Source organism: Rhinoderma darwinii, chromosome 3 (assembly GCF_050947455.1).
Source record: "Rhinoderma darwinii isolate aRhiDar2 chromosome 3, aRhiDar2.hap1, whole genome shotgun sequence".
Taxonomy (NCBI): domain Eukaryota; kingdom Metazoa; phylum Chordata; class Amphibia; order Anura; family Rhinodermatidae; genus Rhinoderma; species Rhinoderma darwinii.
The window spans coordinates 112,371,688-112,494,782 of NC_134689.1; the positions used below are offsets into that span (position 1 = coordinate 112,371,688).

A 123,095-nucleotide genomic window follows, 5' to 3' on the forward strand; every position below is an offset into this window, starting at 1 on the left:
GTATTAGAGCAGGGGTGATGTCACGGGAAGAGGTATATAATTGGGTGTCATCAGCGTAGAGATGGTACTGGAAGCCAAATCTGCTGATGGTTTGTCCAATAGGAGCTGTGTAGAGAGAAAAGAGCAGCGGACCTAGGACTGATCCCTAAGGAACCCCAATAGCAAGGGGAAGAGGAGAAGAAGTGTAACCAGCAAATGACACACTGAATAAGCGGTCAGAGAGATAGGAGGAAAACCAAGAGAGAGCCACGTCCTTGAGGCCAATAGAGTGGAGCATGTTAAGTAGGAGTTTGTGGTCTACAGTGTCAAAGGCTGCAGAGATCCAAAAGAATCAGGAGAGAGGATTTACCGTCCGATTTAGCCACCAAGAGATCATTACTACTTACCCAGAACTCCCTGCTTGCCTGCTTCTTCCTCAAGTCCGGCTTCCTGAGATGACGTTTCAGACCATGTGACCGCTGCAGCCAATCACAGGCTGTATCGGTCACATGGACTGCCGCGTCATCCAGGGAGGTCGGACTGGATATCAGAAGAGGAACGCGTCACAAAGACAACGGCCGGGGTATGTATGAACTTATTTTTCTTAATATCGCTGTGTTCCAGCACTGATCAGCAGCCTCTTCTCTCTATCAGTGCTGACAGAGAGAAGGGGCTGCCAATTAGTGCAGTATCTGTATGTGTACCTCTGCCCGCCCGGCCGTTGCTAGGCAACGGCTCCGTCACACACGGACGGCACACGGATGCCTTCCGTGTGCCTTCAGGTTTTTTGACAGCCCCATTGACTTGCATGGGCCTCACGGTCACAGAATCTCGGACCAAAGTAGGACATGCTCTACTTTTGTCAGAACGGAGCAATGGGACCTTCAAAAAAACTGAAGTGTGCATGACCCCATTGAAATGAATGGGTCAGGGTGCTAGCCATCTGAAAAACGGCTAGCACCCTGAAGAAAAAGACTGAAGTGGGTATGAAGCCTTAGGAGCCCCAAAAAAAATGTGTAGTTGCCAAATTTAAAAACATACATAAACAATGTTATAATAAAGAAGACTTACTCTGTGTAGTGCCCCGCACCTCTCTCCTTCGGATTCCTCCTTTTCTGCTTCTTACAGCTGATAGTCAACTTTGAACACTTTCTATACAGCCCAGTTCCATGGTTCTGGCTGTTGGTTCTCTTGCTACCCACTATTTGTCATGGAGCGGGTAAGTGGACCCACTAGGCCGTACCTCCGTAGCGGGAAGGCAGCTGGCCAAACCACAGGAAACCCCAGAAATACAATGTCCCGCACAAGGGAACCTGAATAGTCCAGATGGTGGCCGCAGCTCTGGCACAGATGAGATGGGTGCAGCGGATGGCGCCAAACGTGGCGGATGACACAGGAGCCGCAAGTTGCGCCAGACGTGGTGGATTCCTCCGGATGTGGCAGATGACACAGGACGTGGCGGATTCCTCCGGACGTGGCCGATGACACAGGACGTGGCAGATTTCTCTGGACGTGGCAGATGACACAGGACGTCGCAGATTCCTCTGGACGTGGCAGATTCCTCTGGACGTGGCAGATTCCTCTGGACGTGGCAGATGACACAGGACGTAGCAGATGACACAGGACGTGGCAGATTCCTCTGGACGTGGCAGATGACACAGGATGTGGCACGACTTGATACTAAGGAACAGCACGGGAAACAGGAATGGGGAACAAGGCACGGGTAACAATAGGAACGGGAAACACTAAGGGACCATTTGCAAGACAGACTGGGAAAACTAACAACGCTAAGGCAAGGATTAGAAGGCCAGGGGCCTTCTTATAGACCAGGAAATCGTGGCAGTTGATGATGATAATGATGATTTCCTTATTGCGCGCACTGGCCCTTTAAGGCCGGGCGCGAGCGTGCGCGCACACCCTACGGGACACAGCCGAACGGAGCGGAAGTGAGCGCTGGCGTCTCCTAGGAGGGAGACGGGGACCAGCGCTCACAGATCCATGGCCGCGGGCGTCGGGGGGTGAGTGAACCCGACGGCCCGCGGCCATGGACGCTACAGTATCCCCCTCTTATGCCCCCTCTTCTTGGGGCCAGAGTGAGAGAGGAACTTTTTAATAAGAGCAGGGGCGCTGAGGTTCTCTTCTGGCTCCCAGGACCTCTCCTCAGGACCAAACCCTCTCCAGTCCACCAAATAGAAAGTCCTTCCTCCTACCCTTTTGCAGTCCAGGATCTCCTTTACCTCGAATATATCAGAGGGACCGCAGGAAGCAACTGTGGAACTAGAAGTCTTGCTGTAGCGGTTCAGGACCACTGGTTTCAGGAGGGACACATGGAAGGAGTTAGGGATTCTGAGGGTAGGAGGCAGCCGCAGCTTATAGGAGACAGGGTTGATTTGTTGATGGATCTCGAAAGGGCCAAGGAACCTGGGAGCGAACTTGTATGAAGGCACCCTCAAGCGAATGTTCCGAGAAGACAGCCAGACTTTAGTCCCAGGAAGATACTGAGGCGGCACTCTTCTCCTAGTATCCGCCTTACGCTTCATGCGATCTACCGCCAGCAAAATAAAGGACCAGGTCTGTTGCCAGATTTGCAGGAAGTCCCCATATGCAGAGTCAGCAGCGGGTACCTGAGATGAAGTTGATACAGGAAGAGGGACTCTGGGATGTTGACTGTACACGATGTGAAACGGAGTGGAAGTGGTGGACTCGCTTGTGTGGTTGTTGTAAGAAAACTCGGCCCATGGAAGAAGCTGTACCCAGTTATCGTGCTGTGAAGAGATGAAGTGGCGGAGATAATTTTCCATGATCTGGTTGATCCTCTCAACTTTCCCATTGGACTGGGGGTGTTAGGCAGAGGAAAAGTCCAAACTCACATCCAGGAGTTTACAGAGGGCTCTCCATAACTTAGAGGTAAACTGAACACCCCGATCTGACACGATGTGTAGAGGCAAGCCATGCAAGCGGAAGATGTGCTGAATGAAGAGACTCGCCAGACGAGGAGCAGAGGGTAGGCCGGTCAGCGGGATAAAATGAGCCATCTTAGAGAACCGGTCCACCACCACCCAGACAGTGTTACATCCTGCTGAGGGGGGAAGGTCTGTGACGAAGTCCATCGCAATATAACTGAGGAGATGGAGGGTCAGCTATATAAACAGATGGAGCAGGCTGCACAGGCGGGTACTGTAGTGATAATGGGAGATTTTAATTTCCGGGATATTAATTGGTGTCATGGTTCGGCTTCAACTGCAAAGGGGAGACATTTCCTCAACCTGTTGCAGGAAAATTTTATGGGCCAGTTTGTGGAAGACCCAACTAGAGGTGAAGCTCTGTTGGATCTGGTCATTTCTAATAATGCAGAGCTTGTTGGGAACGTCAATGTTCGTGAAAACCTCGGTAACAGTGATCACAATATAGTTACATTTTACCTATACTGTAAAAAACAAACGCAGGCTGGGAGGGCAAAAACATTTAATTTTAAGAAAGCCAATTTCCCCAGAATGAAGGCTGCAATTCAGGATATAGACTGGGAAAAACTAATGTCAAATAATGGGACAAATGATAAATGGGAGATTTTCAAATCTACTTTGGGTTATTATAGTGCAAAATGTATTCCTATAGGTAACAAGTATAAACGACTAAAATTAAATCCCACATGGCTTACACCTTCTGTGAAAGGGGCAATACATGACAAAAAAAGGGCATTTAAAAAATACAAATCTGAGGGTACATCTGCAGCCTTTGTAAAATATAAAGAGCTTAATAAAATCTGTAAAAATGTAATAAAATTAGCAAAAATACAAAATGAAAGGCAGGTGGCCAAGGATAGTAAAACAAATCCCAAAAAATTCTTCAAGTATATAAATGCTAAAAAGCCAAGGTCTGAACATGTAGGACCCCTAGATAGTGGTAATCGGGAGTTGGTCACAGGGGATCAAGAGAAGGCAGAGTTACTAAATGGGTTCTTTAGCTCTGTATATACAACAGAAGAAGAGCAGCCGATGTAGCCGGTGCCAGTGCTGTTAATACATCAGTTGATATAATTAATTGGATGAATGTAGATATGGTCCAAGCTAAATTAAATAAAATAAATGTGCACAAGGCCCCGGGACCAGATGGGATACACCCTAGAGTTCTTAAGGAGCTTAGTTCAGTTATTTCTGTCCCCCTTTTCATAATATTCAGAGAATCTCTAGTGACTGGTATAGTGCCAAGGGACTGGCGCAGGGCAAATGTGGTGCCTATTTTCAAAAAGGGCTCTAGGTCTTCCCCGGGTAATTATAGACCAGTAAGCTTAACATCCATCGTGGGGAAAATGTTTGAGGGGCTATTGAGGGACTATATACAGGATTATGTGACAATAAATAGCATTATAAGTGACAGCCAGCACGGTTTTACTAAGGACAGAAGTTGTCAAACTAACCTAATCTGTTTTTATGAAGAGGTGAGCAGAAGCCTAGACAGAGGGGCCGCTGTGGATTTAGTGTTTTTGGACTTTGCAAAGGCATTTGACACTGTCCCTCATAGACGTCTAATGGGTAAATTAAGGACTATAGGTTTAGAAAATATAGTTTGTAATTGGATTGAGAATTGGCTCAAGGACCGAATCCAGAGAGTTGTGGTCAATGATTCCTACTCTGAATGGTCCCCGGTTATAAGTGGTGTACCCCAGGGTTCAGTGCTGGGACCACTATTATTCAACTTATTTATTAATGATATAGAGGTTGGGATTAATAGCACTATTTCTATTTTTGTAGATGACACCAAGCTATGTAATATAGTTCAGTCTATGGAAGATGTTCATGAATTGCAAGCGGATTTAAACAAACTGAGTGTTTGGGCATCCACTTGGCAGATGAAGTTTAATGTAGATAAATGTAAAGTTATGCATCTGGGTACGAACAACCTGCATGCATCATATGTCCTAGGGGGAGCTACACTGGGGGAGTCACTTGTTGAGAAGGATCTGGGTGTACTTGTAAATGATAAAGTAAATAACAGCATGCAATGTCAATCAGCTGCTTCAAAGGCCAGCAGGATATTGTCGTGTATTAAAAGAGGCATGGACTCGCGGGACAGGGATGTAATATTCCCACTTTACAAAGCATTAGTGAGGCCTCATCTAGAATATGCAGTTCAGTTCTGGGCTCCAGTTCATAGAAAGGATGCCCTGGAGTTGGAAAAAATACAAAGAAAAGCAACAAAGCTAATTAGGGGCATGGAGAATTTAAGTTATGAGGAAAGATTAAAAGAATTAAACCTATTTAGCCTTGAAAAAAGACGACTAAGGGGAGACATGATTAATTTATATAAATATATTAATGGCACATACAAAAAATATGGTGAAATCCTGTTCCATGTAAAACCCCCTCAAAAAACAAGGGGGCACTCCCTCCGTCTGGAAAAAAAAAGGTTCAACCTGCAGAGGCGACAAGCCTTCTTTACTGTGAGAACTGTGAATCTGTGGAATAGCCTACCGCAGGAGCTGGTCACAGCAGGGACAGTGGATGGCTTTAAAAAAGGGTTAGATGATTTCCTAGAACAAAAAAATATTAGCTCCTATGTGTAGAAATTTTTTACTTCCCTTTTCCCGTCCCTTGGTTGAACTTGATGGACGTGTCTTTTTTCAGCCGTACTAACTATGTAACTATGTAATGTGCTGCCAGGGGGCGTTGGGTACAGGCAGAGGTTGAAGCAGGCCGGCAGGCTTGCTGTGAGTCACTTTGTTAGAGGCACACACCGTGCAAGCAGAGACAAAGTCCAGAACATCTTTAGGTAGCGTGGGCCACCAGAAGTGACGAGCAACAAGGTCTTGGGTTTTATGGACACCGGCGTGCCCAGCCAGTTTAGAACTGTGTCCCCAGCGGAGAATTCTTTTTCTGTCTGCCAACCGAACAAAAGTCCTCCCAGGAGGGATGTCTCTAACCTGCAGAGGATTAGCAGTGACAATGCAGGACGGGTCTATAATGGTCTGCAGGGACTCCACCGAGTCTTCCGTCTCAAACGATCTGGACAGGGCATCGGCCCTCACATTCTTGTCCGCGGGACGGTAGTGGAGCAGAAACTGGAAACGGGTGAAGAACAGTGACCACCTGGCTTGACGAGGATTCAGTCTTTGAGCGGACTGAAGGTAAGTAAGATTCTTGTGGTCGGTGAAGATCAGGATGGGGTGAGCAGCGCCCTCCAGAAGATGTCTCCACTCCTCCAGAGCCAACTTGACGGCCAGCAGCTCCCGATCTCCAATGGAGTAATTGCGCTCAGCAGAGGAAAACAGTCTTGAGTAGTAGCCACATACTACTGCCTTTCCTTTGGAGCTCCTCTGGAACAGAAGTGCACCTGCACCAACAGAGGAAGCGTCCACTTCCAGTGAGAACTGCCGAGATACGTCAGGATGATGGAGGATCGAGGCTGAAGTGAAGAATTTCTTGAGGCTAATAAATGCGGACTCTGCCTCTGGAGTCCACACTTTGGCATTCACACCCTTCTTGGTAAGGGTCGAGATGGGAGCCGTCAGAGAAGAGAAGTTAGGAATAAACTGCCGGTAGAAATTGGCGAATCCCAGGAACCGCTGTATGGCCCTTAAGTCTTGGGGACGTGGCCACTCCAGGACAGCCTTCACTTTCTCAGGATCCATTTTGAGGCCTTGATCCGAGATGATGTAGCCCAGGAAGGGCAGAGAGTTCTTCTCAAAGACGCACTTCTCCAACTTGGCGTATAAATGATTCTCCCTCAATCGTAGTAGAACCTGACGGACATGGCTCCGATGAGTCGTCAGATCTGGGGAGAAAATCAAAATATCATCGAGATAAACAACAACACAGACATAGAGTAGATCTCGGAAGATATCGTTAACGAACTCCTGAAACACTGCGGGAGCGTTACACAGTCCGAAGGGCATCACCAGGTATTCGTAGTGCCCGTCCCGGGTGTTAAATGCTGTCTTCCATTCATCACCCCGGCGAATCCGGACTAGATTGTAAGCCCCACGCAGGTCTAGCTTAGAAACAATTTTGGCCCCTCGTATGCGATCAAACAGCTCAGAGATGAGAGACAGCGGGTATTTGTTTTTGACTGTGATCAGGTTGAGGACCCTGTAGTCAATGCATGGACGAAGGGATCCATCCTTCTTTTTAACGTAGAAGAATCCAGCCCCGGCCGGGGAGGAAGATTTTCGTATAAAACCCCTCTCCAGATTCTCCTTGATATAGGCCGACATGGATAGGGACTCTGGCAAGGAGAGAGGATATACCCGTCCACGGGGTAGAGAGGCATTAGGAACCAGTTCAATGGGGCAGTCATAAGTCCGATGTGGAGGCAGCATCTCAGCCTCCCTTTTGCTGAAAACATCTGCATACTGAGCAAATTGGGAAGGCAATCCCGCCAACGACTGAGGCAGAGGAGGCTTGATAGGATGGATCTGCAACAGACAACGACCATGGCACTTGGAGCCCCATTGGAGAACCTCTCCAGAATTCCAGTACAGGACTGGGGCATGTAGTTGAAGCCAAGGAAGGCCCAGCAGAACAGGATTGATGGCCTTGGGCAAAACAAGGAAAGAAATATATTCAGAATGAAGTACTCCAACCTGGAGCTTCAACGGCTTGGTTTTAGAGATAATGGGATCAGGCAGAGGCAGTCCATTAACTGAGGCAACAGCCAAAGATATCTCCAGGGGAACTGTGGGCAACTGAAGATGATCCACCAGCTCTTTCTGGATGAAGTTTGCAGCAGAGCCAGAGTCAAGATAGGCAAAAACTTGATGCGTCCTCTCGCCGGATACCAGGGTCACAGGAATAGTCAATTTGGAAGCGAATGCTCTGTTAGGCTCCGTTCCACCTGGGGTCGTCTCTCCAACCAATCCTAGGCAATGGGGTCCCTCCGGCCTCTGGGGACACAGACGCACAATATTGCCTCCATGGCCGCAATACAGACAAAGTCCAGAAGTGCGTCTGTGTTGTTTCTCCTGGGTGGACAATTTGACATAATTGCCCTGCATCGGATCCACTGGTGGGATGACTGAGGGGGATTGCGGGACAGCAGAACCCAGCCTGGGGAGTTCTCGCTCCCGGAGAACCTCTTGGGAACGTTCCCGGATCCTCATGTCGACACAGGAGGCGAGTAGGATAAGATCGTCCAGGGTGGATGGCAGATCACGAGCAGCCAACTCGTCCTTGATCCCTTAAGACAGTCCCTGCCAGAATGTAGCCACCAAAGCCTCGTTGTTCCAGGTCAATTCAGCAGCCAGGATACGGAACTGGATGGCATACTCGCCCACGGAGAGGTCTCCCTGGTGTAGGGTTAGCAAGGATGCAGCAGCCGAAGAAACTCTTCCAGGTTCCTCAAAGATCGAGCGGAAGGTCCGTAAGAAGCACTGCAAGTCCCGGGTCTCTGGTCCCTGATGTTCCCACAGAGGATTGGCCCATGCCAGGGCTTTGCCAGTAAGGAGAGAGATGATGAAGGCGATCCTGACGTCATCTGAACAGAAGGACCTGGCATGTAGTCTGAAATGGATCAGGCACTGATTCAAAAATCCCCTGCAGGACCTCGGATCTCCGTCATAGTGTGGAGGTAGCGGCAAGAAACACAGGGGGTTGGTACCGGTACAGACAGGAAGTGTAGCAGGCGGAACCGCAGGAACGGGTGCGGTGACGACTGTGGTTGGAGCGAGCAACCGATGGGCTATGGCGTTCACCGACAGGAGGAGCTGGTCTTGTCGTGACTGGAGATCCTCCATCTCAGCCAGCATGGCTTGTGTCGTCAAAGTCTCTGGTTGACTAGCGGGGTCCATGGCCTGAGCGTACTGTCACGGAGTGGGTTAGTGGACCCACTAGGCCGTACCGCCGTAGCGGGAAGGCAGCTGGCCAAACCACAGGAAACCCCAGAAATACAATGTCCCGCACAAGGGTACCTGAATAGTCCAGATGTTGGCCGCAGCTCTGGCACAGATCAGATGGGTGCAGCGGATTGCTCCAAATGTGGCGGATGACACAGGAGCCGCAAGTTGCGCCAGACGTGGCGGATTCCTCCGGACGTGGCAGATGACACAGGACGTGGCGTATTCCTCCGGACGTGGCCGATGACACAGGACGTGGCAGATGACACAGGATGTGGCACGACTTGATACTAAGGAACAGCACGGGAAACAGGAACGGGGAACAAGGCACGGGTAACAACAGGAACGAGAAACACTAAGGGACCATTTGCAAGACAGACTGGGAAAACTAACAACGCTCAGGCAAGGATTAGAAGGCCAGGGGCCTTCTTATAGACCAGGAAATCGTGGGAGTTGATGATGACGATTTCCTTATTGCGCGCACTAGCCCTTTAAGGCCGGGCGCGAGCGTGCGCGCGCACCCTACGGGACACAGCCGAACGGAGCGGAAGTGAGCGCTGGCGTCTCCTAGGAGGGAGACGGGGACCAGCGCTCACAGATCCGTGGCCGCGGGCGTCGGGAGGTGAGTGAACCCGACGGCCCGCGGCCATGGACGCTACACTATTATACCCCATCACCCTTTGTCACCCTGTCACTTTCTGTTATACCCCATCATGCTATGTCTTCCCCTGTCACCCTCTATTATACCCATATATCCATTATTACCCTGTCATCCAGTGTCACTCCAATATCACACCGAAGTGAGAAGCAGGGTCTCCTCCATGAAGCTCATTTTACTAACACCTAATAATGGGTGGCTAATAAAAGAGTGCACTAGTTTAACCTTAAGTATAGTGTATACAGCAGCTGGGGGTGCAATGTGTCACCAATGCATGGAACAGCCCCTCCCTCACTATATGCTGCTGCCGGCTCTGCTCCATCACAAAAATACATGTAAGCAGCGGGCCACATTGTGCGGGGTATGCGCAACTGATATCACTAATTTCCCTGCTCTAGCATGGCACCCCACTGATATCCCTGCTTTGGTTCGGCACCCCAGTGATATCCCTGCTCCAGCCTAGGACTACACAGATATCCCTGCTTCAGCCAGGCACTCCCCTGATATCCCTACCCCAGTCTGGTACCCCGTTTCAGACTGTCTCCTGTCTAATATCCCTGCTCCAGCCTCGTTCCCCACTAGTACCCTCTCTCATGCCTGGTACATCAGTATCCCCCTCTAGTTGGTACACCACCAGTAATCACTGCTTCAGTCTGACGCCGCACTAACAGCACCAATATAGGCTGGTAACCTAATACTGAATTACTACAGCCTGGTGCTAATGACTAGATTCTGCAATCACTGCCCTCTGCTAATTACCAGTCTGACCCCAGTAGGACTCCATCTAGTCACGGCATCCCCCTGCTATGAATTGTGACTTCCTCATATACCTGCTCCCATCTTACCGGCCAGTTCATCATAAATGAAAAATGTCTAAGTGTTGGGCCATCCTGTACAGAGTTTGTGTGAGAGGAAGGTCTAGTAGACGTTTTGATTCGATCACTCTTGTCACTACTCGTGGCCCGCGCTGCCTAGAGATGTTGCGAACTATGTCACTTCTTGTACCGATTGCGCCCAAGACAAGTATACTCCCTCCAAGCCTGCTGGTCTGCTCCAACCTCTGCCTGTTCCTGATGGTCAGTGGCAATACATTGCCATGTATTTTATCATCGACCTTCCTCCATCTGCAGGATGTACTACTGTCTAAGTTGTGGTGGATCGCTTCTGTAAGATGGCGCATTTCATCCCACTGACTGGCCTTCCCTCTGATCCTCGTCTGGCAAGTTTATACAGCATATCTTTCGTCTGCACGGACTGCCCCTCCATATCGTGTCTGATTGGGGTGTGCAATTTACTTCTAAAGTCTGGAGAGCCCTGTGTATACTTCTAGATGTGAAATTGGACTTTTCCTCCGCTTATCACCGACAATCTAACGGCCAAGTTGAAAGGATTAGTCAAATACTTAAGAAACATGCAGCTCCTTCCCCGGGCCGAATTTTCCTACAACGACCACACGAGTGAATCTACTGCTTCCTCCCTGTTTTTCATTGTATACTGCCAACATCCACATGTTCCTCTTCCTGTACCAGCTCTATCTCAAGTGCCTGCAGCTAATTCTGCATTTGGAAATTTTCTTCATATCTGGCAGCAAACCAAGTCCTCTATCCTACAGGCTGCAGACCGCATGAAGAGGAATGCTCATAGAAAAAGAAAAAGCCCTCCTCAGTTTCTTCCCAGAGCCAAAGTCTGATTGTCGTAAAAAAATATTATCGTAAAAAATTTGCCCCCAGATTTCTTGTTCCTTTTGAAGTTCTCCAACAGATCAATCCTGTTTAAGATAAGTTACGGTTGCCTCCGACTCTCAAGATTGACGACTCTTTCCATGTGTCCCTCCTAAAGGCCGTGGTCTTGAATCGCTACAGCAAATCCCCAGTTCCTGCAATTTCTCCCAGTGGTGCCTCTGACGTCTTTGAAGTTAAGGAGATTCTGGACTACAAGAGGGTGGGAGGAAAAGTCTTTTACCTGGTTGACTAGAGAGGGATTGGTGCTGAGAGACCGTGGGAACCTAAATTGAACATTGATGCCCCTGCGCTCTAGAGGTTCCTTTTACGCTCTGATCATAAGAATAGGGGGCATAAAGGGGGGTACTGTAAAGCCATTCGCCGCTATCCAGCCTCCCATGGCGGCCGCCAGTATCTTTTACCTTTGTGCCAGCATTCCCCTCCTCCTTCTCGGGGACGCCGGCATGTACTGCTTCCGCCCGCTGCTTGCACCCTGGTGTCCTGCTAAAGGCCACTACAACCTTCCCTAGCCTATCTATGTGCACCATGCCCTACTTAAAGCCATCTTGCCTTCCTTTCTGTGTCTGAGCATTGTTGGGTCTACCCATGTTTGTTTAGAAAATGGTCCCTTAGTTGTATCCTGTACCGTGTTGCCATATCTAGAAATTGTGTTTGTTCCAGCACGGAGTATAGTTTCGTAGCCGAATCTGTGCCAAGTGTCGCCACACTGCGTGTTTGTATATCTTCTACCCAGGTACACTTGTCCTAAAGACTTCTATAGACTGTTGTTTGGTCAGCTGCTACTCCGCTACGGCGGAGCTGCCTAGTGAGTCCACATACCCCATAGTTGTGACACTGCAGTGACAGTCACTGAAGCCTTAAAGGGGTTTTCCCATGAGGGAGATTTTTGACATATCCACAGGATATGTCATAAATGTCAGATAGATGCGTGTCCCATCTCTAGGACCCGCACCTATCACCAGAACGGGGCCCCCTAAACCTGTGTTTCGGCTGAATGAAGTGAATTCCGACCATGAAAAAGGTTATATGGTCGTGAGTTACGAAAACAGCGTAGCTCGCTGAGCTACGCTGTTTCCGTAAGTCCCATAAAACTGAATGGTAGTTATGGAAACAGCGAGCTACGCTGTTTTCGTAACTCCCGACCATATAATCAGGAAGTGGCCGGGAATCAGCGAGATCAGACAAAACTAGAACAGGGTTTAGGGGCCCTGTTCTAGAGATAGGTGCGGGTCCCAGAGGTGGGACCCGCATCTATCTAACATTTATAACATATCCTGTGGATATGCCATAAATGTCTCTCATGGGAAAACCCTTGTAAGCGTTGTACAGGATTAGAAAAACATGCTGCTTTCTTACAAAAACAGCGCCACACCTGTCCACAGGTTGTGTATGGTATCTTAGCTCAGCTGTATTTACTTCAATGGAGCTGAGCTGCAATACTAGATACGACTTATGGACAAGTGTGACACTGTTTCTGAAAGAAAGCAGTTATGTTTTTCAAATCCTGGACAACCTCTTAATAACTTTACACATTATTTCATTACTACAATTGTGCTGTCCCCTCTCAGTTTACTGAATATTGCTCTGATCCATGACAGTAGGACGTCACCAGTGACAGTGCTGCTTTAAGAAATTCTAAAGTGTATGGGCAGCTTAAGGAGTGCTAGCGTCAGATAGTTAGGGGAGTAATTGGCTTGGACAGGCATTAAGCCAGCCAGGATGACACCATTCCTGCCTTTATCCTTCTTGTCCAGTGGGAAATTAGAGGAAAGATAGAGTGTGATAGGGTAACATTCCTGGAATTCCAAGAGGTAGTGATAAAGGCCATAATATTTAGGAACCAGTAAGGGGATAGCCTAAGTATGTAAGACGGGGTTGGGGAGGTCACTCATCTTTAAGAAAAGATCGCAGTAAACAATTAAGTTGCAGTTAAACAGTTCATCATTATTGTCTTCACAACAGTGCAGTACTTCAATTAAATATATTTTCTTCAAAGTGGTTTACCAAATGGTATGCAGATATACTGATCGAATCCTTACCGGGGTTAGGAACAGTGAGGTACACCTTCAGATCCACCAAGGTCAGGTATGTCCTAAGTGACTGTCGGCTTCCCCCCACTATGGGTCACAGGAAGGCTACACCCTACCACAGCTTGCCTCAACTATAAGCAGTTTGCGGGGTTGCACCTGTCACTTAGTATAGGTGTGCCCAGCGCATTTGTGGGTCCTCCAAGCTACTACCTTTCACGGGTTGGTCTGACCACCCACAGATACGAGCGGGCAGCATACACATTGCAGAACACTGTGCAACAGGAGTGCAATAGAGTATGGGACCAGGTCACAGAGTCACCAATACAAACAATACAGTTCGCTCACTAGGCCTCAGGGCAGCCAATCTCTCAGTAGGCGCTGGTTATTTTTATGCTCTCAGGACTGACACTTTCACAACCCACACGTACCCAGCTACAGATGACAAATTACAGAGCAGCTTCCCTCTCACTGCTCACAACTTCTCTTCCTGGCTGTACACCGGGCATAACTGCATTTACAGCAGGAACAGGCTCCTCCAGCACCTCACGCAGTCTAGCTTAACTCTTCTAAAAAGACACCAAAATCTCGCATTTATCTGATACACTGGCTCCTTATAACCAGCTTTCTGGTGCACAGCGCAACAACGCTCACCACCACATCAGCGCTGGGCTCTGCGTGGGCCCACACTGATGCCCTTCCCCGCCTTCTGCATTGACAGCAGGATCTTGTGGCGCAGCCGCGTACTTTAGCCCGTCAACCCTCCAACAGCAAGGGCCAACAAGGTCCACAATAAACATGGTATTTTGCATACAGAGCACAGAACAATACATGACAACATTTTCTGGAAGAAAGAAATCCACCGTGCGAACTGAACCTGAGGGTCCTCTCTGTGCGGTCTCAAATTTGCCACAGCGCTTCTCAGACTGAGACTAAGCCACTCCCTCTGTTCACGGATTGGACAGAACTGCTCACGTGAGCAGCTCTGCCAATCCGAGAACAGTGGGAGTGTCTCAGACTCGTAGTCTAAGAAGCCCTGCAGCCATTTTGGGACAGCACAGAGAGGACCCACGGCAGACGGGCACAACTGGAGGGCACCAGGTAATATTACTTCATATACCCCATCATATTTAAAATGTCTTGGTACCTAAGGGTCGCTTTAAAGAGAACCTTTCACCTGCCCATACATGTGCAGCTGAGTGAAGCATGTAATGGGGAGGGCTGCACAAACACTGGGGCACTTTAATTTTTTTTCCTATCCTCCTGTGTTATTTAGATATCAGTGCCGTTATATTTGGCGCCTGATATTTAAATAACCCCCTGAACTGTCAATGGGGCGTGTAACTTCACTGTGACACTGTCCAATCAGCTACGGACAGTGTCACAGCAAGAGCTGGCGAGTGGAGAGCGTGTGCACGCTCTCACTCTTCAGCTCTCCGCAGACAAGAACGACAAGACTGTGTGATCTCTCGCGAGAGATCACGCAGTCCTGTAGTCCCTGTCTGCCGAGAGCTGAAGAGTGAGTGAGTAAGAGCTGCGTGTGCTCATTTCTCTCCAGATCTTGCTGTGGCGCTGTCCGTAGCTGATTGGACAGTATCACAACGATGGTACACGCCCCCTTGCAAATTAAACGCCCCATTGACAGTTCAGGGGTTTATTTCAAATATAACGGCACCGATATCTAAATAACGGAGGAGGATAGGGAAAAAAAATGTAAAGTGCCCCAGGGTTTTTGCAGCCCTGCCCATTACATGCTGAACATGTATGAGCAGGTGAAAGTTAAGTCCTTGAAATCCACTTTAAAGTGACAGCCTCATTCCCCCTTCTATTACCGGTCAGGACGCAATTTGAAACCCAAAAAACAATGGAAGAATAGCTGTTGTTTTCCCATTCCCAGTACATTATATAGTACAATAAATAGCGGCATTAAAAACTACAACACGTCACACAAATAAGTCCTCATACGGCTAGAACGACAGTAAAATTAAAAAGTTATGGCTTAAATTTGGGGAGGAAAGAACAAAAAGGAAGATAAAAGAAATATTGCTGTAACGTTTTCTTTTACTGAGCCACGATTACAATGCTGTAATAGTACTGCGCGTTAATGCTCAGCTGCCATTACCGCATCCCACCTAAGGAGGCGCTCTTCTCTGATTGCAGAGGGTGGCAAATTAGTAAAAACATGGCCAGGTCTGCATATTTTAACATGTTGTCTCCATTGTTCTGCACATATTGCGGCAAAACCAATGTTTTTTGCTGAGATTTGAGTGGAATTACAGCAAAATGTGCGGTTTTGTAGCAATACCCGAACATTAAAAGGCATTTCAGTCCTCTGTCTACATTTGATATTCCTTTCCGGGTTATAATCGACAAACACCAGCTTAAAAGTAAACTGCAAAAAAAAACAAATAATATGCTAGGCAGTTGCTGCTTATGCAATTCTCTTATAAGTCCAGAGGATGAGTTGCATTTCAGCTGTCTCAATGTCGTCATATAAATAGGCATGAGGTTAGAGGCCTAGAATCTGTATGAGGAATCTCAGCAACCTCTAGGTGGCTGAATCCATGACAGGAAACACAGCACCGACGCTCACATCACGGCTCTCACTCTATGCATTCACATAGGGAGAGAGAACTGGACACAAGATAACAATTCAACACTCAGAACAATAAAATGGACGACGACTTTGTGGTGTATATGTGCATGCTCTGTGTTCTGCCGCATACCATGACTTTATTACATCCTTCCCTGACTAGTCTCTTGCCCAGCCACTCGGTTATAAATAATGGAGATAAAATATGAGTAGCAGTCACTGTTCATCAGTGTGATGGGACGGCATATGGAAAAAAAAACCGTGAGGCGAACACAGGCCGCGCCCGACCCGCCATTTTGATATTGTCTGCGCTCTTGCTCTACCACTGGCAGACAGGTGTGTGTGTTGGGCAGAGTGTCAACACCAGCACTGTCATTAAGTGACTTAATAGCATGTGTCTTGAAGGCGCATACCCTTCTGACTCGGGTGAGGGAAGAGGAGGCATTGAAGATGGAGGACAGGGCATGCCGGTGAGGCAGCTGGTGACTGATGTGTATATGCTGAACATATACACCGTGCAGTATAAGCAGCCACGCTTCTTGACTACCTCAGCGTGTATACACCGTTGCTTCTGGGCCGTATATTTGTCACGTAAAAAGGCCAGCAGGGGGTGTACAAAAAGTCCTCACATCGACTAAGGGAACTTCGATGTGCGATTGTGTACAGCGCCCCCTACTGTTGCCGCAGGATTACACTGCACACAATGGCTTCCCTGTGTATTCGCTCTCGGCAGCAGCACAGCGATCCTTTCAGCCATTTTCTCCGGCTCTCATGTTTCCCATAATATTCTAAGTGTCCCCAGCCTGTACATTTATAATATATTTGAATTCAATCTTGACACTACGTAGCCATCAATCATCCTAATCTTAGACTTTTTCAGTCAGTCTTGGCTCTGCAGCTGGAAGCCATAGTTCTGCCATAACACTTACCCAATGTTAAGTACCCCGGCTCTGTTATTTGTGTACTGCCCCCAGTGCCTGCCTTGCAGTATTACCCCTCCCCCACCACCATACTGCTCTCACACAAACCCTAGCAGTCTAGCCTCCTGACGAGCTTTCTCCCCAACTACCCCATCAGCCTCCTGACTGCAGCCTCCCCTCCCCCACGCAGGCTCCGCACGCTTCCCGTTCTATTGCAGGATAGTAGCAGTGGCCGCTGCGTGCTGAGCGGCGGGGGGAGGTAATGCAGACTGCCGCGGGCTCCGGGCCTAGCGCTGTGTGATGAGGGGCAGGCGCACGGTAAGGCCGGGGCAAACATCTCCATCCACCATTTGTGTGTACGGGCGCACTGCACCGGGGGGACCTGTATCATACAGAAGAGGTGCTGGGTTGCACGGAGACGCTTCCCCGCTATCCTGCATGCTTCCCGGCTCTCCATTTGTGTGTGTGTGTTTGGCGGTTACACGTTAGTGCATGCATTCTACACGTAACCTGCATGGGGGACAAAGCCGGTGCACGGGATTAACCCATGAGGCGCTTTGTAAGAAACTTGTGCAGTGTTGTATGTTCTACCCTGACCTGTGTTCACATGGTGTGAGGCGGCACAGCTTTTTTAATGTAATATCCCCGGCATATCGTGCTGCCCCCTCCACCCTATTCACTCCACGGCTGGGGAGGAACTGAGGCTGTGTGCTCACCGGCAGAGCCTCACATTGCCTGCTCATGTAGGCCGCCGCTGCTGGCTGCCATTTTGGCTAGAGGACGTGATTGCACTTGGTAGGTGATTGTTCAGCCTCCGTGTCTATCAGGGCATGTTGCAGCCTTTGTATTGGATGTGTCCAGTCTTCCATTGTTTATTATTACCAGTGCTGCTTTGTGTTTGATTGAATGTGTTTTGTATTTTGTCTAGGTTAATGCCTGCACAGGATGGATGAAGCCTGTGATCTAGGCAGGCTCAGCAGTGCACCTGGCTATTACAACTCCCTAGACCCAAATGCCCCATATAAAAGGTGTTTGGGTGAGAGGAACCACGAGCCACGCAATAGATGCAGCGTGCCATTGACGTCAACGCTGCAAAATAATACTCCAGGTTATGGGCAGGATTCCTCTTCCCATTACATTCCTCTACGAAGGCTCCAAGACATCGCCTCCATGATGGATCTAGAAGGCCTGAACGGATCACATGATATGGAAAGATCCGAGCCAAATTCTCCATCTTACTTTTACAATCATAGTGAGCTGGCTATCCAACCCACCAGAACTGATCCTAACCACTGCTACTCCTCTGATGGCTCTATAAAGATCAATAGACCTTTAAAAAATGGAATTCACCCTCTTGATTCTTATCGGCACATGGACTCTGAATACAGCATGGACCATCTCAATTATAATCTAGATGGATCAGGATTTGGTGTGGATCTGCCAGTGTATGGACAACAGCCGTCAGTGGTAGAAAGTATTGGGGAGACTGCTTCCAAAATGAATGCCCCTTCAAGCTTTGATACAGAATTAGAGGATCTAGTTCCCTTAGATTGGGGGGATGATGCGGAGAATCCAATTCAAAGTAAGGATGTAGAAAGAGAAACCTCTTTTTTAGCAATGATTCAAGATCCAGAGATTACCAATGGAGCTCATGCCAGTACAATGCCCGATGATATCTTAGCTCCCACACAGTTGGATGGTAAACTCGGTGGCCTTAGTCCACTTTCTTTGATGCACACAGGAGAGGAATCAATGTCTCTAGATGAAGACTCTGAAGGAAATCATGAACTTTCTCCTGGCTCCTTGGAATTGCAAGATGTAAGCATTTTTTATTTTTATTTTGGGAGGGTTTAAAGGGTTGCCTGGTGGAACATGGCATCGTTGGCAAAAACATGTTCAAAACATTTCAAACTAAACGGGTTGTCTCCCTCCTGCGCTATGGGAGCCGCCGATCAGCTGGTTGTCAAAGCTACTGGCAAACGGACGATTTTGCTGGTGAAGATTCAGCTGGTTATTTTCAGTATAAGGCTATGTTCACACAGTTTTTTTTGCAGGCGGAATTTCTGCCTCAAAATTCCGTTTGGAAGTTTGGGGGAGATTTTCCTTTCCCTGCACGCCAATTTTTCGCGGCGTCTTTTGCCCGCTGCCATTGACCGCCGCGGGCATAAAACGCTGCGAAATACGCTTTCTCTGCCTCCCATTGAAGTCAATGGGAGGTCAGAGGCGTAACCACGCGAAGATAGGGCATGTCCCTTCTTTCTCCCGCGAGGCGGTTTTATCGCTCGCGGGAGAAAACAGCCCCCGCCTCCCATTGAAATAAAAAAACTCCCTGTGAACATAGCCTAAGGGTGCAGTTACGTGGCAGATTTTGTTGCAGAATTTTTTTGCGACTAAAAATCGCTTTCATTCATCTGATTGCTGTGGTTTCCGCATCAGGTGCATGGATTTCTGCAAGTTCCATTCCCATCTCTGTAACGTCAATATGTTCTAATAGGGCATGTGGACGGTTTTATAACCATTTGAGTTGTTAAACCGATGCGTATGTATTATGACGGTAGAACGTCATTCTCCTGATTAGCTAATGGTGACCTAGAGGTGTATTATCACATGCAGGTAGGCAAATCTTCATGCAAATTTCTGCTGTTTTTGGCCGCCCGCTAATCACAAGTGAAACGGGTTAACAATTTTAACATCTGTAAGGCTGGGTTCACACAGTTTTTTGCAGGCGAAAAATCTGCCTCAAAATTCCGTTTGGAACTTTGAGGCAGATCTTGCTCTTCCTGCACGCCAATTTTTGCGGCGTTTTTCGCCTGACGCCATTGAGCGCCACGGGCAAATAACACTGCAAAATCTGCCTCCCATTGATGTCAATGTGAGGTCAGAGGCGTAAACGGCCAAAGATAGGGCATGTCCCTTCTTTTTTCCCGCGAGATGGTTATTACGCTCGCGGGGAAAAACGCCTCCGCCTCCCATTGAAATCAATGGGAGGCATTTTCGTCCGTTTTTTTGGCACGTTTTCTGCGTAAAAAAAACTAGTCCAAAAACTTAGTGTGAACTCCCCCTAATTATCGTGCAAAGAAATAACACGAAAAATGTTGTGTGCCGCGCAAACTGTGCGTTATAATATCCGTGCTTACTAGCACATACGTATACACCAAAAAGGTTCAATGTCATTGTTTTTCATTCTCTCAATTTAGAAGAGTTTTAAAGAGGCTCTGTCACCAGATTTTGCAACCCTATCTCCTATTGCAGCAGATCGGCGCTGCAATGTAGATAAGAGTAACGTTTTTTTTTTTTAAAAAACGAGCATTTTTGGCCAAGTTATGACCATTTTTATATTTATGCAAATGAGGCTTTCTAAAGTCCAACTGGGTGTGTATTATGTGTGTTACATCGGGGCGTTTTTACTTCTTTTACTAGCTGGGCGTTCTGACGAGAAGTATCATCCACTTCTCTTCACAATGCCCAGCTTCTGGCAGTGCAGACACACAGCGTGTTCTCGAGAGATCACGCTGTGACGTCACTTCCTGCCCCAGGTCCTACATCGTGTCGGACCAGCGAGGACACATCGGCACCAGAGGCTACATTTGATTCTGCAGCAGCATCGGCGTTTGCAGGTAAGTCGATGTAGCTACGTACCTGCAAACGCTGATGCTGCTGCAGAATCAACTGTAGCCTCTGGTGCCGATGTGTCCTCGCTCGTTCGACACGATGCAGGACCTGGGGCAGGAAGTGACGTCACAGCGTGATCTCTCGAGAACACGCTGTGTGTCTGCACTGCCAGAAGCTGGGCGTTCTGAAGAGAAGTGGATGATGCTGATTCGTCAGCATCATACACTTCTATTCACAACGCCCAGCTAGTAAAAGAAGTAAAAACGCCCCGATGTACGCACATAATACACGCCCAGTTGTACTTTAACTTTAAACACGCCCAGTTGTACTTTAGAAAGCCTCATTTGCATAAATATAAAAATGGTCATAAATTGGCCAAAAATGCTCGTTTTAAAAAACAAACAAATGTTACTCTTATCTACATTGCAGCGCCGATCTGCTGCAATAGGAGATAGGGGTTGCAAAATCTGGTGACAGAGCCTCTTTAAGCTCGTGAAATTTTCTTGTTAGTGTTTTCATGGTCTTACGTAGGCCTTGTTCACACAGTTCAAATTTGCTGTAAATGGTACATGTCATGTTTTTTTTTTTATCGCCAAAACCAGGAACGGAATTTAAACAATAAGGCTGGATTCACACGAGCACATTACGTCCGTAATGGACGGAACGTATTTCGGCTGCAAGTTCCGGACCGAACACACTGCAGGGAGCCGGGCTCCTAGCATCATAGTTATGTACGATGCTAGGAGTCCCTGCCTCTCTGCAGGACAACTGTCCCTTACTGTAATCATGTTTTCAGTACGCGACAGTAGTTCCATGGAGAGGCAGGGACTCCTAGCATCGTACATAACTATGATGCTAGGAGCCCGGCTCCCTGCAGTGTGTTCGGTCCGGGACTTGCAGCCGAAATACGTTCCGTCCATTACGGACGTTAATGTGGTCGTGTGAATCCAGCCTAAAGGGTATATAAAGTAAGGCCTTAAAGTATTTCCTCTTCTGGATCCAATTCCGGTTTTGATGTAAAAAAAAATCCATGCAAAATTTGCGTCAAATCTTGTGCCCCATTGTTAATCAGGTTCACAGCACGTGTGTGGCATAATTTGACTTCTGTTGGCTTTTGCCATGGTGGTAAATGGAATGCTAGAAAATGAGAATTTACATAATAGAAATCTTTCCAACTGCAGCAGAAAAACCTTCCCAAAGAAGTCTGTTTGGCTAAGTATGCTGTGATCTTCAAGCTGAAAGGGCACATGCTGCGAAGAGCCTTCTCTTACTGCAGCTCATTTGGCTCTCTCTATATCTATCGCAATTACCTAAAATTTTTCTCACGTGATTTTATTTTTAAGGATATGTTCACACTTGCATCGTGGTTTCTGTTTACCGACTGTCCCCATTGACTGGAAAAATAAGTCTCCAATTTAAGAACACTCAGCAGCAGTGTAAAGCATGAGGGAGGGGTAGACTAGCAGTCTTAGCAAGTGATGGGATAGGATGTGCGTATATGGTTCCCTTCATTTATGGCATATCTACCTCTGGGACCCACACCTATCTCTAGACTGGGGCCCCCTTACCCTCCTCCTACCTTGTCTGGCTCCCGCTGCTCTCCAGCCACTGTCTGGCGAGGTGGTTGGGAGTTAAAGAGTCTCTGTCACCACATTATAAGTGGCCTATATTGTACATGATGTGATCGGCGCTGTAATGTAGATCACAGTAGTGTTTTTTTATTTAGAACGATCATTTTTGACGTAGTTATGACCTATTTTAGCTTTATGCTAATGAGTTTCTTAATGGACAACTGGGCTATATCGCTATGTGCAGCCACATAAACACACTATAACGCTACTCATGTGTCATGACAATGAATATACATTCCCTCCAGCCAGGACATGTGTATTCAGAATCCTGACACTACACTAATACAATCCCGAAACTAGAGCACAGCAAGCGTAATCTTGTTTGGAATGACTGTTTACAGCGTAATTTCGTGAGATTACGCTTGCTGTGCTGTAGTCTCGGGATTGTATTAGTGTAGTGTCAGGATTCTGAATAGACATCACGTCCTGGCTGGAGGTAATGTATATTCATTATCAGGACACTGCAGTAATGTTAGTGTGTGTATGTGGCTGCACATAGTGATATAGCTAAAGCGCTATGTGCAGAGTAAATGAATGGAGAGAAGTGTATGACGCGGATTGGTCAGCGCCATACGCTTCTCTCCACAACGCCCACATGGTCATTTAGTAAAACACGCCCAGTTGGGCATTAAGAAAGTCATTAGCATAAATCTAATATAGGTCATAACTCTGTCAAAATTGATCGTTTTTCTAAATAAAAAACACTGCTGTAATCTACATTACAGCGCCGATCACATCATGTACAATATAGTGGTGGCACTTAATGTGGTGACAGAGCCTCTTCAAATGCCGTGGTCGCTATTGATCGCATCTGTGGGTAAATGGACGAAATTGGAGTTGTCCCTAAACACGTAATATACAGTTGGTACCCACTCCATAAATACCTTGGAAATTAGATGAAAAATCTGCAGCGCTGTGCAGTATAATGCAAGAGAGTTTTTACAAAACCCTATTCACATTCTGCAGAAAACTTTCTCCTAGATTTTCAAATCTGCAGCATGTCTACCACTTTACAAAGCATTAGTGAGGCCTCATCTAGAATATGCAGTTCAGTTCTGGGCTCCAGTTCATAGAAAGGATGCCCTGGAGTTAGAAAAAATACAAAGAAGAGCAACAAAGCTAATAAGGAGAATCTAAGTTATGAGGAAAGATTTAAAAGAATTAAACATATTTAGCCTTGAAAAGAGACGACTAAGGGGGGGACATGTTTAACTTATATAAATTGCACATACAAAAAATATGGTGAAATCCTGTTCCATGTAAAACCCCCTCAAAAAACAAGGGGGCACTCCCTCCGTCTGGAGAAAAAAAGATTCAACCTGGAGAGGCGACAAGTCTTCTTTACTGTGATGAATCTATGTAATAGTGTTATGCCAGAGCTGGTCATAGCAGGGACAGGAGATGGCTTTAAAAAAGGCTTAGATAATTTCCTAGAACGAAAAAATATTAGCTTCTATGTGTATAAATTTTTCCCGTCCCTTGGTTGAACTTGATCGACATGTGTCTTTTCAACCGTTGTAACTGTCTTTATCTTGCAGATTTCACCATTTCAATGCAGAGGGTGAAATCTGGTGCATCATCTGCATGTAAAGGCCGTGTAACGTGCATAGTGATCAGCCGACAAACGCTTGTATGGTGGCTGATAGGATCTTCTATGCATTTAAATCATTGGTTGTCAGCAGCACATCTTCCCATGACAATGAGGCTGGGTTCACACGACCTATTTTCAGGCGTAAACGAGGCGTATTATGCCTCATTTTACGCCTGAAAATAGGGCTACAATACGTCGGCAAACATCTGCCCATTCATTTGAATGGGTTTGCCGACGTATTGTGCAGACGACCTGTAATTCAGCCTGGACGTCATGTGTACTCAGAATCCTGACACTTCTGACTCTTTTTTTGTGAGATTCCGGCGAGTGAAACCAAATCTCGCGAGATTACGGAGCTAAACGAGATTTGGTTTCACTTGCCGGAATCTCACAAAAAAGAGTCAGAAGTGTCAGGATTCTGAGTACACATGACGTCCAGGCTGGATTTCATGTGTATTCATTATCAGGACACTGTAGTAATGTTAGGGTTTGTGTATGAGGCTGTACATAGCGATATATCTATATCGCTAGTGCAGTGTAAATGAATGGAGAGGAGTGCATGATGCCGATTGGTCAGCGTCATGCACTCCTCTGTACAACGCCCACTTGGTCGAAAGTAAAAGTACGCCCACTTGGGCATTAAGAAAGCTCATTAGCATAAACCAAAATCGCTCCTAACGTTGTGAAAAAAGATAGTTTTAAAAAAAAATAAAAAGCATTACTGTCACCTACATTACAGCGCCGATCTCCTTATATAGGAGATAGGGCACTTATAATGTGGTGACAGTCTCTTTAACCTCGTCTCTCTGCTGTTAACCCTTTGAATGCCAAGATCAAAGCTGATCACCGCATTCAAAAGGAAGGGTGGGATCCCCCTTTGATCGCGTCACAGGGAATCTCTGTGACACACTCGATGGCCATACCTTGTATGCTCAGGCAGCCCAGGGTCCATTGAAGGACCCCAGGCCTGTCTGACCATATTTCCTATTAGGGCATACTTATTTCCAGTACATTAAACTTGAAAATCCCCTTATGGGATTAAAAAGTAAAGTTAATAAAAATATAAAGTAATGTTAAATAAAAAAAATCTGTAAAAACAAAACACACAAATGCAAATTTTTTACCATTAATAAACTTTGCGAAATATTCCCAAAACACAAAATACACCTATTTGGTATCACCAAGACCGTAACCATCTGCACAACAAATGTATAGCGTTATTTGTGATTCGTGCATGCTGTTAAAAATAAATAAATAATAAGTAAATAAACTGCAGTGGAACTGCTCTTTTGTTTTTCTTCATTTTTGTCTAAATAAAAATTGATCTAAATTAAACGATAATGTAAATATAACAAAAAATGGCACCCACATAAAGTACAAATTGTCCTGCAAAAAAAGTCTCATACAGCTACATCTGTCCTCGAGGCTAAAATTGTTGATGTCCTTAAATGCTATGTACACCTTTTGAAATCGTGTGGGTTTTTTTTTTACTAAAAATGTATAGCCGTGTGTTTGGTGTAACTTTTTTTACTAAAAATTATTTTAACTTTTTGAGATAAAGTTGCTTTGTATCCTGTATACAGAGCAGTTGTATCTTGCACGGAGACCTAAATCCGGCAGGTCAGTGGCACTGACTGGTTTAGTGACAGCGGGTTCTGCGTGTCTCTGACATGGAGGATCCACCTGTTTTATCGATCACATCTAAGGCGTCCACATATCCGTTAGTCTATTCTGACGTTCTGACTGACGCAACTGACAGTCGACGGCCCTATTGATTCCGTCAAAACAACGGTGACAAACAGAAGCCTTTAGCAACGTTTCTGTCACCATTGAGATCAATGGTGAGGGAAACGGAAGCTAAGGTTTCAGTTTGCCGTTCCGTTGAGGGCTTAACCCAACGGAAACCTCAACGGAAGTGCAATGCTGATGTGAACAGGCCCTTACTTTGTTTGCAATTGTGGGTTGATTTTCGTGCCCTTGTTTAACCTAATCTAAACTTTTCATCTAGGGCTTTGCAGATAATGCTTTTTTTCTTTTCTTTTTATCGCTCTCCCTCTCTAGCGACAACCAAGGGGAAAAAGATCTTCCCCCATATTTGAAGAAGGGGATGTTGTATGGGCAAAGTTCAGTCGGCGCCCATGGTGGCCATGCAGGATTTGTGCCGATTCGCAACAAGACGTCAACGGTAAGGGGGAAAGTGTCTACACAATTTTATTCTGATCTATTTTGAGTATATTTCCTATTGGCTTCATTGTTTTCACTCCATATACGTGGTTCTCTTTTCAGTTTTACACTTGTACCACTATGAACTTCTAGCATCTGTATATTAGTTGTATCCTCAACTTGCTACCCTTGCTTCAGCATTTGACATTCTGTGTTGGCTCAGATATTGGCAGGGTGACATGTTATTGCAGCTATTTATTTTTTATTTTTTTGAAAGGCTTAACCCCTTCCCGCACCTTGGCGTAACTGTACGTCCAGATAAGCAGTAACTTCGCGCACCTGGGCGTACAGTTACGTCCGCGCTTTAAAAGTTAACCGCCGCGCGGCGCTACACCGCAGCGGCGGTTAACTGTGCAGGGTGTCAGCCCTGCTCTCCCCGTTGCCGATCAGCGGCCTGTCGCCGCTGAAATCGGCAATTAACCCCTTCGATGCGGTGGTCGATTGCGATCACCACATCGAAGAGGTTTACAGTGGATCGGCAGCCCCCCACATGTATTTGCGGGGGCTGGCGATCCTTATCATGGCAACCAGAGGCCAGACAATGACCTCCGGGTTGCCATGTACGGAAGCCTCGGAGGATCAGCCTCCGGCCGTTCCTCCTCTGCTTCCTGTCAGTGTGACAGTTACGTCACAATGACAGTTAGAACACATTACACTACGTGTGTAGTGTAATGTGTTCCAGCAGCGATCAGAGCTCCAGTCTAAGTGTCCCCTAGTGGGACAAGTAAAAAAAGATAATAAAAATGTTTTGAAAAAGTGTAAAAATCAAAGTTAGAAGTGACATAAACAAAGAATGCTTTTTTTCCTATAATAAGTCTTTTATTATAGGGAAAAAATTAACACGTTAAAAAAAGTACACATATTTGGTATCGCCGCGTTCGTAACGACCCCAACTATAAAACTGTAATATTATTTTTCCCGCACGGTGAACACAGCGAAAAAAATAAACGAAAAACAGTGCCCGAATCACAATTTTTTGGTTACTAACCCTCCCAAAATATACAATAAAAAGTGATCAAAAAGTCGCATGTACGCCAAAATGGTACCAATACAAACTACAACCCGTCCCACAAAAAAACAAGCCCTTACACCGCTTTTTTGACTGAAAAATAAAAACGTTATGGCTCTAAGAATATGGTGACACAAAAATTAATTTATTTTATAAATAAGTGATTTTATTGCACAAACGCTGAAAAACATAAAAAAATTATATACATCTGGTATCGCCGTAATCGTACCGACCCGCAGAATAAAGTATAATGGTCATTTATAGCCCAGGGTGAAGGCCATAAAAAAAACAAATAAAAAACATTGTCAGAATTGATGGTTTTTGGTCACCTTGCTTGCCAAAAAATGGAATAAAACGTGATCAAAAAAATTTCTGGTACCCCAAAATGGTACCAATGAAAACTACAGATTGTCCCGCAAAGAATAAACCCTCACACGGCTCCGGTGGAGAAAAAATAAAACCGTTCTGGCTCTCAGAATATGGCGATGCAAAATGTGCAGAGTGTTCCAAAAGCAGATAAGATCGGGCACCATTTATAAGTGCGACACCGTCCACATATCTGCGGATTATTATTTATTTACTGCATTATTATACTCTCTTATTATACCAACTACCAAGCAAACTCTGTGCCCCAAAAGCCAAATGGCGTCCCTCCCTTCTGAGCCCTGCAGCGTGCCTAAACACCAATTTACGTCCACAGATATGGCATCGCCATACCCGGGAGAACCCGGTTAATATTTTGAGTTATTTGTCTTCAGTGGCACAAACTGGGCATAACATATAGTGCACTAAAATGGCATATGAGTGGAAAATTGTAATTTTCACTCCGCACCATGCGCTGCGCATTAACCCCTGCGCGCACCATGACATAGCATGTCTTAGTGTGGGGGGTGATGTATGGAGCGTCTCACGTAAAAAATAAAGAATTTAAATAATAAATAATAATAAAAAGTGCTCAAAAAGTTGTATGTACCAAAAAGTTGCACCAATAAAAACGACCGCTCGTCCCTCAATAAATAAGCCCTCACACCGCTCTATTGACTGAAAAATAAAAAAGTTGTGGCTCTTGGAACGCGGGGAGGAAAAAACTAAGAAGGAAAAGAAAAAAATGGATCACTCCAGAAAGGGTTAATTACTTTCTAAAGAAAAACCATTTATGACCACACGTGGGGTATTGCATTACTCGGGAGAAATTGCTTTACAAATGTTGGGGTGCTTTTACCCCCTTTATCCTTTGTAAAATTGAAAAAAATGCAACATTTTAGTGGAAGAAATTTTGATATTCATTTTCACGGCCTAATTCTAATAAATCCTGCAAAAGACTTGTGGGGTCTAAATGCCCACTATATCCCTAGATAGATTCTTTAAGTGGTGTAATTTCCACTTTTGGGGGGTTTCCCCTGTTTTGGCCTCTCAGGGGCTTTGCAAATGCGACATGGCACCCAAAAACCATTTCAGCTAAATTTGAGCTCCAGAAGCCAAATAGCGCTCCTTCCCTTCTAAGCCCTGCTGTGGGTCCAAACAGCAGTTTATTACTACATATGGCATATTTCCATAATCGGGAGAAATTGTTTTACAAATGTTGGGGTGCTTTTTCTCCTTTATTCCTTGTAAAAATTCGATTTTTACCTTTACAGAATAATTCCAATGAATTCAGCAAAACAACCGTGTGGTCAAAATGCTAACTTTATCCCTAGAAAAATTCCTTGAAGGGTGTAGTTTCCAAAATGGGGTCACTTTCCGGGGGTTTCCACTATTTTGTTCCCTCCAGTGCATTTCAAACGTGACATGGCACTGAAAACGATACCAGCAAAATCAGAATTTCAAAATCCAAATGGTGCTCCTTTCCTTCTGAGTCCTGCTGTGGGTCCAAACAGCAGTTTATTACCACATATGGGGTATTGCTATAATCAGGAGAAATTGCTTTACATATGTTGGGGTGTTTTTTCTCTTTTATACCTTGAAAAAATTAAAAATTTCTACGTTTTTTCAGAAAAAAGTAGATTTTCATCTTCACAAACTAATTCAAATAAATTTAGCAAAAAAACTGTGGGTTCAAAATGCTAACTATACCCCTAGATAAATTCCCTGAGGGGTGTAGTTTCCAAAATGAGGTCACTTTTGGGGGTCTTTATTGTTTTGGCCCCACAAGACCTCTTCAAACCTGACATGGTACCTAAAATATATGCTAAAAAAAGAAGGCCCCAAAATCCACTAGGTGCTCCTTTGCTTCTGAGGCCGGTGTTTCAGTCCATGACCGAACTAGGGCCACATGTGGGGTATTTCTAAAAACTGCAGAATCTGGGCAATAAATAATAAGTTACATTTTTTGGGAAAAACCTTCTGTGGTACAGAAAAAAATGTATTACAAATGAATTTTGTATAAAAAAAATGAAATTTGTAGCTTTCACCTCTACTTTGCTTTAATTCCTGTGAAACGCCTAAAGGGTTAAAACACTTTCTGAATGCTGTTTTGAATACTTTGAGGGGTGCAGGTTTCAAAATGGGGTGATTTATGGGGACTTTCTAATATCTAAGACTCTCAAAGCCACTTCAGAACTGAACTTGTCCTTGTAAAAATCGCCTTTTGAAATTTTCTTGAAAATATGAGAAATCGCTGCTAAAGTTCTAAGCCTTGTAACGTCCTAGAAAAATAAAATAATGTTCAAAAAACGATGCCAAACGAAAGTAGACATGTGGGGGATGGTAACTAGTAACTATTTTGTGTGGTATTACTATCGGTTTTACAAGCAGATACATTTAAATTTAGAAAAATGCTAATTTTTGCAATTTTTCCCTAAATTTTGGTGTTTTTCACAATTAAATACTGAATCTATCGGGCAAATTTTGCCAGTAACATAAAGTCCAATGTGTCACGAGAAAACAATCTCAGAATCGCTTGGATAGGTAAAAGCATTCCGGAGTTATTACCACATAAAGTGACACATGTCAGATTTTAAAAATCTGCTTCGTCCTGAAGGCCAAAACAGGCTCAGTCCTGAAGGGGTTAATGTATGTTTATGAGAATAAACAAAAACACACCAGGCACTCATTGCCAATCAAGTTTATGAAGGCTAACATTAAAAAACTATCTGCAGTCATTTAACCCCCCACCAGCCACTCTAGGCTACGTACACTCTGATTCAGATATCACGTAGCTTCATCCACCTGTCAAATTTCTGAGGGCATTTTCTATTCATGTAAAGCAAATTATTCAATGGAACGTAAGAATTTCCAGTTGTTCACCGTTGAGAAAGGCTAGGCTGATCTTCTGACTTCCGTGCCATTTCCTGGCAGAAAACAGTACCAGTCGAAAGAATAGCTTATTATATAACACTTGTACAATGTCATCTATGATTCCCCAGAGGCAAACCTGTGGTGAGATTACTTTAGGAAATTGTACGATTCCTCTATCTCCTCTCAATCAGTATCAGATCATTTTTCGCATGCTACCTCAAAGCACTTAAAGGGGTTTTCTCATCAGAGACATTTGACATAAATGTCAGATGCGGGTCTCACCACTGGGACCCGCACCGATCTCTAGAACGTGGCCCCCTAAACCCCGTTCTACTGCTGTGTTGTGGCTGACACGTGATTCCTGACCATGAATTGCGGAAATCGCGTATCTTGCTGAGCTACTGTTTCTGTACGTCCCATAGAACTGGATGGTAGTTACAGAAACCGCGTTGCTCGCATGCTACACTGCTCCCGTAACTGCCATTCACTACTATGGAACTGCAAGAAAATAGATCATATTCGGAGTTGCCAAGCCACCAGGGGATTTTGTCCCCTGCAGTGTATGGAGTGATTCCAGTGCCACAAAAAGGTTTTTAGAACCAGGTCATGTTTATAGAAGAAGGATCTAGGTATCGATACTAGAAAGGCATGAAACACAAAGGAGCTTGGGAAGAAACACCATTTTAAATATGTTGAATTGACCTAGTTAAGTTAGTAGAAGGGAAGTCCACCTTAGAGTAGTCTCCGCTTTATCTAGAATAGGAATGACATTCAAGTCTAAATACGGTCATATCCACAGAGAGCTGAATCCCTAGATATTTAAATTTGTGTTGCTGCTAGTAAAGGAAAATTAGAAGGGAGTAAGAGCCCAAGGGGAAGATCACCGATTTTAGCCAAATTTCTATGGGTGCTTGGGGTGATTATCTTGCTGAGACGTCCTAGCTAGGCCAAGTGTCAGGCTTGTGGCAGAGGCAGTCTGATTTTGGGCTAAAATTTTCTGGTATTTAGTGGAATCCATTAGGCCGTTGATTTTCACAAGAGTCCCTGGACCACTAGCTGCAAAACGGCCCCAAAGCATCAATCGTCCACCCCCATATTTGACATTAGGTATCAGGTACTTTTCTTTGTATGCAGACCCTTTTTTTTTTTGCCAAACTTGTGACGATGGTGTGCATGATGTCCACTCCTTTTCCCTTTTGACTGCATCACATGTTTTCATTTATAGTTACATTTTTTTTCTCGAGTTCTTCAAAAATGGACACGGTGGATTTTGAAATTTAAATATCTGAACTAAACCTATTTTTGGGTTTCTCTTGGTCTCATGAACATACTGCCCCTACGTGCAGCGAGGATGGTATATGTCTTTTTTTTCTTTTTTTTTTTTAATTTTCAATTGTTCCATACTCTTGAAGCTTTTTTTTTTTTTGTCTTCATTGTGCATCTCCTTTTATAATTTCCTATGGTTTCTTTCTCATTTGAGTTAACAGCTCTTTCTGTTGATGAATTCGTATTTCTTTTATTTAAAATATTACGGAAGGCCAATAAGTTACAGAAGAAAAATTTGTCTTAGACTCGGGATAACATAACAAAAGAGTTATAAGCGAGATATTCATGGGAAGTACCAAGGTTTATCTTGAAACTACCCATACACATCAGATTCATGATGGTGCAACTTACTATTCATTGGTGTGGCTGAATATTGAGCTTTTGGATTGACATCAGATTGGTTCGAGATATTTGTTTGATTCTCCAGGTCTTTTTTACCAGCCTTAGCCGGATAGTGGTTTAAGAGGATCTGTCACAAGTTTAGTAATGCCCAATCTCCTAGCTAATCTAATAGGCGCGGTCACACTGATAATTCTAGTGAAAATTGTGTCCCAAAAGGTTTATTATTTAAAAGTTATGAGCATTTTTTCTAAATATGCAAATGAGGCTATACTAGACCAGTGGGTGTCAACACCAGCGATTCTCCTGAGGTGGAGCTACCTCACAGCCTCTGTGAATGTCCTATCCGCATAAAGCTGCTTCACACAGTGTGAGAGACTGAGGCTGGAGGGAAGCGGGATCACTTCAAACAGCCATATATCTGGCTTTGGACCACCTAGAATAGTGGTTCTGGTGGCATATGAAAGATGTGATTCTAATCTTTCATATGCCACCAGGATGACCGCTAGCTGTGAAACAATTGGAGGTATCAGCAGTTGAAAACAGTCGGGAATGGAAGCTGTGTACTATATGATCACCCTGTGTTGCTGGGCTGGGAAGAGGAGAACTGTATGACGCTGATTTGACGGCGTCATACAGAAAACATGACACATCCCAGAGAGAAGTCACCTCATATTTGGCAAGTATAGACAAATTAGCATATTTAGAAAACGCACATAACTTTGCAAGTAATAAACGTTGTTTTTGAAAAAAAATTACTGTAGTTCTCCGCATCATAGCGCCTATTAGATTAGTTAGGGTATTAATAAACCGGTGACAGATCTTCTTTAACTTAAAGAGGCTCTGTCACCAGATTTTGCAACCCCTATCTGCTATTGCAGCAGATAGGCGCTGCAATGTAGATTACAGTAACGTTTTTATTTTTAAAAAACGAGCATTTTTGGCCAAGTTATGACCATTTTTGTAGTTATGCAAATGAGGCTTGCAAAAGTCCAAGTGGGCGTGTATTATGTGCGAACATCGGGGCGTTTTTAATACTTTTACTAGCTGGACGTTCTGATGAGAAGTATCATCCACTTCTCTTCAGAACGCCCAGCTTCTGCCAGATCACGCTGTGACGTCACTCACAGGTCCTGCATCGTGTCAGCCGAGCGAGGACACATCGGCACCAGAGGCTACAGATGATTCTGCAGCAGCATCGGCGTTAGCAGGTAAGTCGATGTAGCTACTTACCTGCTAACGCCGATGCTGCTGCAGAATCAACTGAAGCCTCTGGTGCCGATGTGTCCTCGCTCGTCTGACACGATGCAGGACCTGTGAGTGACGTCACAGCGTGATCTGGCAGAAGCTGGGCGTTCTGAAGAGAAGTGGATGATACTTCTCATCAGAACGCCCAGCTAGTAAAAGTATTAAAAACGCCCCGATGTACGCACATAATACACGCCCACTTGGACTTTTACTTTTAAACACACCCACTTGGACTTTTGCAAGCCTCATTTGCATAACTACAAAAATTGTCATAACTTGGCCAAAAATGCTCGTTTTTTAAAAATAAAAACGTTACTGTAATCTACATTGCAGCGCCTATCTGCTGCAATAGCAGATAGGGGTTGCAAAATCTGGTGACAGAGCCTCTTTAAAGAGGCTCTGTCACCAGATTCTCAAATCCCTATCTCCTATTGCATGTGATCGGTGCTGCAATGTAGATAATAGTAACGTTTTTGTTCTTTTTAAAACGTTCATTTTTGGCCAAGTTATGAGCTATTTTATGTATATGCAAATGAGCTTTTTTTTTCGCTTCCAACTGGGCGTTTTTTGTGTTTTTAACTGGGCGTGTTTACGTGTATGACGCTGACCAGTCAGCCTCATACACTCCTCTCCATTCATTTACACAGCAAGCCATGCGTTATCTCGCGAGATTTCGTTTCCCTTGCTAGAAATCTCAAAGAAAAGAGTCAGAAGTGTCAGGATTCTGAATACACATGACGTTCAGGCTGGATTTCATGTGTATTCATTATCAGGACACTTGATTAACGTTAATCTGTGTATATGGCTGCACATCGCTGCTGTGTAAATGAATGGAAAGGTGTGTATGATGCTGACTGGTCACTGATTGGTCAGTGTCATACACGTAAACACGCCCAGTTAAAAACACAATACACGCCCAGTTGGACATAACGAAAAAAAAACGCCCAATTGTCCATTTCAAAGCTCATTTGCATATATATATATATATATATATATATATATATATATATATATATATATATAAAAAAATAGCTCATAACTTGGCCAAAAATGAACGTTTTAAAAAAAAAAAAACACGTTACTGTTATCTACATTGCAGCGCCGATCACATGCAATAGGAGATAGGGATTTGAGAATCTGGTGACAGAGCCTCTTTTTCGGCGGAATGAGTAGTGCAGTCGACTACGCTATTGATTCCACCGAATAAATGGAAACCTTATGGAATGGAGGCAACGGAAGCATTACCATTGAAATCCATGGTAATGCAAACGGAAAGCTATGGCTTCCGTTCATGGGTTCCCCTGACGGAAAGGTCTGACAGAATCCCGATACAGATGTGAACGAAGCCTCGTATGGAAGCTTTAATACTGGAACTACACATGCAGTATTTGGTGTAGTATTTTGAGCCAAATACAGGAGTAAATACAAGAGCGAGGAGTCCTATCAGTATTTTCTTCTTACTGGATCCACTCCTGTGTTTTGTCTCCAAAAACTTCCACAAAAACTCAAATTTTTTTTTTTTTTAGTTAAACAATTAGTGTATAGGTGATTAAACATTGTTCTAATTTTTATTTTTTTTTCACGAGTCAGGAAATATTATAAATTGGATTCTAATTTATAATATTTCCCATTTTTGGTCACTAGATGGAACCATTCCCAAAATTGCAGCATTGCATGTGGTAAAGCAACCACATTGCTTTATGCTGCAAAATTGGGTAAAAATCCCTCGCTCTAGTGAGCTCTCCGAATCCCCCCTCCTTTATCCTGGCTAGTGCCGGGAGAAACGAGGGGATTGAACGGTCTAACCTCCTACACTGTGTGTCGCCATGTTTTGCGCTAACACACAGTGTAGTAGGTTAACATACAGTAGTAAACACACAGTAAAACACGAACATACATAGAAATCCCTTACCTGCTCCAGTCGCCGCCGCTCCCTCCGGTCCGTCCGCTCTGTCTGCTGCCGCTGCTCCATGTGCACAAGTCCGGAAGCCGCGACCGGAAGTAGTAATCTTACTGTCCGGCCGCGACTTCCGGTCCACAGGAAAATGGCGCCGGACGGCGCGCATTTCAAATTGAACTGTGTGGGAGCGGCGCATGCGCCGTTCACCACACAGCGGCGTACACCAAAGTGGATGGAACGGGCCCCGTTCGCAGTCCCTATGGGACTGGAGCTGCCGTATTCCATGTCTGTATGTGTCGTTAATCGACACATACAGAAATGGAAAAAAAAATGGCAGCCCCCATAGGGAAGAAAAAGTGTAAAAATAAGAAAAAGTAACACACAAACACACAAATTAATCCAAACGTTTTTAATAAAGCACTAACATCAAACTGATATTATAAAAAAAAATTTGGTGACACTGTTCCTTTAAGATTGTTAAATTATGTAGTATTCTCTAAATTACTTTTATTTATTTTTTCTTTCCCTTTTTGAATATTTTCCAGAAGTGGGCACCAAGAAGCTACCTAGGCAGTATTATGTGGAAACTTTGGGAGAGCTAACCGAGAAGGTTTGGGTCACTGCAAAAGACGTTGTTCCGTTCAAGGGGGTTTATCAGTTTGAAACATTGCCAGACTCACGACATCCTGAAAAACTAAAGGAAGGGTCACACAAGGTAAATTTTATAAATATAATCGGCTTCCTTATTTATCGAAGACAGACATATTAGTTTGTCACATTTTTAAAAGGTTTAATCCGATATTCCTCCCCAACATTGGCTTTGTTCTGATATTGCATACTTTTCTTTTTTTTTTTTTTTAAATCTGACATACAAGCTTTTGCATTATTGTAACCACAAATAAAGGTATAATAGGCATATCCACTTGGTCACCCATAAATGTTTTGAATGTGAGAAATGTGTACAAATGTGCCAATATCTTGTTAATATATGGCCCGTAGTAAGAAAAAAGAAGGAATGATCCAGCGCTTTAGAAGAATTTTAAAAGGAAACAATGTTCCAAGTTTATTTCCGATGATTAAAAGTGATTCAAAGTGCAAGGGGGTGGTAACAGCAGCCTACGCGTTTCGGACGACACTTGTTCTTATTCATGGCTCATTTGACATGAGCCATGAATAAGGACGAGTGTCGTCCGAAACGCGTAGGTTGCTGTTAACAACCCCCTTGCACTTTGAATCATCGGAAATAAACTTGGAACATTGTTTCCTTTTAAAATTCTTCTAAAGATATGCCATATGGCATATCAGTGGAAAATTGAGATTTTCACTTTGCACCATCCGCTGCGCATTAATTACTAATGGGAAAACACCTGTGGGGGAAAAATGCTCACTACACCCCTTAAAATTACCTAAAGGGTGTAGTTTCCAAAATAGGGGTCACTACTTGGGGGTTTGTTTTACTATTTGACCTCAGAGCCCTGTAATTGGACCAATGCTGTGAAAATCACCAAAATAGACCTCAAATGCGCATATTGCTCTTCACTTCTGAGCTCTGTCATATGTCCAGGCAAATGTTAAATGCCTTGAGTGATGTAGTTTCCAAAATGGGGTCACTTCTTGGGGGCTTCCACTGTACTCTGGTACCTTAGGGTTTTTCAAATGCAACCTGGCACCCAAAAACCAATCCAGCAAAATCTGCATGCCGTATAGTGCTCCTGCCCTTCTGAGCCCTGGCGTGTGTCCAAACAGCAGTTTATGACCACAAATGGGGTACTGCCGTACTCTAGAGAAGTTGTTTTACAAATGTTGGGCGGCTTTTTCTCCTTTATCCCTTGTGAAAATGAAAAAATTTAACTTTTTAGTTGAAAAAATGTTGATATTCATTTTTACGGCCTAATTCCAATAAATTCTGCAAAAGACCAGTGGGGTCTAAATGCCTGCTATACCCCTAGATGGATTCCCTAATGGGTGTAGTTTCCTAAATGGGGTCACTTTTGGGGGGGTTTCTACGGTTTTGGTCCCGCAGGCACTTTGCAAACGTGACATGGCACCCGAAAACCATTCCAGCTTAATTTGAGCTCCAAATGGTGATCCTTCCCTTTTGACCCCTGCCGTGTATCCCAACAGCAGTTTATTACCACATATGGAGTATTGCCGTAATCGGGAGAAATTGCTTTTTAAATGTTGGGGTGTTTTTTTTCTCCTTTTTAAGCTTTGTAAAAATTTAAAATTTCTAAGTTTTATTGGAAAAAGTGTCGATTTTCATTTTCACGGCTTCATTCTACTAAATTAGGCGCTGAAACTGTGGCGTCAAAATGCCCACTATACCCCTTGATCAATTCCTTGAGGGGTGTAGTTTGCCAAATGGTGTCTCTTTGGGGGTGTTTCCACTGTTTTGGCGTCAAAAGATCTCTTCAAACCGGACATGGTGCCTAAAATATATTCGAATAAAAAGACCCCAAAATCCTCTCTAGGTACTCCTTCGCTTCGGACAAAATATCCCACATGTGGCCCTAGTGTGCTGGTAAAACCTTCAATGTTACAGAAAAAAAGGATTATAAATGAATTTCTGCAAAAAGTATGAAATTAGTAAATTTCAGCCCTACGTTGCTGTAATTCTTGTGAAATGCCTAAAGGGCTAATAAACGTTCTAAATTCTGTTTTGAATACTTTGAGGGGTTCTTTTTTTTAAAATGGGACGATTTATGGGTTTTTGCATTGTATAGGCCCCTCAAAACCACTTCACAACTGAACTGGTCCCTGTAAAAATAGCCTTTTGAATTTTTCTTGAAAATGTGTAAAATTTCTGCTAAAGTTCTAAGCCTTGTAACGTCCTAGAAAAATAAAAGGATGTTCAAAAAATGATGCCAATCTAATGTAGACATTTTGTGTGGCATTACTATCTGTCTTATAAGCAGATACATTTAAATTTAGAAAAATGCAAATATTTGCAGTTTTTCGCAAAATGTAGGTATTTTTTCACAATAAAATACTGAATCGACAATTTTACCACTATCTTAAAGTATGTGTCACGAGAAAACAATCTTAGAATCGCTTTGATATGTAAAAGCATTCCAGAGTTATTACCACAAAGTGACACACGTCAGATTTGAAAAATGGGGCTGCGTCCTGAATGGCAAATTAGTCTATGTCCTTAAAAAGGCTCTGTCACCAGATTTTGCAACCCCGTTCTGCTATTGCAGCATATAGGCGCTGCAATGTAGATTACAGTAACGTTTTTATTTTTAAAAAACGAGCATTTTTGGCCAAGTTATGGCCATTTTTGTATTTATGCAAATGAGGCTTGCAAAAGTACAACTGGGCGTGTTGAAAAGTAAAAGTACAACTGGGCGTGTATTATGTGCGCACATCGGGGCGTGTTTACTACTTTTACTAGCTGGGCGTTCTGATGAGAAGTATCATCCACTTCTCTTCAGAACGCCCAGCTTCTGGCAGTGCAGATCTGTGACGTCACTCACAGGTCCTGCATCGTGTCGGCACCAGAGGCTACAGTTGATTCTGCAGCAGCATCAGCGTTTGCAGGTAAGTAGCTACATCGATTTACCTGCAAACGCCGATGCTGCTGCAGAATCATCTGTAGCCTCTGGTGCCGGCTCGTCTGACACGATGCAGGACCTGGGGAAGTGACGTCACAGCGTGATCTCTCGAGAACACGGCTGTGTCTGCACTGCCAGAAGCTGGGCGTTCTGAAGAGAAGTGGATGATACTTCTCGTCAGAAAGCCCAGCTAGTAAAAGTAGTAAACACGCCCCGATGTACGCACATAATACACGCCCAGTTGTACTTTTACTTTTCAACACGCCCAGTTGTACTTTTGCAAGCCTCATTTGCATAAATACAAAAATGGCCATAACTTGGCCAAAAATGCTCGTTTTTTAAAAATAAAAACGTTACTGTAATCTACATTGCAGCGCCTATCTGCTGCAATAGCAGATAGGGGTTGCAAAATCTGGTGACAGCCTCTTTAACCCCTATTGGGCGTGACTGTACATCCTGATTCATAGTGCATTCCCGCAATAGGGTGTACAGTCACGCCCTGTAGATGAAGCGGGCACAGGAGCGGTGCGCGCTTCATCTTCAGCAACTGACAGCTGACATCCCATTGCAACGGCGGCGATGGCAGTTACCGCCGATCGCCGCTGTTTAACCCCTTCAATGCGGCTGTCAGTGGCGTCCGCCGCATTGAAGTGGTTGAGATCGTGGGTGGCGATGGTTGCTATGGCAACCAGGAAGCCTATTGGGTCCTGCCCGAGGCAGGACCTAATAGGCAAACTGTCAGATGAAGACTGACAGTTACAATACACTGCACTACATAAGTAGTTCAATGCATTGTACCAGGGATCAGAAGACCAGATCTTCAAATCCCCAGGTAAGTGTAAAAAAAAAAGTGAAAAAAATAAATAAATAGAACTTTTAACTAATAAAAACAATAATCGCCCTGTTTCCCTGATCAACTCCTTCATTATTAGAAATAAATAAACATGAAAAAAAACTATACATAATAGATATCGCCGCGTTCGGAACGACCTGATCTATAAAAATGTCACATTATTTTTACCGCACGGTGAACACCGTAATTTTTTTAAATAAAAAAACAATGACCGCATTTTATTTTTTGGTCGTCTTGTATCAAATTTAATAAGTTGCAAGTAATGCAGAATGGTACCAATAGAAACTACAGTTCGTCACGCATAAAACAAGCCGTCCCGTAGAGATATCAACTAAAAAATAAAAAAGTTATGGCTGTCAGAAAATGGCGACACTATTTTTATTGTAGGAACGTAAAAAGATATAAATTTGGTGTCGCTGTAATCGTATCGACCCGCAGAATAAAGTTAACATGTTTATACTGCACGGTGAACACTGTAAAAAATTAAAACCGTGCTAGAATTGCTGTTTTTTGGTTTCCTCATCTCCCCAAAAATTAAATAAATAGTGATAGAAAAAAAAAATCGCATGGAACCAATAAAAATTACAGCTCGTTCCACAAAAAACAAGCCCTCACACAGCTCCGTCAACGGAAAAATAACACGTTATGACTCTCAAAACGCAATGATGCTAAATGACGGCCCAGACAAATTTTTTAGGTCCAGTAGAATTTCACTAAATACCCTACATAGGCATTTGCTGGACCCCACAGGTAGACCCCGTAGATGCAGCGGAGATGAGGAAACTTTAGGGCCTTGTGCTGCTCATAGGGCTAATGAAGAAGTCAAAGATTAGGCAATACTGGAGCGCAGTATATTGTATAATATTAAAAAATTCCCTGCCTGTGCATAAAGGATTGCTTCAAAGCGTACCACGCCAATCCATGGATTATTCATTCACCCCATTATTACATCATCCTATTATGCTCTGATGCACTCCGCCCAGCTTACATATACCCTGATATACTCCGCCCATCTTACATATACCCTGATGTACTCCGCCCAATTTACATATACCCTGCTGTACACCGCCCAGCTTACATATACCCTGGTGTACTCCGCCCAGCTTACATATACCCTGATGTACTCCGCCCAGCTTACATATACCCTGATGTACTCCGCCCAGTTTACATATACCCTGATGTACACCGCCCAGCTTACATATACCCTGGTGTACTCCGCCCAGCTTACATATACCCTGATGTACTCCGCCCAGCTTACATATACCTTGATGTACGCCGCCCAGCTTACATATACTGATGTACACCGCCCAGCTTACATATACCCTGGTGTACTCCGCCCAGCTTACATATACCCTGGTGTACTCCGCCCAGCTTACATATGCCCTGATGTACTCCGCCCAGCTTACATATGCCCCCACATTATAAGCTGAAATACCAGTAAAACACCAAGCAAAATCTGTGCTTCAAAAACCAAATGGTGGTCCAACGGAGCCTGGCAGTGTGCCCAAACTGCAATTTATGACCACATATGGGGTATTACTGTATTCTGGAGAACCTGTTTAACAATTTATGGGGTGTGTGTCTACAGTGGTACAAGCCGGGCACAACACATTGGGCACTCAAATGGCATATCTGTGGAAAATGGCAATTTTGAATTGGCAACATCTATTGTGTACTCATTTTTGCAAAACACTTGTGGGGTCAAAATGCTCACTGCACTTCTAGATGAATTCCTTGAGGGATCTAGTTTCCAAAATGGGGTAATTTTTCAGGAGTTTCACTACTGGTACTATAGCTCAATGCAACATGGTGTTAAAAAATGAATCTTGTAAAATCTCCACTCCAAATACTAAATGCCGCTCCTTCCCTTTAGAGCCTTGCTGTGTGTCTAAATAGCAGTTTATGACCACATGTGGGGTATTGCCTTACTCTGGAGAGAATGCTTTACGAACGTTGAGGTGCTTTTCTCCTATAGTCCTTGTGAAAATGCAAAATTTTGGGCTAGAACTACATCTTTTCGCAAAACAAACGTTTAATTTTTTTTTATTTTCACATCCCAATTCTAATAAATTCAGCAAAAACCTGTGTGGTCAAAATGCTCACTACACCCCTAGATTCCTCAAGGGGTGTAGTTTACCAAATGGAGTCACATTTCAGGGGTTCTTGCTGTACTAGTACCTCAGGGGCTTTGTAAATGCAACATGGCCCCTAGGAATAAATCTTGCAAAATCTGCGCTCCAACTGCCAAATGGTGCTCCTTCCCTTGTGTCCTGCCGTGTATCCAAACAGCAGTTTGACCACATATGGGTATTTCCGTACTCGGGAGAAGTTGCTTTACAAATGTTGGTGTGCTTTTTCTCTTTTATTTGAGAAAATGAAACCTTTTGACCTAAAGCTACGTCTTATTTGAAAAAAAAAATAATTTTTCATTTTCACTGCCCAATTCTAATCTATGAAACACCTGGGCGGTCAAAATGCTCACTATTCCCCTAGATGTGTAGTTTCCAAAATGGGGGTCACTTTTGGGGTTTTCCCCTGTACTGGTACCTTAGGAGCCTTATAAATGCGACATGGTGCAGAGAAATCAATCCAGCAAAATCTGTGCTCCAAAAGCCAAATGGCGTGCCTTCCTTTGAGACCTGCCGCTTGCCCAAACAACAGTTTGACCACATGTTGGTTATTTCCGTACTCTGGAGAACTTACTTTACAAATGTTGGGGTGCTTTTCCTCATTTATTTGTTGAAAAAAATTAAAAATTCTGAGGTAAAGCTACATCTTATTGGAAAATAATGTAATTTTTCATTTTCACTGCCCAATTCTAATGAAATACCTGTGTAATCAAAATGCTCACTACACCCCTAGATGAATTCCTCTAGGGGTATAGTTTCCCAAATGGAGTCACTTTTGGGGGGTTTCCTTTTGTTTTTGCACCACAAGACCTCTTCTAACCTGACATGGTGGCTGAAATATAATGTAAGAAAAGGAAGGCCCAAAAATCCTCTAGGTGCTCCTTTTGCTTCTGAGGCCTGTGTTTCAGTCCATTAGCACACTAGGGCCACATGTGGGATATTTCTAAAAACGGCAGAATCAGGGCAATAAATATTCAGTTCTGTTTCTCTGGTAAAAACCTTAAGTATTACAGGAAAAATAGATGAAAATGGAATTTCTGCAAAAAAAAGTTAAATTTGCAAATTTCCCTTCTACTTTGCTTTAATTCCTGTGAAACGCATAAAGGGTTAAACTTTCTAAATGAGGTTTTGAATACTTTAAGGGGTGCAGTTTTTAAAATGGGGTGATTTGTGTGGGTTCCTAATATATAAGGCCCTCAAAGTCACTTCAGATCTGAACTGTTCCCTAAAAAAATAGGCTTTTGAATTTTTCTTGAAAATGTGAGAAATTGCTGCTAAATTTATAAGCCTTGTAACGTCCTAGAAAAATAAAAGGATGTTCAAAAAATGATGCCAATCTAAAGTAGACATATGGGAAATGTTAACTAGTCACTATTTTGTGTCTTACAAGCAGATACATTTGAATTTAGAAAAATGCTAATTTTTGCAAAGTTTCTCAATTTTGGTGTTTTTCACAAAAAAATATTGAATTTATTGACCAAATTTTTTCACTAACATATAAAGTACAATATGTCACGAGAAAACAATCTCAGAATCGCTTGGATAGGTAAAAGCATTCCGATGTTATTACCACATAAACGACACATGTCAGATTTTAAAAATGAGGTCCAAAAGTGGCTGCGGCGGGAAGGGGTTAAAGGGAACCTGTCACCAGCATTTCACCTATTGAGCTTTACTTATCCCTCACTGGCCACTGCTATCAAAAGTTCATTGCCATTATCCCCTCTCCGAAACTCCTCCTCCGACTGTAAATAACGGTCGACAAACATTTTGCGCCTTTTATTGTAATAATCCGGCGTCCCTTTGTGCACACACACCAGAAGAGGAGATCAATGCACAAGAGCAGGATTTTGTGTGCTGGGGGAAGGCGAGGAGCTGTCAATCAAAAGTAAGTAAGCGGGGTAAACTCGAAAAGACTTGAGGAATGAAGATTTGACTCTTTTCTGCTCATTAGCATACGGTGCTAAAAAACTGAATACTAAAGCTACAGAGCCGACTAAGAAGACAATTATAGGTTATATAGGAATGATTTTTCACCCACTACCACCAGGTATTGCTGGTTTAATAGGTGAAATGCTGGTGACAGGTTCCCTTTAAGGGGTTAAATACAAAGTTGTTTTTTTAATTTCCCATTGCAAAATTAAGCGCAACTGGAGGCATAGGAGGTAACACCATCTCCTATGTGATCTGCAAAGAGCTACCTATAGAGCTGCTCTATACTTGGGTTGAACATTTGAGTTATGTGACTGTCTAGTTGTCAGGGATACATTGCCAAACAACCACAATCTTCTCAGTAGGGTTGCCATGCCTTGTGGCTACCAGTTTGTCTGATTACTCAGCTTCTCTGATGAAGGCAGAGTTACCGCTGAACTGATGTCCGAGAAGGGTCAATGAAATTTTTGCCTGTTAGGCCCCATGCACACGACCGTGCCTGCAATCACGGCCCGCGCCTGCGGGCACGGCCGGCCGCTGACTGACAGCCGCATTTTCGGGCCGTGCTCCCATACAAAGTATGGGAGCACGGCCCGCAAAATGCGAAAGAACGGACATGTTCCATAATTCCCGGAACATTTCCACGGCACTGACACCCTTCCGTAGTGCTACGGAAAGGTGTCCGTGTTCAATGAAAGTGAAAACGGAGTTTTTTTGCTGTCGTGTGCATGGGGCCTTACTGTTGTATTAACCTTATTTATCTCTAAAAATAAACTTTATTCATTTCTTCTTCGCATTTAATACTTAAATACCAATTTAATATGGATGTTTCTTACTTTTTTAGATTCCATCAAAACTCCTATCATTATGGCAGTCAAGTATTGCTCACGCTGTAGATTGCTTTTCCAAGACTGATTATGGAGAGCTTGTGCATCTTGGAGGTCATGCAGATCAACAAGTGGAGTATGTCGGAAAGGAGTTCAATGGCACAATGAACAGTGGATTGAATGGTTTTGTAAAGTCCTCTCTACATACCTTACTCCCATCCCCTTGCACTAAAATAAACTCTGTTCGGAAAAAAGAAGGCATTAGCCCTAAGCCTATAAATAAGAATGCTGCCAAGACCATACAGTTGCATGAAGACTCTGTTGTTAACTCTCTAAAACCAGTGTCTCCTGATTATTTGTGTAGCAAAATCGAGGATTCCAATTTTACGACCACGCCATCCCAGAAGGACATTAATGCCAGGCAAGGATTTACAGACACCTACAGCCTTAATCAGGAAGGTAGTTCCAGTACAACTGGTTGTGACTTGATCTCTAGCATTTCCTCGAAGTTGTTTAAGAAGAGTGCCTGTCTTGTGGAGCAAGATCCTTGTTTAGCGGAAACAAAATCTCAGAGTGACAATGTGTCCTTTACAGCAGAAACCTTTAAATGTCAAACGGATATCAGTCCTCATTCTAAGCAGTGGGTAAGTTCAGAAGAGGAATTGTCTTTAGGAATGGGTAAAAAAAAGAAACGTGTGCGGGATACCTCTGTATCTAGCCAGGTAAACGCTAACAAGAAGCCTGCCACATCGAAAGATTTTCTGGATTGCGTCAAAGACCATAATTCCCCTACTAAAGAGCATCCTGTAGTGGCAGATAAACTGGACAGTCCAGATGTACATAGTGGTGAGGATTTGTCATGTACTTCACTTGAATCTTCAGCATCTGATTCTTCTCCGAACACTCTAAGTCTTGTTTTGGGTAGCAGTTTTACCAGTACAGGTCTCCATTCACCTAATGATGAAAATACGCCTCTAAAAGTTGATAACAAATCTTGTTTAGAACTTGAAAACCTATCATCGTATCCCGAAAATGTAGGCTCCAAAGCCACCTGTACGTCTCCTACTCCTATTCCTTGTAAGAATTTGAATGTGCCGGCAGTTGGTATTGATTCGCATAGAAGATCTTCTGGTTCTTTACAGGTGGGGAAAGGAAAGCATCTGTTGTCTGGACTAAAAGAGCCATGTAGCAGGGCAAGCAAAGAGGACAATTGTGAAAGTGCGGACTCTAAATCATCGCTGCAGAATAAAATACCTATGGAGCCAGGTTATGAATACAGTACCCTGCTGATGATGATTAAAGATATGCATGATACCAAAGCTAAGGAGCGGCAAATTATGACCGGACAGAATACAGATTCCTTGCATAGCCCTCAAGACCGGTCTCCGGAAAAACGCTCAATAGTGGTATGTAAGCAGACTGGTGTGAAGTCTGAATATAAGTCTGATAATGCCAGTTTTGTTATGAATGATTCTCCTGCAGGACAGTCTAGTGCGCCACCACCACTGTTGTCCACAGGTAGTGCGGATGACCCTGTAAACCTTAATTCTAAAGTACCTTTCTCAAACAAAAGATTTACAAAACCATGCATTCTGCAGAAAAGAAGAGCCCAGGCAGCTGAAAACCTAAATGCTGGTAAAATAACGCACTCGCCTTGTGAAGACAAATTGTTTTTAGATCTTGCACAACCCTCATTAGCTGAAAGTACACCTGGTGGGACAGAGCTGGATTCTCCCTTCCATTGCAAGCCGTCTAATATAAAAGATACACTAACAAAAGAAAATGTTGCCACTTTTGCACAGTCAACTATGGAAACCCCTGCTGCAAGTATAGCACAGCCGCACCAAAGCCATACAAGTGAAACGCTTGTATGCAAGGTCGAACCAGAGTCCGAACTGAGCAATGAGTGCCTAGGATGGGATGAGTCTGATGAATCGAATTGTGTTGCACCAAAAAAACGCTGGCAAAGGTTCAAGCAAGAAAGTCAAGTGGGCCAAAACAGTACCTCTTGTATTCTCCCTACTGCCAGCCAGCATAACAAGGATAAGCCACAGGAATCGAATACATTTTCAGCAACTGAGTTTTCTGATGCGGTAATAACACAAGCAGAGCCATCGAAACAAGGTAATGGAAACTTATTCTAATAAGTACTTATATGCGTTTGTGAGTTATCAAACCATATTTAGACAACATTCACAGATGGTATGTGTTAGCACCAAAAATCAGCATCAAAATAAAGTGCAAAACATGTGAACGGAGTACTAGAGAACCCAGTTCGGGCGCAGTGAATCATGAGGAATTAGTTTGAGGACATGATGCGGATTTCACCTACTCCTTAAAGGGAATCTCATCAGTTTCGAGCCCTGATGACCGCATTACATGGGATGTGGAGAGCAGCGTAACTATGCCTGTGTTTTGATGGCACCGTGATCACAATTGCCATGGAGGCAGCTTCTTTGTGTAGGTCATGGAGCTCTTCACTGAACGCTCCCCAGCACCCTTCCCCTCTGCCCTGAGTGACGTGACTAGAGTGTCCAACCGTGAGACGGCTAGAGCAGTCCCTCAGTGCAGAGAGTGGCACTTGCGTTCGTAGTGCCGGGGACATCAAAACTTACATTTCTCAGCCATGCATCGTGCGTCACTGTCATCCCAGGTATCGTTACGCTGCTCTCACCATCCTGTATATAGCACGGTCAGCCGTTATGAGGGCTTCAACTGCTAACAGATTCCCTTTTAATCCCTTAGCGACATCAAATGTCTGATGTATGCCATTAAAATATGGCTCAAAAGCTGAGCAACTAAACACAACCGGTGCCAGCTGTTTCAAACAGCTGAGACCTGCCTCCAACAACTGGGATAGGAGAACGCTGATCCTTTCCTTTTAACCCCTCCAATGCTTCAGTCAATAGTGACCGCGGCATCTAAGCGGTTAGACAAAGTGCAAGGTGTTCCCTCTGGCCCCCGATTTCCCCCCCCCCCCCTACATTCTGAAATCTATTATTAAAGAGGCTCTGTCACCAGATTTTGCAGCCCCTATCTGCTATTGCAGCAGATAGGCGCTGCAATGTAGATTACAGTAACGTTTTTATTTTTAAAAAACGAGCATTTTTGGCCAAGTTATGACCATTTTTGTAGTTATGCAAATGAGGCTTGCAAAAGTCCAAGTGGGTGTGTTTAAAAGTAAAAGTCCAAGTGGGCGTGTATTATGTGCGTACATCGGGGCGTTTTTAATACTTTTACTAGCTGGCCGTTCTGATGAGAAGTATCATCCACTTCTCTTCAGAACGCCCAGCTTCTGGCAGTGCAGATCTGTGACGTCACTCACAGGTCCTGCATCGTGTCAGACGAGCGAGGACACATCGGCACCAGAGGCTTCAGTTGATTCTGCAGCAGCATCGGCGTTAGCAGGTAAGTCGATGTAGCTACTTACCTGCAAACGCCGATGCTGCTGCAGAATCATCTGTAGCCTCTGGTGCCGGTGTCCTCGCTCGTCTGACACGATGCAGGACCTGTGAGTGACGACACAGCGTGATCTCTCGAGAACACGCTGTGTCTGCACTGCCAGAAGCTGGGCGTTCTGAAGAGAAGTGGATGATACTTCTCATCAGAACGGCCAGCTAGTAAAAGTATTAAAAACGCCCCGATGTACGCACATAATACACGCCCACTTGGACTTTTACTTTTAAACACACCCACTTGGACTTTTGCAAGCCTCATTTGCATAACTACAAAAATGGTCATAACTTGGCCAAAAATGCTCGTTTTTTAAAAATAAAAACGTTACTGTAATCTACATTGCAGCGCCTATCTGCTGCAATAGCAGATAGGGGCTGCAAAATCTGGTGACCGAGCCTCTTTAAGCCTTGAGGCAAGGCTTAATAGTAGAGCACAGATAAAGGCAATACATAAGTATTGCCTGAGTGACTTAATGATTGCATGATAAAGTCCCCCGGGTGGATTAAAAAACATTCTTTAATACAATTGTAAAAAATATATATTAAAAAATTAATATAAAAATGTTAAAAAAAACAATAACTTTTCCCATCTTTCTCAATTCTGTAAACAATAAAGAAGTAAACCATTAGTATCGCTGTGTTTGTAAAAATCTGAACTATTTAAATGTTCTTTAAAGTGAACCTTTCACTACCCCAGACTGTAGTGCAGCGGAGTGCATCATCTTATAGGTGCTGCTGCACAGACCTTGGGGCACTTTTAATTATCTGTGTAGTCCATGCTGTTCTGGAGATATCGGTGCTGTTATAATTGGCGCCTGATATGTAAATTAGCCCCTGTACTGTCAAAGGGGCTTCTCTATATATGGACAGGCAGGGGGCGTGACAGCCGGAGCTCGCACACTGTCCAATTAGCTGCGGACAGTGTCAGCGGCTTCTACTGTATGATCTCTCTGCCGCGTGTGTGCACACACGCTCTCCTCCTTTGTCGTGCGTTCACACGGTTTTCTCATCACTGACAGTAACCGGAGAGCGGAAGACTGTGCTTATCCAATGCTGAGATCCACTAGTATAAAAATGACCCTTTACAAAGGTGCTGTTCCCTTTGTGGTATTAAGTCTGCTCTACTGGAGTCCTGCAAATGTTAACCTTCTATTAATATCGTAACATGTAATGCGTTTCAAAGCTGGGCCGGGTACTTCGTCAGGCAGACTTACATAAAGTATTTTTTCTTTTTTTTTTTTTCTTTAAAGGTTTCGCTATTAGGACCCATACACACAGCCATAATTTTGATCTGCAATTACGGACCGTAATTGCGGATCAAAGTATGGACCCATTCATTTCTATTGCCCACACCTTCCCGTATATATACGGGAAGTTGTTCAGGCCGTAAAAGTGACCACAAAAAATAGGAAGTCCAATTTTTTTAATTTATGGACTGTGCTTACATACTTTTATAATGGGATCACGGCCCGCAAATGATTGTTCGCGGCCGGCCGTGCCCGTAATCACCCTCCGTGATTACGGGCATGGCTGTGTGCAGGGGGCCTTAGGGATATTGAGGGCTTGTTTTCGGAGTTTGTTAGACGTAGGGTTTGTTTGATAAAGAAAAATATATATAAAAAGTTTGTTATTCGTGTTCTCTGTCGGGAAAAAAATATATAAACTTTTTTACTATTCTTTTTTTGTGGTTTTAGACTAATTATGGCTGCCAGAAAATAGTGTTGAGGAAGCATATGAGATGCTATGCTCAGGGACTGATACAGCATCCGAAATTTACATTTTTCTTGAAAGCTTCTCTTCAACTGATTCTGCTGAAATGATACCCAGTGCTAGTACAGAACAGCATTTCCGTGGGGAATCAGGGACAGAACGCAGCCACTCAGAAGGGGGGGGGGGACAGGCAGGCGGAGGGCCGGAGCGTCGTCCTGCAGCACGGTGCCACTAGAGAATAGATTCAACAATTCTGTTAAACAGAATAGTCAGAGGCCTTGAGGGCGAATTAAACTAATTCTATTAATTGCCCAGCCCTGCTCCTAATTATAGCAGCGGCGGTTAACTGTGCAGGGTGTCTGCCCTGCATCCCCTGTTGCCGATCAGCGGACCATCGCCGCTGATTTTGGCAGTTAACCCGTCAGATGCGGCGTTCGATTGCGATTGCCACATTTAAGGAGTTTAGCGCAGATCGCCAGCCCCCACATGAAATCACTGGGGCTGTCGATGGTACCCATGGCAACCAGACGCCAGACAATGGCTGGTCCTCATAGGCTTCCTGTCAGTGACTGTCATGTCACAATGACAGTTAGAACACATTACACTACGTGTGTAGTGTATTCTAGCAGCGATCAGAGTTGCAAGTCTGAATGTCCCCTAGTGGGACAAGTAAAAAAAAAAAAGAGAAAATGTTTTTTAAAATTGTAACAATAAAAGTTATAAGTTACATAAATAAAAAAAATGCTTTTTTTTTCCTATAATAAGTCTTTTATTCTAGGAAAAAATGAACACGTTAAAAAAACTACACATATTTGGTATCACCGCGTTCATAACGACCCCAACTATGAAACTGTTATTTTTCCCGCACAGTGAACACCGCAAAAAAAATAAGTATAAAACCATGCCAGAATTACTATTTTTTTTGGTCACCTCCCCTCCAAAAATATACAATAAAAAGTGATCAAAAAGTCTCATGTACCAATTAAAACTACAACCTGTCCCGCAAAAAACAAGCCCTTAGGCCTCATGCACACAAACGTATTTTTTTCCTACCGTAAATACGGGTCCTTGGTCACACGTATTCGACCCGTATTGCACCCGTATTTACGGGCACGTTTTCGCTGCAAAATTGCACTGCAGTAATCGGCAGCCCCTTCCCTCTATCAGTGCAGGATAGAGAGAAGGGGCAGCCCTTTCCATAGTAAAAGTAAAAGAAATTCATACTTACCCGGCCGTTGTCTTGGTGACGCGTCCCTCTTTCGACATCCAGCCCGACCTCCCTGGATGACGCAGCAGTCCATGTGACCGCTGCAGCCTGTGATTGGCTGCAGCGGTCACATGGGCTGAAACGTCATCCCGGGAGGCCGGACTGGAGGAAGAAGCAGGGAGTTCTGGGTAAGTATGAACTTCTATTTTTTTTTACACGTTGATCTATATTGTGATCGCAAGTCACTGTCCAGGGTGCTGAAACAGTTAGGGAATGTGCACACACACTAATTACGTCCGTAATTGACGGACGTATTTCGGCCGCAAGTACCGGACCGAACACAGTGCAGGGAGCCGGGCTCCTAGCATCATAGTTATGTACTATGCTAGGAGTCCCTGCCTCGCTGCCGGACAACTGTCCCGTACTGTAATCATGTTTTCAGTACGGGACAGTTGTCCTGCAGCAGGCAGGGACTCCTAGCATCGTACATAAGTATGATGCTAGGAGCCCGGCTCCCTGCACTGTGTTCGGTCCGGTACTTGCGGCCGAAATACGTCCATCAATTACGGACGTAATTAGTGTGTGTTCACATACCCTTACTGCCGATCGTTTAACTTTTTCAGCACCCTGGACAGTGACTATCCCCTGACGTCGCCTAGCAACGCTCCCGTAATTACAGGTGCACACACGTAGTCACCCGTAATTACGGGAGCCCCATAGACTTCTATGAGCCTGCCCGTGCCGTAATTAAGGCCTGAAATAGGACATGTTCTATATTTTTCAACGGCACGGGCACCTACCTGTAAGCATACCGGGAGGTACCCGTGGCCAATAGAAGTCTATGGGCCTGTAATTACGGGTGTTTTTACGTTCGTGTGCATGGGGTCTTAGGCCTCATTCACACGACCGTAGCCGTGTGCACGGCCGTGATTTTCGTGTCGGCCGGCTGCGGATTGTCAGCCACGAGCCGCCCACAAATCGTACGACATGCACATGGCTGCCGTCATTGTTTTCAATGAGCCCGGACCGCAGAAGATGTCCGTAATAGGACATACCCGTTCTTTCTGTGGTGCGGGTTCCCGGGCCATGCACGGACCGTAAAAACTACGGTCGTGTGCATGGCCCCATAGAAAAGAATGGGGCCGTAATTCTCCCGTGGATTTTCGGGAGAATTGCGGCCGCAAAAACACGTTCGTGTGCATGGGGCCTTACACAGCTTTTTTGACTGAAAAATAAAAAAAGTTATGGCGCTCAGAATATGGTGACACAAAAAATTCCTTATTTTATAAAAAAAAAATGATTTTTATTGCGCAAACACTGCAAAACGTAAAAAAAACTATATACATATATATACATATGCGATCGCTGTAATCGTACCGACCCGCAGAAAAAGTTAAATGTAATTTATAGTCCAGGGTGAATGCCGTACAAAAATTAAGAATAAAAAAATATTGTCGGAATTTATGGTTTTTGGTCACCTTGCTTGCCAAAAAATGGAATAAAAGGGGATAAAAAAAAAATCGCATGTACCCCTAAGTTGTACCAATGAAAACTTTGGATTGTCCCGCAACAAATAAGCCCTCACACCGCTCTGGTGGAGGAAAAAAATGGAAAATTCTGTGTCTCAGAATATAGCGATGCAAAATATGCAGAGTGCTCTTAAAGCGGATAAGATTGGGCACCATTTATCAGTGCGACACTGGCCACATCTGCGGATTATAATTTATTTACCCCATTATTATACCCTCTTATTATGCCCTGATGCACTCCCCACAGATTACATATGCCCCCCACATTATAAACTGAAATACAAGTAAAACCCCACACGGAACTACTACCAAACAAAATCTGCGCTCCAAAAGCCAAATGGCGCTCCCTCTTATGAGCCCTACAGCATGCCCAAACAGCAGTTTACATCCACAGATCTGGCATCGCCATACCCGGGAGAATCCGATTAATATTTTATGAGGTATTTTTGTCTTCAGTGGCACAAACTGGGCACAACATATTGTGCACTAAAATGGCATCTGAGTGGAAAATTTAAATTTTCAATCCACACCGCACCCGATGCACATTAACCCCTTCGTGCGCCACGACTTAATAACATGTCGTGGTGTGGGGGGTGATGTATGGAGCGGGCTCGCGCGCTGAGACTGTGCCATACGCTACGGATGTCAGCTGTGTATTACAGCTGACACACAGTACTAACTGACAGGAACAGTGATCGCGCTGTTACAGGAGCCTATAAAAATGACAATATACTGCAATGCATTAGTATTGCAGTGTATTGTACAAGCGATCTAATGATCGATGGTTCAAGTCCCCTAGGGGGACTAGAAAAATGTGTAAAAAATAAAATAAAGTTATCAGTGAAAAAGAAAACCCTATTCCCATTTTTTCGCAAAAGTAATGTAAAAAATAAAAAAAATACCCAAAATTAGTATCGCTGCGTCCTTAAAAGTTCAAACTATTACAATATACCATTATTTAACTCGTACGGAGGACGCCGTAAATAATAAAGTATTTAAAACGCCAAAATCACTTTTTTTGTCACCTTAGCTCTAAAAAAAAAAATGTTAATAAAAAGTGCTCAAAGTTTTGCGTACCAATAAAAACTACAGCTTGCCCTGCAAAAAATAAGCCCTCACACCTCTCAATCGACAAAAAAATAAATCAAGTTATGCCTCTCGGAATATGGTAAAACAAAAAGTTTTTGTTTTTTTAACAGATAGTTTTTACTTTGTAAAAGTAGTAAAATATAAAAAAAACTATAAATTTGGTATCACCTTAATTGTATTAAGTCTCAGGAAAAAAATTAAGTTGTCGTTTTTACTGCACGATGAAAGCCGTAAAAACGAACCCCAAAATACAAGAAATAAGCCCTAAAATAAAAAGCAAGTAATTACGGGCCCATAGACTTGTATTGGCCATGGGTACCTTGCCGTTTGCTTACAAAAAGGTGCCCGGGCCGTTTGAAAAATATCGAACATGTCCTATTTCAGGCCGTAATTACGGCACGGGCAGGCCCATAGAAGTCTATGGGGCTCCCGTAATTACGGGTGACGACGTGTGTGCACCCGTAATTACGGGAGCGTTGCTAGGCGATGTCGGGATAGTCACTGGCCAGGGTGCAGAAAGAGTTAACTGATCGGCAGTAACGCTTTCAGCACCCGGGACAGTGATTACCGCTGGAGTTAATAGTATTAAAAGTTAACTTACCCAGAACTCCCTGCTTCTTTCTCCAGTCCGGCCTCCCGGGATGACGTTTCATCCCATGTAACCGCTGCTGCCAATCGCAGGCTGCAGCGGTCACATGGACTGCCGCGTCATCCAGGGAGGTCGGACCGGCTGTCCGAAGAGGGACGCGTCACCAAGACAACGGCCGGGGTACGTATGAACTTCTTTAACTTTCAATCGCTGTGGAAACTCTGCCTGAAAGGGCTGCCCCTTCTCTCTCTCTCTATCCATCACTGATAGAGAGAAGGGGTTGCCGATTAGCGCAGAGAAAACGAGTCCGTAAATACGGGTCGAATACGTGTGACAAAGGACCCGTATTTACTCCAGTATTTACGGGAGGAAAAATATACGTTCGTGTACATGGGGCCTATTTCAAATACATTTAGAAAAAAAACTGTGGGCTCAAAACGCTAACTATATACCCCTAGATAAATTCATTGAGGGCTGTAGTTTTCAAAATGGGGTCACTTTTTTTTTTTAACTGTTTTGGCGGCACAAGACCTCTTCAAATCTGACATGGTGCCTAAAATGTATTTTAAAAAAGGAGGCCCCAAAATCCACTAGGTGCTCCTTTGCTTCGGAGGCCGGTGTTTCAGTCAATTATCACACTAGAGCCACATGTGGGATATTTCTAAAAACTGCACAATATGGGCAATACATATGGAGTTGCGTTTCTCTGGTAAAACCTTCTGTGTTACAGAAAAAATTGTATTACAAATGATTTTTGGCAAAAAAAAAAAAAAAAGAATTTTGTAAATTTCACCTCAATTTTGCTTTAATTCCTGAGAAATGCCTAAAGGGTTAATAAACTTTCTGAATGCTGTTTTGGATACTTTGAGGGGTGCAGTTTTCAAAATGGGGTGATTTATGGGGACTTTCTAATATATAAGGACCTCAAAGCCACTTCAGAACTGAACTGGTCCATGAAAAAATATCCTTTTGAAATTTTCTTGAAAATAAGAGAAATTGCTCTAGTTCTAAGTTCTAAGCCTTGTATCGTCCTGGAAAAATAAGTGTTCAAAAAATGATGCAAACATAAAGTACACACATGGGATATATGAAATGGTAACTATTTTGTGTGGTATTACTGTCTGTCTTACAAGTAGATATATTTAATTTAAAAAAAAAAAGAATGCTAATTATAGTTTTTCACACACAAATATCTAATTTATCGTCCAAATTTTTTTACTAACATAAAGTACAATATGTCACGAGAAAACAATCCCAGAATTACTTGGATAGGTAAAAGCATTCCTAAGTTGTTACTACATAAGGTAACACAGATTTGAAAAAATCGGCTTCGTCCTCAAGGCCAAAACACTCAGTCCTGAAGGGGTTAAAGGGGCCGAGTTGCTCATACGAGCTCCACAGCCTCTTCATTGTTTACGTGGTTCCTCTGGTTCATATTTAAATGCGCCATTATATTTGTAGTGCCGTACAAGGTATTGCACCACTGTCCCATGAAGAGGCTGTGGCGCTCGTACAAACACCATACCCCTTTAAACAGCTGACCAGTGGGGTGCCGACAGTCGGGCTCTCACTGTTTTAAAAAATGATGGCCTATTATAACTATAGGCCATCGATTTTTAGAACTCCGATAATCCCTTTAAGGTGTGCTTCACCGGCTTCATGCACTGCATATCAAAACATTTCCTAAATATGAACTATTTGTGGAATAATTAATACATACAGTATCTATATTTTTTACACCTAATCGCCAATTTCCTGCTCTAAAAACCTATACCCACCTATGCCCACTATACCCATACAAACATACATTGGGGGGGGTGTAGTTTTAAAAATGGAGTCATTAATTGTAGGGTATTTTATCGTTCTGGCAGCTCATTATCTCTACAGGTGTGAAATGGCGCCTAAAACATTTTCAAGAAAAATGTATGTTCTAAAAATCTATTGTTACTACTTTCCTTTCGGACCGTTTGTGTGTACAGGCAAAAGATTAAGGCCACAATGGGATATTTCTGAAAATAAGAGAAACCGATAACCATTTTGGGGTACGAAACTTGATGTGCATTGTACAAAAAATCCTCTCTAAAATTACACACTTGTCACCTTCTTCATTATTTTCTGCTATAATCTATGGAAAGACAATACTCATTACACCCCTAGATGACTACATGAAGGGGTGTCACTTTCAAAATGGGGTAATTTTTGGGGGACACCCTATGAGCCTCTTCAAACTTTGCTTGCTGCAAGAAAATAAAATGCATTACAAAATAAAAAACATTTATCCTAAACTTGTAAGGCTTCGTTCACATCTGCGTTGGGACTCAGTTCATGCGTTCCGTCGGACCTTTCCGTCAGGGGAACCCATGAGCGGAATAGAAACGGAAACCATAGGTTTCCGTTTTCATCACCATTGATATCAATGGTGACGGATCTGGTGCAAATGGTTTCAATTTGTAACCGTTAAAGGGTTCCGTCATTTTGACGGAATTAATACCGTAGTCTACTGCGCCATTCATTCCGTCAACGCTGACGAGCGGAATCCTTTTGCATCGTATCCGTCACCATTGAAATCAATGGGGATGCAAACGGAAACCTATGTTTTCCGTTTGTTTCAGTTTGGATTCCGTTTATGGGATCCACTGACGGAAAGGTTCGACGGAAAACCATGGTGGGGCTCCCATCGGTCGGACCCCACTGATCAGATTTATCACCTATCCTGTGGAAAGGTAATAAATATTGATTATGAGAATACCTCTTAATGACCAGCCTATTTTAGACCTTAATGACCAAGCCATTTTTTAAGTTTTTCCATCGTCTCATTCAAAGAGCTATAATTTCTTTATTTTTGCGTCTGCATAGCTGTATAAGGTCTTGTTTTTTGCGAGATTTTTTTGTAGATGCGAGTTTTTGATCACTTTTTTATCAAAATTTTTTTTAAGGCTGGAGTCAAAGAAAACAGCAATTTTTGCATGTTTTTTTTATTTTATTTTTTCCGATGTTCACCGTGCGGGTTAAATGATGTAATAAGTTTATAGTTTGGGTCGTTACAGACGCGGCGATACCAAATATGTGTAACTTTTTTACTTTATTTTGTTTTTTTAATAATAAAGCAGTTTGGAAGGGGAAAAAGTGGGTTTTCATGTTTATTTTTTTCACTTTGTATTAAATTTTTTATTTACTAGTCCCACTAGGGGACTTCACTATGTGATTATCCGATAGCATTTATAAAACACTGCAATACTTCTGTATTGCAGTGTATTATGCCTGTCCATGTAAAACGGACAGGCATCTGCTAGGTCATGCCAGAGGCATAACCTAGCAGGCGTTTACTACAGGCAGACCTGGTGGCCTTTATTAGGCCCCCGGCTGCCATTCGGAGACACAGACACTCGGCGATCTTATCGCCATGTGTCGGGATGAGAAGGAGCTCCCTCCCTCTCTTCAAAACAACTCCGATGCGGCGCTTGCTATTGAGCGCCGCATCTGAGGGGTTAAACGTGTTAAGATCGATACTGATATCGATCTCACCCGTTCGAGCAGGGATGCCTCCGCTACCTCTGGTAGCTGAGAGCAGGGAGCTTTAACGGCTGCCTGCTCTATTTATTCCGACGCAGCGCCTAATATAGGCCTATGCATCGGAAAAAGGCCATTAGTGGCCACCGTAAAAACACTCTGGGGCGGTCACTAATGGGTCTAACAGGAGCAGTTTGAGTGTCAGGACTCTAAAAAGAAGATAGTAGAGTTACACGCACATGCCCTGTTCACACGATTCTATACATATAATTATAGTAAAAGTAAAGCAAACATTTTGCTTCCTTAACAAAACAAAAAAAAGTAAAGGACATTAAACCACCATGTGCGCAAAATTGCTTAAGGCTACACTCACACGACAGTGGGAAAACAAATGGCCATTAAAGACTGATCAACTGTCAGTTTTTCATGGCCGTTTTGCATCCGTATTTCTCCAAATTTTCATCCATTTCCAGTCCGCCTTTAATGGCTGTTTGCCATCCGTTTTTCATGGGCATTAAAAAACCGATAGATTTAATTTTGGTTTTATTGTCCAAACCCCCTGAAAACACCACAGTTCCCATGTAGATAGTTCCACAGTGCCCATGTAGATAGCACAACAGTGTCCCCTGTAGATAGTTACACCCCATATAGTGCCACAGTGCCCATGTAGATAGCGCCACACCCCTGTAGATAGCGCCAACCCCCCTTTGTACATAGCACCTCCCATTGTAGAAAGCACCCACCGTAAATGACACCTCCCCCATGTAGATAGCACCCCCCTATGTTGATAGCACCCCACCCATAAATGGCACCTCCCCTGGCTGGGGATTTAACACCTAGAGGGAGCCCCTGATGTCTCTGTCCATATATGGACAGTGACACCAGGGGCTTCTCTAGTAGCGGAAACCCCTGACCAGAGCATCGGTCGGGGTTTCCGCACTGGCAGGGGATTCCAGAGGTAGCCACTGACATCACTGTCCATATATGGACCGCAACGCCAGAAGTTTCTCCATTAGCGGAATCCCCTGGCCAGAGCGTCGGTCGGGGATTCCGCTCCTTCAAGTAGCTACAGCGGCGCTATTTACAGGGGGCTCAGAGGGAGACAGTTGTCCCCTGCCAGAGATGGACAGTGATGTCAAGGGCTTCTCAGCGCTCAAAGTAGCGCTGTGTGCGGGGAATCCTCGACCAGGATCAGTATTTACCAGCCGTTACAGGGATTGATCCTTGAAAAACGGCCTGTAAAAACTGATCCATTGACTTCTATGGGAGCCGTGGGGCCCAGTTTTCACGGGCCGTTAAAAAAATGGCCGTGTGAATACACCCATAGAACTCTATTGTTCTGAAAACAGCCGTCGGACGGCCGTTACATAAACGGCCGTCGCAGTACCGTTTTCCACTGTCGTGTGAAGGTAGCCTTCGTGTTTGGTCATTTAGAACCACAACACTCATGTCGTTAAAGGGTTAATCTTTGGATAATTTGATATGCAGTTGAAAGTGTTGTCTTGACATGTACTTGGTGTAACTATTATGCAACTTTTAGGGTTCAATTACACGTCGTGGTTGAGGTGCGGTTAGAACTGCATCCAATAACTGCATGCATTTTTAGCGCGATTTGGTGCTTTTTTTGTTGTTGCGGAACAGCATAGAAAAATGCACCAAAGCGCAGTAAAAACGCATGCCGTACCTTTAACTGCAACATGTGAATGGACCTTTTGATCACTGATGGCACAGCGTGCTCATGTACACTTGATTGGTCTGTCACTTTGAGAGCCCAACCCTGTATTGTAAGGCTTTGTTCACATAGCATATGTTTAGGCTGAAAAATACGAGGTTGATTTAGGCTGGGTTCACACTGCGTTTTTTGCAGGAGGAAAATCAAAAAGCGACTTTCCTCGGCCTGCACGCCGATTTTTTTGCTGCGTTTTTCACCCGCGGCAGTTGAGCACCGCGGGCATCAATCACAGCGAAATACGCTTTCTCTGCCTCCCACTGAGGCTAACGGGAGGCCAGAGGCGTAAACGCCAGAAGATAGGGCATGTCCCTTCTTTTTCCTGTGAGCCGGGTTTTCCGCTCGGTGGAAAAAAAACTCCTCCGCCTCCCAGTGAAATCACTGGGAGGTATTTTCGGCTGTTTTTTTGCGCTTTTTCTGCGGTTTCCACGTCAAACTCGTCAAAAAACTCAGTGTGAACTCCCCCTTAAAGAGAAAACAGGCTCTGACATCCAGGCGTTTTTGGAGCTTATTTTCACAGCGTTTTTTATTTTTGCAAGCTTTTTCTAAGCGGATATTCAAATCGTTTTTTGAAGTGTCATTGGGAAAAAAGGGACAAAAATCGGCTGGTAAAATGTGACATGTCACTTTTGTTTACAAAGTGTTTTGTTTGCTTCAGCGGGAAGCTCTATGCAGGCGTATTTCAAGTATATTTTGGAGTGTAGTAAGGACATTTCACACCCCGAAATACAACTGAAAATATGCAGTGTGAAAATGCTCTTACAGCAAACTGAAATCTTCGCTTGTCTGTAACTTCTGAACAGAGCGGTCATTTGAAACTGAAATGGAGACATTGGGGCAGATTTACTATTAGAAAAATGAGAGCATCCGCCAGGCGTACATGATATGAGCCACGTTTATTAACTGCTTTAGACGCACTTTTCGTCACGCTCGACAAGGGTGTGTGGTTTAGCTGGATAAGGCCATAATCTGGCGAGAAGGAAGTGCTTTAAAATGTGACACTGTGCCAAAAAATATGCCAAATTTTGGCGGAAAAATGTGTCAACTAAGCCACCTACTAGGTGGTGTAAGGGCGCATTCATGCGAGCTTAACCCCTTAATGACCAGGCCATTTTGCACGTTAATGACCAAGGAGTCGTAGCTTTTTTTTTTTTTATTCCGTCGACATAGCCGTATAGGGGCTTGTTTTTTGCGGGACGAGTTGTATTTTGTAATTGTACCATTTTTAAATGCTTATAATATATCGATTAACTTTTATTAACTTTATTTCAGGAGAGAATTGAAAAAAAGCAGCTATTCCAGCATTGATTTTCACATTATAAATTTACGCCGTTTACTATGCAGCGTAAATAACATCTTAACTTTATTCTATGGGTCGGCACGACTACGGGGCTACCAAATATGTAAAGGTTTTATATGTTTTCCTACGTTTGCACAATAAAAACACTTTTTTTTAGAAAAAAATGACTTGTTTTTGCATCGCCACATTCCAAGAGCCGTAACTTTTTTATTTTTCCGTCGATGTGGCCGTATGTGGGCTTGATTTTTGGGGGCCAAGGTGTAGTTTTCATTAGTACTATTTTGGGGTACATAGGACTTATAGATTAACTTCTATTTAATTTTTTATGGGGGGCATGTTTTTTTTTGAACGCCGTTCATCGGGCGGTTTAATTACGGTGTTCATTTTATTGTTCAATTTGTTACGATCGCGGGGATACCATATATGTGTATGTGTTATTTGTTTTGACACTTACTAAATAAAACCACTTTTTTTCCACAAACTTTTTATTTAACTGCTTTTTTAAATTTTTTTTTTTTTTTTTTTTTTTTTTTTTTTTTTAGTCCCATTAGGGGATTTCACTATGCGATCAGCAGATCGCATATATAATGCTTTGGTATACTTAGTATATCAAAGCATTATTGCCTGTCAGTGTAAAGCTGACAGGCAATCTATTAGGCTATGACTCCTTTGTTAGGCCCCCGGCTGCCATGGAAACCCGACGGCGACATGCGATTTCTTCACGGGGGCGCTGATGGGGTGACAGAGGGAGCTCCCTCCTTCTGTCAATCACATTAGATGTCGCTATTGACAGCGGCATTTAATGGGTTAAACTGCCGGAATCGGAGCGCGCTTCAATTCCGGCAATTGGAGCAGGAGCCAGGCTGTGTATAACAGCCGTGCTCCTGCCGCTGATCGCGTGGGTACACTGGCAGTGCCAACGCGTCAGAGGACGGATATATCCGTCGTCCCGCCCGAACTAGAAGCTGCAGAGGACGGATATATCCATCCTTCAAGGTTAAGAGGTTAATCCTTGCCCGTTTGCTGTCCATTGAAATAAAGGACAGCACATAGACCCATTCACTTCAATGGTGCTATTCAGACATCGCGCAGCAAGTGTCCGTTGCGTGAAACTCGCTGCATGTCCTATATTGGTGTGTTTTTGCGCACCTTGTCGCCCATTGAAATCTATGGGTGGTGAAAAATACGGACACCCGGAAAGCCGATGTATCGGAGTACGAGCTCATACACTTTCTATTGAGTCCGTACACGATACATTTATTTCCGGAAAAAGTCGAACAGGCACGAAGCAAATGAGGGCTCACACGAACGCTTCAGCTGTTTCGTTCTAGCGATTGGTGGGGGTCTCAGTGCTCGGACTCCCACCAATCCAAACTTCTCACGCGTCACTATGACATGTCAGAAGTTTCCCAAACGTTTAGCTACACTTTAATTATAAAAAGTGCTTACACACACTGATGGCACACGGACATGAAAAGCAAGAAAGATGCTGCGTCTTTTACGCACGTAAATCAGACGCTCGTGTGAATGTGGCCTAAGGAAGAGAAAAGTGTCTAGCATGATGCACTAATTGTATGATTCAGCATGCACCGCTTTCATAAATTTAATTCATTTTCTGACTGCCTTGTCACTCTCTAAAACGTAGCCAGTATTCGTAAATCTGCCCCATTGTTCTTGCTGCGTTATAGGGACTTACAATGTACCCATGTATGCTACACATGGGAGATTAACCCCTTAAGGACGCAGCCTAGTTTTGGCCTTAAGGCTCAGAGCCCATTTTTCAAATCTGACATATTTCACTTTGTGGTAATAACGTCGGAATGCTTAAACCTATCCAAGCGATTCTGAGATTGTTTTCTCGTGACACATTGGGCTTCATGTTCGTGGTAAAATTTGGTCGATATATTCAGTGTTTATTGGTGAAAAATTGCAACATTTAGCGAAAATTTTGAAAAAATAGCATTTTTCAGAATTTAAATGCATCTGCTTGTAAAACAGATGGTTATACCAAAATAGTTACTAGTTCACATTTCCCATATGTCTACTTTAGATTGGCATCATTTTTTGAACATTCTTTTATTTTTCTTGGACGTTACAAGGCTTAGAACATAAACCGCAATTTCTCATATTTTTAAGAATATTTCAAAAGCCTTTTTTTTAAGGTACCTCTTCAGTTCTGAAGTGGCTTTAAGGGGCCTATGTATTAGAAACCCTGATAAAACACCCCATTTTAAAAACTAGACCCCTCAAAGTATTCAAAACAGCATTTAGACAGTTTTTTAACCCTTCAGGCATTTCACAGGAATTAAAGCAAAGTGGAGGTGAAATTTGCAAATTTCATTTTTCTTGCTGAATTTAAATGTTGTTAATTTTTTTTTCTGTACAGAAGGTTTTACCAGAGAAACACTACTAAATATGTATTGTCCAGATTCTGCAGTTTTTAGAAAGGTCCCACATGTGGCTCTAGTGCGCTCGTGGAATAAAACACAAGCCCTAGAAGCAAAGAAGCACCTAGTGCATTTTGAGGCCTCTTTTTTATTAGAATATATTTTAGGCAGCATGCCAGGTTTGAAGAGGTGTTGAGGTGCCAAAACAGTAGGAATCCCCCAATAGTGACCCCATTTTGGAAACTACACCCCTCAAGGAATTCATTTATGGTTGTTACCATTTTGACCGCACAGTTTTTTCACAGCACGTATTTGGATAGGGCTGTGAAATGAAAAAAATGACATTTTTTCCAATAAAATTTCATTTGTGATCAAAATTTCTTATTTTTGCAGGGAACAAAATACCCCATTTTGTTGCCCAATTTCTCCTGAGTGCGGCAATACCCCATTTGTGGTGATAAACTGCCGTGGGCCCATGGGAGGTCTCAGAAGGGAAGGAGCGCTGTGTTCTTTGGAGTGCAGATTTTGCTGGTTTGGTTTTCGGGTGCCATGTCGCATTTGCAGAGCCTCAGAGGTATCAAAGCAATGGAAACCCACCAGAAGTGACCCCATTTTGGAAACTACACCCCTCAAGGAATTGATTTATGGGTAATGTGACCATTTAGACCCCATAGTTTCTTCACAGAACTTATTTGAATTGGGCTGGGAATTAAAAAAATATATTTATTTTTTTTCCAATAATATGTCGTTTTAGCTCAAAAATTCTTATTTTCACAAGAAATAAAATACTCCATTTTGTTGCCCAATTTGTCCTGAGTACCCCATTTGTGGTGATAAATTGCGGTTTGGGCCCATGGGAGGGCTCAGAAGGAAAGTACCACCATTTGGCCTACTGGGGATTTTCTGGTGCGAAGTCATGTATGCAGAAGCCCCTGAGGTACCAGTACAGTTGAAACCCGCAAGAAGTGACCCCGTTTTAAAAACGACACCCTTAAGGCATTCATCTAGAGGTGTAGTGAGCATTTTGACCGGAGACCTACACCTCATAAACTGTAATGTGGGTTCTCCCGGGTATGGCAATACCCTACATGTGGCTGTTATCAGCTGCCTGGGCACACAGCAGGGCCCAGAGGGGAAAGACGAGGGGGGATAAGCTGTGCGGAGTACATCAGGGTAAGTAAAATTGGGGTAAATTATAAACCAAGGGATGTATGATAAATTTTAAAACACTCTTTCATACAGAGCTCTGGTTATTCGGGACACGTGTCACATTGATATATTGTGTCATCCCTTATCGCCCTCTTATAGCAGACTTTGCACCTCTTTTGACTTTTTCACTTCTTGACAGTTTGGGGAACTTCTGGAAAGTGTTGCCGCCCTGGTACGATGCGTGTGGCCCGCTTCCAGAAGTACTGGGTGCCCCCCCCTTCTTGGTCCCTAAAGATTAGGTTCTTGATAATCACCTCTTGAAATTCCAGGAAAGTTCCCATCTGGCCTGCACATCGATGTAGCACGTACGCATTGTACAATGCCATCTTTATGATGTGCACGGCCAGCTTCTTATACCACACCACATGGCGCTGAAGGGCTTCAGGGCTTGATCTGACAAGTCCACCATCCCATGTACCTATTGTAGTCCAGGATGCAGTCTGGTTTGGGGGTGGCCTTTCCTTCATATATCCTAAATCTGTAGGTATACCCTGATGCACTCTCGCACAGCTTATACATCTTCACGCCATACCTTGCCCTCTTACCAGGGACTCCTCAATAGAAATACACTTCTTGGGGGTGTATGCTTGGGAAAACCGGGCACTGAAACGGTCTAATAGGGGTCTCCGTTTATACAAACGGTCAAAACTGGGGTTATCTCGGGGTGGGCACGGCTCATCCATATAATGTAAGAAGCGGCGTATTGCCTCATTTATTTATTTTTTTTAGGTTACAGTTCAGTTCTGAAGTTGCTTTGAGGGGCCCATATATTAGAAACCCCTATCAAACACCCCATTTTAAAAACTAGACCCCTCAAAGTATTCACAACAGCATTTAGAAAGTTTATGAATCCTTTAGGTGTTTCACGTAAAATTGAGAGCAAAGTAGAGGTAAAATTTACAGATTTTTTTTTGTCAGAAAATCCTCTTTTATACCATTTTTTTTCTCTAACACAAAAGGATTTATCAGAGAAACGCAACTTAATACTTATTGCCCAGATTCTGCAGTTTTGAGAAATATCCCACATGTGGCTCTAGTGCGGTAATGGACTGAAGCCCCGGCCTCAGAAGCAAAGGCGCACCTAGCGGATTATGAGGCCTCCTTTTTATTAGGCACCATGTCCGGTTTGAAGAGGTCTTGTGTTGCCAAAACATTGGAAACCCCCCAAAAGTGACACCAATTTGGAAAGTAGACCCCTTGAGGAATCCATTGTAGTTTTCTTCGGGTGCATGCTGCTTTTTGATCAGTTTTTATTCTATTTTTAGGTGGCGTGGTGACTAAAAAACAGCAATTCTACTTTTGTTTTTTTATTCTATTTTTTTTACACCGTTCCCCGTGCGCTATAAATGACATATTCACTTTATTCTGCGGGGCGATACGATTATGGCGATACCCTATGTTTATAGTTTTTTTTTTTATGTCTTATGGCTTTTGCACAATAAAATACTTTTAGTAAAAAATCATTCACTTTTTGTGTTGCCTTATTCGAAGTGCCATAACTTTTTTATTTTTCAATCAATAAAGCCGTGCGAGGACTTATTTTTTGCGTAACGAACTGTAGTTTCGATCAGTACCATTTTTCGGTACATGCGACTTTTTGATCTCTTTTTATTCCATTTTTTGGGAGGTGAAGTGACCAAACAATTGTCATTGTGGTACGGTTTATTATTATTTTCTTTTACGGCGTTCACCGTGTGGGATAAATAACGAAATAATTTTGTAGTTCAGGCCGTTACGGACGCGGCGATACCAATTATGTATAGTTTATTTGTTTATATATTTTTATTAATAATAAATGACTGATAAGGTAAAAAGGGGGGTTTTTACTTTTAAAACTTTTTTTTATTTTCTTATTTTTACACATCTTTTTTTTTTTTAACTTTATTACTTTGTCCCACTAGGGGACTTGAGGGCAGGAGGCCCTGATCGCAATTCTAATACACTGCACTACATGCGTTGTGCAGTGTATTAGAACTGTCAGCTACTCACTGACAGCAAGCATAGTGGGTCCTGACGTTGTCAGGGCCCACTAGGCTTCCGTCTATGGCATAGCCGGACGCTATTGTTTGGTGTCCGGTTGCCATAGTCACCATCGCCGGCCGCTATCGTGTAGCAGGCCGGCGATGGCAGCTTAGCCCCTAAAAAGCCGCGATCTCTATAGAACGCGGCTTTTAAGGGGTTAATCAGCGGGGACACAGCGATCGGTCCCCGCTGTAGGAGCTGTGACAGCTGCTGTACGAGACAGCAGCTATCACAGCTCCTGTATGTGTCGGGAGGACGGCCGAAACGGCGTTACTCCCGAGACGTACTATTAGGTCATGGAGCGCGAACGATACAGCTGCCATGACCTAATAGTTCGTCCAGGAGCGGGAAGGGGTTAAGTAATATTGAGTAAATATTACTTGAACCAGTTACCTTAGAACTACTAATTTTGTATAGGGCATCAAGGCCATGAAGGGTTTAAAGGGTCCATATTCTGGGAAATTTAGGGATACCCCTTTAATGTATCGGATAAGGGAAAATAAAAATATTTTAAAAAAAAAGTTTAGGGCTCATTCAGATGAACGTGAATAACGTCCATGTGCTGCTCAGGGAAATCACGCGCAGCACGTGGACCTGATTGATTTCAATGGGGCCGTTCACACATGCGGGAGTTTTCATGCAGTGTGTGTCCGTTGCGTAAAACTCACTGCGTTTCCTATATTGGTGCGTTTTTCACAAACCCATCGCCCATTGAACTCAGTGGGTGCATGAAAATCACACACAGCGCACGGATGCACATCCGTGTGCTGCGTGTGACTTACGCATCAATTCAATTTAAAAATAATTAAAAAAAAAAAAATGTGCTTTGCGTGTGCGTGAATAACACATGCCCCTCACAAAGCACACTGATGCATGAATCTGATACGCTCGTGTAAATGTAGCCTAAGGCGCCATTCACACGAGCGTGAATCACGTCCATGTGCTGCGCATGGAAATCACGAGTAGCACACGGACCCATTGATTTCAATGGGGCCGTTCAAACGTGCGTGGGTTTTCACGCAGCGAGAGTCCGCTGCGCAAAACTCGCTACATGTCCTATATTGGTGCACGAAGTCTATGGGTGCGGGAAAACGACACACTGCACATGCGGTGCGTGATTTGCGCATCTATTCGATTGAAAATAAAAAAATGTGCTTTGCGAGTGCATGAAGAACGCATGCCACTCGCAAAGCACACTGATGCATAACGCAATACACGGACCAGATTCACGCGCGTTTTTCACACGCGTGAATCTGATACGCTCGTGTGAATGAGGCCTTAATCTTGAAAATGTTTCCACCGGAATGGCCCACTGCTTCCCTTTATACCAAGTCCTCACATTAGGGATATCATGTCCATTGAGACATTGCGTTGCATGACTATATTGATCTACTACTTCAATTGCACCTCTTTGGGTGCTCCAATCAGAGAACCGCAAATCTCATTAGTGTATACTGAAATATTTTATGCAGGTAGTATTTTTTAGCTGGCCATATACTTGAGACGGCGATCATCAGAACTCTCATTTGGCCGATTTTAGCTATTTTTCTCAACTCCACCATGCTCGGTCAAACATGCATGTTTTTATTACAGTAGGAAGAGTGGAATAAGGCAATGAGATCCAACATGCCCGATCCGGTCTGAAGGCTCCATATGCGGAAGATCTTCAGCCGTTCTCTACAAAATCTGTGGCTTTGGCTGACTTATCCCAAGTCTATGGCCAGCTCTAGAATCTGGCTGGATTGACACTGCATTTGCAGTCTATGTTTAACCCATTAGTGACCGCCAATACGCCTTTCCACAGCGGCCACTAATGGGCTTTATTCTGATGCATACGCCTTTTCACGGTGCTGCATCAGGATAAATAAACAGAGCAGGGAGCCGTTAAATGTCCCTGCTCTCAGCTGCCAGAGGTAGCTGAGGGCTGGGGGCGTCCCTGCTCGAACGTGAGAGATTGATAGAAGTATCAATCTCACCCGTTTAACCCCTCAGATGGGGCGCCACATCTGAGTGGTTTTGGAGAGAGAGAGAGGGAGGGAGCTCCCTATCATCCCACTGACACCCGGCAATAAGATCGCCGAGTGTCTGTGTCTCCGATGGCAGCCGGGGGCCTAATAAAGACCCCCAGGTCTGCCTGTAGTGAATGCCTGCTAGGTCATGCCAGAGGCATGGCCTAGCAGATGCCTATCCGTTTTAAGTTTTGCAGTGTATTATAAAAGCGATCGGATGATCGCATATTAAAGTCCCCTAGTGGGACTAGTAAAAAAAAAAAAGTTTAATAAAGTTAATAAAAAAAATTAAAAACCCACTATTTCCCCTTACAAACTGCTTTACTATTATAAAATTAAGCAAAAAAGTTACACATATTTGGTATCGCCGCGTCCGTAACGACCCCGACTATAAAGCTATTACATTATTTAAAATAAAATAAAAAACAATGGAAAAAAATGCTGTTTTCTGTGAACCCTGATTTAAAAAAAATGTGATCAAAAAGTCGCATCTACTCTAAAATGGTACCGATAAAAACTACAAGTCTTGGCTCTTCAAATATGGAGACACAAAAGCAAATATTTTTGAAAAAAAAAAGCATTTTTACTGTGTAAAAGTAGTAAAACATACAAAATCCATACAAATTTGGTATTGTTGCAATCGTAACAACCCGCTGAATAAAGTTAGTGTTATTTATACCACACGGTAAACGGCGTAGATTTAGGGTATGTTCACACGGCCTATTTACGGACATAATTCAGGCGGGTTACGACTCGAATTACGCCTGAAAAGACGGCTCCATTACGTCTGCAAACATCTGCCCAGTGATTTCAATGGGTTTTACGATGTTCTGTTCAGACGAGGTGTATTTTTACGCGTCGCTGTCAAAAGACGCCCGCCTCAAAGAAGTGCACTTCTTGGGACGTAATTGGAGCAGTTTTTCATTGACTCCATTGAAAAACCGCTCCAATTACGTCCGTAATGGACGCTGCGAAAAACGCGTGCACGTGCAAAAACTTCTGAAATTCAGGAGATGTGTTCGCCTGAAATAAGCGCCGTAATTTCAGACGTATTTGGCGTTGCCGTGTGAATATACCCTTAGGTCGCAAAAAATGAGTGACAAAATTTCTGTGTTTTTTTTCTGTCCCCCCCCCCCCCCACCCAAAAAAAAAGTTAATAAAAGTAAATCAATAAATAATATGTACCCCAATATGGTGCTATTAAAAAATACAACTTGTCCCGCAAAAATCAAGACCTTATACAGCTATGTCGACTCAAAAATAAAAAAAAGTTATAGCTCTTGGAATGCAACGATGGAAAAACGTAAAAAATGCTATACGCCAGGATAGCTGCCAGGGTATATATTCTATTTATTCATAGGCCCCCATTTACTGGACAGAGGCCAAAAGAGTGTTTTTAGCCTCCGTCAGGATATACATTACATTACACCACAGGATATACGTTGTTTTTTAAATGGGACCCTGTGAGTGACAGATTCCACTGTATGGCATGCTTAGGAGGCATCCCTTTAACATATACGTCAGGAATGGTGTATATGTTAAATGTACACTGCAAATGCTGTGTGAACTTGAAAGCGGCCCCATGCACACGGACGTGTTTTGCGGTCGCATTTCGCCCACAAATCTGCGGGTGAATTGCAGACCCACTCATTTCTATGGGCACATGCACGCGACCGTGTTTTCCAGTGTCCATGCATTCGCCAGAAGCCCTTGAAATCAATGTGTAAACGGTCCGTGATTTGCGAGCGGCCCGCGGATGACACTCTGCGGCCGTACGTTCTGCGATCATGGGCTGTGCACACGGCTACGGTCGTGTTCATGAGGCCTTAGGCTATTTTCATGTTACTTTTCTCACCATAGGTAACATTAAGGTTTGGCAACCAAAAGTTGTATAGGAGCCGTAACCTCGAACCATTAGTATAAAGCTCATGTTGCTGAATGGTTATTGACCAATTAACAATGTTTACAATATTTATTTTGCAGTAACAAATTGTGGTAAATACCGAAAAAAATCAAGAAAGAGAATCCTAAATCATGCAGATGAACATGGGACATCCAGCACTCCAAAGAAACGGAACTGTAGGCAACCTGTATCTTCTTCTCTGGTACACTTCTCTATAGTCCTATATTTTTATTTCTTGTTACCCGGTAGAGCCTGTGTTTTTTCTGTAGAGTTTAGTATTAAAGGATTGTTACAAATAACCTTTCCACTCACAAGAATTTGCAGTCAAAGGCCATGTTCAGAAGTTGTGGATTTTCGGTGCTGATTCCGCACCTAAAGATCGTCAACAATGTACAGTACTATGCAAGTAATTATTTTTCTCCCAACAAATTCACATTCATATGTAGCAGAAAAAAATCAGTGCAAGTTTTAAAGGGAGACTGTCACCAGATGTCCGTATTGAACTACCAACAAGCTGTTCTAGATTGTGGTAAAACATGATACATATCAGATTAGCCTAGAGTGCCTCCTTTGAAGAAAAAAATGAGCATTTTGGAGCAACGAGGGCGTCGAGTTGCTCCAAAATGCTCTCTCGGCATGCCCAGTTCAACAACCCCCTCCCTCAATGGTGACGGATCCGGTGCCAATGGTTTCCGTTTGTCTCAGTTGTGCAAGCGTATTTGAACATTTCTCTTCTGGGAAGTCTTTTCACAAGGTTTTAGAGTGTCACGTGTTTCAGCACTCGGCGCCCCTGCACTGTGAGTTGGCATAGGCTATCGCTTAGTAGGTGGAGCTGTTAATCCTAGATGCTTCCTCCTGTTGGCAATGGCTGTGGCTGGAACACTTGAGCTCAATAATGAAAAAAATAAAATTGTTAGGCCAGTTCTAAAAAGGGTGCAGTCCATAAGAAACTTTAGCCTAAAGGGGTTATCCGGGTTATAAAAATGTATTTGCCTTTTTATCTTAGTACAAGTTTCCAATTGTACTGTTTGATGCAGTTTGTTGCTGCACCAAAACTGTAGCGAAACCACATGTTGCATTTGTCTATGTTAACTGTTTAGTTAACACTGTCTTGGTGGTATTGGGTATGGAGCAGTCTCAGGAGCTATGCCTGCGCCGTAATCCCACCCCCTCCCCGCTTTCGTGTGCACGCAACAAAAACGCTGTGTTGATCAGTTGCCATGGCAGCTGGAGGCCTATTGAAAGCCTCCAGGTCTGCCATCAATGGCCTATTAAGCTTTACGAGAGACTTGCAAAAGTATTGCAGTGTGTTGCATGAGCGATCTAACAATCGCATGGTAAAGTCCCCTATTTCCCCTAATGAAGTAAAGTAAAAAAAAACGAAGTTAAGAAAAACCCTTTACCCGTTTTTTGTTTTACACCAAAAATGTATAAAAAAAATAAGCATAATTAGTATCATTGTGTACGAAAAAGACTGTACTGTTATAATATCACGTTCTTTAACCAGCTGGGTGAACGCCGTAGGGGAAAAAAATGTAAATGCAAGCATAGCTGTTTTCTGGTAATTTCGCTGCCCCCCCCCCCCCCCCCCAAATGGAGTAAAAAGTGATAAAGATTCATGTACCAATACTTGCCTCTCATCCAGAAAAGAAAAGGTCCTCAAACAGCTACATCGACATAAAAATAAGTTATGGGTCTCAGAATATGGTGGCACAAAGACATTTTTTATTTATTTTGTAAAAGTAGTACAAGATACCAAATTGATGTAGTTTTTTTTTTGTTTTTTTATCTCTAATCGTAAGCTTCTTTTCTAATACTTTTCAACAGTCTGAAGTCGCCAAAGAGAGAGGCCGGGTAGGTCGCCTGCGTAATAATGACCGAATTAAGGACACTGTCGAACAGACCACCTGTGATACAGATGACTGCTCAACTGAGGAACCAAATTCTCCAAGTGTTCCTTGCAGTGATTCTTCCATTAAAACAGAGAATACCACTCAATCCTTTTCTTCAGATGTCTCTGAACAACCTGATGGGGGTGCAGAGTCCAAACAAGGTGAGATCATAAATACAGTCGTTTTCAAGCTGCGTTCTTTATATACATCAGTGCATGATTTCTAGCCCGGGTGTTGTTATTGGCTGACGTTTTCTTTTTAAGATCCACATCTGTTACCTGTTATGTCACCTGTGGTTCTGGAAGGAGAACCACGTGCATTGATAACATACTGTAAGAACAGCATTAAAAAAAACTACAATAACAGGTAACGATGTAACCTGGCCAGTATCATTTACATGGTTACCTCTCCCAAAGCATTCACTTTCAGGGCTTTAGCACTGTTTCTTTCCTTGTTTTTTTTTCTACTTTAGGAAAACCAGAAATGCATCCCGACTACATTCAGCTGTAGGAACTGTACATTCCAATCAACTGCACAGCAAATGTAGATAAGATCGACTTTGGGTTTAGTAGCCCTTTAAACATATTTTCTGCTATTAAGTCACTAGATACTTAAGTGTTTTCTTTTTTTTTGTTTTTCAAACTAAAGCACAATGTGGAAGCAGACGCAAAAGTAAGCTGATTCCCAGAGTTTGTGAATTTGATGACTTGGATGAACAGCTTGGCCTACAAGAGGAGGAGGAGGAAGAGGAGGAAAAAAAATTCACTCCTTCTAAGGTAGTCTGCTTCACTTCTAATTTTCTTTAATGTTTTTGAAAAAGGAATTTTATATTAAGAGTATATGATTTTTTTATCGGTCACTGTACTTATTAAGGACATCTTTGATATAGATAAGTACATTTACTCATTTTCTCATTGGGGACTCGGTTCATAAGTTGTTGTTGCCACTAGGACGCGTGAAGTGATGATTTAAAAAAGTGTTGGCCTCTCCTACAGTATATACCCCACCTACAGGCACTGAGCTAGTGCGTCTTAACTTAATGTCCGTAGGAGGCAGACATCCCTGGTGTTACAGCAGGCTGTCTTTTATGTTTTTATGCACGTTAGTTGATTATTTGATTTTTCTCTTCGTCTTCCAATGGGGAAACTGCAACGCTGTCCCCCCTATTTTCCCCAATTTTTGCACCCATAATGCAGAGAAGAGAAACAAGATCGCAAGATCTTGTCGCCCACCAGCCTAATGGTCATGGCCCATCTCACCACAGCTGCCACACAGGAGGAACTTACCTACTGGCTTTATATTTTGGGGTAAACTGGACTTCAGGACAGATGAGTATTACCTCGACCCCACCCCCCCCCCCCTCCAAGTGGTGAGGTGACCGTGCATCTGGCGCACCTGCCCCTAACTGCACTTTTTTTTACTACCAGGACAGCTACTGGTGGGCTGCTACTGGCGGGCAGCAAGACAATTGAAAATGGGACTCATCTGTGTCTGGACACTGGTTTTTTTTAGCAGCTGGCCGCCCAGTTTCCAGCTTTCTTTAGGGGGAGAGACTTGTGTTTCTGCTCCTAGCCAGCGATGACTGCCGGCAACCAATCTCTGTATACAGAAGGGGCAGTTCCTTTTCTGCCGCTTTCTACTTCTCATAGACGAGCTGGGTACAAAGCACACCGCACCTCTTTCAAGGAGCTTCTGCTATTGGCACTATGATTCCTCAGTAAAGATCATTAGCCCCGATTCCCCTGAAGACGCTGCATCTGCAGTGAAACATGTCGGGGTGGGATTCTTTGAAATTTTAACTTGTTACTGCTGATCCCTGATACTGACTTTGACTCTGGTCAGAGTGCAGCGTGCTGCAGCCGCTGACACTTTACATCTTGCTACTGGCACACATTGCACTATGCTGGTTACTATCAGCAGTGAACATCAACTTTTAATTTCTATGTAGTGTCTTTTGCTCTAATAGCCTAATAAAAATTTGTTATTTTACTTTGCTTGTAGTTGTTAAAAAGGGCGTTTTGCCAGCAGGCAATTATTTCTAATGATTCCTAAGTACACTCTTCGAATGAGGCGGGTCTGCCTTTGAGTGGGAATTAAAAGGAAAGGAGTAGGTGCCAGACACTGTGCCAGTGAACTACAGTAAAGACCTGCAACATCCTAGGTAACCCTGGTGTCCATTGCACCTATTCAAGTATAGCCTTGTCTCTCGCAGTATCTTAAGTGGATTCATAGTCACTAGTCTTTCTCCCAGTTGTTACTAAGGAACAAGGTGACTGCTATTTTACACACCAGAGTAGAATCCTCCTGATAGGTACCTTATGTATGTAACTATGCCTGTTTCACATGTGGTCAATCTATGTGCGATGCATGCTGGCCTCCAGCTGAGCTTTTGTGGACGTCCCCCCTGTGGCCCATAGTAAGTGGATAAGTAAGTTCCCTTGGACCTGGGATCATTTTGACTGTGTGCACCACCTACTGTTGAATATCAATAATTTGGAAATTTTGCTGTGTGGCCCAGCCATCTCAGCCACCCCCCGCACTGGCCCACACCTAGTGCTGAAAAGGCAATAGGTTCACTCCCTTTCCAGGGTCGTCGGTGACCTCTCTTTTGTCACCCATTCCATGATGGGCATCTTGGTCAGCCTTTCCAAACAGCTTTATTGGAACTCCCCATCCTCATTCTCTTCGCATGGCAGGCTTCCTAAACGGGTCAGATCTGCGCAGCCTTCTGTTTCCCCTGCCTTGTCAGTCTCTCTTGCCTCATCAGTCTCCCCTCCAGCAGGGGAAACTCATCATTGTGAGCCTCCGTCTGAAGGATAAACTTTTGATTCCAATTCAGAACTGGATGAAGGGATAGCCTCCAAGCTATGCTGTTGTGTGGACAGTCTCACCACTGTGGTTCGAGACAGCTTACATCTCACGGATGCTGACCCGGCTCTTCCGATAGAAAAGGTAACTTTTCTCCATCCCGAACTCTCCTAAACCTTTTCCCTCTCACTCAAAGTTTGAAGAGGTTCGTGTCCAAGGAGTGGAAACATCCTGAAAAGAAATTTTCCCAGAAATTTCACCTGGATCTTATGTATTTTTCTCCGGAGGATATTTCCTCTAAATGGTCAAAGTGTCCTGATGTGGACCCTCCTGTCTCTCGTCTGGCCAAGACCACTAGCCTTCCAATGGCGGACTCTGCCTATTTCTGTGATCTCTTGTACGCAGAATAGAGTCCTTCTCCAGGTCCTCCTTTGAAACTGCTGGCTCGGCCTTGAGGCTGATTTTCGCTTATACTTTGGGCAGCCACAGAAGAGCTAGTGGACCTCTCTCTCTAGCTGTCTAATGCTACCAAGAATCTGTGAAACCTCCCTGGATACAGGTCGTCTGGTGGCTCACGTCTCCTATTCCGTTGTCGCCGTGCACCAGGCTGCATGACTTAAATGCTAGTCCACTGACACTGCTTCAAAGTGCTCCTTGACTACACTGGTCCCAGTCTTTTTTGGGACCCACTTGGACGAAATCATCTTGGAGGCAATAGGTAAGAAGAGCACTCGCCTGCCTCCAACCCTCCGACCACTAAGCTTGCAGCGTGTAAGACCAATTTCGGTTGACTGCAAACTTCTACTTTTCAAGGACGTCTGGCTCTCTCACACCTCAAATGATTAGGTGCGAGATGTCCTTTCCTCATGGTACAAGATCGAATTTGTGTGCCTTCCACCCAATGGGTTCTATCACGCACCTTCTCACCTGCTAGGGCAGCTGCTTTTTTTTCATGCAATGGAATTACTCTTGAGTCAAGGAGTCGTCCTAGTTTCTCCAGACCAGATCAATTGCTCATCTCAATCGCCAAGGTGGGATGCGAAGTTAGGCCACAATGACAGAAGAATTTAAAGAGGCTCTTGTCACCAGATTTTGCAACCCCTATCTGCTATTGCAGCAGATAGGCGCTGCAATGTAGATTACAGTAACGTTTTTATTTTTAAAAAACTAGCATTTTTGGCCAAGTTATGACCATTTTTGTATTTATGCAAATGAGGCTTGCAAAAGTACAACTGGGCGTGTTTACAGTAAAAGTACAACTGGGCGTGTATTATGTGTGTACATCGGGGCGTTTTTACTACTTTTACTAGCTGGGCGTTAGGAATGGGAGTGTATGATGCTGACGAATCAGCATCATCCACTTCTGTTCGTTAACACCCAGCTTCTGGTAGTGCAGACACACAGCGTGTTCTCGAGAGATCGCGCTGTGACGTCACTCACTTCCTGCCCCAGGTCCTGCATCGTGTCGGCCACATCGGCACCAGAGGCTACAGTTGATTCTGCAGCAGCATCAGCGTTTGCAGGTGCATACGCCGATGCTGCTGCAGAATCAACTGTAGCCTCTGGTGCCGATGTGTCCTCGCTCGTCCGACACGATGCAGGACCTGGGGCAGGAAGTGAGTGACGTCACAGCGTGATCTCTCGAACATGCTGTGTCTGCACTTCCAGAAGCTGGGCGTTCTGAAGAGAAGTGGATGATACTTCTCGTCAGAACGCCCAGCTAGTAAAAGAAGTAAAAACGCCCCGATGTGTACACATAATACACGCCCAGTTGGACTTTAGCAAGCCTCATTTGCATAAATACAAAAAATGGTCATAACTTGGCCAAAAATGCTCGTTTTTTAAAAATAAAAACGTTACTCTTATCTACATTGCAGCGCCGATTTGCTGCAATAGGAGATAGGGGTTGCAAAATCTGGTGACAGAGCCTCTTTAAGATCCTGGAGTGACAGGAGCTTTTACGTTCCTGCTCTCTTGGCAACCCGCACTCCTGGGGTGTACAATTGGGTAGCAGATTATCTCGGTTGCGAACAGATTGACCCAGGGGACCACCAAATTTCCTGTATGTAGGGCACTTGGGATTCTGCCTTCTTCTTTTCTGTGATGCAGTCGGCTGTTTTTAAACCGCTTTTTCGAGAAATTTAATTGAGTCTGCTCACTTGGAAGGTGATGTTCTTTGTGGATGTGACCTCCATCCAGAGGGTTTCTCAGCTGACTGCCCTGTGGTATTGGCTGACATATAATTATTATTATATATTTTTTTTATTTTTTTTTAAATCAAGTAATTTTTATTGCAACATTTACGATTTTCACAGTAAATAAAACCTTCTCCAAGAACCCCCTCCCCCAAAAATAAAAAAGTGAAACAAAACATTCTTATGTAATGGACTACAAAAAGTACAAGCGTTCTTTACTTTAACCCCTTCCCCCTGCTTGCATTCTGGGCCCTAATGTCCAAGCCATTTTTTACATTTTTACATTGTCACATTCAAAGAGCTGTAACTTTTTTATTTTTGCGTCAGCATAGCTGTATAAGGTCTTGTTTTTTGCGGGACGACTTGTAGTTTTTATTGGTACCATTTGAGAGTAGATGCGACTTTTTGATCACTTTTTATCACATTTTTTTAAAGTCAGGATTAACAGAAAACAGCAATTTTTCCATTGTTTTTTATTTTATTTTTTACGACGTTCACCGTGCGGGTTAAATAATGTAACAGCTTTATAGTCGGGGTCGTTACGGACGCGGCGATACCAAATATGTGTAACTTTTTTGCTTTATTGTAGTTTTTTTTAATAGTAAAGCATTTTGTAAGGGGAAAAGCTGGGTTTTTCATTTTTTTTTTTTTCACTTTTTTTTTTTTATTAACTTTATTCAACTTTTTTTACTTTTTTACTAGTCCCACTAGGGGACTTCACTATCCTCTGATCGCTATTATAATACACTGCAATACTTTTGTATTGCAGTGTATTACTGCCTGTCCGTTTAAAACGGACAGGCATCTGCTAGGTCATGCCTGCGGCATGATCTAGCAGGCATTCGCTCCAGGCAGACCTGGGGGCCTTTATTAGACCCCCGGCTGCCATAGAAGACACAGACACTCGGCGATTTTATCGCCGGGTGTCAGTGAGATGAGAGGGAGCTCCCTCCCTCTCTCCAAAACCATTCAGATGCGGTGCTCGCTATTGTGCACCGCATCTGAAGGGTTAAACGGGTGAGATCGATACTAATATCGATCTCACCCGGCAGAGCAGGGACGCCCCCAGCTGCCTCTGGCAGCTGAGAGCAGGGAGATTTCACGGCTCCCTGCTCTGTTTACTTTATTCTACAGCAGCGACGTAGTTTGGCGGCGCTCTAGAATAAAGCCCACTAATGACCGCCGTAAAAACACGTATCGGCGGTCATTAAGGGGTTAACAATCAGTGTTTGCCAACCAAGGTACATTATTTCTCATATAGAAGTTTCCAAAAGGAAAGCATGTACAGTCAAAATAGCTATGACTGATATTAACCCGGCACATATTAATAATCAGTTAGACCTTAACTGATACTTCCCCCTGAAGGGGCTAGACCTGGTATGTTTAACCAAGGGGCCCATATTTTTTCAAATGTAGTCATTGTTCCCTTTTCAAGGTACACCTTTTTCCTTTGTCCGCCGTATTTAGTTCTTCAACAGGATAAGGCGGTTTTCCGCACTGTGTCCTCCTTTTTGCCCAAGTTATGCTCCTCCCTCCACCTTAAAGAAGAGATCGTTTTGATATTGTTTCTATTACCTTGTGTTCTGCTTCTGTACAAACCTACCTTAGTGCCTGTAGGAGGTGCTAACACTTTTTTTTTTTTTTTAAGTCTTTGTGTCACACCTCCTAGTGGAAATGGCATATACCATGGTCTGTGTCCCCCAATTCACTGGACGAGAAAAGGATTTTACGTTGCCTTCTCAAAAAATCCCCATTTTATATATGGTTATGGTTACCTGGGGTTCAAAAGGGTGCACTGTTTCAGGCTGCAAACTTTATTTCTTCGTTTATTTTCAGACTCCCAGTTATTCAGTTTGCAATTTGCTCCTAGTCTTTCCAGTCTGTCCCTCCCAGTAATACATACTGTTAGGTCTGTGAGTTCAGGATGCTGCTGCCTTCACTAGCTCTTCTGTACTGCTTCCCCTTCTACAGCCTATGAGGGATCTCTACTTCCTGGTGAGGACACTTATGTTGGTGGGCGTAATTTTCTACTTTCCTACTCTAGCAGAGTGTCCACTTATCTCTCTGTACACCGCTAGAAAAGCACTGGGGAGGGGGAAATCACAAATGCTATGTATCTCATTTCTGATTCAGTACAACTTGTGTGATCTTCCCTCTCCACTCTGATCTGCCGTGTACAACCGCCTCTCCTTCCCTGCTGCTATCTCTAACACTGAGAAAAAGGAAGGGGGGAGGGCGTCAACACAGCCAGAAGCAGTGTGCTGTCGTGTCTGTCAGAATCAGCCGGATAATCCGCTTTCTACAAGGTATGCACAGACTCTAGAAATGTTCGCTTATTTTTCATGTAGGAAGCAAATGAACAATAAAACAGAAATTTCAGTGAAAATGTTTTTTTAAGCCTTTAATTTGTGGAACAGTCATTCTCTGTGTATAGGGATCCCATTTTGCTTTTGTCTGCACTGGCATGCCAAGCCGTTTTACTTATGTGCAAGTTTACACTTCTACTTTTTATGTACCACAATGTACAACTTATTGATTTAATGGGGCTGAAGCCACTTCTAAATATATTAATTTGAATATTCCTTTTTAGGATCCTGCAGTGCCCCAATAAATAGTGGCATATACTGCTGAGATAAATAAAGCTAGGCCACAGTATTTGTCTGGCTGCCTTACGTTAGATGACACTCTTCTTGGGAAGATACATGAAGAGAAGGACTTTGGCATACCTGTTTACAGTAGCAGCATTTGCTAAAGTTAAATGGAATGTGTCGCTAGAAATGTATTAATTTTTTTTCCCAGTTAAACAGTTAGTATTTAAGTGATTTTTTCACAAGTCAGGAAATATTATAAATTAGATTCTAATTTATAACATTTCCATGTGCTGGTCACTAGAGGGAGCAATACCCAAAATTGAAGCATTGCAATGTGGTAAAGCAACCTCATTTCTTTATGCTGCAAATTTGGTGTATTATGTTCGTGTTATACTGTCTGCTGAGCCCTTTATCTAATCCTCCTACACCGTGCATTCGCTCAGAAAATGGCAGCACACAGTGTAGGAGGATTACATACAGTGGTAATCAGACAGTATAACACGAACCTAAAACACACATCACATACACGAACATAACTTACCTGCTCCTGCCGCCGCTGCTGCTGCCTCTGATCCCACTCCTCGCGTCTTCGCTGCCTGGAACATATGTCCGGAAGCCGCGACCGGAAGTAGTCATCTTACTGTCCGGCCGCGGCTTCCAGTCCACAAGAAAATGGTGCCGGATGTCGCTCTGCCGAAGACCTTCCTTTTGGACTGTGTGGGAACGGCGCATGCGCCGTTCCCACACAGACGGCGTACACCATAGTGAATGGAACGGCTCCTGTTCGCATTCTCTATGGGGATGTATGTGCCGTATTCCATCTCTGTATGTGTCGTTAATCGACACATACAGAGATGAAAAAAAATGGCAGCCCCCATAGTGAAGTAAAAGTAAAAAAAAAACAGCACAACACAAAAACACAAATAAAATGTAATGACCTACTAAAAGCAATATTATATATATATATATATGTGTGTGTATATATATATATATATATATATATATATATATATATATATATATATATATAAAATTTGCGACACCTTTCCTTTAAAGAGGCTCGGTCACCAGATTTTGCAACCCCCATCTCCTATTGCAGCAATGTAGATAAGATTAACGTTTTTTGTTTTGTTTTTCAAAAACGAGCATTTTTGGCCAAGTTATGACCATTTTTATATTTATGCAAATGAGGCTTTCTTAAGTACAACTGGGCGTGTTTAAAGTTATGTACAAGTGGGCGTGTATTGTGTATACGTTTTTACTTCTATTCACAACGCCCAGCTAGTAAAAGAAGTGTATGATGCTGACGAATCAGCATCATCCACTTCTCTTCGTTAACACCCAGCTTCTGGCAGTGCAGACACACAGCGTGTTCTCGAGAGATCACGCTGTGAAGTCACTTCCTGCCCCAGGTCCTGCATCGTGTCGGACGAGCGAGGACACATCGGCACCAGGCGACAGAGGCTACATCGACTTACCTGCAAACGCCGAGGCTGCTGCAGAATGAACTGTAGCCTCTGTCGCCTGGTGCCGATGTGTCCTCGCTCGTCCGACACGATGCAGGACCTGGGGCATAAAGTGACGTCACAGCGTGATCTCTCGAGAACACGCTGTGTGTCTGTGCACTGCCAGAATCTGGGTGTTAACGAAGAGTAGTGGATGATGCTGATTTGTCAGCATCATACACTCCCATTCACAACGCCCAGCTAGTAAAAGAAGTAAAAACGCCCAGATGTACATACACAATACACGCCCAGATGTACACACACAATACACGCCCACTTGTACATAACTTTAAACACGTCCAGTTGTACTTAAGAGCCTCATTTACATAAATATAAAAATGGCCATAACTTGGCCAAAAATACTCGTTTTTGAAAAAAAAAAAATGTTACTCTTATCTACATTGCAGCGCCGATCTGCTGCAATAGGAGATGGGGGTTGCAAAATCTGGTGACAGAGTCTCTTTAAATGCTAAAATAGTGGGCCATATTTATCAATGCACTTGTGCCAGTTTTTTTTGTCACAGTTGCATTAAAATTAAAGACATTGATGCTGAACAGAATGTTTTTCAAGCCCTTTTGTCAGAAAACTGGGTGTAGAAGAAAAGACTAACTCCGCTCAATAGTTTTGCCATAGTAAAATGTATTTTTTGGGCAACCATCTAAGGGGTTTTATTTTGAGTTTTGTTTGACTCCTGAGTCTGATCGTTTGAACATGATGGATACATCCCATTTTCAACCGATGTAACGATTTAATTTCTCCGTCAACACATTTGGATCATTAACTACAACTAGGAGTTTAGGTGGGCCACAAAAAGCATAGGCACAGCCTATGATTGGATGAAGTAGAGACTATTTTGTGCTTGTGATAGTCATTCTGACATTAATAAGTTTCTCTATAGGGGAGAGTGGGCTCTTGGGTTATTGTAGTGTTTTCAGTCTAGATTTTTTATCTAAATTTTGTCCTTTGGTTGGTGATGGAACAGCAGTACTGCTCCCAGAATCCGAGACACACTCACTCTGATTCCAGTCACGAGGGAGGTCTGATTTTTCTCAAATGATAACATCCCATCTTTATAAGAATTATGGTATGTGCACATGTGGCTGATTTCTGTTGCTGAAATTTCTGCCACAAATCCGCAACACAAACCTTTATAAAAAAAAGCAATATAATTTAACTGTTTTGTTCTGCCGGTCACATCAAAACCTATACTACTGGCTCAGATGCCACCCATTCTCTTAATGATCTCATAGATGGGAGAGAGTATGTTCTACCAATTCTTTGATAAGTCTGTTACAGATTTTTATTATTTCTTATGTTTATTTTTAGTGTTCATCAGTCTCTCTCAAGAAAACCTCACTGAAACGTATGCGGTACAGAGCAGGTATGACTTTGTGAGCGCTAATGTTGTAATTTTTTTCCATTCGTTTTAATTGTTTGTATTTCAATTGAAAATTAATATTCGGAACATATAGCATTATTACATTCTAAATGTACATATACTATTGCGCTACATTAACATTACTGATAGATGAAGTGAATGACATTGATTATCCGTTACTATGGCACTTGTTAAGGCATGGGATATATTAGACAGCAAGTGAACAGTCAATTGATGTGTTTGAAAGTAGGCAAGCGTAAGGATCTGAGTGACTTTGACAGGTGCCTAATTGTGATGACTAGACGACTGGTCAAGAGCATTTCCAAAACGGCAGGTTTGGGTGTTCCTGGTATGGAGTGGTTAGTACCTTCCAAAAGTGGTTCACGGAAGGACAATCGGTGAACCGGCGACAGGCTCGTGGGTGCCCAATACTCATTGGTGCACTTGGGGTGCGAGGGCTACCTTGTCTGGTTTGATCTCACAGAAAAGCTACTGTAGCGCAAAATGCTGAAAAAGGTGTCTATGATAGAAAAGTATCAAACAGTGGATCGCAGTTTGCTGTATAGCCGCAGATCGCAGAGTACCTATGCTAACCCCTGTCCACTGCCGAAGGTGCCTACAACAGGCTCGTGAGCGTCAGAACTGGACCATGGAGCAATGGATAAAGGTGCTTTCACCGTCGTCCTTTTTTTGTTTTATTTTTTGTTTCCCCTCCCCCACCAGAGGTAAGGGGGCTTCCTCTCCCCCTGGAGGGGTTTTATCAAAGGGTGAACTGTCCGATTCTTACTCTGATTCAGCTCTTAAGGTTTCTACACCTCTCCCACTCTCGGTGGAGGTACTTTTTAGAGCTGTCCTTGACACCTACAGGTCACGGATTCTGCTCCTTCAACTGTATCCATTTCTTTTTTTTTTTTATAGCCTCAACGTTCCCAAGCGCTGTTTCTAGTCCATTTGGAACTTAAAGGGAATGTGTCGCTATTTTTTTTCAGTTAAACTATATTTAAGTGATTACACATTGTTTTAATTTTTAAAATTTTTTCACAAGTCCAGAAATATTATAAATTAGATTCTAATTTATAACATTTCCATGTGCTGGCCATTAGAGGGAGCAGTTCCCAAAATTGCAGCATGGTCACTGTAGTAAAGCAACCTCATTGATTTATGCTGCAAATTTGGGGTAGACACTCCCTCTCTAGTGACCTCACACAATCCCCCCCCCCCTCCCTTCTTCTGGCTAGTGCCAGGAGAAGGAAGGGTTTGAATGTCTTCAAACCTCCTACACTGTGTGCCGCAATTTTCTGAGCAACTGCACAGTGTAGGAGGATTAGATACAGGGCTCAGCAGACCGTATAACACGAACATAATACACCCATCACATACACAAACATAAATTACCTGCGCCTGCCGCCTCCGCTGGTCTATTCTCCTATTCCTTGCGCCTTCGCTTCGTTGAACATATGGCCGGAAGCCGCGCCCGGAAGTTGTCATCTTACTGTCCGGCAGCGACTTCCGGTCCACATGAAAATGGCGCCGGATTTCGCTCTACGAACGAGCTTCGTTTTGGTCTGTGTGGGAGCGGCGCATTTGTCGTTCCCACACAGACTGGGTACGCTTCTGAGAGTGGAACGGCTCCCGTTCGCATTCTCAATGGGGTTGTATGTGCAGTATTCCATCTCTGTATGTGTCGTTAATTATCTCAATTCTCTCAGAGGCTACAGGTGGTAAGAGCATCCATCTTCCTCAAAACAGGGTCAAAACCTACTACTCAGGTCAAGCAGATGGGTTCTCGTTTTCGGTTCTTTTGTGGGTTCTCCAATACCACGTCTTCCAGACCACAGGCTCAAAAGGCCTTTCATCAAGGCTCGTCCCTCCTAACGACACTGGCCTACACCTGCAAAGGCTGGAGCTGGCAAGGCCACTTTCGCCTGAAGGTGCACCCCACTCTATTAATCTCGGGTGGGGGAAAGGGTTCTGCGCTCCAAGGACGTCTGGCTCTCCTATTTTCGGATGCCTGGGTTCAGGAAGTGGTAGAATTATAAAAATCTTATTTGTCAGCCTCTTTCAGTCCGCTGCTCCACAGTCCCCCTTCTAGGGTGGCAGCCTTTTTTTTATTTTATTTTTTCAAGCTATCAACTCTTCCCCTTCAAGAGGTCATCATTTCGGTATCCTGGAACCAAAAGTTCTGGGGTATCTATTCCAACCTTTTTGTCATGCCCAAAAAGGACTGCTCGGCCCATCCTGGACTTTAAGCGTCTCAACGCACATGTTCAAGTTTGTCATTTTCAGATGTAATCTCCCCAGACGGTCATTGCTTCCATGGAGCAGAGGGAATTTCTTTCCTCAGTGGACATCAAGGATGCGTATCTGCACGTCAAACTCACCAGCGATTCCTGCACTTTGCGGTACTGACCCATCATTACCGATTCATGGCCCTTCCCTTCAGTCTGGCCAAGGCCCCGAGAGTCTTTACAAAGGTTCTCTCCATTGTGATGGTGCTCCTTCACACCAGGGGTTGTCGGTAACTCCATACCTGGACGACTCCTGATCAAATCCCCCTCCAGGGAGGACAACGAAACTGCTCCTCAGTATACAGTGGACACTGATTCGGTTGGATTGCCAACCGTTCCAAATCTTGCCTATCTCCGACCCAGCAGATTGTGTTCTTGGGGGTTGCCTTCGAAGTTCGCTCTGCAAAGGTTTTCCTTCCTCCAGATCCGGCACCAGGAGTCGATCGGCTCTGTGGGAGTCCTATTGAATTCTTTTATGGGCGGAAATGCCATGTACCAGCACTATATACCAGAAGCAGACAACTGAGCTGCAATTTTCCCACGTCGGAAAAGACTATAAATGAGGGGTCTCTTCACCCAGACGTATAGCCCGTGCAAGAAAAGGGCCACATCAGATATGGATCTCTTCATTTCTCATCTCAACCACCAGGTTTCAGCCCACGTGGCACAGGGCCATCACGATCTACGCCCTGGTCCCTCTGTGGGATGTGTTCTCCCTCCTGTATCTCTTCCTTCTCCTTCTGCTTTTGCTCAGAATGCTCTAGAGACTCAAAAGAAAAGGGGTTCCCGCAAACCTGGTGGCACAAGACCTAATCTACTTTCTTGTGGACGCGTCTTGGTGTCTTCCAACGCAACCCAACTTCCTCTTCCAAGGTCCACTATTCCACCCAACTTTTACACCAGATGTGTTTCAGCAACGTGGCTGAAGCAAAGTTTCCGAGGGGCCCGGGGTCACTGTCAGTCATCCAAACCATGTTGAAGGCCACGTGAAAGACTTATTTTTCCTGATATGAACAGCGTAGTATCCATCCAATGGTTTGTTCCACACCTAGTATCTTGTCCTTCCTTTAGTCAGGCCTTGATCTGGGAGTTGGATTGATTTCCCTGAATGGTCAGGTTTCAGCTCTGCTTTTCTTTTTCAGTGGGCTTTGACCCTTCACTCTCAAGTGAAGATTTTTCTGCAGGGATGGCTTACGCAGTCTTTCCATTTAGGCATCCCACTGAGCTTTGGGATCTCAATTTGCTCCTGGGAGCTCTTCAGATTGTTCCGTTTTGAACCCTTGAGGGACGTTTTGCTTAGTGTCATTCCTACGAGGTTTCCTTCATGTTGGCCATCACTTAGACCAGTTTCAGAACTGGCTGCCCTGTACTGCAAGTCTCCCTCTTTGGTCATCCTGCAAGTCTCCGTCTTTGGTCATTTAATAAGGATAAGTTGGTTCTCAGGCATCCATTAAGGTCCCATTTACATCGCGTTTATGCTATCTGCCGAGTGTATACGTATTTAAACACTGAAAACCGTATTGAAACGTATAGCTTGGCGTATACATAGACTATAATGTGTCAAACGTAGACCAAAATAGCATCCGTCTTGTCATGGTTTACGTTGGGATACTGTTTTTTTTTTTTTTTTTTTTTTTTAAGTACTGAAAAGTGTAGTCTGCTACGCTATTTTGTACTTCAATAAAAGGTATACGCGTCGTAGCTTTTTTTTTTTAGCATTAATTACGATGTATGCAAGCATAATGCTATATGTTTGCTATTTTGTTTACATACAGTAAATCCATCCGGGGGTTTTTTTTTTCTATCAGTGTTCACTATAAAAAATAAAAGAAATTATACTTTTTTTGAGGTAACAAACGTATACCGACCTATGAGTATACGCTAAATGTACACGCTATAAAAAAAAAAAACACAGATGTAAACCGAAAATGGTACACATTTGCATACGTTTTCAATAGCCAAAGTTTTTATGAAAAAAAAAAGTATACGCTCGGCGGATAGCACAAACGCGATGTGAATGGGGCCTAACCCGTACGTCTAGATCAAAAGGCGGTTCAGAGTGACCTTAGTGGTGAAATTGACTTTGTCTTAAAAGATGCTATAATAAGAAAAGTACCTTTTATGGTACCTAATTTAGTATTTAACCAGCACTGTATGTTCGCACCGACCTGTGGGTTATGTTGTCCTCTTTGTCTGTGCTATGGAGATTAGGTTCTTTAAAATGATTTTAAAAAAAGTCAAGTCCAGAAATAAGAGTGATAGATTTGCTATGTAACTGAAATGTTAACGCCGAACTTATCAAGTTCATGCACATTTTTCAGCATCCTGCAGGCTATCTGAAAATCGGAAGAGACGAAAACGGCTAAGACTTGCTGGCAGATTTAGGAAGGAAAATAACCTGATGCGTCGGGAATCTTCAAACTATGAGGTGAGTTAAAGGGCTTGTAAAAAATGAGAATAAAAAGGATGATTAAAAAAAACAGCCCCACATCTGTCCATGGGTTGTGTGTGGTATTAAAGTGGTCATCCGGGTTAAAACAAATGACTGCAAATGTTCTTTAAAAAAAAAAAAAAAGCATTCAGTACTCTCCTATTCTTCCACCTGACGATCAAGCCTTGACGCACCATATGTCCTCCCAATTTTTGTTTATATGTAGACGGCATGTGGCCGCTGCAGCCACTCATAGGGCTCAGCGATGGGCGACGTGATCTCAGGAATACGACACGTCACTGCTGAGCCCTCTGATTGGCTACAGCAGTTACATGGTGCCCACATGTAAACAAACGTTGGGAGGACTTGCTGGAGTGTCCGCGCTGGATCGCTTGACACTTGCAGCCATTTGTTAAAAAAAATATATAACAACCCAAATCAAACTTTAATTAAGCTGAGCTGCGATAGCAGACAGCACCCAAGGACCACAATGGCGCCATTTTGTGTTTTTATTTTATTTTATAGAAAGCAGTTGTTTTTGTGAACAGCCAGTGTTAAAGGGGGAAAAAATAGCTTTGTGCCAAATGTATGTCCAATATTAAAGGGGTTTGCTCATCAGGGACACTTATGTACTATCCCAGACGGGACCCGCACCTATCTCTGGAACTGGGCCCACTAATCCAAGTTCTACCAAGTTCTACCTTTTCTCTGTTCTCGCTGCCTCCCGGGCCACTTCCCGATTTAGATGGTCTGAGATTACGTAAACAGTGTAGCTCGCGTGCTACGCTGCTTCCGTAACTGCCATTCACTTCTATGGAAGTTACGGAAACAGCGTGGTTTAGCGAGCTACGCTTTTTTTCCTGATTCCATGGTCAGAAATTACGAAGTTGCCCGTGAGGCAGCGGGAACTTGAAAAAGGTAGAACTGAGTTTAAGGGGCCCCGTTCTCGAGATAGGTGCGGGTCCCAGAGGTGGGACCTGCATCCATCTGACATTTATAACATATATCTGGATATCCACTGGAATTTTGACTAATGTATTTTGGGAAAAAAAAATAGGTTTGTGCATGTTTGCTTATATGTTCAGCTGTACTTTTTTTTTTTTTTGTATACAGAGAGAATTCCATGAGAATGGTGCAGCCAGTCCAAGTGACACAGCTGAAGAAGGGCTGGAGCATGAACATTCTGGACTTACCTCAAAGAAGGCTCAATTTGAACGAGGTGGTGGTGGAGCTGCCATGAAAGAGAATGTGTGTCAGGTATACTGCTGAAGATATGAAACATTTTTTTTTTGTGTGTGTGTTCACTTTTCAATATAATTACAATGCCACATTTATTTTGAAGCCTTAATATGTAGCTTTAAGCCCTTAATGACCAGGTACATTTTTCTGGTTTTGCCTCTGCCTTTCAGCAGCCATAACTTTTTTTTTTTTCATTGACCTGGTGGCATGAGGCCTTGTTTTATGCGGGAGAAATAGTATTATTTTTTTTCAGAGTTTGGGTGTTAGAAATTAATTTTTACGGCATATACTAGTACTCTTGTATACTAATACATTACACTGTGTCAGTCACTATGACACAGGCTGCTGTTAGGGCAGCACATAGTGTGCCCTAACAGCAGGCAAACTGAACAGACAGCCCTGGGGTCCTTTTGTAGGTCCCCAGGGCTAACTACAGAGGGATTTCCCGGTCTTTGATCACATCACCTGGTTTCCGATGACTAGTTCAAATTGGGGAGTCCCCTTTGATATGCCGCGGCGATCAGAGTCAAACAGCTGGGGTTGGAATGTTTTCCGATCCCAGCTATATTTAGCAGGCTGCTTTAAGATCAGGAGCTGTAATTTACAGGTCCGTCTTAGAGGATGAGTGCTCACAGGTGCGTTTATCAGCTTCTTCTACGGCGACACCAAAAGACGCTGTAGACTAAGCACCTGCACCGCCTGCCGTCAAAAGACGGTGGGCGGTCGTTAATGAGTTAAAATGTATTATACTATTGGCCATCCAGCAAAACCTACTACTACTTTAACGTAAATATAATGCAAAGAGTGGATTGCTTGTAAGTTGATAATTTGATACTGCTATTGTCAAAAGAAGTAAAAAAAACATATTTTAGTAGGATTTTTTTGGGACAAACATTAATGGCCTATCCTCAGAATAGGCCACCAATGTTTGATCTGTGGGGGTCCGACCTATGGGGCTCCTGCCAATCACTGAGGATAGGCCATCAAAGTCCCAGGGTACACCTTAACAGCCTACTTGTTGGTATGATTTATTCCTTTCAAAAAAATCATATACCTCCATAACCACATTTTATGTAAGACACCTTTACACACAGGAAAAATGTCACCCAACACATTACACTCCCGTGGGCACTTTAATGCAAATTTGGATCAAAGCGTAACATTGTATACAAATCCATGTTTGTGGCTAAAAGTCTGCCCAAAGCAGAGACTTAGATGCAGAGCATCTTCTAAACCTAAAAATGCAAGATATGCAGAGTTCACGTATGCCTATATGCACATACCTTTACAAACTCACCAGAACTGAAGAAACCAAAAATATCTGCAATTCATAGATCCGTGGCAAACACGTGTCGACAGATGGCCTGATTAGGGGTAGGGGTGATAAAAAGTTACAACTGTTCATCTTTTCATTCCTTTAGTAGAAGTAAAGCACCCCCCTTTAAATGTGACAATTTGAAAACATTTATTGTCTTATTGAAAAGAGGGGTGATTACATGAAGCATAGTTCCTGGTTCACCCCCCCTGGGGTAATAGGCTGTGCGGGGGGGAGAGATGACTGTAAGACACACTGATCTTCCTTCCTATTATCACTTGCAGCTCACCTCTCCACCTAGGACTGGGCGATTAATAAAAAGAAACAACGAAATTCAGCAAAATTAATAGACGTCCTTTTATAAAAAAATTTCCTGGTTTAAACTATATCTGCATCTTTAGGACGCAGACACAGTTGAATCCAATGGTAGAGCAGGACGCTGTAAGGTCCCTGCTCTACAATTCACTATGTATCGCCGGACGCGATGTAGTGACGTCATCTTGCCTGTCTGCGCTGAGCCGCACAGACCGGAGGAGTAGATTTTCAGTGTCAGGGGGTATATTATATACAGTAACATACAGCAGGGGATAAATATTAAGTGGCGTAGCATGCAAGTAGGGGGTGTGGATTGCAAAATGGGGTGTGGCCCAAATAATCGTTCATTAATCGTAATCGAGGTTATATGTTCAATTGATCGTGATTTTGATTTAGGTAATAGTCGCCGAGCCCGATCTCCACCCATTCCTTACAGAGACACAACCAAGAAGTAAAGCTTTTCATCCTGCTTCAAATGAGTGCTGCACCCTGAATATTGCACCTAGAGCTTTGAAAGCTAAGGTCTAGCCCCCATATTTGCGGCATGCAGAGTCATAATGTATTACAATACGGCCCTGGAAGTGAAATGGCTAAAGATAAACTATGACTATAACATGCCCAAATACAAATTACTATTGTGTGCAGTTGTGCCCACAGTCGCTCTGCAAAATACTGAATGGGGTGCTGAAGTGAAAAATGCTTCAAGTGCTTACTGGTATCCTCCTGTGTCTAGGGCCTCATGAATGTGATCTGTCTTGATGCTGCTAACTGACTAAAAGTGATCAGTGCCGTTGGGGTACAGCCACACTGCAAGTCCTCAGCAGTTTACATTACAAGTGAATGGGGTTTTCAAAAGCCCATCTACTTGTAGCGGGAAAAAAAATCCACACGAAAATCCGATGCATGCTTATTTTTGGGTGGAAAAGCTGTGAGTTTTCACTGCCGATCTCACCCTTTGTAATGCATAGTTGGAAATCTGTGACGATCTGCATGTAACATGCAGCTGTTAGAAAAGGCATATGAGCACTTCTGGGAGCGCTCATTCTCTAAGCAGGAGCTGTAACTAACCGCTCCTGAACTTAGAGAAGCCTTCGGAGTACAGCTGGGATTGGATAAAATTCCACCCCTTGCGGTTTAATCCTTTGATCGCCTTAGTCTTTGACTGCGGCATGATCAAAGGGGACTCCCCTCTTCACTGGAAACCTGGTGACGCGAACTGAGACTGGGGGAACCCTCATAGCCACATCAATGAAAAAGTATAGTTATATCTGCTGAAAGGCAAAAATGTAGCTAGTTATTAAAGCCTTTACTGGCCTGGTCATTAAGCCCTTACCGATTAAACCATGTACGGGGTAGCCGTTAAGGGGAAGTATGGAGCGGGCTCGGGGGATGAGCACGCTCCATACTCAGCGGGTGACGGTGTGTAATACAGCCGACACCTCACTGCAGGGTGTGGAATGAAAGATCACTTTGATTCCTCCCGTTTAACACCTCAAATGCAGCGGTCATTCGTATCACTTGCAGTATATCACGCAAGCGATCCAATGATCGCTGCTTCAAGTCCACTAATAAGAAAAAGTTAAAAAAAGAAAAAAAAATAATAATTTTTTTTTATGTTCCAAAAAATGTAAGGTTTTGAAAACGCCCCCTTTTCCCATTTTTTTTCCCCCTAAAGCAAGATTTTAAAAAAAATACAAAAACTAACGTAACTGGTATCGCCACGTCCATAAAAGTCCGAATTATCACAATAACGTTGCTTAACCCGCTCAGTGAATGCCGTAATAAAAAATATGTATAAAACACGCAAATTGCTGTTTTTTTGGTAAACTTTGGCGATGAAAAAAGAATGTGATAAAAAATTCGCATGTACCCCAAAATGGTATCAGTAAAAACTACAGCTTGCTCCACAAAATATAAGCCCTCACATCGCTAAATTGATGGGAAAAAAAAGTTATGGCTCTCAGAATATGGCGACAGTAAACATTTATTTATTTTTTTTCTAAAGAACTAAAACATTAAAAAAAAGATACATTTTGTATCGCCGTAATCATGTGAACATGTATTTTTTACCGCCTGATGGACGCCGTAAAAACAACCCTCCACTCAAAGAAAGTTTCATAATCGCTGTTTTTTTACCCATTTCACCCCACAATTTTTTTTTCAGCTTCCCAGTACGTTATGTGGTACAATAAATGGTGCCATGAAAAACTACAACTTCTCCTGCAAAAAAAACAAGCCCTCATACGGCTATGTTGATGAAAAAAATAAAGTTATGGCTTTTGGAAGGCGGGGAGAAAAAAATTAAATGGAAAAACTCAAATTGGACTGGTCATTACGGGGTTAAAGATTGTCCAATCTCTTTTCTGTAGGTGTGTGAGAAGCCAGGAGAGCTGCTGCTGTGTGAAGCTCAGTGCTGCGGAGCGTTTCACTTGCAGTGCCTTGGTTTGAGTGACATGCCTCGGGGAAAGTTCATCTGCAATGAGTGTTCCTCAGGTAAGTGTTACGGTCAACAGCTTTTAGCGTCATAAAGATGAAGTATTAATACAGGGTGATTCAAAAAGGATAGTGCAAAATTATGGCCTCTGTGTACGTAACCGAGAGAACAAAACAAATTTATTATCATGAAAAGACACACTACCTGTCCACGTTTTATCTATACACTATAAATGTTCAGTGATCTTCATTGGTGACACTGCGGATGTCTAGGCGATAGTGCAGTTCTGTCCAGATGTGGGGCAGCATATCCTCGGGTATGGACTCCACTGTTTCAGACTCGGTGGCTGGAAGGGGCAGATACAGAGTCCTAGATGTAGCCCCACAGAAAGAAGTCGCAGGTTGTTAGATCTGGCAATCGTGGAGGCCAACATTGGTGAATCGTGGTTTTTGGCGTGGTCGATCCAACCATTCGGTAGAGTTTAATTCAGAGATTGGAGAACAACCAACTGAGGGGAAAGGTAGCCTCATCGCTGAAAACCAGCCTGTCGGCGAATTCCTCCTCTTCCAATCGGCCCTGCAAAATGCCAATGCAAAAGTCACTCCGTTTCGGTTTGTCGTCTGGTCTCCGCTACTAAAGAACATGTATGGCTACAACGCAGACGTTTTTGTAAGATGTGCGATACCGTGGTTTGTGGCACCTGTAGTTCCATACTAGTCAGCCTGGTCGACTTTCTAGGACTACGCTCGTACACTCGTCGAATCCCGTTCACTGTCTCTTCCGAAGTCTTTGGGTGGACCGGACTCTTCCCATGACATAAACACCCAATGGTTTTGAATTGCTTCATCAAACGTAAATGGCGTTTCTATGCCGAGGACATTTACAAAATTTATTCTGAAAGTTTCGCTGTACTGTCACAACAGACCCCGTTCTTGCAAATTCCAACTCACAAGAAGCTTTTTCTTTGATGTCGCCATCTTATGTCACACTATGTAAGCACGTTTCAAATTTGGCTCTTGAAAATGAAAGCTGTGCTGTGATTGGTTGCTACGGGCACCTAAGCCAGTTTTGCTTTGATTTTCAGTCACTGGCCATTTACCACTGATGTTACTTTAACTACAGGCCTTTAAGACTTTTACGCCATCCTTTTTGAATCACCCTGTAGTGTCACTTTCTGAGAGTTCATCCAAAACTTTCATCAGGCTGCAACAGCTGACACTCCAGTGAGTTGCCACAGCGTTTTGTGCGAGCAGCCTTCTCCACACCTGTGTGTTTTTTGGGACGAGCACTCTCTTCCCCAGGAATAAACCTCATCTTATACCCCACTATGCCAGCTATAATGTCCATTGTTTTGTTGACCAACCAAATATCCTTTGTCCTCTCTGTTGCATTTGATATGTGATAGAGGACAATTTGTATGTTTTTCTCTAGTTTGTGCTATTGTGCATGACTTTATTTTATCTTTAAAGGGGTATTGCCAAAATCATTATCACCTTTCCTGTAATTAGTTGATAATTTTCTGATCCCTTTGGGGTCCCACTGCTGGAGCCTCCACTGATTGCGCGGAGGCTCCCGAACCCCCAAATCCTCCTCCGCTGCTCAACCGCCGTGAGAAGGACAATGAATGATCGCTGGTCCAGCGTGCACGCTGCCGCCCCATTCACAGCTATTTCCGTCATTCTCATAGACCGTGAATAGAGCTGCAGGCGCATGCTTGACTGCAGCTCCATTAAAGCTCCTCACTGCGGGGAGTGCAGTGTGGAGGATCTGGGGGTTCTGTGAATAGGTGATAGTTTATGAAGTTGGGAATACCCCTTTAATATTAAGCTCATAGTAAGATGTATACATTTACATTCTGCTTCCTTTTAAGGTGTCCATACCTGTTTTGTATGCAAGACCTCAGATGAAGGGGTAAAACGCTGCTCACTCCCTCTGTGTGGAAAGTACTACCATGAAAATTGCGCTTTTAATTATCCCCCCACAATTCAACTGAATAAAGGTTTCCGCTGTTCTTTACATATCTGCGTCACTTGTCACGCCAACAACCCCAACAGCCCATCTGCTTCAAAAGGTGAGCGAAGTCTCAGCTATCTTTGATATGTTGGTGAACAAAAATATTGGGTAGGATGGTTATCCTGCAGAACTTTATTTCTTCACGTTTACAAGCCCCCCTAGTGAAAAAAAAACCCTAGTGAAAAATTTGAACAAATTACCCCAAGACACTGAACAAATTTGCTCAACTTACATTATATTATAAACTGAGGCTGTTAATACTCCTCTTTTTGCTACGATTCAACTTAATATGCTTTTACCTTGATTCGTGTTTGAAGTCTGGGGCGAGTGTCTTCTTACTTGATATAACTAAACCTGATCATTAAAGGGGTTTTCCAGTCCCTAAAAATGTATAGCCTATCCTCAGGGTAGGCTATTAATAGCTGATCACGCTCGGTCCGACTACCAGGACCCCCACCGATCAGCTGTTTTGAAGGGGGAGCCGCGCTCGTAGCCCCCTTCATTCCGGTCACTGCTCGTATTGTGAATCGCCGACACAGCAGTAGCGGCAATTCACAGTATTACAGCCTTCTCCGACAGGCTGTAATACTATGAACTGTGAACCGCCGCTATGAGCGCGGCACCCCCTTCGAAACAGCTGATCGGTGGTCCCGAAAACCCCTTTAATTTGTATGTTTCTAAATTTAGTAGATTAGACAGAGGGCCATAAATATGTTCCCCACTGTGCACACCATGCCAGATTTTTCAGATGCTACAGTTTCTATGTTATAGCCAGTTAAAGTTCTGTAAAACACCCAGTTTGCTACAATGCCCCTATAACCTCTTTAGCTTGCAACAGTACCCCTATAACAGAGCAGAACTCCCTACAGTATCACATTTTGAAAAAACTTTGCACTAGGGCAGAAAACATAGACCTATTTTGGGTGTCATTACCTTATCAGTTTGCCGTTCTATACACTGAAGCTGAAAACAAATGAGACTGCTCAAATACTAGATGCTAACTCGTAAATTTTAATTTCAACTCTAAAATGTTTCATTCTTATTTTCTTCAATGTCTCTTCTTAATACATTGGGGCACAGGTCGTTTGATGAGATGTGTACGATGCCCGGTTGCCTATCATGCCAATGATTTTTGTCAGGCAGCAGGAACAGTTGCCTTGGCGTCTAATAGTATCATTTGCCCGAACCACTTTACTCCTCGCAGAGGTTGTAAGAATCACGAGCATATTAATGTCAGCTGGTGCTTTGTGTGCTCTGAAGGTAAATTTCTTGTATTTTCTGTTTAGAACTGTTTCCACTAGGATTGCACTGATTTGCAGGTTTTTGTTCAGCAAAGTGACTTAAAGGAACACTAAACCTAGAAATGAATGATGCAAATAGGAAATAAACTTGCTTACACAGTTTGCCAGTCTGCAGGATTTTCTGCATGTTCCTGAAACCGTTTTCTAGAAATCCTGTAGAGAACACAAGTTAATTTCCTGCTGATTTGCTTTATTTTTGGCTTAGTTACTGACTGAGGGGATGAGGTTTAGCAAAGAGTTGGAGTTTAACAATCTGTATCCTGCAGACCGGACAGAGGCATCTACTGCAGCCAGTTGTCTTCCAGCCAGACACAGGAATTTGAGTGTGGAAATGGCTGCTGTTTTGGGATGCATAAAGATGATTTCTTTATATATATATATTTCTCAGTATTAATTGCAATAGAAGACAAAATAATATCAAAGGAAAGAGGAGATTAAAGGAGGAATTGCTGGGATACATTTGTGGTTTTTGTAAATTTTCTATGTTTGTGTTACTTTAAATGGTTATTTTCAATGAGTTTTTTGTTAGTATATAGTACAGTGCAATATACTTGTTTGTGATACCTCTTTTCTTCATGTCAGGTGGAAGTCTTCTTTGCTGTGAGTCCTGTCCAGCTGCTTTTCACCGTGAATGTCTTAATATTGACATGCCAGAGGGTAGCTGGTTCTGCAATGACTGTAAAGCTGGCAAAAAGCCCCATTACAAAGAAATAGTATGGGTTAAGGTCGGGAGATTCAGGTAAAGTAAAGACTGCTCTCTACCCTCCACACTCTCTATCTTTTTCGCTAGTGGTTGGGAAAACATTTTGTTTGTTTATTTAGGTGGTGGCCCGCTGAGGTTTATCATCCTAAGACCATTCCTACAAATATCCAGAAGATGAAACATGACATTGGAGAGTTTCCAGTCTTGTTTTTCGGTTCTAAGGACTACTTATGGACTCATCAGGCCAGGGTATTTCCTTACATGGAGGGGGATGCCCTTAACAAAGATAAGATGAGCAAGGGAGTAGATGCTGTCTACAAGAAAGGTTTGAAAAGGGTCACTTTTTTTGTTTGCTTTTGTGAGCATTTCTTCGTCTTTCTGTTTTTGCCTTTACAATAATATTGCTATCCTGTAGGGCTGATGGAAGCTGCAGAAAGATTTGAAGAGTTAAAAGCACAGAAGGAAATGAGGCAATTACAAGAGGAGAAGAAAAATGATAAAAAACCACCTCCTTATAAGCACATTAAAGTGAGCAGCCCAGTGTTGTCCTTTTTGTATTGTTTTTTTCCCCACCCTTGTTTAATTGACTGTATGAGGTGGTATATGTATTTCGACCACTTTAGGGTATCCTATATACTTAGCTAGTACCACCTTACACTAATGACTGGTTATGTTAAAAGCCTTTATCCGCCAGAATGGAGCAGAACGTATTTTGCTCTGGAGGACCCGGTACTTGTTCAGTATTTTTCTCTGATCTTTTAAGTGTAAGCGAGTTGTTAGTTTGAAAATAAAAGAAACTCACTGGGCATAGTTTTTATAACTATACCTAAATGGAGGACACCAAACCGCTCCCTACAAAATCCGTAGTGAATGCCCCTTCATCAGTGATGTGTGGGCTCTATAGGGAACCGGGCCCCAGGCCCATAATGAGCATGGTGGTGACGGTGAGCCCGCTGAATATGAAACAAAACCTATAACTTGGAGTCTGACACACGAGAGATGAATTAAAACAGTGAAAGTTTATTGAATCAATTAAAATAAACACATATGTAAAAGCATAGAGATGAATACCACAAGGAAAATGGGCATCCAGAATATCTAATACAAATAGTGGCACTATGTAGATAGGCTGAGCACAACTGTGGCAAATAGCATTCATGGTTGACAAGTAATGTGCAAAACAGCCAATTGTGTGCCAATACAAAGTGCTGGGTAATGAATGCAGCAATGATGAATACACTGTATAATTTCACTATGTAATACGACTGGGACAACAGCCCATGAACGGTAGAGGAAAGTAACTAGAAGAATGTCACATCATAATACAAGTACCTACTGCAATAAATCGAAATGTATCAATGTCTCTTACCCATCTCAAAATTGAGTATCTGGCGTCCACCCCGACGCACGTTTCGGCCCGGAAGTCTTCGTCTGGGGGCCGGGGTGGACGCCAGATACTCAATTTTGAGATGGGTAAGAGACATTGATACATTTCGATTTATTGCAGTAGGTACTTGTATTATGATGTGACATTCTTCTAGTTACTTTCCTCTACCGTTCATGGGCTGTTGTCCCAGTCGTATTACATAGTGAAATTATACAGTGTATTCATCATTGCTGCATTCATTACCGAGCACTTTGTATTGGCACACAATTGGCTGTTTTGCACATTACTTGTCAACCATTAATGCTATTTGCCACAGTTAGGCTCAGCCTATCTACATAGTGCCACTATTTGTATTAGATATTCTGGATGCCCATTTTCCTTGTGGTATTCATCTCTATGCTTTTACATATGTGTTTATTTTAATTGATTCAATAAACTTTCACTGTTTTAATTCATCTCTCGTGTGTCAGACTCCAAGTTATAGGTTTTGTTTCATAGTTTTTATAATTGTAGTTTCACCTCCACTCTTGTAAGGCCCCATTCACATCGCGTATGTGCTATCCGCCGGGTGTATACGTTTTTAAACACTAAAAAAAGTATAGCTCAGCGTATACAAAGACTAGAATGGGTCAAACATATACCAAAATAGCATCCGTTTGGTCTAGATTTGTCATACGTTGGGATACTGTTTTTTGAAAGTACTGAAAAACGTAGTCTGCTGCTCTATTCTGAAGCTATACGCGACGTAACGCTTTTTTTTAGCATTGATCTCAATGGACGGCGTATGCAATCGTAATGCTATATGTTTGTATCCGTTTATGTACAGTAAATCTATCAGTTTTTTGTTTTCTATCAGTGTTCACTTGAAAAAATATATACTTTTTTTTAGGTAAAAAAACAGAAAAACGTATACTGACGTATGAGTTTGTGCTAAACGTACACGCTATAAAAACACAGACATAAATAGAAAATGGTAGAACGTTTGTATACATTTTCAATGGTCCACATTTTTAATAAAAAAAAAAAAAAGGAAATGCCCGGCGGATAGTACAAACATGATATGAATGGGGCCTAAGCTGCACCTTTTTACGCTGGAGTATGTGTTTCCTTTACATCAGGGCTTCTCAGACTTTTTTCACTGGGGCCCCACCAACTGGGACATGTTGATGCCTGACATTCAAGAATGGTTCATGCTATAATTAAAAATGTTACCTTTAATTTATCTCCGGAACGCAGTATAACATTAAAGAAAGCACAAAAGGAGTCAATTACTGCTGTAGAGAGATTGCTGCAAGCATGTACAGCATATTATCACTCCTGTCAAAGCCGCCACCACAGATGTGCCCCCTTAACCCTTTCCCCTCATTTTTTTTATTTTAATTTTTTTTTCCTCCCCCCACCTTCCAAAAGCCATAACCTTTTTATGAGTGCTTTTATTTTTGCGTGACCTGTTGTAGTGTTTGACGACACCATTTATTGTACCATGTAATGTATTGGGAAACTGGAACAAAATTCTTTGTGGGGTGGAATAGGAAAATAAAAACAGCGATTCCTCTATGTACGGCGATACCATTTTATAGTTTTTTATGTTTTACTACTTTTACAAGGAAGAAGTAATTGTTAAAAAATAAAATTCGTGTTTTGTCAACATATTCTGAGAGTCATAACTTTTATCTTTTCGACAATTGAGCGGTATGAGGGCTTATTTTTTGCGGGGAGAGCTGTAATTTCAATTGGTACAATTTTGGGGTACTTGAGACTTTTTTGAACTTTTATTTCATTTTTTGTGGGATATGAAGTGACCAAAAAACTGCTATACCGGCGTTTTTATTTTTTAAAACATTTACCGTGCGGGAAAAATAATCTTATGTTGTATTAGTTCAGGCTTTTACGGACGCTGCAATACCAATTTTGTTGATTTTGTTTTCTACGTTATTTTAGAGAAAACTGCAAAAGGGGGGGTTTCTTGAACTTTTTATATATATATATATATATATATATATATATATATATATATATATAAAATTTGGTTTTAACACTACTAAAAACTTTTTAAAAAGATGAGCTGTCGGAGGGGGCGCCCCCTCTTTCTGACGTCTTATATGCTACGATCATGATGGATCGCAGCATTTAAGGGTTTAAATGGCCAGGAACAGCGCGATCGCTGTTCCTGGCCGTTGGTCCTGAGTGTCCACTGTAATACACAGCGTCCATACGTCATCACCACGACTTGCTATTACGTCGTGGTGTGGGAACAGGTTAAGGACCAGGCCTGTCTTGGCCTTAATGATCAGGCATTTTTTCTAGGTTTTTTGCCTCCTCACCTTCCAAGAGTCATAACTTTTTATTTTTATGTTGACATAGCCATGTAAGGGCTTGTTTTTTGCAGGACGAGTTGTATTTTTCAATTGCATCATTACATTTTTGGGTGTATATATTATATTGATTAACGTTTTTATAAAACAAAATGTGGGGAAGGAATTGAAAAAAAACTGGTATTCCAGCATTATTTTTCGCGTTTCAAATTGATGTAGTTGACTATGCGGTGTAAATGTGATTTGTATTCTATGGGTCAGTACGATTACGGCGATATTGTTTTTGTTTTACTACTTTTTAAAACCCTTTTTAACTTTTTTTTTTTTTTTTTTTTTACATACCCGCTTTCCAAAAGCTGTAACGTTTTTATTTTTTTTTGTCAATGTAGCCATATGTGGGCTTGTTTTTTGTGAGACCAGATGTAGTTTCCATTGGTCTTATTTTGGAGTACATAGGACTTATTGATTTTAAAACGAGTTTGGTGGGGGGGAATGGGGGAAAAAAAATTCCGCTGTTTTTGTGTATAGCGTTCACAATTAATGTGTTAACTTTATTGTTTGGGTAGTTACGATTGCGGTGGTACCAGATATTTGTATGTTTGTTTTTTTACACTTTTATAATAAATAAAACCTCAGTTTTATGGAAAAAAAGTGGTTTTATTTTTAATGTAATCTTTTTATATATATTTTTTTTACTTTTTTAATAAACTTTTAATTCTTTTTTTTTTGTCCCACTATCTGATATAATTTTTGGTATACTAAAGCATTATTTCCTGTCGGTGTAAAATGACAGGCAAACTATTTGGCCGTGCCTCTAATAGGCATATAGCCAGGGCAGGCATGGGGGCCTTTGTTAGGCCCCCGACTGAGTTGGCAATCGCATCCGCGGGTCGCCAGTCGGTGACAGAGGGAGCCCCCTCCCTCTGTCAAACCATTTAAATGCCGCAGTCACTATTGACCGCGGCATTTAAGGGGTTAAACAGCCGGGATTGGAGATTTCTACAATCCTAGCCGTTGCAGTGGGAGCCCGGCTGTCATTCACAGCCGGGCTCCCGCGGTTATCGTGTGGGCATGTACGTGATTATGCTTCAAGCGTTTAAAGGGGTAAAACCATCTTAGACATTTATGGCATATTATGAGGAGATGCCATAAATGTCTGATAGATGCGGGTACCAGCTCTGGGACACACAACTATATAGAGAATGGGGGGGTGGGGGTCACGCAGGGGTCATCTGGTGGGGTGGTGACTGGCTGCAGATTGCAGGCTATAGGTTTCCCAGAGCTGCGGATATGCCATATTATGTCTAAGATAGGAATACCCCTTTAACACTCATGTCGCTCCACCGGTGATTTATGTCGGGAGGTTTTTCTTTTAAATATGGCACCCGCTCAGAAGCCGGCTCCATGGCCCCCGGTCTCTGCTGTGTTGCACAGCAGGGACCCAGCGGCAATGCTTGCAATCAGAAACACCTCTGGTGTCAAGCATTTAACCCCTCAGATTCCGGCAACAGATGTGACCACCGGCATCTGAGGTATTTTTACTGCCCCTTTCACTTTGGGGCTCCTGTGTGGCGAGATCGTGGGAGCCGGTGTACTCCTATAGCAGCTGGGGGCCTTGTGAACGCTCCCAGCCCTGCAATAGGAAGATTACTATTGAGACCTTCACTGAGCAATGCACTGATTTTGCCTTAGAATGCAATATTGTGATATTGCAGTCTATGGCATAAGCGATCTAATGATCGCAGATTCAAGCCCCCTAGGGGGATTAAATATTAGTCCTAAAAAAAAATTCAAAAAAAGTTTTAAATATATAAAAATCCAAATCACCCAGACCACATATAAAAATAAAGGCACAAAAATAAATAAACATATTTTCGGTATCTCCGCGTCCGAAAATGCCCTAACTATAAAAATATTTATCCAATATGGTGAACGCCGTAGCGGGAAAAAAAAGGTAAAAATGAGCAAATTGCAGCTTTTTTTGCTACTTCAACCCCATAAAAAATTGAATAAAAAGCGATCAAAATGCCAGACATTCCCTGAAATGATATTAATAATAAAAACTACATCTTTCCCCGGGGGTCACAATATGGGGATGGAAAAAAGTGTTTCTTTCAAATGTTTTCATTTTTTTAAATGTACTAAAACCTAACAAAAAGAATATAAATTTGGTATCACAGTGATCGTACTGACCCGCAGAATAAAGGTAATGTGTCATTTTCAACATAGAGTGAACACCGTAAAAACAAAACATCAGAAAGTACAACTTGTCCCGTAAAAATTAAGCCCTCATGACTGTCAACGAAAAAAGAAACAACGTTTGACTCTTTGAAGGCGGGGAGGAACAAACAAAAGCATAAAAACAAAAATTTGTCTGGTCCAGAAAGGGTTAACAACTGGGGGGTGCTTTACCAGTAAGGTTCACCTCCCAGTTTAAACACTTGTTTGTATGGTTTTCCATTAAGGATTATTGGTGCACCTCTTTAACCTCCGGAGTTCACGGTTTGATAATATTCTGAAGCACATATTGATCAGCCAATGGGAAGAGTGGTAATGCTGTCCGTAGCAACCACTCATGTTCCAGCTTTTATTTCTCAGATGCCATATTGCAACTGATCGCAACTACCGAAGTGTCTGATATCTGGGCAACTGCTCCACTTTTCCCTTGTACTTGTCTTGGTAAATCTCGCCCACTGTTCCAGAGAGAGCTTTTACCTATGGCTTTCTTAAAAATATCTTTATGTACGTATGTATGCTTCATCTTTGCACTATGTATAAGAAACCTATTGGAATACATATTGAAGTTTGTTGTTCATTTTTGGCAGGTGAACAAACCCATCGGGAAGGTTCAAATCCTCACTGCTGACCTATCAGAAATCCCACGTTGTAACTGCAAGGCCTCCGATGAGACTCCTTGTGGACAAGACTCTGAATGCATTAACCGTATGCTGCTGTATGAATGCCATCCTTCTGTGTGCCCAGCTGGTGAACGTTGCCAGAATCAGGATTTTTCTAAACGTCAATATCCAGAAGTAGAGATTTTCCGCACTCTAAGCAGAGGCTGGGGACTACGATGCAAGAGCGATATTAAGAAAGTATGTTCCCCAGGTTGATTTTCTTTGCCTTCTATTATCACTGTTTGTTGTTTGTCCTTTTTCTCCAATTCTATTAGTGTATTGCTTTTTTAACTTTACACCAATAAATATATAAAATAAAAGGGGTTTTCCCCCCCATAAACAACATTTTTCACCTATCCACAGCATTCATAAGAACACGGGTCACGATAATGCTGGTCTCCAAGTCCCCTGTTTGAAAGGAGTGGTAACGTGCATGCGTGACCCCCAAGCACTCTGCTCTCTCCTTCAGTCCCATAGACAGTGAATGGAGCTGTGGCCACGCATGCACACTACCACTCCGTTCATACAACTTGGAAACCCGCGTTATCGTGAAAGCTGGGGTTCCCAGCGGTCAGAACCCCAGCGATCAGAAATAGATCACCAATCAGAAATAGATCACCAATCCTGTGGATAAGTGAATTATGTGGTTTTTCCAATAAACGACATTTAAGACTAGTTATTTCCCCCTGCACATAAGTTCATTCATTCATTGCATATTATTCTGTTTTTACCTGTAGGGTGAATTTGTTAATGAGTATGTGGGAGAAATGATTGATGAAGAAGAATGTCGCGCTCGTATCCGCTATGCTCAGGAGCAAGATATCACAAACTTCTACATGCTAACCCTTGATAAGGTAATATTATAAGGGTACTTATTATCTAGTAAGCCCTTATACTAGCATTTAAAAACATTCCTTAACCTCTAGGCGCACCAGGACGCAACTGTACGTCCTTGTGGCCAGTGTCTTAGCGCACAGGGACGTACTGTTACTGCGTGGTTCCCGGTGCACACTGTCGGCGACAGTGGGAACCGGGAGGCCAGCTGTCCCTGACAGCTGACACTCCACTGTATGTCGATCAGCTGCTTATTTCCGCTGATTTCGGCAATTAATCCCTTGATTTCGGTGATCGATTGCAATCACCGCATTCAGGGGTTTCTAGCTCATCGGCAGACCTCACGATGAAATTGTGAGGTTTGCAGATGGCTAGCATGGCGATCGGAGGCCAAATAATGGCCTCCGTGTCTGCCATGTACGGAAGCCTATCAGGATCAGCCTCCTGATAGACTTCCTGTCAGAGTGACAGGACGTCACTGCCGCTCGCGATGCACACTGTCGATGACAGTGTCTGTGACCGTGTCGGCGACAGTGTGCATTGAGAACCGGGAGGTCAGCTGTCCCTGACAGCTGACACTCCACTGTTGCCGATCAGCGGCTCATTGCCGCTGATTTCGGCAATTAACCCGTTACATGCAGGGTTCGATTGCGATCTCCGCATGTACAGGGTTTGTAGCACGTCAGCAGCCCCCATGCAATTGTGGGGGCTGCTGATGCTTGTCATGGCACCCGGGGGCCAGACTTCGGCCCCCGGGTCTGCCATGTATGCAAGCCTATGAGGATCAGCCTCTGGCTGGTCCTCGTAGACTAAGGGTATGTGCACACGGTAGCAGGCTTTTACGTCTGAAATGTCAGACTGTTTTCAGGAGAAAACAGCTGCCTCGTTTCAGACGTAAATGCTCCTCCTCGCATTTTGCGAGGCTTCTCTGACAGCCGTAAATTTTGAGCTGCGCTTCATTGAGTTCAATGAAGAACGGCTCTAATTACGTCTGAAAGAAGTGCCCTGCACTTCTTTTGACGAGGCTGTATTTTTACGCGTCGTCGTTTGACAGCTGTCAAACGACGACGCGTAAATGACAGGTTGTCTGCACAGTACGTCGGCAAACCCATTCAAATGAATGGGCAGATGTTTGCCGACGTATTGTAGCCCTATTTTCAGACGTAAAACGAGGTATAATACGCCTGAAAATAGGTCGTGTGAACCCAGCCTTACTGTCAGAGTGACTGTAACGTCACACTGACAGTTGGAATACGTTACACTACCTAGGTAATGTAATGTATTCTAGCAGCGATCAGAGCTGCAGGTAAAAAAAGAAAGTGTAAAAAGTAAAGAAAATACAAAAAAAAGTTAATGTTTTACAAAAGTGTAAAAATAAAAGATATTTTTTTTTTTCCCTATAAGAAGTCTTATTATAGGGAAAAAATGAAACGGTTAAACAGTACACATATTTCGTAACGACCCAATCTATAAAACGATAATGTTATTTTTACCGCACGGTGAACGCCGCAAAAAAAAACAAACTAAAAACAATGTCAGAATCACTATTTTTTGGTCACCACCCCTCCTAAAATATAGAATAAAAAGTGATCAAAAAGTCGCATGTACCCCAAAAAAGTACTAATAAACAACTACAACCCGTCCCGCAAAAAACAAGCCCTTACACCACTTTTTTAACAAAAATAAAAAAGTTACGGCTCTCAGAATATTGCGACACAGAAATAAATTATTTTATAAAGAAGTGATTTTATTGTCCAAACGCTGCAAAATATAACATATGGTATCGCCGTAATCGTACCGACCCGCAGAATAAAGTAAAATTGTCATTTATAGCGCATTATGAACGCCGTAAGAAATAAAGCATTTAAAACGCCAAAATCACTGTTTTTGGCCACCAAAGCTCTAAATAAAATGTAATAAAAAGTGATCAAAAATTTGCATCTACTAAAAAATGGTACCAATAAAAACTACAGCTCGTCCTGCCAAAAATAAGCCCTCACACCGCTCAATTCATGGAAAAATAAAAAAGTTATGGCGTTTGGAAGGCGGGGAGTGAAAAACTAAAATGGAAAAGCAAAAAAGGATCAGTCCTGCAAAGGTTAATTCATTTCTATTAAAAAAATAAATGTGTTACCACATTGGGGTATTGTCGTACTCGTGAGAAATTGCTTTACAAATTTAGAGCGACTTTTTCTCCTTTATCCCTTGTGAAAATGAAAAAATGCAACATTTTAGTGGACAAAAATGTTTATATTCATTTTCACGGCCTAATTCTACTAAATTCTGCAAAAGACCTGTGTGGTATAAATGCTTACTAAACCCCTAGAAAAATTCCTTGAGGGGTGTAGTTTCCCAAATGGGGTCACTTTTCGGGTGTTTCCACTGTTTTGTTCCCTCCAGGGCGTTGCAATCGCGACATGGCACTAAAAACCAATCCAGCAAAATCTGCGCTCCAAAATCCAAATGGCGCTCCCTCCCTTCTGAGCGCTGCCGTGGGTCCAAACAGCAGTTTAGTGCCACATATGGGGTATTTCCGTAATCGGGAGAAGATGCTTTACAAATGTTGGGGTGAATTTTCTTCTTTCTTCCTTGTAAATATGAAAAATGTCTTATGTTATTTCAGAAAAAAAGTAGATTTTCATTTTCACAGACTAACTCCAATAAATATAGCAAAATACCTGTGGGGTCAAAATGCTAACTATACCCCTAGATAAATTCCTTGAGGGGTCTATCCCCAGGATAGGCCATCAATAGCTGATGAGTCAGGGTCCGACTCCTGGTACACCTGCCGATCAGCTGTTTCATTTCTACATGCTCACTGTGAATCCGACGGTTCACAGTGAGCAAGTAGAAATGAACGGGAAGCCACGCTTGTACGAGCACTGCACCCCCTTCAAAACAGCTCATCGGCGGGGGTCCTGGGAGTCGGACCGTGAACCCACAGATATTGATGGCCTATACTGAGGATAGGCCATCAAATTTTACTGCCTGGAAAACTCCTTTAAAACCGTTTTTATGCATAAGCCCCAATGTCTCCTGTTTTATCAGAAAAGCTAGGATTACTGGTTACACAGACTTGTCTATCCTTGTTCTAGGATCGTGTAATTGATGCTGGGCCAAAGGGAAATTTTGCACGCTTTATGAACCACTGCTGCCAGCCGAACTGCGAGACACAGAAATGGACTGTGAATGGTGATACAAGAGTGGGTCTTTTTGCCCTGTGTGATATCAAAGCTGGTAAGAAAAAACATGCTAACTGGCATTTTGCCCAGTTTTCTTGTGCCTTTTTAGAATCTTGTTCAATTTCACTACCATAATATTTAATACAGATATTTAAGATCAACATATGCAAGTTCTTTGTGCATAATATGTGTTCTTATAGTGATTTTAAAATGACCAATTACTTTTAGTAAGGCGTTCAGGAACAAAGATGATTTTTAGGCCATGTTCACATGTTCAGGATTTGATCAGGATTTGGGTGTGGATTCCATTACTTAATCCTTATCAAATCGTTTAACATTAAGCATCCAAGTCAAAGAGGTACTTTATATCCCATTCACAAGGCCCTGAAAAAATAAGTGTATTGTCTTTTATTTCTTCTGTACCATGGGAATAAATAAAATCAACCACGAGTATAATGAGCATGTACATTATTCTTGTGGATTCTGCAGGGAAAAGCAGCGGTTTAGCTCATTGAATGGTAATGGAGCTAATCCTCGTGTGGATTCAGTGCCACATCCACGCCAGAAATCAGTGTCCATCTCGAATTTCTACTGCAGATACTTTGAAAAATACAGGTTAAGATTTGCCATAGGAAAAACATGAATGTATGAACATAGCCTTATAGTCACAACGGGATCACATATTGCATTTTTTCTTTTTATTATTTTATTGTGAAAATGTTTCTTTTACAACTGCAAAAATAGCTTGTTTCCACCCCCTCCCCCCACCCCCACCTTAATTTTATTTGATATGATAAACAGTACATCTTGAAATTGTCAGACCGTTCAAAATTTTCAGGAACAGAGTTAACTTTCAACTACAACCTTGAATGTCTTGGAAATGGGAAGACTGTGTGTAAATGCGGTGCTCCAAATTGCAGTGGTTTCCTCGGAGTCAGGCCTAAGGTTTGTATACTAAAATGAAAATGTTTTTCTGCAGTTGTGACTATCTGTGTTAAAGGTGTTTTGTATTTTATGAACGCCAAAATTAAAAAAATAAATAAAAATTATGTACGGTTTGTAGTATATTACCAGTGGACTGTGGAGTAAAATAAATACTAACCCCTTCCCGCAAAATCGCGTACAGTTACATGATGGAAACTGGTGTATGTGATGGAGCTAGCTCAGGAGCTGAGCCAGCGCCATCACTGCCGGGTGCCAGCTGTATGTTACAGCTGGCACGCTGATGTAATGGCCAGGACCGGAGCTAGCCTCCGATCCGGCCGATTAACCCCTCAGATGCTACAATCAGTAGAGATCGCAGCATGTCAGGAGTTATTAGCCACCGGCACCCCAGCAACGTGATCACTGGGTTGCTGGTGACTGCAATGGCAACCGTTGGCCTAATACTGGCCTCCCGGTCTTCCAGCAATGGAAGCCTCCTATTCCCCGCTCAGCGGCGGGGCCTAAAAGGCTTCCGGTACCATCGGCAAGATGGCGCAGGCTCAGCTTCCGGCTGAGCCGGCGTCATCAGCAGTGGGTGTCCGCTGTATGTTACAGCGGACACCCCACTGTAACGGCAGGACCGGAGCTAGCTCCATTTCCTGCCATTAACCCCTTAAATAAAGCAATCGCCGCATCTTAGTGGTTTGTAGCAAATCGGCAGCCGTGCCATCCGATAGCAATACTGCATTTATGAATTAAAGAAGGATTTAGGAATATGTGCACACTATAAATGGTCTATACCCAATTTTTGTAATAGTGTCCAAATGATATGTTCTAGTGCTTTCTGAATAAATTGTAAAACAAATAGCAGAAAACATATAGAAATTAAATGTTGTAAATAAAAGGTATATTTGCGAATGCAAGTCTTTTGAATCACCGCAATGATGCCATTATTATGCTAGGTTTACTGTAAAGAAAACAGAAATGCCAAATTTTTCTTTGTGATTTCACATTAAGAACCAACCCTCCGTTACTGAAGACCGGACCAGGAGAAAATATGTGAAGCGCAAGAAAGCGGAGATGGTTAAAGAGCATGAAGATGAGTGTTTTAGTTGTGGAGATGGAGGACAGCTTGTCTCCTGCAAAAAGCCAGGATGCCCAAAAGTATACCATGCAGACTGCTTAAGTTTAACTCGTAGGCCTGCAGGTAAGCACTTTGCTTTGGTAATATTGTGTGCTAAATCAAGGATGATATGGTGTCCCAAATGAAGGTTGAACGAATAATTGTGGTCTATATGTTGAAATGATGTGGCAATTCTAAAGAAAGCCAAAGATAGCCACTGTAGTTAGGGGGTTTGTATAGGTGTCTGGCTAGAGGGGCACAGGCCGGTACCGTTGGCGGGGGCTGGTGGCTAGCGTTGTGGAAGGCAATTTCACCTTGCAGCTGCAATATAACGTTAGAAAATTTGCGTTCTATGAATGCCAAAAAACTAGCTCTTATTAAGGAATGTTTAAGACCCTTTACATTAATAATTTTGTTTATGTATGGTTTGTCATAAAATGGAATTTGTTGAAATTAGTGGCCACAAGTATTTATTTATTTTTGCGGTCTCTATTTAATATAAATATTCCTGTTCTCATTGTAGGAAAGTGGGAATGTCCATGGCATCAGTGTGATGTCTGTAGTAAGGAGGCCGCTTCATTCTGTGAAATGTGTCCCAGTTCCTTCTGCAAGTTGCACCGTGAGGGCATGCTCTTCATCTCCAAGCTGGACGGACGGTTATCATGTACTGAGCATGACCCATGTGGACCACATCCGTTGGAGCCAGGGGAAATCCGAGAAACGGAATCTTCCTCAGCTGAAAAAAACACATCTGTGCTAGCTCAAACAACAAAGAACACTGTGCATAATATCAAGGAGAAATCCTCAAGTAATAAGCAAAATTCAGCACCAACAAAAATGCTGATGGCTCCCACAGTGACTAGTACCTCAGAATCTGGTAATGTGTTGCTCGCTCTTGAGGGAAATACCCTTCCTTCTGCGAAGGTATTGGTAGGCTCCTCGGAGAAAACATCTCTACCAGCTGGCAAATTACTAATGACCCCTGGTAGCCAGAAATCACCCGTGGGTGGGAAACTATTTCTTGCGTCCGCAGCACAGAAACCGTTGCCTACAGGGAAAGTCCTCTTGGCTTCTTTAGGAAAGAAATCCTTATCCCCTGGTAAGGTTTTGTTAGCTTCTATAGGTAAAAAGAATCTACCAGCTGGGAAGGTACTATTGACTTCTGTTGGTAAGAGCTCTTCATCAGTTAGTAGAGTACTGCTATCGCCTACAGGGAAACAGCCTCTGTCAACTGGGAAGGTTGTATTGGCAACGGCTGGAAAATACCCAGGAGAGGCTGGAAAGGTGCTCTTGACCACTGCTCCTGTGAAACGACAGACCGCTGAAGAAACGTCTAATCTTGGTGATGAAGAGAAAAACTTGAAAGAGAAACCTAATCATGTTAATATATGCCTGGATGGAATAGAAACTGACAATGCTGTTAGTGCTGTCAAGAAACCACTGCCTGATTCAGAAGACAAATGGGATTCCTCTATACAGGAACAAATGACCCCCGTCACTATTGAACAGAAGCCTAATGACCTGCAAAAATTAAGCAATCTCCAAGATGAGCATCTAGAAAGTGTTAAAAATCTTCCCTCTGACCGAGATCCAGTAGAACAGTCAAATAGATCACCTAACTATAATACCGGTGCAGATGAGCCAAACAACCATAGACAAACATGTTCTACGGCAACAGAGAAACCTATTACCCCATCCGCTTTGGAAGAGCCTGTAGATTCAGTACAGAACCTGGACCCGGCTTTAGAAGACCAAACAATTGATGGACCTCAGAATGTGTTTGAGAAGACCTCCGACAATCCACCTGAAGATCTTTCAGTTAAAACAGTAGAAAGCGCATTTCTTGGTGTTCAGCAGAAGTCGTCCATTTCTGTAGATCAGGACTTTGCTACTGATTGTCAGCCAAAAACTGCATTTAGCCCTTGTCCAGCGGCTGCTGTGTGTATAGCAGCAGACCAGGAATGAAACCTAGGACTGAAGTAGAGGACCGATGGGAATGGATTGTTGTGCCTGTTTCAGTGAGAAATACCAAGTTTACTTTGGATGTGGCTGTCATATGTGCACACAAACAAAACCGTTGCGGCGTTATCAATATGTAGACACTCAACGAGGCGGCTGCTGCATTTAGTTCTTGCTTTTTAGTTGTCAGCTTTTTAAAGTTAGAGACTTACGAGTCACATCACTGATGAACTGCTCAAGTCTTGTAATGCATCAGTGGGTTTTTGTGTCTAGTAAATAATCAGGTCAATCGCTTTTCTTAAAAGAGGCTGTAAAAAAAAAAAAAGCAATAAGGCACTTCTATCTGTGTGGTAAGTCTGCAAATAATATTATGGGCCTTGATGGCAGAGAAAAGAGGGAGGTGCCTTATTATAATGAGTTGTACTTTAAGATGTGGATATCAGGAAACCTTTTAATGCCAATGGACCTCAAATGGGTTATTTGTGTTTGGTTTAGAATTCCTATTCTTGCCTGGTTAAATTGTTCTGTTGAGGATGTTGAGATCTGTTTCTGCATGTCTGAGGTTTCTTCCTATGACATAGGGTGTAGTGTTTGGACACACAACCTCAAGATTTTTGTTACTCATGCCAAAATACAACTACCATTGTAGACTAGTATTGTGGCGTGTGTTGTAGGATGTTACTTCAGTATTAAATCTTCTAATGTGAATCCTTCCATTTAACCATTTCTTCGAGGAGACATTTGAGCCTTAAGAAGAACATTAGGTTAATAGTACAACCACTCCTGTATAATGCTGTTGATAACCTGCTACAAAAAGGTCTGTTTAATTGGTACTACTGTATTCATATTCTCAGCTGAAAGATCCCATCAGAATTTTAGCAAAATTAATATTGGCGGTGAAGATAAGCGCCCTGTGTGGCCCCTAAGTGGTTTCAAGAAAATAATATTTTTAAAATAAGCTTCATCATTGTATAGTGAAAAGTTCTGCAACCTTCTAATATATATTTTGAATTTTAATTCCTTACCATTTTTAAGATGATTGTTGGCTTTCTGTGCATGGGAAGCTGAAAACCTGTAGAGACTGTAAGCAATTCTTTGAGAGCTAATTCTAAGGACAGGAGAGATTTGTACTCCTGATGTATCACAGTGGTTTGCCTAAGGCCTTATTCAGACGAACGTGTATTACGTCCGTGTGACGCGCGTGTAAATCACGAGCGTCGCACGGACCTATGTTAGTCAATGGGGCCGTTATGACAGGTCGTATTTTTCCCGCAGCGTATGTCCGCTGCGTAAAACTCACGACATGTCCTATACTTGCCCGTGTTTCGTGCAGCACGCACCCATTGAAGTCAATGGTGCGTGCAAATCGCACACGGTAGCACTTCCGGGTAATGCGCGTGATTCGCGCTACATTTGGTAAAGAAGGGAAACATAAATGCCCCTCCTTCTTTACTGTGTTGTAACATAAAGACAGAGTGTCCTAATGATGCCGGCTGCGTGTAAATCACGCAGCCACACACCATATACAGATGCCACACGGAACTTTTGCGCGCGCAAAACGCACCTGCTCGTGTGAATCCGGCCTAAAGTGGATACAATTTTAGCAAACCGCTCTTACGTTTTAGCAATGTACAGGTTTTCAGCTGCAGGATGTAAACTGTTAAGAATCATTGACTGCAAGCAGAGATCTTGAAAATGGTGAGGAATGGAAACTGCAAGTATATTAAAAAGCTGTGTTTCTTTTCTTATAAATAATTACGCTTTATTTACCTAAAACCAGATAGCCAGTTTTTAGCATTGTAGCTGTAAACCATATTGAATCCATTTTATCCTACTTTCTTAACAAATCGGATGAAAAATGCATTGTATTCATAATCATTCGGCCCTTTTCCTATATTTTGGATTTGTCTGAAATGAACGTGGTCTGTGTATAAAGACATCTTACTATGTGAACAGTAGGTGCTCCGCTACATAGAAGTCATATGAAGGGTTGATTAAAAACTAGTCCAGAGCAACCGGTCGATAAAGCAGCTGGCCAATAGTGGGCATCCCAGTCTCTTGCACATCACACTACACCTTCTCTGCACATTAAACTCACACCTGCCTCTATTAAATCTTTAGCAATCTTACTATGGGAATTTTGGTGCTATGGGCAGCTGTGCTTAATGTTTTACTGTATGTTTCTTTTTGGGTTTTTTTATACATATATATAACATTTTGTTGCAAACCTTTGGGTGTTGGTGTCTATACCGGTGCCTCTGATGTGAGCTGAATTTTCTCTTACATTTCTGTTTCTTCAGTCCTGTGAACATTTGTAAATTTGATCTTTCTAAGGTTTGGTTTAGTTTGCCGAATTGAAAGACCCGTTTTTTTTTTCCCATTTTATTAATAAACTAGACCATTGTGATTTTAAACCATTGTTTAATGCATGGATGTTGCAGAATCATTGCCTTTTTGTAGGTTACTTACATGTCAAGCCAATGCCCCAGCAGAGCTCGTAGATAAACTGTAACCACCGATCACTGTTAGCTGGAGATCCAAGTGTTTTCAAATTTCAGCTTTTCAGTGACTATCTGGAGTTATAACATATCTTTCTGAATATAGCTATGTCTCTTGGACAGACCTGGCACAGTTATGGTCATAGCGACAGAAAAGAGGCGAGGCAGTCCTGTACTACATAACGCACGTAAGAGGGGGGTGCAAACCGTCCCTAATGTTATTTTACAAGTGCATCAGGCTGTTGCTTTATTTGTCCTGCAGCCAATGTATAAAGGCAAAGTATAATATACATCCAGAAATGGAGACCATTCCGTGTAACCATATCATTAAATATTCCATTCTGTATACGTTTTAATCCATTGCCGCTGATAATGTTTGAGGACTACTGCGGACAGAGACTGCAGTTCTAAACTCTGGAATAAGCCTACTCGAAATAACATGTTCAAGACGCCACATTCACTGGTGCTAACCAACTCGAGAGACGCGAAGCTTTCTTCCGAATTCATGCTCCATCCTGCTGACTGTACATACGAACAGAACGACTGAATGGATATGGGATATAACACTGTCCATCACATGCTGAGAAGGCGGCATGTATGACACAACCGGTTTCTCACACTTGGTTTTATGGTTTGTTTTTCTTTGTAACTAGGCTCTTGCATTTCCAGTCACTAGTGGAAGGTGGTTGTTCACCTTCTATGAATATGTACTGTAATTCTTTGTATATAGAAGAAAACACGATACTGTAAAGTTTAAGTCTACTCTGGACTCCTGTCTTATTGTTTACCTGTTCAGGAATTTAGGTGAACGGACTATCCCATCTACACTGGGTTCTAAATAAGCATATGTTTCGCCAAAATGTTCTATTTCTTATTGCCAACCATGTACAAAAGCACATTAATGGAAGAGCCTTCCTTGGTATTCCACTATGTTTACTCAACTAAGAGAAAATGTGCGGCACTCTCTCTTTGTTTCCATCTTAAAAATCTGATCATGCAACACATGAAAGCCCGGACTGTAGAATTGCTTGTGTCTAAACCGATCTTAACAAAGTCTTGTGCTTTAACATATTGGTGGAATTTCTGTAATTGGTGACACACGGGAGTGGGGGGGGGGGGTGTTACGGTCAGAATCAGTATATCACTTCCCACACTTTGTTAGGGTCCTGTGATCACTGAAACATTAATGACACGTGAGACAAGGTTGTTGAATCATTCACCGGTAGAATGTGGAACATCAGTTATGACTCGTTTCTGCTGCATAGTATAACGTTGACATATATAGAGTAGTTATGTTTGTTTGAAAATTGACACGTTCACTTCAAATATAATTAGTCATACAACATATTCTTTGAAGGATATGTACACCTTTTGAAGTGAATTTTAAAAAAGTTTTATCTGATTTTGAACAACTTTTAAATAGTTTATAAAAAAAAAGCAGCTGCATCTTAAGTATCTATTTCTCCTGTATACATATAAGCTGTATTGTTAGGTCAAAAACACCGAAAAAGGCCATACTTACAAATGGACACAGACAGGTCAGAAACGCTGATGGAGAGTGAACAGGTGCTTTAATAATAGCCACTCCCACTGGTCTTGAGGGGAGTGGTGTGTGGTGCATGGGATGTGTAGTAAAAAATAATAAATGAATAGTGTGTGTGCAAGTGTAATACTATAAGTGAAATATAGGGGGCAGTAATGAGTGAAGTGCCTCAATAGAAATAAATGGATAATGGGGTGCAAGTGTGTGAAACATGGAGGGATAGTGTGTAAGTCATGAGGTGCAACGTGTATAGACAGGTAGAAGCCTATTTGTGACGCCTTGATAATTCATAGAGCGGGCTACCCTGCTTGCTATGCCAAACAACACACAGTGGCGTAACTACCGCCGTAGCAGCAGTAGCGGCTGCTACGGGGCCCGCGGCATGAGGGGGCCCGCCGGCACGGGCCCCTGCCATGGCCGGAGGCTCCGCTAGCAGCCGCTATGGCTGCTACAGCGGGACGCCACTGAACACTACGGCAGAGCAGGGAGGTATCTCCCCGCTCTGCCATTAACTGGTTCCCGACCGCTGGCTGTATTTTTACGGCCAGCGGTCAGGGTCCTTAAAACCCGAGCCATAGACTTTCTACGGCTCAGGTTTTAACTTGCTGCCCGCGCGATCGGGCAGCTGAATGTCGGGTCTCCGGCTGTCAGTGACTGCCGGGGACCCTGAGGAGAGGATAGAAGCAGCTTTCGCTGCTTCTGTCTTCTCTGATCACTTGTACACAGCCCTCAATGAACGCTGTGTATAGGAATAGAGACAGCAGCAGCGGCGCTGTCTCTATTCCTCCCGGTGATCATGTGACTGGTCACATGATCGCCGGGTGCAGTTAGTGGCAGGCTGCTGCTGGGTCTTACTAGACCCAGCACAGCCCTATTAGTGACAAGCGTCACTATGAGAAGGCTGATTTCCCCTGTAACTGGGGCTGCTGTGCAGTTACAGTGGAAAAACATGGTGTAAAAGAAAGAAAAAATATATATAAAGTTCCCCAAAGGTCTTCTTTGACCTTTGGGGGACAGACCATAGTAATAAAAAAATAATAAAGTGCAAAAAAAATGTAAATAATAAATACACATAAAATACCCACCCCCCAAAAAAAAAACGTTCCCCCCCCCCCCCTGCCAATCATTGTTGTAACGCTAGCGCTGACCCAATTACCCTAATATAGACATGTAATATATAAAAATTTACGGTAGACAATGACGATCACAAATAAAAGGTCTATTTTAGGGTAAAACTATGTTATTACCAAAAAAAAAATTGCTGAAATGTAAAAAAGCTTATTTTTTTAATATTATTTTCAAACTTTATGAATAAAAATTCTAAAATAGCAAAAAAGGTGTGTATAAAAACGATAAAAAAAATAAACCTGCATTGTCTACGGAAAAAACGTCGCAAAAATCACGTCGTTAGCCCAACAAATAAAAAAGTTAGAGCCATTTAACTAACACGTGCTAAAAAGGGCTAAACAGTGTCTGGTCCTGAAGGTGCAAAATAGACCAAAAGACATGTATCCCCTCTCCACAGGACATGTATCCCCTCTCCACAGGACAGGGGATACATGTGTGATCGCTGGCATTGATAGGGAGAACGGGGGACTGAAAGTCCCCTGAAGTTCTCCATCACAAACCTCGGACTTCCGAGGTCTGTGTCGGCAGCTCCGTAGAAATGAATGGAGCGCCGGTCGTGCGTGTGCGCATGCGTGACCAGCGCTCCTTTCATTTTTATTGAGCTGCGCAGACGCCGGAAGTCAGAGGTTTGTCATGGAGAAGTTCAGGAGACTTTCAGTCCTCCGTTCTCCCTATCGCTGCCAGCGATCACTCATGTATCCCCTATCCTGTGGCGAGGGGATACATGTATTTTGTAGGATACACTGTAGGTCGCATTATTTTGGGAGGGGGGGACGCTGTATGGCGTTCCCTACAGGGGGGGACGGGACGCTGTATGACGTTCCCTACAGGGGGGGGGACGCTATGGCGTTCCCTACAGGGGGGGGGAATGCTGTATGGCGTTATCTACAGGGGGGGGGAGCTGTATGGTGTTCTCTACAGAGGGGGGCTGTATGGTGTTCTCTACAGGGGGATGTATGGCGCTATCTACAGAGGGGGGCTGTATGGTGATATCTACAGGGGGGGGGTTGTGTGACACCCAGGGGAGGGGGGGGCCCCCAGTCAAAAGTTTGCTATGGGGCCCAGTCTTTCCTAGTTACGCCCCTGACAACACACCATGCTCTCCCAGCATCAAAGACCCGGCTGTGTCCAAAAGAAGCAAATCTAAGTAAGAATGAAAAATACCTGGGGTATTAGTGATCATTTTGGCCAAAAGGACGCAAGCTCGCAATCCACGACAAGGATCCCCAGACTTGCGAGTTCCTAACTCCCTAACTGGAATTAAATGTTCCTGATACAAAAAACCAAACAGATAAAAACAAGGGGACATATAACACAAAAACACCGAAAAAGGCCATACTTACAAATGGACACAGACAATGTCTGTGTCCATTTGTAAGTATGGCCTGTTTTTGTGTTATATGTCCCCTTGTTTTTATCTGTTTGGATTGTTAGGTCAAAGCAGATTCCGACAGTTCAACTGCACTGACTGCTCCAGTGCAATCTGGTCCTGCAAGTCTCTACAGAATCCAGCTAATAATGATCACATCTAAGTTCGTGAACTTCAAAAGTGTACATAGCCTTTAAAGATATAATTTTCTCTAATAATGGGGTCCTTTTATAATGGGGGTTTTTAACTAACCTGACATTAATTGGGACATAGAGGCTGCTGGATGTTCTAAAAGGCCTACGTTTTTATACACCATTCAAGACAAGTATTTCACTCCGTTGGTTAAGAAACCCACCAGAGTGGATAATGTGCTGGATCTGGTCTTTTCTAATAGACCAGACACCAGATCACATGTGGAGGTCTCAGAGCACTTGGGCAATAGTGACCACAATATGGTAAGTTTTAATATAATATCATTAATAAAACAGTACGAAAGGGAGCTACAAAAACCTGGAATTTTTAGGAAAGCAAAATACAATCGACTGAGGGAAGCACTTAATCTTGTTGACTGGGATCATGTATTGGTAAATCTGAATACTGAAGAGAAATGGAGTTTTTAAAGATATATTACATGAAAGGTGTAGTAAGTTTATACTCACTGGTAACAAAATGTCTATGAATAAAAGGAGACATAATATGGATGAATAGGAAATTACTGAATATAGGAAGACAAATACAAAAAGCAGTCAAAACATTGTAGGGCTCTTCAAAAGCATTTCAGACTTAGAAAGATCTCAATAGAAAATGTAAAACGTTATCTACAGAAAAACAAACTGCTAACGACATTAAAAGGAATTTTTTTTATAAATGTACTAATGCCAAAAATTACAATTCTGATTAATATTGGCCCTCTTAAAGACGAGCATGGGAATATAATTGTAGAGGACTAAGAGAGATCTGAGATATTAAACACATGCAGATATTCAATGAGACTGTAATAAATGATCCCCACCCACTGTTACCTGCTTAACACAGGAGGAAGTACTGCTGTGTCTGAGCAAATTAAATATTGATAAATACCCTGGCCCAGATGGCATTCATCCACGAGTATTAAGGGAATTAACCTCCGTATTGGACAGACCATTGTATCTCCTCTTCTTAGACTCTTAACAGGATCAGTGCCACAGGATTGGAGGACGGCTGATAATGTACCAATATTTAAGAAGGTGCAACTAAGTAACTACAGTCCAGTAAGTTTGACATCTGTGGTATGTAAAATATTTGAGGGTGTTCTATGAGATGAACTTCAACAGTATATACCGGAGAATAGTCTAATAACTAGCATGGATTCATGAAAACCAGGTCGTACCTAACTAACATGCTCGGTTTCTATTAAGTGGTAAGTGCAAATGTGGATGTTGGCCATGCAGCTAATGTAATATATTTGGATTTTGCTAAAGCATTTGATGCGGTTTCACACAGGACTTGTTCTGAAGCTACATAGGCAGGGACTGAGGGACAATGCATGCACGTGGGTAAAGAATTGGTTAAGGGATAGAAAATAAACAGTCATTATAAATGGTACTTACGAAAATTGGGCCAAAGTCAGCAGCGGGGTCCCACAAGGATTGGTGTTTTTAATCTCTTTATTAATGACGTGGATGGGATTAAGGCCTGATTCAGACGAGCGTGTCCATTTTGTGTCTGCAAAAAATGGAACGTATTTAATGCATTTCAGTTCCGTGTGGCATCAGTTTTCAGTGTCTGTGTTGGTGCACATTTTTTTTCCCCTCTGCATTTCTATAGCAACTGTTGTGTAAAGAAAGGATTTTCATGCACCCATAGTCTTTAATGGGCGACGTGGTCCGCAAAAACGGACCAGAATAAGACCTGCAGTGAGTTTCACGCAACGGAAACATGAGTGAAAAATCACGGGTGTCTCAATGGCCCCATTGAATTGCAGAGGTCCGTGTGCTGTCCGTTTTGTTTTTTTAGCGTGACCGCACATGGACATATGCAACGTTCGTCTGAATAAGGCCTAATAACAAGGTGTCCATTTTTGCTGATGATACAAAACATTGTAGGATGCTTAAAATTCAGCTTCAATATAAAATACTACAGAAAGACCTTGATAAACTGGCAGCATGGGCAACAACATTGCAGATTAAATTAAATAAAATAACACTGGGGATAACGGAACAAGAGAAGGATCTAGTTACAAATAAGCTAAGCAGCAGCTGCAAAAGCAAATAGGATTTTAGGGTGAACAAAAGAAGAAAAAAAAAAAGCTAAAAACTCGTGATTCATATGTAATATTATTGTAAGGCCACATCTTGACTATGGAATTCAGGTTTGGGCTCCACATTGTAAAAAGGATATAGGAGAACTGGAGCTGGTTCAGAGGCGGGCGACTAGATTAACCCATAGGCGCACAAGGACGCAACTGTACGTCCCTGCTGCCAGTGTATTAGCGCACAAGGACGTACAGTTACTGAGTTTTTCCCGGTGCACACTGTCGGCGACCGTGTGCACCGGGAGGTCAGCTGTCGCCGAAAGCTGACACTCCACTCTTGCCGACCAGCGGTCCTTTGCCGCTGGTTTCGGCGAATTAACCCCTTAAATTCGGCGATCAGGTGCAATCGCCGAATTTTGGGGGTTTCTAACATCGGCAGACCCCGGTCCGAAATCGTGGGGTTTGCCGATAGTTACTATGGCAAACGGAAGCCAAACAATGGCTTCCGGGTCTGCCATGGACGGAAGCCCATCAGGACCAACCTTCGGCTGGTCCTGATAGGCTTCCTGTCAGAGTGACAAGAAGTCACTGTGTCGTTCCCGATGGCACACTGTCGGCGACAGTGTGCATCGGGAACTTGGAGATCAGCTGTCCCCGACAGCTGACACTCCAGTGTTGCCGATCAGCGGCTTATCACCGCTGATTTCGGCAATTAACCCGTTACATGCGGGGCTCGATTGCGATCTCCGCACGTAGCGGGTTTGTAGCGCATCAGCAGCCCCCATACAATCGTGGGGGCTTGTGATGGCGCCCAGGTCTGCCATGTATGTCAGCCTATGAGGATCAGCCTCTGCTGATCCTCGTAGACCAACTGTCAGAGTGACTGTGACGTCACACTACCTAGGTAGTGTAATGTATTCTAGCAGCGAACAAAGTGTAAAAAGTAAAAAAAAAGTTAATACAAATGTTTTATAAAAGTGTAAAAATAAGTAGTTTTTTTCCTATAATAAGTCATTTATTATAGGGAAAAAATGAAAACGTTAAAAAAAAAGTACACATATTTGGTATCACCGTGTTCGTAACGACCCAAACTATGATACTATAATGTTAATTTTTCCGCACGGTGAACGCCGCAAACAAATTAAACGGAAAACTATGTCACCACCCCTCCCAAGATATGGAATAAAAAGTGATCAAAAAGTCGCATTTACCCCAAAATAGTACCAATAAAAACTACAAACCGTCCCGCAAAAAACAAGACCTCCCACAGCTTTTTTGACGAAAAAATAAAAAAGTTACGGCTGAGAATAGCGTGTCCCAGAAAATAAATTATTTTATAGAAACGTAATTTTATTATGCAAACACTGCAAAACGTTAAAAAAAACTATACACATATGGTATCGCCGTAATCGTACCGACCGGCAGAATAAAGTAAAACGTAATTTATTGCGCACGGTGAACGCTGTAAGAAATAAAGAATTGAAAGTGCCAAAATCTTTGTTTTTTGGTCACCTTAGCTCTAAAAAAGATCCTGTGGGGTCAAAATGCTCACCATACCCCTAGAAAAATTCCTTGAGGGGTGTAGTTTACAAAATGGGGTCACTTTTGGGGGGTTTCCACTGTTTTGGTCCCTCCGGGGCGTTGCAAACCCGACATGGCACTAAAAACCAATCCAGCAAAATCTGCGCTCCAAGATCCAAAAGGCGCTCCCTCCCTTCTGAGCCCTGCTGTGGGTCCAAACATCAGTTTACGACCACATATGGGGTATTGCCGTAATCGGGAGAAATTGCTTTACAAATTTTGGGGTGCTTTTTCTCCTTTATTCCTTGTAAAAATGAAAAAATTCTGTTTCCACAGAAAAATAGGTGATTTTCATCTTCACAGACTAATTCCACTAAATTCTGCAAAAAAACTGTGGGTCAAAATGTTAACTATACCCCTAGAAAAATGCCTTGAGGGGTGTAGTTTCCAAAATGGGGTCACTTTGGGGGGGTTTCGACTGTTTAGGTACCACAAGACCTCCTCAAACCTGACATGGTGCCTAAAATATATTCCTAAAAAAAGGAGGCCCCAAAATCCCCTAGGTGCTCCTTTGCTTCTGAGGCCGGTGCTTCAGTCCATTAGGACACTAGGGCCACATGTGGGGTACTTGGATAGGTAAAAGCGTTCCAGAGTTATTACCACATAAAGTGACACATGTCAGATTTGAAAAAATCGGCTGTGCCACAAGGCCAAAACAGGCTGCGTCCTAAAGGGGTTAATAAATAGGATTGTAGGTGTCTCTTACAATAGAAGGCTACAGAAATATGGCTTGTTCAGCTTGGAAAAAAAAACGTCTTTGCGTTGATCTTATTAACTTGTATAAGTGTGTGTGTGGTCAATACAGAGAACTAGCACATAATCTGTTCTTTGCAAGAATTCTACAAAGGACCAGGGGACATCCATTGCGTGTGGAAGAAAGACGTTTCAGACATCAATATAGGAAAGGGTTCTTTACAGTTAGAGTAGTCAAACTATGGAATGTCCTAGCCCAAGAAGTCGTAATGGCTGATACTGTCAGCATTTAAAAAAATAAAAAAAAAAGTTTCATGTTTAACCCCTTCGCGACTGCCATATGGTTATATACGTTCTAACTGCCGATGCCCCGTGACGTTAGCACATGTATAGACGTCGGCAGCCTGGAAGGGGTTTAATGAGTGCAGTGCTGCATCCGTATGAGCAGCACTGCACTCCTATAGATAGTGCCACCCACAAAACCCTCTACAGGGAGAACTGGCACTATTTACAGTGAGCACTATATATGGGCACTGGCACTATTTATGTGGCACTATCTACAGTGGTACTGCGTCACTATCTACACGGGCACGTGTTTTCAGGGGGTTTGGACAACGGATAACAAGTGCCGGTTAAAAACGGTCAGACGGCCAGGAAATGGATTCAAATTTTGAGACACAGTGATGCAAAACAGCCATGAAAAACTGACAGTTGATTAGTTGTTGACTGCCATTTTTCCACAGTCGTGTGTATATAGTCCTCTTCACTCTCCCCTCACAGCGATCCAGTGTGACGGACAGAGAAGAGGACTAATTGTTACAGCGCACTACTGTGTGTGTGTGTGTGTGTGTGTGTGTGTGTGTGTGTGTGTGTGTGTGTGTGTGTGTGTGTGTATATATATATAATAGATATAAAAAAAAATTACAAAAAAGTGTTTTTTCTTTAATTTTTAGTTATATGTCTGCTCATAATAAAAATTTAATTTCACTGAATTAATTAAACTAATGAAAAATGAAAATGAAAGCCTCGTAAGTCTTGTAAAAATAGTTGTCATAGTCAAAGCGGTTGCAAAGATATTATCGTTAAAAGAAGTGCATATCAGAAATGGAAAATTTGACCAGGACACGGGCATAAATAACCCTTAGGGCGGATTTACACGAACGCGATATACGTCCGTGCCACCCGCATGTTTTTCACGCGTGTCGCACAGACCTG

At 43.0% G+C, this 123,095-nt stretch overlaps 1 protein-coding gene across 5 annotated transcripts; it reads left to right on the forward strand.

The window, feature by feature from the left end:
* Positions 1–16,566: 16,566 nt before the first annotated feature.
* Positions 16,567–114,095, forward strand: NSD1 (nuclear receptor binding SET domain protein 1). 5 transcript variants are annotated; one of them, XM_075856560.1, is made up of 25 exons: positions 16,567–17,064; positions 17,675–18,564; positions 25,642–25,765; positions 35,408–35,577; positions 44,175–46,281; positions 69,886–70,007; positions 71,633–71,858; positions 71,961–72,063; positions 72,170–72,240; positions 72,346–72,473; positions 82,124–82,178; positions 86,785–86,891; positions 88,008–88,151; positions 92,133–92,256; positions 94,068–94,268; positions 95,291–95,470; positions 96,094–96,250; positions 96,334–96,539; positions 96,630–96,742; positions 102,742–103,011; positions 103,551–103,667; positions 106,743–106,884; positions 107,650–107,774; positions 108,771–108,960; positions 109,400–114,095. In XM_075856560.1, the coding sequence occupies exons 2-25, from the start codon at positions 17,692–17,694 to the stop codon at positions 110,839–110,841; spliced, it is 7,497 nt and encodes a 2,498-aa protein (XP_075712675.1). In that variant the 5' UTR covers positions 16,567–17,064; positions 17,675–17,691; the 3' UTR covers positions 110,842–114,095. The 5 variants fall into 5 exon arrangements, with proteins under 5 accessions (XP_075712675.1, XP_075712678.1, XP_075712679.1 ...); XM_075856563.1 differs by having other exon boundaries at positions 16,568–17,064; positions 107,668–107,774; XM_075856562.1 differs by lacking the exon at positions 16,567–17,064 and adding an exon at positions 17,092–17,541.
* Positions 114,096–123,095: the final 9,000 nt, after the last annotated feature.

Bases quoted from the DNA above. Each gene is read 5' to 3' on its own strand.
- NSD1 (XM_075856560.1), top strand. From the start codon at position 17,692: ATGGATGAAGCCTGTGATCTAGGCAGGCTCAGCAGTGCACCTGGCTAT. The intron at 46,282-69,885 runs GTAATGGAAACT...TTTATTTTGCAG, and splicing joins AGCAGAGCCATCGAAACAAG to TAACAAATTGTGGTAAATAC. The intron at 72,241-72,345 runs GTAGATAAGATC...TTCAAACTAAAG, and splicing joins CAATCAACTGCACAGCAAAT to CACAATGTGGAAGCAGACGC.